The 121,896-nt window shown below is 38.0% G+C and overlaps 1 long non-coding RNA gene across 1 annotated transcript; it reads left to right on the forward strand.

The window, feature by feature from the left end:
• The first annotated feature begins 32,166 nt into the window (after positions 1-32,166).
• LOC112993676 (uncharacterized) lies at positions 32,167-121,325 on the forward strand. Its single transcript, XR_003261762.2, has 4 exons — positions 32,167-33,150; positions 35,626-35,718; positions 53,890-53,950; positions 121,276-121,325. It is a non-coding gene; the product is annotated as an uncharacterized LOC112993676 (long non-coding RNA).
• Positions 121,326-121,896: the final 571 nt, after the last annotated feature.

The raw sequence follows: 121,896 nt of genomic DNA on the forward strand, positions 1-121,896 counted from the left end.
GGCACCAGAAATAACTATAAAATGTAATAGGCAAATAAAAGAAGGAGCTTCTGCCAAGAAGTCCTATTATCCAATAACCTGGGAAAATAGGGTAGCCTTGCTGAGGGATCTTGCCCTAAATTAGATGTAATTTCGAAAAATGAGGATTATAAACTGCGGGAAAGGAAAGAAATGTCTCTAAATGAGGAGTGGGAATCCTGAGAAGCTTTCTCTTTACAATATGATGATGAAATAACATGAAAATGTATGCTGTGGTAGTTTCTATTTGTCAAATAACCTTACCCACCCACTTTAGAAATTTCCATTTTCTTATCTAAGTTAATAAAACAAACCCTGAAAAGGCATGAAAGAGCAGCATCACATCAACTCTTATTTTGGGTCAAATATCCTCTGTCAATATGCAATGAAGGCACGTACTTCTGAGCAACCTTTGGTTTGTTATGATCATGTTAGGAAACAGCCCAGTAGCTCTCACGGGGGAAACCTCCAAGTCAGCGTGGCCTTGGGTGCCTGTCTCGCATGCTATTGCGCTTGCCCTTCTCTGTCCACACACAGCAATGCTCTGTACCCCACTGCACTTCGCTCCTGCGCTGCTGTGGGAATTAATTACAGCCAATAGGTTATGGTAGTGTATCTATTGTTATTAGTTTGACGATAATCCCTTGATAAGGACTCTGGTTACTACAGGTGATGAAGGCCTATGTGATCTACATAGAGATAAGACAATATCCCATCTTTAGACCGATACACTGTGGAAGTAGATCCTTGCAGAATAGAAAAACCCAACCCTTTTCCTTCTGTGGTTGATTTCTGGATCTGTGACTGTTAGATGGCTTATCTCTGAAGCTACTGTATGCTAATTCACTGGACAAGACATCTCCCTGTTCCCAAATCTTCTGTAGAAAATTCGTGAGTTTGGTAATAACGTGGAGTCACGCAGTCCCAGAGCGCCTCGCCTTCTCGCGCGGTGATTAGACGAGGTTCTCGTCATTGCTCTGCAGGGTGGTGCGGTCTAAACTTAGCTCCTGAGCATATTTCCAAAGCACATCAAACTAGATTATAAAGCTGCCTGCTGGGTCATGGAATAACAACACATGACGGGACCAAGCAAGAAGATGATGCTGGAAACCCAAGGAAGCTCTCCCAGTGAAGCGCCCCGTGACGATTACCCAAGCTGTCTGCAATCAGTGCTGTTTCACTCACAGCCCGTTCTGTCCGCGCCCTGCTTGGGGGCCTACCTGACAGATCGTCCAAGGCTAACCTGATCTACTTGTCTCCTCAGAGAACCGATTAGCAAGGCAATAAGATAGATCAGGTTTAGCTGGACTCCACTATTAGATTAACCAGAGACTGTGGGGATTAACAGTAGTGTTTGTGAGATGAATACAGCGCTAGTCTGCCAAAGCACTGTATCAGAAGGAAAACACAGGGCTGAGCAGCTACAACTCTGCAAGAATCAGCGTGGGAACTATCTTGCAATGTTCTTATCTGTAATCGTGCCAGGAGATGGAGGAGTGGGCTCCTGAAGTTCACCGGTCGCACATACCTGCTGTACTGGGTATGAGGGCACCATTTAGCAGCACATTATTTTGTTTCTCCACTAGAGAAGATAACAGAAGCTTGATCGCTCTGAATAATTTCGTGTTAAATGAGCTTTTCTTTATAGCTGTTGACCTTTTTATAAACTGCACAAAGAGATATAACTACCAGATTCACTAATACTTTTAAACAATCAGGCAGTAATGATTAGAATAACTAAAGAGTTGAAAGTAAAAAAAAAAAAAAAAAAAAGAAAAGAAAAGGAAATCTTATTTTTTAAATATTTTTTTTAATTGTGTGTTAGTATGCATATGTTGCTTATCCTGGAAAAATTTATTAGCCAGAACAATTGGATATTTTCCTATTATAGAAGAACCAGCCTGTTAAAAATCTAAAAGTGAACATAAAATCCACTCACCTCAAAAATGTCTTTTCATTTTCAGAGTGGTTTCTCATTCATTCTGTTATGTATGTTTTGATATAGTTTAGGTAGTAGGGAATGTAAATACAAATGTATTTAGTTATTAGCTTTCTGTTTTTGCTTCACATCAACAGATGCAAGAAAAGAATTTAATCCTGTTTGGTCCACTGTTTGATATAAATCAATCGATCAAAACAAAAAAAAAGAAGAGAAGAGATATAAAGAATGCAGAGGAGAATAACTGAAAGAGGCTGGTAAATTAACAGACATGGTTGAGAGTTGAAAGGCAATACAACTGTACTGCATGCATAATCAGATGGCTCATGGTAAGCAGTTGAGATTTTCTCTTTTGCGTTTTAAACCCTTTGGCAGTATTGCTTTAGACTTGGGGCTTTATTCTTACTCCACGCTGATGTATGTATGGATTAAATAATTATGTATTAATGTCTGGAGTAAATAAATGATATAATGGTAGTGATGAAGTCACGTCAGCTCCTATAAGCTCCTAATTCATTTCTGACTTTTGAATTTTCCTAGCACCAGCCGCTTTCTCCTTTTTCCTTTCCTAGCTCAATTTTCTCTAATTTATACCACCCAGGGCATATCCATCTGTCATTCTGCTCAAACATATAAAACTCAGATACATTTCCCATGCTGTAGTGGTGAGGCCGTATGTTAAATTTTAATACATAATATAACCAAGTGTTTTGGAATACAGAGTCTGTGCAACATCCTATGTAAAATACAGCCCATTGTGCTGTAAACTAAGAAACTAATTCATAGTTATTCCTGTATATTCACCTCATATATTTTAACTAATCTTATCAGACTTCAGTTCAGTTTCGAGTAATAAAGTTTTCTGTATATGCTTGCACTTATCAGTGTTGTTTTTCATCAAAGCGCCAGTCCATCATTTTTTGATATACCCATTGAGGATATTTTTATTCATTTGGCTGTACCATTCTGGGTCTGACCAGGTTGGCCTGATTTTCTTCTGGTTTGTATTTTTGAAATTTAGAAGCCATTTTTACATTAGCAAGCTTTGCAAACGATTTCAGTACTTTTCAGTACTTACTTGAGAACAGCATTTATGGAGGTAGGCTAGAAGAAAAGGTTAAAGTATACTCATTATGTGGTTTTAACCATACAATGGATTTAGGTCAGCTATTTTTAATATTGGAAATCAATGCTTAGCATTTATTTTTGAAAGAGATTAATGTAATTCTCCTGAATAAAGATCTGGAGACTTCTGACAAGTTCTGAAAATTTAATAGTGATTACTTTTAAGGGTGATTTTCAGGTACTGTAACATTAGTCCATAAGCCATTCAAAGCTCGATTCGTATTTTACAACTCTTTGAATGTCCAGCTGACGTCACTGAAAATCTTAGCTTAGGTATAAGTGTGCGCACTGGCACGTTCAGAGATGAGTATGGCTTCTTTGCCCTTAAGTTTAGGAAAGCAAGGCCTTAAGGAAACCAAAGCTCACACTAATCTGGTTATGTGGCTAAAGCAGCACGTCTTAGGGCTGGCAGGCAGGGCATGCCTTTAAGAATTCATCGGTTTAGTTTTTTGGACATCTTGGAGCGCACACATAAAAGTGAATTTGCACGGCTAAATAATGAGGTGGCAGCAAAGGTCACTCAGAACACTGAGGCATGTTTTTGAAAGCAGCCTTAAATTATAAAGAGAAAATGATGAGAAAGAGAAGTCAGGTTGGTGGCGGGTTGGGGGAGAGAATTGTTTTGAAAAAGAAGGCTTCATCCTTGAGAGGGAATTTAATTTCTACAAAACACATTGCTGTCTTCTATAGACATTGTTCTTTTTCTCAGATTGGAAAGTGGTTGTGATTTCTCTTTAGACTTTCTCTCAGCTTTACTATTCCATGCATACCTTCCTCATCCATGTCTGAAGCTATGGGGCTCTTCCGATCTCTCTGCAGCTAGGAGGTAACAAGTAACGTGAGTAGGATGTAACTGGAAGATAGGTTCACATGGGGAGGAAAGCCCTCTAAACCAAGAATTTTTTATACAAATGTTTCATTTTTTTTTCAAAAAGGAGACAAATTTAATAAAAAAGGTCTGCTCAGTTTTGGGAGGGGTTTTAGAAGAAAAGCTGTGCTTAAAGTACTATATTAAAAGTACATTTAGTACTCAAATAGTTTTGAGGGGAGTATAAGCCTTTCTTAAAGATAAAGTAAACGTATTGTTGAATGTGACATTTAGGGAAGAAAACACTGAAAACCAATAACCAGCGTTTAATTCTCACTGCACTGGAAGTTTGACCTTCTGGGGAATGGTTTCTAAGAATGTGACATGACAGACATGAAATGAAAGAAAATCTTCTGTGATTCCTTTGTCAGCTCTGAAAATATGGGGTTTTGTCAGCAGCAATCATTCAGTGGGTGAAGCAGGCTCCGGGAGGTGTGACATTTATTACTCTCCTAATAATTAAGGATAGAAGATGACAGTTTACCTATTATTTCATACCCGAGCTGCCTCTCAGATGTTACAGGACGCGCCATTACATTTTATAGGCAGGCAGGTCTTTGGGTTGCACTGACTGATAAAGACCTTACTACTGCCAGCAGTAAATTTGTGATAAACTCGTGTTGTTACTTTTATGAATTTTTGCTACTTGACAGCAATAGGGTAATGTAGGCTATATGTATTACATATTTTTTCTTTTACTATCAGTTCTTAATCCTCTGTACAGTCCTGCAAAAGGAAAAGGTCTGTGCAGCTGACAAGCAACTAGCGCTTGCCAAAAATCAGGGCTTATGATTCACCGGTGATTCATATGTTTAATGTGATTCTAGCCTAACAAAATCAAACCTGAATTCTTTAAAAATTTCTGGGAAAAAAAATGCAGCCTGCCTGGAAGCTGTGCTAGCTCCGTGAGATGGTGGCGCACGGGCGACGCGGGGCGCGTGGGGGTGCTGCTGCTGCGGCCGCCCCAGGGCACCGTCTCAGGCTCCGCAAACCATCTCTGTGCTGGAAACCTCTGGGGGGAAACGGCGTTGAGCAGACAGCTGAAAGCAGCAGGCGGACGTTTTGCAGTACTACATCATGTTGTCTCCAGGATTTCTGTTTTTTCGCTCGCTGCCTGCTGGCAGTGCACTTCCGCAGTGTGGAAGTCCTCGGCCCGTCCCCGCTCTCCTGTTGGCCCCCAGCAGTCACTCACTCGCTCAGGGCTCTCGCGTCCGCCTAGAGAAGTCCAGTAGCTCCTTCTACTGAATTTGAGGGAGCAGGACACACACTGGACTTCAACAACACTTACAGTTGCCTTCCATCACAGACACTGTTAAATATCTACTATTAGCACCTTCTACTATAATAGACGGCCTGTCCTAGGAGATTATTAACTATTCTTCAGTGAAATTTTGCACTTACTATCAAAGTCTTACTGCTACTTACATGAGTTTACCACTAAATCCATATTATATTTGAAAACTGTCTTAGTAAAAATACAGTTTTACATTGGCAAAAAATTATTTGAAAGGAAAACGTGACAGTAACTCCCCAAGCTGACTAAGTTAAATTAGCAAAAGGGGCTTCTGCTGCAGAGGGCTACAGGAACATCGAGAGCAGGCACGCTGGGGACAAGCTCCTGTCGGGTAAGAGTATCAAGTCTTTTTTCACCATGCTGCTGCATCACTAACATCTTCTGGAGAGGAGCATATCCCTGGCATTATGCATGCGTATTAATACAATGATGACACACACCTGCTCCGGTAAAGGGAAAGTTTTATTTAGTTCAAGGAAATCTTTTGAAAACTGAGTATGCATGGCTCTTCTTTCTGGTGACATTTAATTTATGGGAGATAACATGGAGCCTGACAATGTGAAATGAGCTCACAGTACGTGAGTGCTCAGATTCAGGATGACCCTCATTTTCCAAAGTAATTGTTCACTAACTTGTATTATTATTTTTTTTTCCTGGGTATGGAAACTTAATGGGCTATTTTAGAAATATACTTTAACCTGCTCCTTTGGAGACCCTGTCGTGTTTGCTGAACATAAAGTCTGTGCTAGTGAACAAACCATAGCGGGTTCCTCTTTTTTTTTTTTTTAATCACTTTGTATTTCTGTGTATAATAGTGTCTGCAAATTGATTACTGGAAAATATCCCTTCTAAAAAAGACTCATAAAAATGACTCATTGTTCCTCTTTTTCTCCATGTTTGGATCCTGCATCTTAGTTTCACTGGAGATCAGTGACTTCTTCTAGGAGCTTCCTGTCACTCACTGCCTGACCCTTGCCTGCTGGCCCTAGGGAAGTTTGGACTTTAGACTTCTGCCCGTTCAAAAGCCTTTATGAGAACAGGAATTAGATGAAAGAGGTGTTTACTAAATGTTCTCAGTTTTCAAATACTATGTTTTCTTTCCCAGCAGGTAGAACAGGGACAGTAATAGTCTTAAGGCCTTTCCTTTTGTTCTTTGCCCTTTTGCTCCGGCCCCAAACACGCTATGTTCTGCGGGAGACAGAGGCTGCACCGCTCCCTGCAGAGGGGGCTCGGAGCAGGGATCACGAAACTCCCCTGTGCTATGATGGTGTAGGTGTAATTTAATTTTGGTGGAAACACTTCCTTGAGGGAAGAGGTTTTACTTTGGTTGGCATTTGGAAAATGGGCATTGCACATGCACTTAATCCCTTTGCCGCTAGCTCTGGGCATAATAGCTGTGTGGTTTTAAAACAACATTTGGTGATATGTATTTCTTTAACATATAATTTAAAGTAATGCTTTTATTCATATTAAATTATGATCTCCATCAACAAGACTATAGGTCTAATACCAATCTCAGAAAGAACACCTAGTCCTGAGCCCTGCTCTGAGCAAAAGTACCTGGGTCATAACTTACAGTCTGGTTTGGAAATCTTCGTAGTCTAGGCTAAAACATGTAATGAACCTTTCATAATGACCCTTAACGAGCATGCTCTGAGTCCTCACTTCTTCCAAATGTGTTTCATACCTTCCCCTGTTGAATTTCATCTTGCTGATTTAGAACTATTTATCAATATCAATTTGAAACCTAATCCTGTCTTCCAAAGTGCTTTCAACCCCTCTCATACTAGTATGTATAACCTGCACATTTTTTACATGTGCTCTTTTATAAATATATCTTCTTCCAAGTCTAAATGGAAATGTTAAAAAGAACTGGTCTTGGGACAGACACTGTGGGACTCTACTTGTAATGCCAGCCCAGTTTGATAGCAAATCCCTGATTACTGTTCTTTGAATGCTATTTTGCATACAGTTGAGTACCCATATTGCGGTGAGTTTTGCTGACCTCTTTTTCACGAATATGCTTATTAGACCACATATCAAGATGTAACACATCTAACGTTTCTCTCTTATCCAGTAGGCCAGTTACCCCAAAGGAAATAAAATCTATTTGATACAGTCTGTCCTTGTCAAATTCATGTCAGCTGCTTTTTTTTTATTCCCTCATTATTCCTCTTTGCCTCAGAAATGTTTATTATATTTGTTAGCACCTTCCAAATACTGCAGCTGGACTAACTGGTCACTAATTTCCTGGGGCTTCTATTCTTGTTTTTCAGGATAAACATGATGTGTAACATTCGGTAGCCTTCTGGGCCATCCCTCATTCTGTATATGTCCCTTGGATGGTACAGAGTTTTTTTCGCTAGTCCCTCAAGTACTCTATAGTGAAATTCCTGTCACATTGTTGAATCGAAAATGTCTAAATTTTATAAATATCCTTTAACTAGTTCTTTCCCTGCTTCAGCCTAATGTCTTGTTAAATGAGGTTGTATTACTGATCACTAATTACTTTTTTTGAAAACTGGAGTCAATAAGGCATAGACTACATCAACTTTTCCTGTGTGATCCCTGGTTTCCTCTCCTTCTCTGTTTGGTATCTGTATTTTCTTTCGACCTTTTCTTACAACGTGTTGTAGGCCTCAGTCTTTTTACTTTCTATCCCTAGCTAATTGGTACTTATTTGGCATCTTGAAGTTACTGATGTTGCCCTACATGTGGGTGCTAGTTTCTTACATTTGTCTTTAATCGTGAATTTGCTTTCTTCTTTTGTACTCTTTGGGGTTTTGAAGCCATCAGAGGCCCCCAGTGCTGCCCTACTGGCCTGGTGTGGTACTTGGTCAGTGTGCTTCTGCTGGCACAACGGCTCCCTTGGCCTCTGTCCATCGTAGACTGTCTTCCTGAAATTGTCCATTCTCCTTGTTTTCAAGTCTGATTTTGGAAGTCTGTTAGCCTCATTCTCTTCAGGCACAGGTGTTTCTGCTGAGAAATGCCTTGTGATTACCCTTTTTCCCTCTCATATTTCAGTTATTTTTTTCTGAAGGACTTCATAAGTAGTCACACCTCTGGCTCAAGGTCATTGGCTTCTTCATCCTGACAATTTCTAGCAAGTCAAAACCAGGCCACTGGTAGAGGTCTTTATGTTCAGGCTCTTCTCTCTGCCCTATCTTGTCAGCATCCACCAACAAATAGGCAGAAGAAAAGCCATAAGAAAATGTGGCAATGTTTTCTTTTCCATTTCTGATGAGTGCTTGTCTCGGAGGTACTCAGAACAGTAAAAGAAAAACCAGTGCCTCCATACTACTTTTTGCTGGAAAGCTCCATTTCCTCTCTTAATAGCCAGGTTACTGAGGTTTCTTTAGCTACAAGTTAGCTGTGTGCACAAAGAAGTGAAGCATCTTTTACATTCTGAATTACTGCCTAGATAAAAAACAAACACACATTGCTCTGACTTTCTGGAAATGTACCCAGATATCAAATGCTTTATATCCATGCATAAAATATGCAAAATATAAGAAAGATACACTGTATTACAGAATGGATTAACACACATTGGCATATGTGTCTTCATCTATGTGAGTGGAAGAGTTAAAGGGGTATAAGACCCTCCTGCTCCACAAATGTTCAGGCCTAACTGATTTGCCAAAAATTGTATTAAAAGAATGGAAGAGAACAGGCTTTCATTTAAATGGAAGCCTGTTATTTCTCTGTAACAGCATCTATTCCTCATTACTGTGAGTTCTTTATAGCAGCAGCAATGCTGCTGAACCTGGCTTATTAACAGTTGATGGGTTTAATTTGGGCAATTCCAAAATGCTGATGACCATTGTTAAGAAAATTATCCCAAACCCATTAACAGGGTAGATTAATTGTATTTATTTTACTAGTAACAGGCTTACATGCAACTTTGTGCTGATTAAAGTGAGTTATGAGGTACCCTGCATTATCTGGCTATTTTTCTTCCTTTAATGCCTCCCTGTATGCTGGTGCCTTCTGGCATGCCGTCAGCAGCGTCTCCAGCGCAGAATAGCTTCATCCTTTGCTGTCAGCAGAGTAAGACGGGGCTGGATCCGCAGGAGCACCATCACGATGGTTTTGATGAACTTGCTCGTTGTTAATGGCATTTAGGGTCTGTTATGTGCCAGGCTTTGGGGGCGGGGGCAAAGTAGCTTCATTCTGTACTTTGCTTTGCACAAGCTTGCACAGAGGCACAGTAGTTTGCTTTGGCAAAGGAGCTGATCCAGCCACTCTCAGGCCCAGAAGACTCATGTGAGTAGTGCAGGTGATTTTAATGGGTTCTCTGGATCAAATAAGAGCATGTGGCATTAGGAGTTTTTATATTGTAACCATCCGGGCTGCACCTGCAGCCCAGAGCTCACCCCTCTGTACTCACCTCTTCACTCTGTGGGGCAAAGTCACCCGAAGATCTGCTCTTTTATCAATACATAAAGTGAATCATTCATGTAATTATTTGTCCATGGAATAACAAAACTGTAGTCTCTACTGGTGAGCTGAACATTGTTTTTTTAACTAGCTACGTTAAATGATGGGGTTGGCCAAAGTAAGTTTGAATTTGAGCTTTACACAATCTTCTCGAAGCCTAAAGTACCTCATAGAAAAGTTCCAACTACAAAGCACTCAAACTCCCTGCACAGCCTATTCTAGATCTATTAGCATATGATGGGAGGCAACCAGCATCACCTCTTCCTGTATGATAATGCATTTTTTGTCTCATGTCTGGTACATCTTACCTATTACGCTAAGTTCTGTGGGCATATAGCAAACCATGCCTCTCCTAGTAAACTTGTAGTTACCACTACAAAATCAATATTAAATAATAGTAATAAAATTACCTACTAAATAGTTTATTGAGTAATCGATAAATAAAATCTATATACATCCCATCCCTGAGATCATACTGCTAGCAGCTTCTCTGAATCAGGACCACACACATTGTCAGTCACACCGAGACACCCTCTGCCGCTGCTGGCAGTGCTAGCTTGGGGAGATGCTCCCAAATGTTAGCTGTGAAATCCTATGTCATTACTTACCCTCTGCCCCCAGACTGGGCCATTAAAGATGTCATATTGCTTGACAAGGCCTGTGAGGTCTGGTGGCATTCAGAGCCATAGTAGAGTTGCATCTTTCTTGATTGTCTGTTTTTCCTATACAATAATTTGTAATGATGTACCAGCAGAAAGAATAATGAACGAATAATGAAGAACCATTTCAGATAATATCAAGTGCTGTTCTTCAGAGAAAAGGTTTACAGAAGCATAGCGTTTTATGATTTTCAACAGGAATCATGCTTTTGTCAATAAGCAATAAGGATAATGTTTAAGTGAACATGAGAACTGTGTCTTTGATGAGGTATTTTTGTAATGGCAGCTGTAGAGCCTGCGGGAGGGGAGACCAGGAGGAAACGTGTGCGGAGGAAGAATGCAGTAGAGTTCAGGCAGTACAAATCATCAGAAGTTGCTTGCATCATCAGAAATAACACTGTTAACATTTTCAGGTCTCTGAGATCAGTGAGCACCACTTAGTTGCCCATTATGCTCCACACTGCATGGAGAGATAAAGTTTAAGATGTTAAAACATTTTAGTTTTACTAAAGAGTCCATGTTATATAGTTGAGACACTCTTACTAACCTAGGCTTTGGGGTTCACATGATCCTTTGTATTTAAAGTTTTAGTTTACTTAAACATTTGGTAAATTTTAAATGGTCAATCACTTAGTGAAAAACAATTGTTTTGTCTTGACATTGTGACATTCATATGCATATACTACTGCTTTCCTCTCTCTGTGGGATGGTTTGTGTGTGTCTTACATGTAGGCAACAAGTTCTATTACAAAGTATTCCAGTTGGAGAACAACTCAGGAAGGCAGAGGGATGACATGAGCAATTAAAAGGAAAGAATAGTACCATCCATATATCTCCATGAATTGCCTCCTATACTATTCATTAGAAGGCATTTGTATGCTATCTACAGTAGCTACATCTTGAGATTTCTCAAAACATTTTACCTACATTTTCTCACAGTTTATGCATTTGCCAAGACACAAAAACACTGAACACTGACTCCTTATCATAACATTTAACAGAGTGAAATTCTTTATACAAATTTGTTTTCTGTTATGCAGTGTATTTTGGAGCTGATGTATGAAGCATTCAGGAAGACAGATAAATTTTTATGAGTTGTATTGTCTCAACAATGCCAAAAAGAGAAAAAAAAAGAGCCTTCCTTTTCACAAATAAGCTGAGCACATATGTCATCAAAACCATAAGCAGCATAAGGGAGCTCAAAACAACATTCATCATTACTGTTTTGTTTTGTTCACCTGGAATCCTAATTTAGAACCCATACATCGAAGATGCAAATTTTTCACTATTCGTTGATCCAATATTTTAAGGAATTTTTGCATAGACTGTTAGAATTCAGGTTTCAAAATGTTTTTATTTAATTTCTGTTTTCATACATTTTTAGTGAGCCAAAGATGTATTCTGTTTCTTTGTATTCTTTTGTTTGATGTTGAATTTCTTGGAAGACTTTGAACAAACTTCTTTAGCTGTTTTTGAGTTCCAAGAGGGTCAAAACATATTCTCTTTCTTTAGAAAATCCTTTCCCACTTCTTTTCTCTTTTACGTAGATGACTCTTGAATGCTTCATTTTCCATGGAACAGCTGGTCTAAACATTGCCTGGATAAAGCTGAGAACACTTATAGTTGGCTGTACACATACTGTGCATGATGCTGCCAAAATGACAGTTTGCCTCTGAGAACATCTAGGGCCTCTGAAATGTGAGTTTGTTCTACTCCTTTTTTTTCCTAGACACATATTAAGTGTGCACCTTTCAATACAGATATTGTGATTAAGAGTCAGTTTTAAGAACAGTGCAGGGAATTTCCACCATTCTCTCAGGGCTATTAGGTGATGGAGGGAAACCTTGGATCAGAAATGTAGACCACCAAGAGCCCGGTGGCACTTTCTTTGATAGATGAGGTCTGAGCCTTGCATGGCGTGTATCACAGTGGGCCGTGGGACACCAGTGTGGACCTGCAAACGGGGCTTCTTTCCACTGCTGCACAGGCCACTGTGACTGCGAATATGTCAGTGGCTTTGGATTTACAAGCAGACTCAGGTCTCCTGGGATAACAGCATGGTCCTGATGCCCTTTACTAGGCACAGGACTAGGATTTATTCCTCTGAGCAGCTTTAGTTGTTTCGGTTTGGGTTTTTCCCACCTTTTCTTGCAAGCAGGTACTCTTGAAAGTATCTATTTTACAGCTACTACATGGTATCTAGTATAAGGTGGCTTAAGTGCTTAGGCTGCATTAAGGCCCAGATTCAGATCTTTCTCACATGTGAGTAGATGAGTTCCAGAAAAGTAAACAGAATAATACTGTAAAAGTAGTTATAGACGCAGAATCAGCACTAATCAGCTAAGGTGTATTAAAAGATTATGGGTCAGTACTCTAAGGGTGGATCAGCAGCGTTTCATTGAAGCTAATGGAGCTACACTGAGTTGGACCAGCTGAAGATTTGGCCCTAGGTCACACAAAAAAATTGATATATGCTTATTTTGCCTGAAGAATTTACACTGCTTTGAAGCTTCTAACTGTGAAGGATTTTAGGTGGCTTATCAGTAAGTACTTTTTCACCATGAATATCTGCAGTGGTTTGAAAGTTCATGACTTCTTCAAGTGTTTAAACCTGCTTTAATACTGGCTCCACATTTCAGAAAATTCTTTTTACTGATACTTTTATTTTCTGCTCTTTTTTGAAAGCATAAGAATGTGAATGCCAGAAAATGTCATTATGACAAGCTTGATATGTCTTGAATACAGTCAAGAAGTGAACAAGTCAAGGCTTCAATAGCCATGGTACCCTGACAATGTTGCAACATTTTCTTGTCTATTCTTGCTTTTCTTGCTAGTTGTGACATTGCCGTAATGTGAAATATACTATGCCGGTCATGCTGTACAAAATTAAATGGCATATAATGTTAGCGTCTATCAACATTCAGCAGCTTGAACCAAGAAATCTGAACAAGGTCTTAGTACAGTTTTCATTATTGCAGTCTTTACTTAGGTTCATTCTTTAACGGAGAGAACAAAATACAAATAACTTAAAATTTCCTTATGGAGATTTTGTTATAGTGTATTTTACAGTTGAAGCAAACTTTTTTAGCCCATAAATAAAAATAGACTATCAAATTAGGGCATAATAGTTTTAGCCATAATGGCAGTATCTGCTGGGGAAAGTAATATTTTTTAATTAGATTAATGGAAGTACCTGAAGAAAACAGAGAACCTTTGGAACTGGTAGTCCTTCATCTGAGCACCTGAGCAATAGCTTAAAAAAAAAACAGGCACTTTAAGGTGGCCTATTAAGGGATATTACCTCTACTTAAAAACTGCTACAACGATTAGTGTTGTTAATACACATCACATTAATACAAATACCTTTAACTAAAAGTTAGAAAGCCATAACTGTAACCATTTGGTTAATAATTCCTTTATTCAGGAAAAAAATATGCAAAAAGTCTGTTAAACCTCACAATTTATTGATCTTATAGCAGTAGTAAGAATTTAAATACTACTATACTATTTCCTACATGCATATTTTAGGTTTTGGGAAAGCACAGATTTACCAAATAGTTCATTTAAGTGTACATAATTTGCTGTAATTAGACAAGTCTACTGTCAGTATGTTTTGAAAGAGAATTTGGACCATAGTTTATAACTGGCAAGCCTGCGCATAACTAGTTGGGTTTCTATGGTTTTCTCTGAATGTGACAGAAATTTATATGGTCCCTTACAATGGGACCAGTGCAAGGCTTTGAGGACGTGTGGGAGCTATTTAAAGGTGGCAGCCGTTAGTGCATCCCAGAATCACAGAATGTTTGGTGTTGGAAGGGGCCTCTGGAGATCATCTCATCCATGTATAGGCTGCATGGCTACGTGTGTAGGCTACATGTATGTTATTTTCCCTGCTAGCTTGATGTGCTAGTCTTCCAAGCCTCTGCAAGCAGAAGAAAAGGGGGGCAGAAGGGACTTGGTTCATCTTAGTCAGGCAGTGCTATTCACTGAGCCAGGCTTGACAGCTATGAAATTTTCTGAGATGGAGATATAGACAAATGATGGTCTGAATGTTATATAAGGAACGATATAAAGAAATATAAAGAAATATATTTCATACTTCCATCGCTAGTGTTTACTAATGTATTTGAAGAGAACTGTCTACAGAAGATACTGTTTATAGAGCAAGAAGGAAAGCAAGTACAAACTAATGCATACCAAAAAAGGAATCGCAATAGGTGTATTCACATTACAGCATGCACGCTGCAACACAGACTGAGGGCTTGGCTCAGTGCCGCAGCCCCCGGTGCACGGCCCTGTGCCCGGTGCTGCGGGGCAGCTGGCTCTGCCCAGCGTCCGCACGCCGTGCAGCCGTACCGCCGGGCCGGCACGCAGCCTCGGTGGCTGGGCTCTGCCTACCTGCTCCTCGCAGCAGCCCGAACGCTTCGGCAGCGGCCTGTCTGTCACGTCGGAGTCAGAGCCAGGGAGGTGGCGCATCCCAAGAAAGTCTCGAGGAGTCTCTTTCAGTCAATGTCAGTGCGACGGGGTCGTCGGCGGGGGGATAGATGGAGGCAGGCACGCGAGCACGGCGCTGCGGGAGCACCCGCCTGCCGCTTCACACCTGCCTGCGGGTGCGTTACGGCACAGGCTGCCCTGGGGGGCTTCGCTCCCCCCACACCAGCTCCGGACGTATTCCAGCAGGAGCGTAATGGGGAGAGCGGCCTCGGACTGGCAAGACAGCCGCTTCTGCCCGGCTGTGTTGACACAGCCGTTGTGTCTTCCCTTTGCGCTATTTCCACAGTTTCTCCAGGTAAAGAGCGGTTTGGTACACAGACTCTTAAAGGCAGTGGGAGCTGCATGCACAAATGCTTTGACCGTCCCTGTAAAGGCTCCGTAACAGAGGCTTTGGATCCTTCTCTGCCTCCCAGCCTGCACCAGCCAACGTTGGTCTCACAGAAAAACCAAGGCTGGAAGGGAACTCTGGAGGTGGCCTAGTGCCAACTCCTGCTTAAGGCAGGGTCAGTTCTTTGGGGGAACCCGAATTTCACTGCCAGTTTCAGAAACATTGCTCACAATGAAAAAATAGGAAGATTTGTATGCATATATAGATTAATGTCTATTTTACCACAGAAAGGAAGAAAGCAATAGATTTTTGTGTGTTTGTTCTAGAAGAGTAACTTTTTATCACAAGGATGTGGACTTGTGGGCTGTATCTTGTAAGCCTGCTTTTCTTTTTCATCACGACTAAGTTGCTGATCACTCTCTTTTTGGTAGCAGAGCAGTGTAAAGTCATTTTGTACGGATTCATTCCACAGATTTTACTTTTGGGATTCAAGATTGAATATTTCTGTGGAACTCAGTCCTCGCTTTCTCCCACCTTACCTAAATAAGAAAACATGTACTCCAGGGCACTGGCTGTCGTAGAGCAGTCTATAAAGTAGAACACTTTGTGAAGGGCTCTTAATGATAGCTATACATAATTTATTGAAATATGAGCACAGAACCATTTTTTTTTTTAAGATAGATAAAGCTCTGTCTGGAATTTGAATATCTTATCTGAAGAACTGGTAGCATTCACTTTTTTAGCTCAGATCTGTATTACAGTATATGCACAGTATATCAGAAAGCTATTTGCAACGAAATGCATGAAGCCTTGTTTTGCAAAGAGTACCATGGAAGAACACCTCCACTGTGTAGCGAGGATAGATTTCTGCCATCTTCCCTGCTAGCCATTTATGATTGTATTCATTTCTGTGAAACGAATATTAATGTTTCTACCGTATTTAATAAAGTTTGTTCCTGATTGATTTTTCCCTTAAAATTAATTTCCCTTTTCATTTAATTAATTTGTAGAGATTTTACTTCATGTAAGTTAATTATGATTTTTCCCTTTTAGAAGGAAAAATGTTCATGTGATAAATGTTATTATTTTAACAACTATAATGAGGGCACACAGTAGGTTGAAGATGAGTTTCATTATCCTTTTAGTGCTCCTCTTTGAGTGGTGTGGACAAGCTTCTTTTATACTGTAATGCTTCAGATTTTCCATCAGCCGAGGTGTGCATTATTTACATACCCAATGAATTTACATATCCTGATCAGATATGTCATGCATAGCTAATTCAGTAAGGTTGGCACTGGAGACAAACATAATTTATTTCTCCAATTCAATGTTTGCAGTTATTAAGTTCAATGAAAAAAATTGATATAAGTATTGAGATAAGTATAGAAGATAAGACATTTAAAAATGACATAAACAGTTTTCAGCAACAGTATGAAATAAAGGTCTCAATTTATGAGTTTATAATCCTGTAGAGGTCAAACTGAATTTTATAAAATAGTTTCAACCCCTGACACAAAAACTCTAAATTCACACGAGGTGACTTAATGGGAGGCACATCCATTTATCACAGGTCCACTATGGACCTATAAATTAACAATATGCTAATGCAAATGAAATGGGTAATTAACGATACTGAGGATGACAGGGATTCCAGATGAGGTTTTTTTTTTTTAATATTTTACTTTTATCTGAACTAAACTTTCTGAGATTTGCTTTTGAGTTCAGCGGAGTTGCTGAGGAGGGTCAGACGCCCAGAGAGGGGGCTGCACGTCTCTGCTGAGCTGCCCAAGCTCCCGCAGGAGCCGCCGCACCTCGCCGAGGGGCCGAGCTCCTCTTTCCAGTCTGCTGCCCCGATGCCTCCCTGCCTGAGAGCACCGGCATGTCTGGGACATGAGCACTGGTGAGCACGGGGTCACAAGGATTTCAGGGCCTTCTGGCACCCACCAGGGTTTCCACCTCTGGTTTGCTTGAATCCTCACTTAGATGAGTTACTGAAACCCCCTGGACGAGGTCAGGCTGAGACTCAGGCCCTGGGTCTGTGGCTGCTACAGCTATCGGGTATTATCTCAGAGAAGAAAGGATTCTGGAGACCGCTTACCACTGGTGCTGGGTGTGCCTGAGGGATCCCATAAAGATGAGAAAAATGCTGTTTTCTATAGTAAGGCACCCACTATTCCATTTGCCCAAAATACTAGTGCTCTGAGACTTCCACTCAGCATATTTACAGAAAGAAAGTCCTTTGAAGTTGTACTGAAAAGTTCTGCTGTAGAAAAGGGCTATTATGGAGAGCAGAGGCTTTTCCATTCCTGTATTATGTGGTACTGCCAGCTTTTCAAAGTATTTCTTCTTCCCAGTAGTTATACTACCAACACAGACAAAACCAACAGCTTAAAACAGCAAAAACTTAGAACTCTGATTTACACAAGTGTGAATCAGGAATACCTGTACTACCGTTATTGAGGTTGTACTTAAATTTATGTAAGTTCAAAATCAACCTCATTGTATTTTTCAATTTTCTACAGACCAATGCAGGAATTTTTGTTGTTTAGTAAGGATAACTCTGCCTGAAGGGATTTTACTTGCATATCTTTGTTGCAAAATGGAAAGAGCTATGGACAAAAATAAAATTAGCAGCATTTAATAGCCATTGTATACTACAGATATTAAAAACCATTTATTCTTCTCCGTGGTGATAATCAATTCCTATGCTTTTCCTATAGTTACCTAGAACATGTGCACTGTGAGTTTGTGCCAGCTTAAGAAATAATGACCTACCAAAAGGCAGCTATAATGGGACAAATTCAGATGTAGAGACAGATGATTTCAGTTTGTACCAGTAGAACTGATCTCAGCTTTGGGTAAGTGTAAGCTCCACAAATATAAATGATGTCTCTTCCTTGGGGTTTTCGCTAATCTACCTACATCAATACCTGACTGACAAATTCCCAGTGAAAGGTCAGACCTGTGGTCTCAATCAATAAAATGCAAGTTCTTCTTGAAGACAAGAATGTGGTGAACCATAAAAGTATTCCCCCAAAACAAATAAAACTCAGAACACAGAAAAGTTTGTTTTTAAGAAAATATAATGGTCTAGATATTTCCAAAGGCATGTTTTATTATGGAACTGAGACCTTTTATAACACAATTGTTTGCTTCCTTTTGAGAGCGAAAGATTGACTGTGCTTGGAATTTATACTACGTCACGTCATTTTATCTTTAGCTGTTATTTTTCCTCCTTTTTTCCTTCAGCCCTAGAAAATGATACCTTTTTTGTTAAATAGCTGTTTTGTGGATATATACTGCAAAAGGATTCTTTTCTGCAAAGAATGACAATGTAGTATACAGATGAAACACATATTCTTTCGCTCCCTACTTTCATTATGCTGATGGTTCAATTCACATTTAAAGGCCGATATCTAGGCAGCTGCTGTTTACAATTACCTTTTAACTTTGGAAACCTGAAATCTACTTATTTAGTAGAAACAGTTTTCTTCTTTATGCACACACATTAGTTTATTTGTAAAACACAATGCGAAGGCTGCATTAGTGGCAATGAAATTAAAGAGGATTTAAGATTTTGCCTTATCATGAGTTGTGGAAATGGATCATTGGTGAATTCCCAAATGCTGCTTAGTGTTTTATAAGAGACTTTTTGCAGTATCAGCAGTTAGAATATTTCTCCAGCCTTGCTTTTTCTTTCTTCTTCTTTTTAAAAATGCATTTATACAGCCAAACTATGCTGTAGAAAGACAGCAGGAAAGATCCTGTGTGCACACCTCAGTTGATAGGCTCTCAGACATCATTCTTACTAAAGAAACATCACTAAATTCCTCCCAGGCTTTTGATGCAAGGTATGAAGTGTCTTTCAGAGGAAGAGCAGTAACTTCAAAGGTCTGCAGAGCATGCCCTAGGACCCAGATGGTGCATAGTCAGCATCATGTAGTTAAGACAAAAAGCATTCCTCTACCTCAGACTGCAATTATAAGTCTTGCCCCAGTGCCGAGTTTATTCACAGCCAAACTGCTACTTTTGTCAGAGCAGTGAGCTCAGATATCCCACTCATACCTGTGGCAGATTAAGTGGGCAGTACATATGGTCATGTGCTGTGTAATATTTGGGAGGGGGGAGGGGGATGGAATAAAGATATAAGTACTGACCAGTATATATAAACCTTAGATGATTTCAGTACAGAACAGGGAGCAGGCAGAGAGCTATTATATATATAATATGTCACAGAAGCATATATGGGAAGACATTTGAGAACTGACAGTACCTCTGTTATTTCTTATCCAGTCACATGGCAAAGTAGGCAGGTTATCAGTATGTCTATAAGGTGCTTCTGGGCTTTTGCCTATATCCTCAGGCAACCTCCACTAACCCAGGCTAATAGCAAAGTTGTGATCAGCTTAGAGGTACCAGGTGAAAGCAGTTGGTGAGAGAGGGTCAGCACCTGAATGAGATCCTAGGGTATCTCTGACCTTAAGATGTGTATCTAAATATAGGAACCTTAATATCTCACAGCTACTCTGCCTGTTCTTTGATGGGGCAAGTGGAGAGGCCAGGGAAGACTGTTTGCTGTGCAAATTAACACTTTAACTGTCAAGAAGGTTAAGAGGCAGAGGGCTGAGAAACCTCATGAAAATTTTAGTGCAGCCTGTACTATTGTGTTTCATCTGCTAGTCAGATGTGTAGAACTGTTTCTTGAGGAGAGGAAAAATTTTTCAAAGAAAAGAAAAAAGGAAGAAAGACAGGAAGACCAGCCAAAAACAGTGATAAGATTTTGTTAGCAGATATCATTGACTGACTTGATTGAAATCTTTGAAGGACCATCAAGAAAGTCATCAAAATCACTACAGAGAAAACTGTCACTAGGAGCTCCAGCACTGGCATAGGTCAATGTGGCTATTATAAGATCAGTGCTTGTTTTAACACCTTTCTACTCTTGTCTGCCCTAGGAAAGAGTGCTGAGCTGCAACGGTGGCACTAGCTGCACCAGCTTTTGGTAAAAGAACTACAAATGGCCTATCAAATTTGCTAAATGTTGTCCTGCAGGATTTGGCTGGTTCTGTTGTCACAGTGCTGCAAAAATTAAATAAAAAGGACTGAGAAATCCTCCATATAGGCATAACTCTCTACAATTTTTGTGGGGGGAGAAGGAAGAGAGGAGAGTGGAGGAGAGAGTGTGAAATGTTATTTCATCTCTCTGCATGGTTTTGTAATGCTTCCTGACATCCCAGTGATTTATTGAAGCAGCAACAATCATCACGAATTGGCAACAGTACAGGGAGAATAAGCTGATGAAAGATGAAATTAATAGCAGTCATATATGCTGAAGGGATCAATGATGTATTGGTGCTATTTCTTTTTCAATGTCATATGTTGTGCCAGTGCAGTAGGGCAGATGATATCTAAAGACACTGACCTATAATCTACTCTGTTTCCTCAATGCTTTGCGAATATTTTATTGGAGGTTTGACTATGCTGCAGCTTAAAACAGAACTTTGCCGACTGCAGGAAAAAGATACAAAAGACCATTTCTGCTGCTTTGTACAAAGAAAAAGAAGCTGCTGGATTTAATCATTACTCATAATCCTCTCAAACCAGTGGAGCTTGAACACAGTGGTGAGTGAAAATGACAGAGACCCTGCCTTGGTGAAGGATTATAGTCATCACAGTCTAGTGGATGAACCCCCGGATCCAGCCCCTTCCCTTTGCATCCCTGCTGCCCCTGGGGGGTAGGGACCACGTACCATGACAGACGAAGCTGCAGCAGGTACCAGGTAGGGGTCCATATTAGTGCTACTTAACACTAAATGGGGATGCCTGCTCTGCTCCACAGCGGTATGCATTTCCAGAGCATTTTAGGGCAGGAGACTCCACTCATCTTGTCAAATCTGATTAATTGCTTCTATTGGGTTATTGTGCTTCCTGCCAAAGAATTCTTTCTGGTTTTGGATCCTTTTTGTGCCTGATGGGCTGCATATGCTGTCTGATCCCAGCCCCGTCCAGTCAGCTACTCCTGCTGTCTGATCCCACACTGTCCAGCCCTGCTGCTGTCAGATCCTGTTGCTTCTATAATCAATTTGTTTTCTTTTCCATTCTGTTTATGATATGGTATTTTCTGTTCTTACTGCCTGGTCCTGGGGCTTTCATATAATTTCTTGCTGCCTAATTTCAGTGTTGTCTAATGCTGCAGCTGTCCCACAGTTATGCTTGCTGAGTCCTTACTGTCTCACTGGCTAAGCAAACAGCTGCATGACCTCCTGTTTCTAAGTCCCAGCTGTGCTGCTGGCTGATCAGCTATTTCTTCCATGATATCGTCTAATCCAGTTGTCTGTTTCAGTCATTGTAGGATCAGTTCTCTTCGCCCAGACCTTCTGGTTGTGTAATTAGATATTTCATATGTCATCTGGTTAATACTTTATGTTCAGATTGTTCCAAAGATCTGAATATCTTTCTCTCTCTCCTTTCTTGTGTTTGATGTCGATGTGCCCTGGTCACACTTCATTTATCCACGAATTCCTCCTTCCTTTCTGATTTCTTATCAGCTGCTCTTTAGCATCTATTTTTACTTTCACAGCTTCTGCTAGTCAGAGCTTCTGATGCGAGTTGCTATTCCTGCAGCCCCATGTCTGCCACCATCAGTTTAATCATCCCTATTGTCTGCTTCTGCTGCTGCCCAATCAGGAGTGATTTTTTTTCTTTTTGTGCAGTCCTGCTACGATCCGATCAGTGCTTTCTGTCATATGATTGTCCCCGGGTTATCGTTCCTACTGGCTAATCATTGCGGGGAGCGCTGTTCTTGCTCAGGCTTGGATAATTAGCTGCCCTTGCTGGCTTTGGTGACTGTTTCTCCAGCCCACGGAGTGGAGCTGTACCGTTCTTGGAAGCACACACACAGCCTGCAGACTGCAATAATGATGATGATGGATTTTGTGGAGTTGGTACCCTGGATTTAAATATGTGAGTGGACAATGTTAGCTAAAAGCTTTGGAAATTTCACTGTGCAGTAGTTAATACAAGAGTGCCCATCCTCTCCCTTCATATTGTCATATTGTTCCCTTGCCATATTGTTCCCTTTCACGTAAACCTCTATTTATTTGGTAAATGTGCAGTAGTTCATCGTTAGCCAAGAACATGTACATCAAGGCTAAGACTTCCATCTCTTATCTTCTGTTTCCTTCTATATACTTATCCACCCAGCACAGCTAGACTGATTCCTGGTTTGCTGCTGTATTATAATATAAAATAATAGGACAATGCTCAACTGATGTAAATTATCATAGTTCATTGACTTCAGGGAACCCCAATAATTAGACAGTCAGCTCAAAGTCTCTGGAGGAGAAGACGCTTGCTGTGATTAAAGAGCACTGTCTCCTAGTGCTAGCTGAGAAAAGTAGATTGATTATCTTTGCTTTCCAGAAGAGGATTAGGAATCAGTTGTGAAGAACAAAAGTACTTTATAGTCTAAGAGCTTTAAAAGATATTAGACAGGGGGATGCATTTTTCACAGCCAAATCTCTGAAGTTCTGTATGGGGCAATCTACCTTTCCTTCCTTAATGATTTTTTTTTTCCCACGTAGATCTTGGGGGAAAGGCTAAGGTTACATTTTGTGCTTTTTTTCTTAAGGTTCGAATACCTGGGCTACAACACTGATTTATTCTTGGAAAATGTAAACCAATTTGAATTGCTAAATTTGCCCTCATCTCATCCCACACCAAACTGCTATGTCATAACCTGTCTTGTCTTGCTCAGACAGAAATCCTCTCCTTGTCCAAAAATAAGGAAGGCCAGAACTACAAGAAAATGAAAAAGCCATGGTTGTGTTTTTGGCAAAATCCAGGGAATTTATTTTCCCTGTTAGACACTGCTGGACAAATGACATCTAATATTTTTTCTCTTAATAGAAACCACTTCCTGAAAAAGAAGAATTATGTTTATCAAAAATTTGCATGTCACATGTCAACGATAAATCATTTTGTCATTGACACAAAATAATGGTTTTATGTCCAACTGTTCCGAAATTGCAAAAAAAAAGTCACTGTGAAAATTGAACTCTGTTTCATTCTTATTAAATATTTTTAAAACTCCTTTCAACTTCATTGCTCTTTGCAAATCTTGCAGCATGATGTTACTGGGAACGCTGTACCTAACTGAGGAGGAGGAGGAGGGCTTGGAGGAAGGGTGAGAGAAAAATTGATTACAATAGAGATGCATTATAGATCACGGAGTATAAGTAACAAGGTAGAAATAAAGGCTGCACTAAGTCTGTGTGAACAGAAAGGAATACCAGGAGTCAGCTGGGTCTTTTCCATAGTTTGGTACTGCTTTTCTTTCCCAAATCTTTCATTAACTGCCACAGAAGGCCTTTCCTCCTCACTTATCCAAATAATGCACATTTCATAGCAGAATGCTTATAGTTAATCCATGTTTACTGAGCAGTTAGGTAAAATGTGAAAGTCTTCCCTGTAAACACAGAACGGTCTGGGCTTTGTTTGCTTCTTCAGCCAATGGCACCATTACTGTAGAACTGTGCTGTCCCTATAGACCAAGCTGTAGAAATATTTTGTTTAATCTTGAGGCTAAGTTCTCAAAGTGATACTCCCTTTCTGTATTTACATGACAGATTTTTGATTTTTTTTCTCTTTCATTTGATCTAATCAAACCTTTTCAGTACTTCCCCCTTTCTTTCCCCTCTTTTCTACAATCTTTCCACTACCTACAATAAAATCAATGAAAATTGTAATAGCTTTCTTCATCTAAAGATTTCTTTTTTTTACTAAGCCTTAAGATTTTTTTGTGTTCTGCACTAAAGATAACAAAATGACAGACACTTCACCTCCAGTGAAGGAGGAAGTTTATTTATTAGAAAATAAAATGATAGCTTTTTGCAAGTTATCTTAAATAGACCTGACAAAATATGCATGGATATTATACTGCTTATTACTGTCATGTCCATTAAAATCAGGAGCAGCCTCCATCACAGAAAAGCCATTGAACAAAATATGCCTTCACCAACTCTTCTTTAGTGTCTGGGGGAAGAAAAGTTCAGAACTTTCCTGAATCTGGGCAAATTTTCAAAGCATTTTGTGGAAGAAGTAAAAAAACCATTCTTTCAGACTGTGTCCTTAATCCTACTTTCCTTTTCCCAAGTACTGAAAATATAAGAAAACTAGGTCTGTTGAAATTAATAAACTTTGGAGGGATGCAAAAATCAGAGTCAGTAGATTTGGCAGTGAAAGGATGGGTGAGATGGTCTCCTAGAGTACCGTCCAGTCCCATTTTTTTATAATTGTCTTCAACCGAGTAAACTGTGATTTATAAGTTTTAGACAGATCTATGAATTTTTTCAAGTAGCCTCCCACATGCTCATATATTTACCCAAATCTTTCAAGAAATTTATCAAATCTGAAAAATTAGAAGGATGTAAAAACAGGTAGAAATTTACATTATGCCATACCCATATTTCATATTTTAGAATGTGGGTGCTTTTCCCAGATCTACGTATACATAGAATAAAAACAAGAAATTTAGAGTCAGGAGCTGCACAGTGCTATGACTATGTATTATCTATGACTTTGTATTATCAGCATATTTTTATATTGAAGCAGTAGCTAAACTAACTATTCTAATATCAATTCGTAGAATCCTTCACTGCCTGAAAGAATGACATGCCATGCTTGTTTTATCATTTTATACCACTTATTTTGTCTATGATAACGCTACGCTTACATCCACTTGCATATTCTGGTCATATAATCTTCATGTCAGTATGATCACAGTAGATAATATTTTTCCCTTAGTGTCCAGACAAAACACTAGGCCTACACATGAATATAAATAGCACACATATAAATGTTAATGGTGTTTAGGTTTCAAATATGTCTTAAATTCCAAGGCATACTACAATATGAAATCTCTGTCCTTTCCTCCTTAAACAATCTCGGTATGTTATAGACTCTTACTACTGCTTTAGATCCTTTCCTTCTCGGTGCTGTGTTTTTATCAGTTCAGCTCTATTTAATACATTTTCTTACATCTTTGTATGTCTTTCCCTCCATATAAACCTATGTTTAAGTCCTTTGATAGTATAGATTATGGAAAATTCTTGTAGCCTGGTTGTACAAGATATAAAGCAAGATTTCCTAAAGTTGAAGACTTCCAGCCATTGGATGTTAACTTTTCATTGCAAAAACCTTAAAAGTGCCAGATGAATTCGTCTTCTGCATTTGATTTTTTATATTCGTGACATTCATTCTAAGGAAACTTAAAAACAGAGGAATGATATCATGCAGTTCTCTTCCCTGCTCAGTTTGGTGATGTTAAAAAATCCTTTTACTTCACACCCTTAAGTTTGTAATTGTGATTCTTCTGCCTTTTTAGGTGAATATAAATGTCTCTTGTGTTAAATTTAATGGTGTTTGAGCCATTTAAGAATGACAGTTCAGAGTGTCCATCTAGAGTCTGGTGAAGTAACGCTGCTGTTAAAACCCTGCAAATGATGCAGATAATGAGTTGAACTGAACCCTTTAGTTTCTTGGATTCCCAAGACCAGATGAAGAACCATCTTCTACAGATTTCTTCAAACATATTAAAAACATTCAAAATTCCAAGGCGAACTACCAAAAGGAGCATTTCAGCCCTGACTGTGCCAGTAAGCCTCTGCACCTTTCATTACCTCTTTCAATTCCTGCTAGACCCCGTGGCACCATGGGGAGCACCCAGAGGCAGGTGCTCTCTGCCGACACTGCTTTCTGCATCACACTGTCTAGCCCCACTCTGCACTGCCCTGAGTGCTGAATGCTGCTGCAGAAGATTTGGGTGTGGAAGAGTTTTGTTGAGCAGCACTATATTTAACTATTATAAACACAGTATTCTGAGCAAATCCTCTTTTTCTTGCTATGTCTACCTGGGATCATTTATCATTAGATTGAAAAAAATTAGTAAAACTAATGGAGTACAATAAAAACTATAATAATGGTAATGTTTAAGCCTTCTAGTCTGCTTCATGAGCCTGATCCAGACCTCTCAGCCGTTCATGGGAATGGTGGATTTTTCTATTAGTTTTACTGGAAAATCTTTGAAAGACTGATGGGCCACCACAGAGCTGGCATTATCTTTTCTACCACACACTTTGATATTAATTAAGCAGAAGAGAAGAGCAATTTTTCATGTGCTTATAATAATATTTTGAAGCAAACATTATTTATTATAGAAGCCATTTACTAGTATAAAGAAAAATAGCATGGCATTTATATTTACTAATCAATTTTCAATTGAATAAAACCAGTCAGCCACATACCGATCTAATTTACTCCATATGAATTAGGAGTGGATACAGTTAAATCAATATAATAATCCAGGAAAAATTGTTCCGTATGCATTTCAGGGGAAATGTTTGTTGGAATGTACTTTTAAATTTGTAAAGCTGTTTCTGATAGGCTTACTGTGTCTGTATTAGACCTACAGCTTTGCTTAATGCTGACAGAAATCACTACAGAAAATGTTGTTTAGGATTTATTGAACTCATTAATGCTTAGAAATACTTAGCAGGATAAGAAGGTGAAAAGAAACCCACAGGTTTCTTCAGAGAATCTTCATGCTAAGTTCCTTACTAACAACAGGGAAAAAAAAGAAATTACAAACTTACATTTTCTTCTCCTTTTCTCTCTCTCTCTCTATCTTTTTATTTAACTCAACTAATTCAAAGTGAGGCTGTTAATTAACACCCAGAGAACAATCGTTAGTTACTGGATTAATTACAGAAGACTTACTGTGGGTTTTAAATTCTCTTGGGATATTTTAAAATCTGGTGGGCAGTAATACTGCCATCTGTTCTGTGAGCTGATGGTTAGTTCCTACTGAAATCATTAAAATCTTGAAGACTATATTCCTTGCTATCAAGGTTCATAAATAGGTGCTTTTCGAAAAATAAAATGTGCCTGTGCTCTACTGTTCACATCTGAAACAACATTCAGCGTACCTCCCACACCTGCCACGGGAAAACAGCTGCTCTGGGAGCCCGAGACGAGCAACCTGCCTCTCTAGAGCACATACAATTTTCAGAAAGCTAAATGAAAGTTACCGTTTTAGATCTTCGTGCTACAGAAGATTTCTGGCAAATGTAGTCTTTAACATAGAAGTCTTTAAATAGTACAGTTCTAAAAAAGCCATCAATTTTCTGGAAAAATAATTCATCAGAATTTGCTGTCTCTGTTCAACTCTTAGCATCCTCTCTAGCCTGAGAGACTCACTTGCATCTAGCACACTAAATAAATAAAACCTGTTTTTACTGGGAATACTGTTGAACACATACTTATCAAGAACTGCCTTAGGCAGAAAAAAACCCCAAACATGGACTAATTGTAGCTTACTCAGTCCTCTCTTGTTCTGAAAGAACTGTCTTTTCATTTCTTTTAAAAAAACCTATTGGATGAGGTTATTTTCCATCTGTATTGCTGGCAGGAATCTGACAGACTTGCAGAGATCAGAATCGTTTCCAGACCAATTTGCATGAAGTATTTAATTTAGTATTTTCAATCAATAGAATTATCAGGATGTGGCTGATGGTGCCTATAAGACAATTAGTTCAAACCATATGCTTGTTGGTTTGGGATACTTCATCTTTCTACTTCATTTCATGTACTTTTCAGCAATCTCAATGCTCTCTTATTTTTTCATCTCAGAACACATGCCTCAGCTGCTGGCTGTGTTAAACATTTTGGCATGTATTAATTTAGAGCTTTGAAAGAGGAAAAGCCATGGAAAATCAAACGAAGAATCGTTGCAGTCTGATGTCATTGTCTGTCATTAGCGCTACTCAAAGCCCTTGTACTAGATAATTATATGTTAACGTGCCATGGAGGTATTCTTTCTCCTTTACTTCCCCCAAGTTCAAATTTGGTTTATGTCCAAAGCATAAATGCTTCTGGTTTTTGAGAAAGAAAATCTCTTGAAAATCTTCTAAAGATCCTGAAGTTCAATGGTGCTAAGTTTCACAGTTGATTCATCTCTATCAGCTACTGTATCAGTGTCTGTTCGTCAGGAAAAGCAGGTCAATTGATATTTTACCCAAACAGAAGCAGAAAAGACAAAAAGGCAAAAGATTATTCTGTAGTGCCAAAGAAGACCGATCCCTTTTCTTTATGGTAATGAGCAATTGTGATGAAAACTTTCTGACTTCCTATGGACTGAACAAATCTGGAGAACTGCGATTGCAGGGGGAAGCATGCAGGAATTACTGGTCGTGGTCGTCTTTAACATTTATAGCCTTGCTGGAGGATTCAGTATTACGTGTGATAACAGAGGGATCATCAGGAATCCATACAGGCTAAGAAAAATAATAAGAAAGGCTGAGAAAAAGGTAATATTCAGTTCTCCTATTCTACAGGTTTTTAACACATCTGTTACTTAAAATATGTTTTTTTTTAATTTGCTTTGTACTTAAAAAATATGCCCTTTGTGCCATTTAATTAAAGGAAAAAGAACAATCATGAATGCTCAGTACTGTAGCAGATACTAAATGGCTGTCTTAGTTCTTCAGCCCAATATGGTATTTTCAGATTACATCTGCAGAAACAACTCAGAATGAAATGCATCTCTGCTGTTGTATTATATTTCTGTACCACTGCTGCAGTGTGAACATACTTTCCCACCCTCACTAGAGAAGGAGCTCTGAGACGGTGCGATGCCAGCTGGTGTGCTCCGTGCCCACTGACACGACTGAAGGAACTGCTGGTGAAAACAATTTGACTGCACACGAAGAAAAGAAAAATGAAAGTGATTTTTTCCCACTCTTCTTTCTCTCACTGGTTTGAGATTAATTTCAGATCTGACCTTCAAAAGCTTAGATACCAAAAGGATATGTATTTTAGATTTCATTTGCCCAGAGTAGGAAAGTTGCCGTCAGTACATTTCCACCGGGTAGAGCTTTGCAATTTCCCCAAAATCAAATCCCAGAATGTATTGATTACCACTGCATCTGGTCCTTCTCATTTTGTGAGTAAAAAGCCAAGCTTTAATTTTCCTGAGATGCTTCCACCTCGTATTTGGATATGTGCAAGTGATATCAGCAGCCAATGATACAACTCACAGGGGAGTATTGCCATGCAATTACCACACTGACAATTAGGAAAAGATAGGCCAGCTAAATACTGGTTCTTTAATGTGTTTTCTCCTAAACTTTCAGATGAAAGTTATAGAAGTTAGTACTTGTGTAGTAGGAATTAAGTTATCAATTTAACACTAATACTAATACTGTATTAGTATTAGTCTATATTAGTCTAATACTGTACAAGAATTCTTGTAGCTAATAGTTTGTTATAGTCACATATACAATGAATAATAGAGGCATCTTTTCCGAAAGATGAGTTCTGTAACTAAGCTCCTGAGCATATTGTTTTTATCTTGAAGCCATGAAGTTTACATGTGCATTTATAAGCTATATCCATTGCCTATGTCCCTTATGACCACATGATATATCTTACTCCATGGGTCAACCCTGTGTGCACTGCTGGCACGTTGTAGTCACCCACCACAGCATTTCTTCAAACACCAACCCTGAAAGGTCTTGAAAAACACTGTTTGACTGCTGAAATCCTAAAAGGATGGTTGTTGCTGAAACAACCTTTTACCTGATTTACAAGCTTTTAAGCTCTAACACCTAACACACTACTTAACCCATTGACAAAAACATACACCTTCACCTTATACTTGCACCAATGGGATTATACTAATTTCACTGTTATTTCCAAAATCCAAGTGCTCATACATACCTGCTATAAGAAAGAACAAATATTTGACCATGTCTCTTCAGTGTTCATGCCCCCGTAAAACTCTCAGTATACAGATCAAGCACTAGCTTCATCGTGAGCCCTGTTTGCCCCAGCAATATGCCTCGGTGCCCCCTTGCCCCCAGCCCAGCCAGGAAGGCTGCCCACCAGGCAGCCCATTACAACTTGCATCCTCAAAGCCGTTTCATCATGGTAGCAGTGATTCTCCAAAGAACAGTGAACTGGAAGAGCCAAGCAATGATTTAAGACCACGTTTCGCCTTTTATTTTATTACTCTTTTTTTCTTTAAAAAAAAAAATCTTTTACCCTCTCTATTTAGTGGTTTACTTTTGTTTCAACCCTTCAAGGACAAATCACTGGTGGGCTGGATGGAGTGGAAAGAGAACAGCTTAGAAGATGTCTTGGCTTTCAGGTACTATAGGCAAGATGACTAACTAGTTCTGTCCTGCAGAGACCTTTGATATTTTGAAAATTTTTTAGTACCCTAAGTGTCAGGCTAGAGAATGACAGAAAATTTCTTCCTGTAAAAAAAATGTATTTGAAATCAATACATACCTATGACACATTTTCGCTGTCATTTAATTAAACTTTTACAACCAATTCTACTCAGTTAAAAAATGCACATTTCTTCTTTTCCCAGCCTGTTTGTTTCATGCCTGCTTTGTTGATCTTTTCTTTTTAAAACTTTCATCTGTGATGGGCAGCAATATTACTAACATTTCCACAAATTTTAACCTTTGAAGTTATTGCTGCCCTGTGCCAAAGTATCCTTAGACTAGGTAATATCATTTTGAGCTTTCTTTTGAAAGTGTTAGAAGGGAGGCACTTTATGGGATTAAATAGAAAATCAATAGGATAAACATCCCTTTAGCTAGCACGTTTATTTTTATTTCCTAATTGTATCTCTTTTTCTGGGAATTGCCTGTGGCAGAGAATGTGATGCTCTAAGATTAATGTTTCAGCTGTACCGTAAAGATTTTGCTAGAGCAAATTATAAAATAGTAAGAAAATCACTGGCCTGCTCTTACAATCTCAAAGTAATCTCTGTGCTAGGAACAATTACTTTGTAATTCAGTGTTATAAAATGCATGCATGAAAAAGAAACAAGTAATATAATTTATTTGAAATTAGACTAGTTTTTTTTTAGTTTCTGAATATAAAGCAATCTACGTAAATCTGAGAATCTGGATTATGTTTATTCAGCTGTTTTGATAGGTGGACATCTTCCTTCCTTCCTTTCAGAACAACCTGGAATTGAGGAAATTTCCTTTGAAGCCTTTGAAGCACTGTAAGTAAGTAAGAAAGAAAAGATAAATCCTCTGTTCTCCTCCCCTGTAGAGATACGTAAGTAAAGATTGTGTTGTTTTTTTACCCAGTTTTCTATCAGCAGGTTTTAAATCTTTCCTACAGCAGAAATTTAATCCACAGAAAAAAACTGTTTTCCCTTATTTTTATCTCATCCCTAGATATTTTCCTAAAATGTATTCTAGAGTAATGAGTCTGATTTGTGCTCCTTGGGAGCTATTCAGGAATTTCAGAATAGCTGTGGAGTAGTTACGACATAATAATCAAAATGGTCAGCTCCTCCATGTAGTCACATCTGTATATACTTTTAAAGAACAGCTGAAGTACCTATTTAGATTACTTTTCTTCACCCATGCTGGCTCCTTTGCTTTCCGGAAACATTGGAACTATGTTCCAGACATATACTGTGTGTCCTAAAGAATAAAAGGCTAGAAATCTTGTGAAAACTCTTTGGGAGACCAAGAGCTCAGAATTTATGGGGCAGAAACATAAGTATTGAATGTCAGGTCTAAAACTAGTACGCTAAGTAGAGACGCTTCACCTTGAGGGTGTGCGTGTGGAGCCCAGAGACAGAGGAGTGCTTCAATTGCCCAGTTTCTAGCAGTGAAAGAGACTGGAGCTAAAGGCTGAGCAGGGAGAAATTGGCCAGATGTGTATTTCCGCTCTGCAGGTTTAAGACAGTGCTCAGAGGTACAGAACTTATCATGGGCTTGACAGATAGCTGCTAATTTCTGATTCAGTGGTATAAAACTCAGTTTATTGTACTCTGTTTTTTAATTCAAGCATTTTCTTCGTGGCCTTTCCACGATTCTTTATGAATCAAAGTTTGGAGGCTTCTTGTCTCAGGGTTTTTATTGTTGTTGTTTTTGTTTGATTTTTTCACCAGGTGCAGAATATGTATTTTTTCTTCTATCAAACTATAATTGAGTCCTTCTCTTGCTTACAATTGTTTCATGCTAGAGAAGCCAGAGAAGCCAAATAATTCAATATAAATAATTTACTAGGCAAAGCTTGGCTAGCTTTCTTTAACCTCTACATTAAAAGCTCTTAAATTGTTTATAGTTCTTCAACGGAAAATTCTGCGAGTCAGACTGAGCCAGTGGGCAACTCACAAACGCAGCGTATTTATTATGAGTGGCCTCATTTTCCAGCTGTTGTAGTGGGTCACCCAAGTCACACCGCGTCAGCTTTATTGTTTCAGTTCCACGGTTGTTCGCTATAAGATGTATACCTTGCTCTTCCAACAATGAGTTTTGTTTGGAAACTAGTTCTGTTATCCATACTCTGTAAAAACAGCCACTTCCACCTGCACTCATGGGGGCTGTACTTGTGCTGAGGAGTCCATCAGAGAGTCAAAACTTACTAACTCAGGCAGAGAAACACACTAATACCTCATCTGCTTTGAGCCTAGATCTGGTTCTTTTGCTTCAGCTAAAGCACCATGGAGAGATGCCCAGCGAGGAGTGATCTGAGAGCAATCAATCAATCAGATCCGGACCACCAAATCTCTCCACAGTAAACTACTGCATGGGGCGCCAGCACCCATCTCTTGGCTCCCATGTCCTGGCCGGCAGAAATGGCAGCGCACAGCAGCACTGCTACAGTGAGAACCAGACTGCCCCCCCAAATCAATGGGATTTACACTCATTTTCAAGATGAAAAGAGTTAGACTGCTTTTCACACGGTCATGGGTGTTGTTCGAATTGGGCTGTTACAAGTATTTCCCTGTAAAATGAAAATGATGTGTTGCATTTGTTTTCTCTTTTGTCCCAGATTTGATCAGGCGTGCTGGTGTTCTTTGCAAATGTGTCGTGAGTCACAAGGAACCCTGGGCTGACAGAGCACGGAAAAGAGTTCTTTAGAAATTACCGAATCTGTTTTGGAAAAGTTAGTCCAGTTCATTCAATATATTTTTTTTGACATAATGATTGACGATCTGATATTTTGTTGCCAGAAATCTATATGCTTAACTCAGAAAAGTACTAACATTTAAATTCTTTTCTTTACAATGGTGAAACAGCAGAAAGCTCCTAGATAAAAGAAAAAAAGTATATTGGAAGAATTTGAATTCATTTCCCAAGAAAAAGACAGTTGTCTTTATATTATAAGAAATGATGTATTCTTTGCTTAAAATCTGTGAAAAATGGAGGTTTTCTATTCTTCATGTCACGTTTTATCATCCTTTAAAAGACTGAGCTCTTCTATATCCTCTTACATTTATCACTCAATCTTAATTTATTTGTAGCAGACAACTCTCTTGGATTTTCTTTAGAAATGAACAAAAAATTCATTCATTTTCCAAATTAACAGAATGATTAAAATGATCATTAAGTCTTAATAAAAGTGATTGATAAAATCCAAATCTATGATAGGGCTATTAGAAAAAGTGTAAATGTAAGAGCAATCCTACATTTTTTTTTTTAACCAATACATTATCAAAACATGGATATAAAAGCATACAGTCTGGGTATCATACCCCAGGAAAGAATCCATGTATGCCTTCTATAAACATGGTTTCTTATCTGTCCTGGAGTAGATCTCTTTTATCTTCTTCCCTTATAGACTGTATTTTTTCTTAATAGGCTGGGTTTGAAATCACAGAACTTAATATCTACCCGTCTCTTCAACCAGCCTTCAAGTTTCATGCAAATTATTGAAAACCAAGAAAATATGCACTTATTATACACTTTCTATTCACTCATCTCTTCTAGCAGAAACAAGATACTGGCTTGGTTGGGATTTTTGAAGAGAATCAATACAATATTCTTATGATTGCAGATGATCTTTCCCTTCTGCCTTTGCTACCCCATTTGTCGAAAGAACAAAATGATAATGATATCTGTTGTAAAGTGCTTTGAGATACATGAATAAAGAGGACTACAAGAGTATCAGATGTTATTGCTATTTATTTTTAAAAAGAAATAGCTACCTTGAACAAGAATACAAATAACTTATCTATAGGAAGATCTTCTACAATATTTCTAGCCCTGAATCAAACTAAATCTTTCCTTGTTAATCTTTATACAACCCATTATTCTCTACTTAATCATGATTGTCCTATTTAGTTTTCTTTTAAGCTTATTTATCTAATGATGATCTTGGTAATCCCAAGGTGTTTCCTCCAAATCCTGTTTAATATTTAATAATCTAGTCTTTTCCTTCACAGCCTGCATTCTCTAAAAATCTTGCTTAATGATGGCCAAATCTTTGATACTTTTCTAACAGACATCTGATAACCAGAGGAAATTTGTAAGCATTGTTATCATTTACAACAAAACTCCATATCATTTTATTGTGACACGCTTCATAAAATTTTACTGAACTTGATATGAGCATTAATATACCTTGAGGATCATACCGTGGAGCTCGTAGTTAATTTCCTTCTGTAAATCTGTGTTGAGAGGGGATCTACATTGCCACTAAAGTCTTCTGTATCTTTGTATTTAAAAAAGTATTGTATTCATACCATCCTTTGAAAATGAAATATATATTATTATAATATATAATACAATGCTAATTATAAGTGAATCCTAAAAAAAGTATGAGAAAGTCAATAACACTGAAAGAGTTATTTTGTACAGTTGTATGAATGGGCCAATATTTGTCTTAAATTAAGCTTTAATCTATGGAATTGCACCAATTTAAAAGGTGTACAACAAGCGCTAGTGCTGAGAACAGGTAACAAAAAGTAAAATTATAAATTATAAGATTATAAATAATGAAAACTAAATTATAAACCAAAAAATTTTATAAATTATAATTTATAAATAGAGACCTCACATAGTAAATAATGCATAAATTTTCATGAATTTGAACAGGCAATCCACAGACACTATACAACAGTATATATTTCATGAAGTATTTTTATTTCAATTTCAGATGGATTTTATAGATTATATAAAATGTGTAATAAAAATTAATATTCCAGTAGTTTTTGAAGGTAAGCACTAAACCCAACTTATTTTCCTAATAATTTATATGCAAAACATTACCAAAGAAATTGAATTAATCAGTGTTTCACTAAAAAACAATTCTTTAAATCTTATATTATGTGAATGGAAGGTGAATAGCCTTCTGAACTGATATATAATGTTTTATTAGGCACTGTCTTTGCATGCCTCCTATATGCTTCATACAGATCATGCAGACTTGTTTTATCATGAACTTTGAAATATTAATAGATGTCATCTGCCTGAACAACAGCAAAGTCAATTCAAGATGATAAGTAAGCTGAATTATAATAGAATGATGAAGAGATCAATTGCTAAATGATGCAATGAATCATGTGCTAATTATAGCTGCCTGTATGTGTAAAGATATTGACTGGTGAATGCATACTTTGGTATCTAATCTTTTATTTAGGGAAGTGTCTCTGAATCTTTGCCCCAGAAAGAAAAAACACTTCTGCAAAGCTGCATCACTGCAGAACGTAACATGGAACAGATCAGCGTACAGGTAAGTTCAGGCAGAGCAGTTATAGCATTATTTCATTCCTTCGTAGTATGATGTGTTGTCTTTTTAGCATCTTTCATTAAATATTTATTTGATCTAATGCTTCTCCAGAGAACTGTCTACTCTACACTAAACTCCAAGAATAACCTCAAGTTTCAGTTTGAAATTTACTTCGTTTTTCCTTCTTTTTTTCTTCTCACACTTCTTTTCCATGATGGCCTTGTAACCTTTATGCACGCAGTATTCGTCCTCATGAATGATGAAAGTGCAATACTATACTTACAGCAGGTTTAGCCAGATACGGAGGAACGCACATGTAGGATAGAAGGTTTCATGTATCTGAAATATATCAATAGATGCACTGAATTTCATTAACATAAGGACCTTACATAACATCTTTCTGCCTTTTTCTGGAACAGACACCAGAACACAAAACAGACAACATTTTTGGGATGCTTGCAAGTGTAACAATAACCTTTGTTTTTTACTAAAAGTCAACTCAAATATAAAAGTGGAGTTTAGGTTCTGAACTCCAGCCTCTTCACTTCAGGACTGTTAAAAATTAATGTCCAAAAGGCCTATAATTTAGGAAACTGCTCTGCATGTTTTCTCTGTTATCAGTGAAAAGTGAGAGGCACTTCCATATTCAGGTCTTGGATGGGCTTCTCCTCTTGGGGAGCCAGTTGTCTCCACTGATGGTAGAGGGAGTCTGGGATAACTTGACTCTGCTATTAGCATGTCCCCTTCATATTTTAGTCCTATTTTTAATTTGCCTGTGCAAAGCAGGTGGACAGACAGCTGTTCAGATCAATAGCACAAATCTAGCCTACGTCTCTCACTTTCAGTTAGCATGGATGCTGTTTATCACATCAGTCAGCGCAACTGGTCTGCTCTGAGAACTCAAGCTGCTGTCTCACTTAAGGCTGGAGAGAGCTCTCTAACACGGTACCATGTTGCTCTGTATTGAGATGTTTCTTAGTTCTCTTTGAGTACATCAGTTCAAACTGGGGCTCCCAACAGTTGCAGGTTAATGCAGGATACTCACTTACCACTCATTTACCACTGTCTTTTAATCCTTAATCTAAAAGAGTTATGTGTGAGGAAGACAGATCCAGCTTTAATTCAAATTATTATTCAAGAATTTGTAGTGTTACCCTCCGTTATCATCCCTCTTTTTCCCATCGAAACTAGTAAATTAATAAATAAAACAGAAATTGATCATGTAGAAATAAAGTATAAATAAATAAAATGTTTGCATTTATTGGATATATATGAATTTGACAGTGCCGTGTCCTTTGGAAGGATCTGATTTCATTAGAACATCGAAGTCATTATACATAAAGGCATCCTGAAAACGTTATTTAGTGCATAGTTTTTTATGAAGTCCAACTTGTTAAAGAGACAGGTAGGGAATGCTGGGTGGCTCCTTCAGCAATAGGACAATGTTGCTGGATCCAAAAGATTATACCTCGAAAAGCTATGACAGAGAGTGTCTTGTCTGACAGCTTTTATTCAGGAAAAGACCGTGGAAAAATTAACAGGAAGGTTAGAAGTATACTAGAAAAGCTGTGAAATATGAAGAATGATATGATACTTGCCTGGTCTTTATCTGGCCTTACAACTAGAGGAAATCTCTCTGTTTCATTAGTATTAAAACTCTGTACACTTGAAGAGTAAATTAGATGCAAGGAAGATAAACTGAACAAACATTGCCCTTAGTTGTTATTGTTGAAACTCACAGGCAATTCCACTATGATACATTTTTAAAGAGCTATAGTAATACACGTTTGAGTGCTTTTTTTCTTCCGAATGCATAGGAACGCTTTATCAGCACTTCCTGGCCATGCATAAAACATTGACATGAAAACACAGTGGGATACTCACTTCTTCTGGCCGAGAAATATCTTTGTACCATGAGGGATTAAACGAAACTCCTTTTTTTGTTGCCAAAATTCATTTCTGTAAAGGAAACGTTGCTCTACCAGGCTGGATGCAATTTGAGGTACTGATGGGCTGGGAATAGTAGAAAGATGCAAGCCTTATACGTGTGTGAAGTAAGCATTCTCTGTAGTTCTGGGGAGCTGAGGGAGGTTTTTGTTGTTATTATTCACTGTAAAGTTACCTAGAGATGGTCAAGTTGAATGGTAAATACATGAACTGTAAGAAGAGAAAAGCTGCACTTGAAGGAAAAATATCCTCTGAATTATAGATGTTTATGCTGATTATCCAAGGTCATTAAGAATTTTATAGAGAAATAATAAAAAATCTCATGAAGATTCATTTTCTTTGGGCTTTTTCCATATGTTTTGTTTCTAGATATGCTGGCTGAAATTTTTAATTCTGGATTTGTCCTCATGAAGTAGCTAAAAGATACAATTTGAAAAGATTCGGAGGTTCATTATCTTTTATTAATGTCCAAGTCATTGAATTTCAATAACAAAACTTTGTGAAGTATTGAGTTTACAAAAAACTGTAGATAACACCTGAATAACCACCATTGATAAATATAATTAAGTTACAGTAACTTGAAACTTGCAAAAAATACACAGCCACATTGACTTAAATGAAAGAAAATCTTTACAGAGGCCTAGTAGAAAAAACTTAACCCTGGCAATAATACCAGCTTACATAAAATTTAGTAAGTTACAAAAGTAGCCTTCAGAGCAATCTGGTTTGGACAAAAAATAACAATAGAAGAATAAGGAATTCATATGAAGCTAGAACTTCAACTGAATCAACTTTGCCCATAAGTCATCTTTACGGACTTTAACAGGAGAACAAACAAATACAAAATGTACTTTTACTCTCATTCTTTTTTCATTTTTTGTGTTGATTTTTGCATTATGTTTAGATTTTGCTTGCATTTGTTTTGTGAAATTGCCAATGTTTTTTTGAAAGTGAACATTGTATCAAGGCTAAGCCTTGAAGTCAGGCAGAATTGATTCCATGAAGGGCATGAATAGATGCTAACGTTTCTGTATTAGTCAGGCTTTTAACGATAAATATTTAATAATATGAATAATTGTGAGAATAACGGCCTTTTATTGAAAAGCAGAGTAATAATAGTTGTGTTTTGTGTAAAAGATGTTACTGTTGTTATAAGTTATGGAAATTGTCAAGCTTTGTGCTGTTAAGGAGCAAAAAGGTTTCTGAAGAGCGTATCTAAGCAACATGCCATAGATTACTAAAAAGACAACTGCAGAAGAGCTCTGTAGAACCAGGGTCTGTGTTTGGGAAGTGGCAGCTATGGCAATTATTTCAACACCCAGCAAAAATCCCAGTGAGAAAGGCCTGATGACCAGGCAAGCTGAGATAAATAATATTGCTCTTTTACAAGAATCTTTTGCCAAAGGCTCCAAGAAGTTGGGTGGTGTGAACTGTTCTGACAGAAGGGATTCACAAAGAGATTTTAGATGCTTCCCAAGTGCCTAGTGTTGACATTCAAAATGCCTAATATGGCATTATTTGACACTGACTAATGCCTAATATGGCATTATTTGACATTGATTGATGTGAGTCCTATATTGACAACCAAATTCCTGAAAGTGCTCTTCTGACCTCACATCTTTGGGTTCTGTCAGGCATCTTCCTAACTTTCAAACCTTTGTTTCGTAGTCAAAATGCTTTTGTGAGTCTTATCTTTAGTCTCCAGTAGTTCTCTTTAGGTTCCTAAAATTTAGGATTTGATATTAGGATTAGGATCTGCAGTAATACTCCTCAGAAATCTTTGTCCTTCTATTGCATTTGTCTGTCATCACCTTGAATTGAGCTTTTCATACCTGTCTACCTGAAATTCAAAGTGTTCTTCAACTTAAAAATTCCCATAGAACTGTAAATTACTGCAAATCAAAAACAACTAAATATTTTAAATCCTTGGGTAAAAACTGTTGTATAATTGCAAAGTATTCATTTATTAATTCTCACTGTGTCCACTTCACAAGGAGGCAGAATGCCAGATTTGAAGAAGGGTATTTGGTCTCCAGTTTTGGCCTTCTGTCATAATAGAACCTTCATTCTTTATGGTCTAACCTCTAAGAAATAACATATCTCTAAATTAAACTTGCATTTAGCCTTCTATACGTTGGTTAGAAACACTTCTGTTTTACATGTTTTATTCTTTCAAGGCTGCAAGGATTTGAATTGCTCTTTTTTAAGCTGTGGAGACAGGAATTATATAAGGCTTTTTTGGTATTTCATTTTGTGGCACTTAGGGAAATGTTTCAAGACTTTAGAACTGTGTGTCCTGTGGGACTGAGCTTACTAAAGAGCAGCAAGTCACTATTAGAAAATGTCTGCCAGTCCCTAAGGATCTTTTCCTATTACCTACCTCTAAATGAATGACTAACATAATGGATTAGTCTTTTCACCCTTGATACATGACTAGAAGACTTTATGAACTAGCAGGAACATATTTTGATTTCAGTGGTGTGCTTCCCTTTCACTGCTGCTGAATTTCGAAATGCTTTAGGTGCTCACCAGCATCCAGATGGAGAAGTCTCTGAATTCTTAGAGGCTAACTTTGCTGTTCTGATTCCCTTTTTGCTTAACCTCCATATGTCCCCTGCATAATTCTGCCTTTTCCCAGCATCAGATCTGTGACAAGATCAAAAATGGATCTAGTCAGATAGTAAAGGTGTTCTCAGCTCCAAAGTGCAACTTGAATTTTAACATGAAAATTCAAAGTGAAAATTCTAAACATGTATATTCATAAATGAAGATAAATGTATCAAGTTGTCTTAAGGTTTATACCATAAGCCTGGGGTATTGATCTTTGTGAGACTCCTTTATATTGCCTTCCAAAAACTTTATACATGCAAGCAGTGTTTAAAGGGGCTACATTTCTGAGAGCCCATCCTACATTCTTAGCAGTTACAAGCTGCAAGGCTGTGTTTGAATGCATATGACAATCTTTTTATTTGCATGTTACATTTAAAGCTTTCAATTACTATTTGAGTAAAGGTTTTGAGTTTAAGATTTAATTATTATGAATCTCAGAGACTTAGCTATGATCAAATATGTTTAATTAAATCTATAAAATAGCAAAAGATGTATTTCAAATGATGCAGATTTGACTTCACTACTGTGCTTCTGATGAGATTTTCTTCATACCAAAAATGGGGAGATGAGATAGTTTGGGGTAGCCGAATGCTCTGATTTTCTCTGTATTGTCTGTAGCGCAGACCTCTAGGCTCACCTGGAACATTTTGGAGGGTGTTCCCTACAGTTCTGAAACAGCACCTCTGAAACATCTTTTTGGTAACATCTTATCTACTGAGCCAAGGCTGGTGGAAGCCTGTTCTGGTCATTTCTGTATCAACTGAGCATTTTGATCACCTATGCAATTTTCAGCTAGGCAAATGCGACTGCCTTCTGGCCAGCTCAAAGTAGCCAACACATGATATGAAAGAATAAACCATGGATTGTAATTTTTTTTAATTATTTAAAAAATAAGGCAGAAAACCTTATGCTGAAACAAAATGTCACCCTGAACAACAGTACTAAACGTTTCCCAAGCCACTGAGTGTATCACTTCCTTTTCTATTCAAACACATTAATCTTTTATCTTCTCCTGCCCGATGATTCCTGTGTGTCTCTTCCTAAGGCCCTGTGAGTTTCCACATGTAATACCTTCATCTTATTGACGATCATTTTTTTCACTGTCTCCACTCTCCTCACTCTGAAATGCAGGAAGACACTAAGCTGTTTGGTCTCTTTGGTGTCCCATGTGTGCAATGAATCTTATCACAAAAATTCACATTTTCAAAAGATCTAGTGAGAATCTGCATATATAACATCAGCCTTCTCTGGAACTGCTTTTGTATTGCTTTAATGTTTGTCAGAATACTTTGCTACATTATCTTCATTAGCTTGTGCTCAAATTCTACCCTCTCGTACATGCATCTTCCTTTGCATATATTGTTCCATACAAAAACAGTGACACTCGAGTTGAAACAAGGTTGCCTGAGAATCCTCAGTGGACTATAGATTACCCGGGGGGTTCAATTTCTTCAGAAAATGACTGGCTTCAAGAACTACATATGAGGCTTTTGAGGCTTTTAGACAAACTTTCTGGATAGCTGGCTATAGAGAAAAGCGAAAACCTGTTAGCTGCCTCCCCTTGTTGTAAGCAGATGTTGGCTATGCCCACCTGTTTCTCCACTTCATACCTGATCATATAGGCCTTATTAGTTACGGACCTTCTCCATACTGAAACAGGTTTCTGATATTTAGGCTGGTAGCTAAATAGCTTCTGTTCTCTTTCCCTGAAAAAAAGCTCAGTTCATCAGGTCCAATTCATCTGGTGCCACTGATGACCTCCACTGTCTTGTCTGCCCTCCAAAGAGAGATGCCCCAATGCCAATTACTCTTCAAATGCTCTGGTCCTATCAATTCTTTGTTCGTTGCTTCCAGCAGGGCCTCTGTCTGTTTCTCCACCTTTTCTGAGAGTGCAAACTGATGATGGCAGTACTTACTCCATCTTACTTCTTATTTCTCAGAGCTGTGGAAAATATCTGCCTTGTTCTGAAATCATCACAATCCCTTTTGTCGCTCCAGTGTGGCAATGGCAGAAGTTAAATACACTGTAATGAAGAACCATCTTCACAGGCAAGAGCCTGCATCTCCAATAGCTGGATACCAAGTCCTGTGATATTCTTTCCATGTCTTAGACATGCAGCTGGTTAACATAAAACTAAATTTAAAAGACAAGAAAATTGCTTAATGCAAAAATACATGCCTGCTTTTATAAAAAAATAAATGCCACTGAGACTTTTGATAATGAGCAGTTTCTACAAGAACTGCCTACTTCTTAATTAATTGGTATGTAAACTGTAGGAAAATCCCTGTTAAAAGTCACAGCATATGCTGTGAAACCGTGTCTTTCACAGCCACTAGATGAAGTCTGAGGGGAAATAAATCAGAGGTTAGCTGCAAAATGTGTTCTAGTCACTAAACAAACACTGCAATTAGAGGTTCAGATGTTGACTTTAAAAAAACAAAAAACAGGTGATTTGACATTCAGACTATACAATAGAAACACAGATGCCATCTTTAAAAAGAAGACAAATCCTTCACACTACGCTGTGCTATTGCTCAGCAGAGATAAGCAAACTGTGAACCAAATAAATTACCGCTAGTGTGAGTTCTGCTTCACAAGGAAGGAACAAAGAGAAGATCAGAAGGCTTGGAACTCAGCGAGATTAAAACAACAGAGATTGTTCCCTTTTTTCTCACAGCACCAACTTTGCCTCCCGCGGCACTGTGCAGGATCCGGGCAGCCTGCGCCTGGGAGAGTGTCTCTTCTGAGACAGTGCCCTCGGTATCAAACACTGGAGTTTGTTCTTCCTTGAAATGACTACGCAGTAATCAACGGGGGCCTTGTATGTACACTCGTACACATTCCTATAGCATATGCTGGTGAATACAAAATCATACGTTAAAACATAAGGAGGCACAGTGCCAAAATAGCGCACATTTTGTTTTCACATGAAATTGCTTTTTTCCTCTCGTTTCTTTCCTCCCCGCATCTCTGAGGTAACATTCACAACACTAAAATTACCTTTTATTTGAGAAAAGCAGAACTTGGGAATAATATAAATTCTTACCTTTTAGTCCTTTTAACCAGTTATTTTAGGAAACTTAAAATCTAGTTCTTGTTTCATCATCATGCATTTTATTGAGACCTTATAGATACTTTTGCAGTTGTCCAGTGTATCAGAATATTTATGTAACTGAATCTCCTTGCTAGCTGAGCACCTGTTCACAACTTCTACACATGAACACAACTCAGGCTTCAAAAGAGAACAAGCACACAGAGCAGTCTCACTACAACTTTATTGAATAGTATAACTGAATTCCATAAGGGAAATGTTGAACTGAAAATTGTTGGCTTTCAGTTCAAAACTATTAGATATTTCAGGCTGGAATTTGCTGGTTGAGTGTTTTAGGGTTTTTTTCTTGAAAAAGCAGGATTTTCAGAGGGTGAGCAGGATTTTCAGAGGGTGAACAAACCTCATCTTGTCAAGATCCTGTCATATCGATGTATAGCTTTTTGATTAGAAAAAATGATAGTCCTCTCCTTGTTTATATCCTACCACAGTAAGGGCCTGGTAAGGTCCTGAAAATCCTGTTGAGAATTCTACTTCCAGTTTAAATAGGAAAACATAACAAAAGACATTAGACATAGCAAATAATTCCAGTTCTTCATGTCTCAGGTATGAAAGTCACAGTGAAAAGCTGGGGCAGCACAGAATTTTCAGCAAAGAGAAGAAAACAAAATTACTTTTTGCATGTCATTGTACCGCCTTTCAGTCTAGTTTCTACAGGTAGATAAAAGAGGGATCAGCAGATGAGTGTGCTAAGCAATTAGGACTATCAGGTAGTAAAACTCTCGTATGACTATTATGCAGTTTCTGTACAAGGTCGAAAACTGTCATTCCACTCAAGTCAACAGAGCTATAAAGGGGATCAGTATGGACCAATAAAGGGCAGCATATCAGTATGTTATTTTAAATACTAAGCTATGATCAGTAGGAACTATAATTGATTAACATATCTTAAAATAAAGTATATTTTTTATATGCTTAAATATGATGATAAGGGCTAATATATTAAAAGAACTTAAGTACCTGAATGTGCAGGTAGGCTTTCAGTGTGATTTTCAGACGTGCTTATATAGCATTTATCTGTATCTTCAAATGCCTAATACCTTTATAAGTCTAGCCTTTACTGTGTAACTTCAGGGATCTTAGTAAATCTCTAGCAGAAAATCTCTCTTTCTGCAAAAAGGAAAGTGAAAAGTCAGCCTGATCGTTTCTACAGTCACATCCTTTTAGCTCCTCCCTCTAACATGTGTGTCTTCGATTAGAAATTACGTTTTGATTATATAAGCTGTAACAGGTTGCTGCACTAACTAAAGGTCACAAGGTTTGAGCATGGTGTGCCTTGGAGTCAGCACACAGTTATGTGGATGTGCACATAGATATCATTAAATTCAGTATCAGTGAGGGTGGAGGGGAAAGGATTTGCTCCAGAGAGGGACATTCAGTTTCAAGAACAGGGCATTTCTTAAAGGGTCTTGAAATCTCCTGACTCTCTTACTAGATGTTGTACACTGTGTTTGACTGAATTTGTGTGAGCGGGCTAGATCAGTTTTGCAGAACAGAGGGTGTTGTGAAGCCTGCCTGGAACTGAAGTGATACCGGCGGCTAGCTGCAAAGTGACTTGACAAAATAATGGGATCACTAAGCTACCTCACAGAGACCTGTCCCATCAGACCATTACAACCAGTGAAGTGGATGAGGTGGTTACATAAGACAGTAGAACTAATAGAGTGACTTTATTTGTACTAGAGCAAAGCCACCATTGCATGCCCTTTGACTGACTTTACGTATCTGGGTAACCTTATAGGGTAAGACATTTTCTGGTCCTAAAAAAGTCATATGATTATTCTAGTGCTGCATATCTCATTTTCTCATATTTTAATATCCAGAAAGGATTCTTTTTTCTTATGCTTAATTTTATCTTTCAACAAATGGGAAGATAGCTGAGTGTCATGTTTCTAAATTCTTAAAGTTCTAGTGAGGTAGGAAGAGACACTTGCAAAAGCAGCCTGAGAGATTATATTTTCATTTTCCAGAAATAGGCATGGGGCTGGCACTCAAGACAGAATTCTGTGTATTGCTGAAACAAGTAGCAAATTGGACTTTGGCAGAATGATAAGCAGGTGGCAGGAGGACACCCACTCTAAATCCCAAATGATATGAGAATGGAGACCAACATGTTCTTTTTTATTTACAGTTCTTTTCAAACTTTGCAGTCACCCGCTAACTTCAGAGATGAGTTTTCAATGATATTGCAATAAAGGCTATGACTAGCTATATCGAAACTCCGAAAACCCAAAGGAATCACGGTGAAAACCCTTTTTTGGATCATGACGTTTCTGACAACTGAGATAGACAACTACCTAATGGGAGGGCAGAGAGAAGATGGAGCCACACTCTTCTTGAAGGGGCACAGGGATAGGACAAGAGGTAATGGACACAAGTTAGAAAATGGCAAATTGCAATCAGATATAAGAAGACCTTCTTACCATAAGGATGGTCAAATATTGGAAAAGGGACTGAGAGAAGTTGTGAAATTCATCCTTGGAGATATTCATGACTTGACTGGACAAGGCCCCGAGGAACCTGAACTAACTCACCCTGCTTCAGGCAGGAGATTGGACTACAGACCTCTAGAGGTCCCTGATGACCTACAACTATTCAGGTTCTAGGCCACATACTGAATTTAGGCTGAACATTTTCTGGCTTTTGAGTAAAGTGAAGAAGGAGGTGGAGTTAACAGTGGCACAAATGTTACCTTAGAACTTCCTTAGGCTTGATGTCCAGGCTTTCACTTAAAAATATTGCCCTTAGATTTGGCATGTACTGAGGCAAATTACAGGGATCAAACGCCAAACATCTTGATGTATTGGAAAAAAATAGTAGATGTGCTGATTTTCTTCTGGTGCCAGGCAGGGTAAGGGGATTTGTACAATAAGGGTATCACACACCTTGTGTTAAAAAATGAAGTGTGGAAAAAGAATCATTTCCATAGGGAAACAGGTGTAATGAATTTATCTGAGTAATGAAAAGTGATTTTTCTTTTCTGAAGTTGTACCTGGAATGCCCTGCAGCACTTAGAGCTCTGGATTGTGAGGACACTGTGCCATACCTTCCCTCTAGAGGGTTGATACCAACTACTATATCTCACTACAGTCGCATTGTGTGAATCACCTGTATGCCTGCACATGGAAGTCAGCAATCCTAATCATTTTAAAGAAGAGAGCCTGATCCTGCTTCCATTGAAGTCATTTGAGGTTTTGGTCCTTGGAGCAGGGTTGGGTTCTTAAAGCAGTAGGGTCAAGGTTAGGAGACATGAAATTTGCCTTGTAAAGGCAAATACTCAGTCCTAGCCTTGAACCTGGGGGTGCTGATGGCAGCCTGTTCCTACTGGGTATTATTCTGTCTGGAATTGTTTTTTCCCTAAGACACTTCCCATGGCAATGTCTGACCTCTCTGACAGCATAGTGATATGGGTGAATTTTAAAAATGATTTTTCCTATGATGTGGAGTGTCTCCAAGGCATAAGTATTGCAGTGCTTACTGTTAGGTGACATTAGAGAAATACCCGCTTAAGGAAATGTAAAGCTTGGGTTTTAGTATCCAGAATCTAAGATGATAGTTAAACAATATTTATTACAAGGATGAATAGTGGGTAGTTTTGATATTGTTTTTTTTAATGTATTTCAATGTATTCTTATATATATAATATGTATTTGTATCTAATTAAACATGCCCTCTCTCTTTCTGCCATTATTTCTTTTAAGTTTACCTTACATTCTTGATTTTTGGCATTGCTTTGATTGTTCTTTCTGAATGATCTGTTTTTACCAATATTTGTTGGAACAATGATTTTTTTCATGATATTGAGGGGTATTGGTTATTGTTTCTTTATTCCCTAATATTATACACTTTTGGAGACATAAACACTATTTTTTCTTTCTCTTTGTTATCACAGGTTTTGAGGAATTCAGATTGTATATGGATGATTTTACTTTTGCTTGTTGTAAAAATTTCCACACTACAGTCTTCTAATGTTAACCTGTAAATATTAAGGGAACAATTTTTATTCATTTCTAAGCTCTGTAAAGTGATTTTGAAAAAATATAGTAAACATTCTTGGAAGCAAAGCTCGTGAATATCTCATTAGAATGAAAAATTTAAGTTTTGGTCAGGAAAGTTTACCTAATATAGCCCTGCTGTTTTGAAGTTTAATTTGGACCATAAACCTAGTTCTGAAGTTTGACATTGAAATTCAGTCAGAGAAATGTGATCACTAAATAGCAGGCTTATTAATATCCAACAGCATGCACTGAGAAAGGCTTTATTGGCATAACTCCAGTCCAAATGCACTGCAGAATAACTTTGCAAGAGGAGCACGTGGATGTCTGTACAGGTGACAAATACTTTGGAAAAGGACATTAATCAGCTGAAATTTAAAAGACGTTTGCTTCTGGCCTTAAACTCCTTGGTCTGGAACGGATTGCATTGGAAATCACTCAGACTGAAGTCTTGAACTGACAGAGAGTTTGTGTGAACACAGTTACTGCACTGTGCAAATCTGTTTCAACATCCATCATTTAAAGGGTCAGCATAAATTTAATTTCTATCAAGCTGTTCTTTTGTTAAATAATGACCAGTGCATAGAATGATTTTAGAAAGTAGGACTGCTGATAAATATGTATTTTCAAAAGCCTCCAGCCAGTGTCAAACATTTTAAGAGCTAGAGCTACTCCTTTTTATCACAGGGATAACTTCCACAGTTGATATTCCTTATCTGACAGAAGTATAATCTGCACATACACCCAGAGAAGAGTTGAATTCTTAAAATCCATTGTTACTTCTTTGCATTTAAGTATATGAATGATGTTGATTAGACTTCAAACCTTGGACAGTTTGTGCTCTAATGCTATGAACTTGGCAACATCTCCAGGAGAGTGTCCTTTCAACTTATTCCATTATTTAGAAAGGGAAAGAGGAAGAAAATTCTTAACCTTTTAAAAATAAATTTTAATAACATTCTGAAGTTTGCAAAAGGCCATCAGACCCTGCACCTGCTGCTTTGACCTCTGTTGACCCCTTCCGACAGGAAAATGCACTTAGGTTATAAAAAAGACTGTAGAGCATTAAATAATTTAAGTGGGCAAGTTTACTATTCTGAAAGAGCCAACTTCCATTCTTTCTCCCTAAAAGAAACCGAAACAGTAAATCCTTTACCATAACTAAAAGTAGTAGTAAAGGAAAAAGAAGGTAGTTTTCTTACTAAAAGGTAGCAAGCCATCTCCTTGCTGCTGTGTGCTTGTACAGCTTTACCAGCTTGGAAGGTGCTATGCCAGTTTTTTATCAGCTGTGAATCTGGCTTGGCAATGGAATACAATGAATCATCAGTTTAAGGCTCTCCCTGAACACCGGGAGATTCCTTAAAATGCCTACGTATACAATGACTTCCTTCCTATTGAAGGACACACAACTAAGTAGTAGTTTGTATTTGGGTTCATATTCAGGACTTGATCTTACTCCTTCTCGGGCGACTGGGTTATTTTTTCTATGGACTGTAATAGGCTTTGCCTCTCTGCATGTAGGAAATAGTCAAACTGGACTGAGACAAATTCTGAGATAAAGCTAAATGCTACAGAAATTGGTTGTAATAATTTAATATATTAAATTGTTAAGCCATTGGTCTAATAAAATCATATTGATTTACATACTGACTTTCTCAGCAGTGGCTATACATATTTCAATGCAATAATCTAATTTTTCAGTCAGAAACATAAACCTTTTCATATTTGCATGCTATGTTTGCTTTCCATCTAAGTAAGTGAAAATAAGTGATTATTTGGAACACAAAAGTACCCAGAGAAAATAAATAGTTAGGCCTTCAATAGCAGTATGTAGCATGAGCAGAAAGTTAACTTCTTGAATAATTTAACAATAATTTCATTTATGAAAATGGTGTTCTTTTATTCTATTTCGGACACAAAACTATGAATTTAGATTTCAAACTTGTTTATGACTGAGCTCACAGATGCAGATGGTTGTAACTAATTTTAGGCTGCATTTCCATTCAGATTAACAGATTCTAATGTTAGAATATTCATGATACTTGAAGAGTTGTCTTGAGAAGTGAAAGTTATTTATAAAGACATCAGTATGCTTCATATGGAAAACTCCAAAACCATTATCTTTTCTCCATACTGGTACCAACAAATAAGACTGTGTAATACTGATGCCACCAAAGTCTATGTCACTGAACACCTGCTTTATACACGGTCTATTTGAAGATTAATTGCCTATTTTGCAGCAAAAGCTTCTTGTAGGGAAAACACAGTTATGAACAGTGCTTTTCTAGATCATTACTCTTAATGTAACTAAATATAAAACACAATGATTATTGGGCAACCACACTTAAATACTGCCATTTCCAAATAATGGGAAAAAATGACAAATATTCTGATGTATTCATTGTCATGGATTTACAGCTGACTGCTGAGAGTGTGTTTTTGCCTTTAACCGACTTTAGTTAGTGCCAAGGTACAAATTTTGAGAAAGATACTATGCAAGTTAAACACAAAGATCATGCACAACTCCAGAACATGCTACCAAAGAAATGCTAACATCTGGGGGGCAAAACCAGGCATATGATTATCTTTTTTTTTGCATTTTGTAGAGGCAGCATACCTGTAAAAGTGATATCTTGGTTGCAATGCTCTTTGTCACTCAAGGTCTTTTCATTGTCTAAAGTCTGCCAAGATGGTGGGGCTGAGAGAAGAACTGAAGATGTATTTGATCAGAAAAATTCTGAACATTTCAGAGCTTACAAAGCAAATGCAATGATTTTCTTGGCTCCATCCTCCAAACTGTTTCCCATGGGAAAACTTCAGCACCCTCAACTAACTGCAGGAGCAGTAAGTGTATGTACATGCACAAAACCTTTACCTGTGAGCAACTTAGCAGAATGCACTCTTCACCTGAATGCAGGGCTCAGTACAGCTTTGCAAAGCAGAGCAGTGCAGAACAGGGGGAGAGGACATGAAACATTTTTATTTGTGCACATCTAACTGAGACTTTTATTTATTTTTGTATGTATGCCAGGAACAGGAGAAGGAAGCCTGTTCTTACATGCTATGTACAGTTTTCTTCTGCAATATTACTTCTATATGCAGCTGCTATACAAGAAAATTTGCCAAAGAACAGCGTTAAAGCTTTTCCAAATCTTCTTTTCAAATGTATGTAAAATCTACATTGCTATACACATCGGTTTATAATACCACTGTGTACACTGGTGACTGAATAAAATACTGTTTTCTTGGTGGTGATAGTGTATATATTAAACATCTTTGTTATCTGTATTTAATAAAGGCATGCAAAATTGAAGTTCCTTAGAAATATGTCCTTTTCTTCTCAGTGTTTGGGTCTAAATAGTTATGTGACATTGCATATCTCCAGTAGAACATTTTATAAACAGCCAGAACTCAGCAAAATGGAACCTCATAAAAAGAAAAAAAAAATCACTACTGGCAAAAAGGACAGGTTCAGCACAGCTGCTGTTTTTACTGACAGGAATTTTGCACCCTATTAAATAGGGGTTATATGACAATATTGCCTGTATCAGCAGAAGAGTGAATCAAAGCCTCAGGCAGCCCATTATTGTCCTATGCTGTTTTTTAAATCCATTTGATTTTCATAACTATATGACAATTTCAAAGTACAATGCAAGCATGCTTTTGAAATCCAGTTTATACCCTGTTTTAGGTGCTGTGTTGTAAAAGCTCAGACTATTTAAACTCCTTTTATGAATATCGTAGAGATGTCATTGGGTATGGAGGGTGAAGAAAAGCCTTTGGTCTTTTCTTATTAAAGATTTAATTCAAGTGGGATACTTTTTCTTTTATCTCTTTCATTGTTTGTCTTCCTGACCCTAAGATGTTCACTCATTTATATTAAATGAACCTTTCTGTGGACCTCTGTTTCAAATGAGCACTACAGTGTTAAATCGTGAATAAGAAAGATTATCATCATGGCTACTACATGATATTCCAATTAAAGTCATCTTCAGCTGTTAGTTGCTTTCTCTTATCATATGGGAACATGACATTTCAGAAGCTGTTAATTCCCAAAGTCTTTTCTGCCATGTTCTTTCTCTAATGCTACTGTAAGTTAGAAGCAAGGCAAGAAAAATTATCATAACAGGCACAGTTTGAAGCTATGAACTTCAGTGAAGTTCATAAACCATGGAAGAAGTTTTGATTGAATTTGGGCCATTATTCAGAATGGAAATGGCTTGAATGTTTAACTTTCAGACTGGATCAATAAAGGAGAAACCAAGAATTGCAGTATTTTAGCTGTTCAAACTGCTGTTTATGTGTGTGTGCCACAAAGGGAAGAGTGGGAGATGTTCCCATCCAGCCTCAGACCTCTAGAATTACAGTCTCAGGGAAAAGACTGTTATAAGTATTTAGTGGCCTAAAAGTCTCATAGGTACACAAGGACTTAAGACTATATCTATGAGGTTCTAATACTTACTTAAAGACCTAATTTCCCACTGAAATATTATGGAATGTTATTCCTCATTGGAATACCTAGATGGCAGCTTGGAACAGAAATAGCTTGTTAAATCTGACCTTTAGGCTACAGGTGGTTTCTCCACTTCTGCTGAAGTTCATCTGTGCAAAAGAGATTGTAAAATTTACTGGGTCACAGCAAAACAAAAAAATCCACAGTTAAACTATTCATCCAGGAGTGATGAGTCCTAAACAGAAGATGCTGCTTCCTACAGTTCTTTCTATTTAGGATTAAAAGGACATTAGTTAAAAATAGAAACTGTCTTGGGGAGGAAGACAGGATAAGGTGGTAGCACTGTAAACTTCCTGTTTTTCAGGTAAATGCCTTAACGTTTATACTACAATCATGTTCCTTTGTGTGGTTTTTCTCTCAAGCCCAGTCTGTCTTGAATTATTTTAAAATGATGCACTGCTTCAATGGGAGATTTCCTCTTTCATTGCTGCCACCTCATCAACAATAGGCTGTGATATTTAGATTAGGACAGTCTGCTGAGTCCAACCCTAAGTACGTGAGGCAGAGGAGAACTGCCGAAAGCAAGTCTCATTTTCTGCTTAAAGCTCTGGCATGCCAGCTAGATGCCAAACAGTTCAAATAATAGTGACCTTACTCTGTTCAAGGTGCAATACTAGCCTCTTAGGAAGCTTTACTGTCACAGAGGGAAGTCTGATTGTGGCAGTGTTGGGCAGTAGCTGTGTAGGCCTTTTTTTGGATTGCGGTATTAGACTTGGTACCCATATTTTGCTTAAGTCCTGTTTTAAACTCTGTTTCTAGGGCATGGGCTGTTTCCTCTCTCTGTAAGAGGCAGGGCTGCTGAGAACTTGGCAATCTAGCAAAGTGGAAGGGTTTGGGTTTGATGAGTGACACAGCTGAAAGTGTAACAGATAATAAATGAAAACTAATTATGTTCAAGCTGCAATTTGGCCAACAATTACTTTAATTTGTATAAAAAGGAAAGGGTGGCAAAAGGATCCTTTTGAAGGAGGAACTTTGATGAACATTAGATTAAGGCTTAGTTTGCAGTCAGGAAAGGAAGGTAAAGGCTCTTTCTTTGTAAGTAGGAGTGAGAAGGAAAATGAAAAAAATCTAGTTAGCCAGTGGTATTTCAGCTCTTTCCTTCTGTTTCATTTCTTATCAGACAGAAATGTTTTTTACCCTATAAATTTGCTATAAGCTATCCCAGTACCAGTGGAGAAAAGAAATAAGAAACTGTCTGCTCTCTGAAAAACAGAGTGCTTTGCCAAATGAACAGGTTTCAAGATACTGAGTTTAAAAACTGTGAAGCAAAAACAAGTTGAACTTCCTAATATTGGGCTCCTGATAGGAGAACATTAACCCTTAAGATAGCAAACCAGAATGGAAGAAGTGGTTTCTACTGTGTATAGCTTAATGATGTGATTTTGGCTTTGGTTCAGCATGCTATGCTGCTAAGGCTAGTGGGCCTTCCTTAAGGTCTTGTGGGGGCTTTTTTCAGCTTTGTTCAGTTCAGAACTATGAAGCCTGTTTATGAATAACTTTACACTCAAGTCTGGTTTTACTACATGCAAGATCTATAATGCCTGGTTGTTAAGATTAATAGGTTACTGTTCATAAGAAACCTGTGGGGAAAATATCTAATAACTTCTGCTTTCTGAGTACTGCTACTTTTTACTTTTAGAACTGAAAAATGAATTAATGTATGTCTGATTTTTTTTGTAAGACCTTCTAGGGTGCTCTTAAAATAACTAAGGGCGTAATAGAGGAAAATATTCCTTCTTCATTTTGCTGAAAGTCAAGCTGCTTCATGTGAGATAATTGGAGAGCTGTTATTTCTAGTGTCAAGATAATCAATGATTTTGGAAAGGCAATCATAGAATCAATAGGCAAGTGAACATTATTTCACTTGGAAATGTTTATTTTTAAGACAGACTTTTTATAGAGTCTAGTTTCTCACCTGTAGGGAAAAATTTGAATAGGTCTGATAAAGTAATTTCAAATATGGTCACTTTCATCTTCTATTTTTAATGTTTTATAGATGGATACAGCTGTTATCCTATCTTGGCAACCATGCTGTCCTCAGCTTCTGAAGATATGAGGTATGACCCAACACAAATATTTTACAAGCTTCTACACATGAAATCACTGTTTAAATCAAACTTCATTCTTTTTTAATTTAGATGTTATGAGAGCATTGATTGCAAAGCCCCTCAAATGGACTATAACACCACAAAGATGAATGAAAACATTTATAAAAGCTTCAGTTAGGCTACTGTGTTTATAAAGTACTTCAAAGTAAATGGAATTGACCTACATATCATAGCAAAACTTGAGTTTAATGAACTAATTGCACAGTGAATAAAGAAAGCTAATATGAATCTTTAAAGCCAGAATAAAACCTACTTGCATAAAAAGGACTATTTTAATAAACTGTAGGTGGTAAAAAGGTATCTATTTGGTTTTGAACTGGTCTACCTGCTCATAATAAGTTACTCTAAAGGGAAAATGCTGAGTATCTACTAGACCATCTGAGTTATTTATGGAACTTATGTTAAGGTTTATTAGAATAATGGCATTCTAAGCTTACATGTTTGAATATTGGAAAAAGTGATTTTGCATTGCTAAGGTGTATGCTGGTTAGAAAATATTACATATGTCACAAATCTTTGCCTGCTACTGTATGCTTTGCAGTGTCTGGACTCTGTGTTCTACGTCAGAAGTAGCTTATTGGCAGAGACAAGAAGTTGAAGTTAATGTTTATATATTAAAAAAACACTAGAATTGGTAGACAAAATACAGATTTTTAAATCAAAATTCCAACTTTTTGAAATTTTACTGTTTTTGATGACTTGAAAAGCCTCAAATAATTAAGTAAAATTGTACCTTCTACCCACATCAAGCCAAACTTAATATTTGCCTCATGTTGCGATTTTTTTTCCCCAAAAAATGCAATGCTTCAATAGATACCTCAGTTCCTCTTGTTCCAACATAATTTTCATGACAAATGAAAGAAAGAAGATCCACAAACTTTTAACTAGTATCAAGTAAACACTTGAAAAATAGTATGTCTGATATCAAGTTATTGCAGCAAATTCTCCTGGATCAGTTCACAGAATAGATTACAGGAAGCTTTGTGCTTTTGGAAAACAAAATGAAATAGGTGAAAGAAACGTATATGCAGCTTGCTAGTAATGGACATCTCTCTGCAAGAATTGCTGTTAGATAAGGTGTCCTCTCCTTCTTTATTGTGGAAAGGAAAATAGATGTTAAAATTAGTTGGTTTCTCCTCTCAGATCTGTCTATTATCTTATTTTTCTATTGAGTGTTCTCTTTTGAAAGTGCGTTATGTTTTATAAAGTATCATTTCATCTATTGTGTTGTACAAGTTGTAGATAACCTAAATGGCTCCTATCTAATTAAGGAACAAAAAGTGAAAAGAACTGGTGCACACTTTTCCTAATAGCTCATGGTTGAAACCAAATATTTCTTTCCCAAACACCAAGTTGAGCAATTCAACTGGTTTATATATTGTGTATAGCATGATATCTAAGGAATACATATAAAGGATGTTAAATTGTTGCTCTTGAGAATCACTGGTGACAACTGTGGTTGAGACTCAGTATTCAGCATTGCATCTTTGATATACAGACAGTGATTCCTGCCATCCTACATTTGTGTGTAGTGTATTGTGTCTTTAAATATTTTTGCAAAATCTTTTAGCTCTACAAAATATTCCTCCTGGCGTTCCAGGAGGAGGAGGAGAATAAAAGATTTTTAGGACAAATAAATTGTTTGTTGTAAAGCAAAATGATATAACTATGCTATCATTAGCAGCATTAACACCTTGAATTTTTTGGAAAAGGTTTGAATCTTCTGAAAATGAGGATTGAAAAGACAAGATTCACTGATTGTTACAAAGAGCCCTGCAGACAATGTCAAACAATACTTCTGTGATAGCTAACTGTCTGATTCTGAGTCATTCATTTCTTTTCTCTGTGGAGGTAAATTTGACAGCTCAGCTGTTCTTATTAGCAGGGCAAAAGGCTCTGAAAAATCCATAACCATATGCAATTATCTTGTCTCTTGTCCTTGATCATCTCTTGCTCTAGTTCAAGCTTCTGTTAAAACATTTTATTTTTCCTAGTCTCTAACCTGTTGTATACATGAATTCTGTAGCTCATTCTCAAGCTGAAAAAATAGTCCAGCATTTAAACAAGGCTCACTTTATTAGGTGCTACATTAGTGTTAATAATGACTTCTGCTCTAGAGTTCAGAATCAATCTGAAACATTCATTCTGGTAAGAGCAATTTCTAAGATATGCTCTTCAACACTTAATCTTATTTTGCTAATCTGTTTATTCCTGTAATTTTCTAAATTCTAACTAAAACTGACTAAGGCATGGTCAACGGCTATCCCAGAAATGCATATGCACAAGTGAACCTTTGTCTTAGCTATATATCCAAGTCGCTCTTGTAAAGCAGAGATGACAGACAATTGACCTTTGCAGTATGATTAGAAAACTAACAAATGTTGAGCTCTGGCTGGACACAAGGGGAAGTGAATCCCAGGATGGAAATCCTTTCAGAGTGCCCTCATACCAACTTTCTAACATTCTCCCACTATCACTGTGTTATGTGATGTATCCAGTTGTAAATGTAAAAAAAATTTTTCCAAACTGCATGCATCAGTATATAAATGACTGCAATCAAGTACTTGTGCTGCCTGAGTCCAGGTTGATTTGGGTTTTTTAAAAATCAGCATAAAACTGTTCGTCATGGCTGACTGCTAGCACATCTTGTTGCTACCCTGTCTGTATTTCTGTTTCACTTTAGAGATAGGTACTGTTTGCTTAAATATCTTAGTTAACTCAAAAGGTTTTTCCCAAGTGTTTCTCTGTCAGTTATGACTAGATACAAATTTTTTTCAACTGGGACAGTATGCAACAGAGCATGATGACCATTATATAATGGTATTTTTGCTTACATAGACTTGAAGGTGGGACGCATAGCTCAGTTGACTTTTTTCTTTAATTTTAGCTGAAATATGAAAGAACAAAAATTATATGGATTGATGAAGTGAAGTCAGTAGGAATCCTCTCTGAGTAAGGTCAATAATGGGATTTAAGATAATTGGTATAAAAAATGTGTATATGTGTGTATATACATACATGTGCGTATAAGTAACTCATTGACTACAGCTGCATCACCTTTTGATTATTCAAGGGTAACCGGGTGTTGTCAGCTTCTTATTCTTCAATGTCTTCTCTTGGATTAGTCCCCAGATTATCAGTTGGTGCTTAGGAAAAAGGATATTGAAAGCACTACAATACATGGTTTCCTTTAAGTGACGTTTAAAGTTTCTTTTAATCATGGTTCTGGACAGAAAAATTGAAAAGCTGTGTAGGTTTTTTTACTGATTTAGGGTCTCTGGGCATTATACTTGAAAATTACAATAACTGATAGAACTTACCTCTTCTCTTGGCTCTTATCTCACAGCTCTGCTTGTCTAGATGACCTGATATTTGGGTTATCAAGACTTTAAGAATGAACAGCTAATCTGCTGAAACTGATACAAAATGGGCTATGCAGTTGTGTCCACCTCAAATTAAGACTGCATAAATGAGCATAAATTCTTACCGTGCATTAGCTGAAGAACATTGCTATCACAGAAACAACATGGCTCCAGAAGGGCCTCTAAAGGGAAGTTGGGCTATAATGCCTTTTGTCTGTAGGAAGGCCTGATAGACCCTTTTCTCCTCAAAAGTTCTGATCCTTGGTTTAACTTTTTCCTCCCAATAACATCCCTTACTTAATTGATACTGTGTATTTATTTTACAGACTGAGCCAGGAATTTTATCTGCAAGGGACAGAACCACTCTAGTTAGATTAAAATTAGTTAATGAATAGGGCTCCCTCCCCCCAAATGCAAAAAAATCTAAGAAGTTGCTCCAGGTTCCCATTTGTTAATGGATTGTGTTATTTTTATCTCTACCCACTGTGGTGTGAATCCTGAGCTGTCCTGCAAGAAAATCTTTAGCAATTGCTAAAACGTTGTTGCTTCATATGCAAACCAAATGTCAGTAACTCTTTCAAAGGAGACAGGCGTCATAATCTAATGAGACACTTGGTGCATGCTTCTGCTTGAAGTGACAGTGAATTGCTGAGATATTGGCAAACCTGTCCAGTAGACACTCGGCTTGTCTTCTGCTGGTTCTAGTTAGCTTCATTTATGCTGACTCCTCTATTTTCTGTTGTGTCACTTGAGTTTCCTATGCAATGCAAACCTCCTTTTGAGACTAATTAAAGCCAAACTAGGGAGCTGTTCTTTGAAGCAAAAGCACTATAAAGAATTGCACTGTCTCATTAGTAACAGAGAAATTTCTACCTCACTCGGTTGCCTTTTGCAGACAATCCTAGCATATTTGTAATATTTAATTGCTGTATATACTGAAGACTGCTTTCTCATTATTTTCCATACTACTCTTGCTTGCATGCATCATTCCACACCCATAATTACTGCCTGTTGTGGTAAGGTGAGGAACATGTGCCTGGCAAGTATGAGTCTGAAATGAGCCCTTATTCATTTCTTAAACTAAATTCATATGCACTAATATGGCAACATGCAAATTATTTTTATAGTTGGATTCTGGCTTTTTGTTGATGCCATTATACTGCATGCTATAGATTTAGAGCATTTGCAGGTATGGTGGGGATAGACAACAGTCTAGATGTGTATAGTCCTAGATCTTTGTCTTGTGTGTGAACATTTCGTAACCTGTAGTTTTACTGTGTGTACTAAGTTAAGGAAGCTCTTAACTTTATGTTCAGATAGGGAGCTGTGACAAAAAGAAATGTAGTTTGCTAAGGTCATATAAGTTTCTGTGAAGCAGGACTATGCTCAGTTTTGTTCTGCTGTAGACCAAACTGCTTTACCTCCATTGATCTCTACTCTAGAAATAAAACTACTTATAACTGAGCAAAGAGATCGGTGGTACTTGTGTAGGGGTTTAGAAAACAAGTCATTGCATTCTATCATTCATTCAAACCTTCTCATAAGGTTTGCAGTACATTCTTTTCCCCTTGCCATTAGTCTAAAACTACTTGTACCTTTTGACAGTGTACGACCAGAGTATGCTGCTTCAGAGTGCAAGACCTTCCATCTACCCTTTCTGGGCAGGAATTCCGAGTCTTCTGTTCTTGGGCACTTCTACTATTACACTTCTATTACTATATTTGTCAGCCAGTATTTCTTAGCAGAAAGAAAACAACCTACACAAAGGAGACAAGGATTCATAGTTAGGTGGAAGTAGTAAAACAAGTAGGAATACATGTTCAGTTTTTACAACAAGAACAAGGAGATGCAATTTTCCGTAATGTATAACTCTACTGTGAAATTTCTTACAGGAGGGTACTGGAGATACTAAGAATATACAATGTGTTAGAAAAGACCATAGCAAGTGCCTGAGGAATAGATTTCTCAAAAGCTAATCAATGTGACAAGGCAGATGAAGTCTTCACTACAGAAGACCTTACACCACTGGTTTGCAGGAATTGCAGTGGTATGCTAGGCAAGGTATCATTCTGTACTTGCTCAGGTCTTGTACTTTTTCCTAAATGCTGCTTTCTGAACGAGTATAGCTCCTCACAGAGGTGGAACGCACTTGCATCTTTAAACTATGAAGAGTCCTCAGATTTAACACATTTTATAAACCTGCTCTCTGGTCATCTTTCACACAATCTTGCTGACGTTTATGTCTGAGCTAACTTTTCTCTAATGGAATAACTTCCTGTTATCTCTTTCTTACCCTCATCTGTTTTGCACCTTCTCTGTAAATATGATGGTGCCTTCTGCCTTTTAAGTTTTGGAAGTGTTTATTTAACTTTGCAAACTACTGTGGGACAACAGCTTCTAGAACAGTGGCTGTTTGACCCATTGTGACTGTTTATGCAGAAATGGCATTTTTATATAGCTTTCTGCAGTGCTTTGCAGGTAAGAGCTTAGAACAATTCCAAAGCATACTGTACTGTCTTTTCAGTTTAACTTTTGGACAGCTAAATTTATGGAAATTGTATCATAAAATCAGAGAAGATGGAGAAGATTATTCTAGTCATGTTTGTATGCTGCTCAACATTTCTAAATTGAGACTGAGAATATGTGATTGTTTCAGCAATAGAATGAGTTTTATGTAACAGATAACTACAAGGAAAGGATCAGCTAAATGTTTGCTTTAAGAATTTTATGCAGAAACTATTATTGTAGTTGAACATTCCACATGGTTTTATAAAACACTACATGCACTAAATCCATCCTATAAAAAAAATCTTCCAGTGTACGGGTAGAGTTGACTTCTAATGACTGTTTTTGAAAGGGAGGTTTTTGCTATGAAGACCACACTGTTGCAGTAAGAATGGGGGTTGGTGTCCAATGAGGTTATAAAGGAGTGTAAATTTTTGCCACAAACCCCAAACTTTTAAATAAATCTGAATCTTCTCTTCCTCTGTCAGTACCCAGATATGCGTTCATTAATTTTATGTAGTTTTAGGTAAGAGATATTTTTATAGGGAAAGAATAAAGGCCCATATATTGTTATTTTCAGCTATTTTAGCTTAAGATGCTGCTCTCCTCAAGCTTTACAGCGGCCCATGCCAACTCAGTACCCCTTTATTTCTGATTCATCTTCAACTCCTATTTTTTAAATCCTATTACTCTAATTCCATTTTTCTTTCCATGTTTGTTCTTTTACTGGGTGACAGAATATCTGCAACCTGATATGATGCTGCTTTTCCTCCCCACTCAAAATAACCATTGCTGTTGCAGTAAATGGGGAGGGAGAGGTATTCAAGGTTTATAATAAGTTGCAAGAAGTATAGACCTGACTGTTAATGACTTGGATTATGGATTATAAATCATCTGGCTTACGGAGAATTGGGTACCCCAATTTAAAAGTGACAGATGCTTGATAGAGGAAAAACAATCCAGATTCATCTTCAGTATAATTTTGTGTTTCAGGATGGTAAATAGCTACAGAAGATGAGAGAAACTTAATGGCTAGGTGTACCACTAAGGCCACCATGAAGAACCAACACTGATGGGGAAATTATTAAAATTTCTTTTAATTGGTTCTCCTAGTAATTTTGCTTCAACTTTCCTTAGCTCATCTCATGTTGTTGTTAATACTGAAAGCCACCTCCAGGCAAAAATGTACTTAAGATGGAGAAAGTTTTGGACTCTGCTGAACTGTAGACTAAAATAAACAGCAATTTTAACTTGCACAGGAAAGAGGAAATCTATTCCTGCCTGTGACACTTTACACATTTTTCCCCCAAAAGTTAAATAGAGTAATGACGTGCATTTAATAGCCTGATTTGCTTCTGAACTCGGATACCAGAAGCAGCTCATTTGGCACATATTCTATGTTTTGATGCATTAGTGTTGCCAACAATCATTATAATCGACTGATTTAAGAATTACTGTAAAACCTTGCCAAGTTGACAAGTGACAGAGCAGCAACCATTCAGGACTGGAGAAGAATTATTTTTCCCTCTCTGAACTTGTTTGGCTTTAGCAAATCAATCTCTGTTTCGTCATGTTCCAAGCTGTAGCATGACCTATGCTGACTGCCTGGTGCAGGTAAAGCTGTTTGAGGTCAGAGAAAGATGCCACTGCATATGTAAAAACTGCAAATTCAGACTGCTTAATATTGCTGATAACAGTATCATTCTGCAATGATTACCACAGCAGTAAAACTCCACACGTGTGCTTTGCAACTAGCACATCCTTTTCAAGGGAGTGTGTGGGCGCATCTGTCGTTCACTGAACGATTCAAAAGGTTACATGGTTTTATTGTGAAACACTGTGACTAACGAATTAGTATATATAGGTGTTAAGGAGATGGGATAGGAATTCAAGAAGTTCACTTACATTACTAACATCTTCTGCATTTGACAGGGGAGGCCTGCTTTCTGAAAGCTTCCTTTTATTCTAGCTGGCATCAAACACTAAATATTAACGTTATCTTTCTGGAATTTAGAACCGTTGACAAATGCATTTCGAATTAAGTTAAGATGCTGAATGAGGCATTGCTGGCAGCAGAGGCTGGTTATTAATGCTCTGAACCCGCACGGGGCTCTCGAAGATCCTCCTGCAGGGCTGCATTGTGCTCACGGGGAGGAGATAAACCTGCCACTTCGAAGCGCTTTTGATCATTGTGTCCAGCCTTGCAGCGTCTTAAGCACCATCTCTTTTAATTTGCATTTCTGTTCAGCCTGAGGGGTTGGTGCATATTATGATTCACTGTGTCCTAATGCTGAACAAGTAACAGGCATTTCTGCTGTAACTGCACGGACCTTAATCTCCAAATTTTGTTTCTGGATAATAGCAAATGAGTTTGCTAGAAGGACAGGGGACAGGTTTTTTCTTGGAGCAACAAAGAAGCTCATTCCTACAGCAATGTAGGCATAATTAAGCTCCAAGTTAGGTCACCAGCTATCTTCCCATCTTACCCTACCTCTGCTGCACCATTAATGAATGCTTTATATATGCTCTTGCCCTACAGAGAAGGTGTTGACATTTAATTTCATGCAGCTTTATTTTTTCCCCACATAATATAGCTGTAAGATGATGCAGGGGGAGGAGGGCAGCCAGTTTGTGCGGCTGAGGAGGCTGAAGCACGGCAGGCTGGTTAAGAGACTTAAAACTGAAGTGATTCAGGGAGAAAACACCGGTTTTGGTACCCAGGCGGGAAGGGGGTAGGGTCTGGTGGTGGCCAGGCTGCACACAGCCAGGTACCGACAGCGGCAGAGGGAGGCCCCTGGGAGGAGGTGGGCTGCCCTAACATGGATGACCGTGTATCCCGGCCTGCCCTCCTGGCGGCTCGGGGCGGGCAGGGCAGTGGCGCAGGTGCGGCTTGTGCCCTGCCCTGCCCTGGCTGCTGGCCTGGGCTCTGCATGCCCCTGCTGGCAGTGGCTGCCTGTTGTGTCGCAGGCGGAGCCACGGGGGAGGTGGCTGAGAAGGGCTGTTGCTGTGGCTGGGCTGGGAAGAAAAGCCTGCGGGGCCGCCAGTCCCTACAGGTGGGTCGGCGAATACTGTAGTTCAAATCCAAGCCCCGCAACTCATGAGGGAAGACACTAAGGCAGAGGCAGGGAGGACGAGGCGCATGTCCTGCTGCCGCATTCGCTGTGGAGCTGTTAACGGCCGTGCTGCCTCAGCACTGGGCCCGGGGCGCTCTGCTGTGCGCTGAGCTCCTTGCTGCGTGCTCCCCGGCGCCCAGCGGCCCCCAGAAAGTGCCCCAACCCAGTGAAGGGCTGCCCGCGCGGCCTGGTCCTTCTCAGCTTGGGATTTTTTTAATTTTCCACAGACATTGGCGCTGCCTATTCTTGGTCCTTGCCACCTGCGTCACTGTTAGACTGTGCGGTGCCATTATGTGCGCTAGGATTGATGTTCATAATGTGCTCCAGGCGAATTAACTAGCCATGTTGCTGAACTGTAATGCTCAGCTTCCTCACAGATGTTAAAAAGTGATACTGAATACTCAAAACTTGATTCTCCAGATCTCCTGTTTTGTGAGTAACATGATAAACCAGCAGTTTACAAGCGCAAACCTTAAGCTTCTGACACACACAGGCATATTGGACGTAGTCACCTCGCTGTTGTTTCGCTGTTCCCGTGGCGCTACCCTTGTCCCTGCGAACCCTCGGAAGCCAGGCTGCCTGGCCAAGATAATTGCGCTGAACAATGCTGCTGTATTAACATGCGCATCAGCACTGCGGCCCGGACCTGCGGGGGCCTTGCCGCAGTGCGTGTGCGAGGTACGCAGAGCAGCCCAGAAAAACGCCCAAGGACAAATTCAAATGACTGGGGTTTTTTGTGTTGAGAACATATCAAAACTCTTCAGTTCAGCAGGCAGATATGAGGCACTCGAGTATAAAGTGGGGGGTGGGAGGTGTCAAAGTAGACTTTCGCACTAAGATTGTAGTTTTCTCTCCTGCTGATTTTTCTCATCGCAGCATGTTAGAGAACAGGCGTTCTTTACTCTGCCCGTGGCAAAGAAATCCACCCCACTTGATCGTACTGCGATCCTGTGACTCAGCAATAGTGGTGCCATTGTAGCTCAGTGCTCTGGTTGACATTGACTATATAATCCCTAGCATAACATTTTAGTAAGGCTGCTAAGGTCTGCCTGTCTGAAATTCACAGCTTTTTCCTTATGCGTCTGAAACCATCTGATGGGAGGCTAGAGAAAGAGATGGAGCAAGAGGATATTTTTAATATCCTGATGGAGGGCTTTCTCCACTTGTGCTTCCCTTGTAAACACTTCCTGTGACAAATTATCGATAAGAGCTGTACTCTGGAAAAATAATCACAAGGTGCTTTTTTCTCCAGGCAGCTGTAGTCCGTAGTATTAACCATGGATTCATGTAAATAAACTTTAAGAAGTACAGATTTGACAGAGTTGTAATCGGGGCTGCAATCAAGAACCAATAAACAATTATTCTTAAATCCTAACCTGCAGTAATCAGATCATGGTAGAACACACTGACTCTTACTGCAGGATCTCTCATGCAGATCATATTTAACTGAGGGGATGGATTAGTTGTACCAGGATAAGAATACCAATCCTCTAGTGAAAATGGCGAAGAAATTGTATTGTAACATTTTTTAATTCCATTATGACCTTTGGTTCAAAATGACTGCAGGTCATGTACTTCCATCTGGAAGTGAACTTTTAGGCAAAAACTTTTACTGTATTTGTCAGAGCTTTTTTAGTTGGGCAATGATAAAATAGTATGCAAGTCTGGGATTTGGACCTGGAAAAGTTGATTTAAACTGCACTAAAAGTTTAAAAGCAATTCGATTCAGAAGTTTTGGTCTAGTTCTTACTTCAACTGCCCTACCTATCTCATTTTTTTAATATTACACAATTGGGCAGAATGAAGGTTGACCCAGGTAGTCTATCTAAAGAATTATACCTTATTGTGGATACCTTCACTTTCCATTAGTATGGTATTTCTCTTCAAGGTTCTTCTCTGTAAACAAATTTGTAAAAAGCTTGTGAGCAAGTTTATGATGAATAGTGTAATACAGAGACACTTGCCAAAACCAAAGCAAATGTAAATTAAGACAGACAACAAAACATTACTATGTTTTTTCCCCTCTGCACCCAAAAAGTGGTCTAAAACTATTTTCTAAACAGACTGGTGTGAATTGAGAGCTGAAAGAGAGCCAAAATTTTACAAAAATGCTTGTAAAGTTCAAGGCTATAGCAAGCACTCTGAAGACTGACACTTCTTAGTAGATCCTGTTTGATTTTACAGAAAATGTTTAAAACTGGCAACAGCATACTGGGCTCCGAGTGGGCAAGTACAAACTCTGGAAACTGGCAATGCTTTTTAAATGTAAGCTCACTCACTATTGACCAAAGAAGTGTGAAAAAGCACTTGAGCTACAGTTTGCATTTATTTTAAAAGCTTCCTAATATATGCAAGAGCTTAAGATTTAAAAGCAATTATTGTTAGAGCAATTCCACCTAACCACTTTCACTTTTCTTAATCACAACCATTATTGATTGTAGCAAATTGTATCTTGCCAGCTCACCTTTTTGCTTGTACTGAATCTCGGGTAGGCTGTAGTGTCCACTTTTACTCCATGTATTTCTGCGATTTCAGAGCAGAGCACCTAAAGGACTTCCTAGTTTACCAATATCATTCCCTTAATACCGTATATAAACTAATGTAAGTTGAGTTTGCTCTTTTTAAATCTGTCTAAAGGCTATTCAAAAATGTCAGTCTGTCTTGGTTGGAAATGTCTAGTCTTTTCATAACCAGTGTATATTTATTTTTATCTTGGAGGATCTTTTGTTGTCCACATGTGCTCCCATTACAATGATGAAAGTTAAATCATTGTAATCAGTTAAATCAGTTTAATTTAAATTGTAATCTGTTAAATCATTAAAGTTAAATCATTGTAATCAGTTTAAATCAGTTTAATAAGTTAAATGCTTTTTCAACCTTTTATTCACTGAACTAACTAAAGCATACATGTACAAGCATGTTTTCTTAAAACAGTTGCTCCATTTCTCTAATCATGGTTCCTCTCAAGAAGTTGTATCAAACTGTCCATCTGTGGCTCCCAGTCATCAGTTTGGGCCTTTGGGCCTCCTTTTTCTCCACTGTTTCTAACTGGTAGCAGAAATTTCAGATCGTAGTTCCTAAGTGAATGGCCTTGTCTGTCATACTATTGAATATCATTGCATTTCTATTTCTGGAGCTTATAAGGGTATTTTTTTTCCTCTGCATGTTTGTTCGCTTAAGCATTTCCAGTTTTACCTTTGTACTCATAGTGCTCCCTAACTCTGTATGGAGGTTGTTCAGGTTTTGGCTAACCTGACCATACAACTTCACTGTGAAAAGTATAGGAGAGACTATTTGCTATGGTTGGAGTCCTGTAACTAGTTCGGTTATGCTTAATAACCCCAAAGCTGAAGCAGACAGACCTCGAAGGTTGTCATATTATATGTGTCACTCAGTTCAGAAGATCTCTCAGAAGCCAAAACTGGTGGATGCACATAAAAGACAATGAGCCATGAGTATTTAGAAAGTGTAGTGTAGATAAAAGAAGCTTTGGGTAGTGCAATTTCTAGCTGTGTGGCAGTTACACTCCAGTGTTTGTTTTTTAGACAGATATGTGTCATTGTCCTATGTTGCCTTCATAAAAGGAATCTGACTTGCATTTCTGACAAAAAGCCAAGTCTGCTGATGAGGTAAAGACTTTCTGAAGGAGGGCAGACCTCAGAGAGAGAGATGGTGAGTCTCTAACTTTTATGTATTTGTCAAAACCTGATAGACTATCATTGTTAATTGCCCTGTGAGGCTCACCTGGGTCAGTCCTAAAAATTTTCTACTGATGGTGTCCATAGTTTAGCAGAATTTCCTGGCTTGTTCATCACCAGGTTTCTAACTATAAGGCTTTCAAAACAAAACACACTGCTTTCTCAGGTCATGAGTAGTCTGTGTGCATGAGTTATATGTAGTAATCAGATTGTCAGATGAACTGGAATTGGTGACCCCACAAACTGGATTCATGTGATGGAAGATTCTAGCTATCTTTTCTGTATTACCTTTTGTTTTCCCTCTCTTTTATGGTATTTTCTTTCATGTATTCAGATGCTTTTTGTGATGAAGACATTATCAAAAAGGATCTAGATTTGTGCAAAACAATGGTTATTTTACAAATTTATTATAAAATTCCTGTTGAGAATGATGTCATCAAGAGTAGACCAACTTTCTCCTTGGTGCTAGGAAAGTAGTTTAGATGAGCACTATATAATTAATTTTGAAACATAGAGGTTCTGCTTGACCTAGATTATTTTCTGGACTGGGAAAAATTTTTCAGAAGTGTAATTCAAGATTCAGTATTTCTTGTATCAGGAGTCAAATGATATGTTAGTAGGTCTTAGTTGATTAGTTGTGCCTAATTGCCTCTAATTTATGAAGCTGTTAAAAATAACTTTGTATACTACATACTATATAGAAACAGGATTAGGTAATAGGTGAAGCTTTGTCCTTAATACATAAAATTAATGCAATTTGATTTTTTTGATTTTTTTTTTTTTGGTTTTCAGTCTTTTGTACAAATAAACACTGGAATTGAAACTACTTATCATTCTAGAGCTAATCTGTACTTTTTCAGCAGTTAGATGTCTCCTAACTATAGAGCGTTCGCTGGTGCTGTGCTTTATAGCACCTCATTCTCTCTAGACTCCAGTCTGTTAAGTTATCTTTGATCCAAAAAACCTGATAGTAGAATTTATGGCATATCTATTCTGAATAAAAAAAAGAATCTTCATCTCCATAGATGGTTTGAAAAATGTTTTGTATTGCTATAGAATATAAAAACATTTTTCTTTTCCTATGTAGCTGTGTACAGTAGAAAAGGAAAGTAGGCACAGTTAACACTAGGGCTGTATTTATTGGCAAGAAAGTAAAAAAGACTTTGCAAGAAAGCAAGATCTGTAAAAGAAACTTAAGCAAGAGATGATTTACATCTTCATGTGGAGTAAATAGAAACAGTGACTCCAGAAGAGTTTCATCTGCCCTGCAACTGAATGTGAGGGCTTTAACAATAGGAGTGAGTTACAGAAAGTTTTTATTCAGTGGTGCACTCGTCTGAGATAATCAGTAAATAAAGATGGAGCAAATGTCATAAATCTTTGTCATCTACCTTGAAGAGAGTAATTTGTAATAGAAAGTATACACAAAATCTTGAGAATTTGTTCTCCGTTGCAGGGAAAGACTGAAATAGAGGAAGATAGGGAATTTTGCTTGAGCCAAAGTTTTCAAGAGATGAGAAGATAGCTTTTCTTTTCCCCAGTATGGCTGGAGGGGCTGATTCTCATGATCTTTGTCCATTTACAGTAAAGGTGTTCACCTGTGGTCCTCCCCTGTGATTAATCTTTCTCCTTTCTTTGACATGGCATTGGCACTGTATGGTAAACACAGCTTCGGTCCTGCTCTCCCCAGATTCTGTTCTCTTCCAACAGTTATGCAGATGTTCTTGCTGCATTGTTCTATGGGAATTTAGTATATAAGTCCCCCAGAGTCATTTGAAAACATTAGGCCACCTGACTAATACCTTAAAATGTGTGTGTGCAATTAACTAAAAAGCCATCTTCCAAATTGCTATCGAACTCAAAAAGTGCTTGCAAATGGCATGGTTTATTGGAGTTGATGATCCTTCTATGGAGGTTATGTTTGCAATGAGGTTTTAGAAAAGTTGACTTTTTACCATACTAGAATTTGAATACTTGGTTTTAATTTAATCAAAAATTCCAGTTGGAAATTGGGATACATGAACACCTGCAGGTTACGTGAAAAAAGTATTTGCAAACAAGCTTGCAATGTCAAAGTTTGCACAGTTGTAGTCAGAGCCACTTTACAATGTTTGGAAACCCAATTTTGAAGCTTTGAATATTTTCAATTTAGATCGACTTTCAAAATCAGAAGTTCACAAGATTCTTGTCAAACATATATATCTCGTAAATTCTACTGGGTGAATTTAGAGAAATCTCTAGTATGGAATTTTAAAGCTATGAAAAAAAATACAGCTAATTGGCACTCCAGTAAGCTCTTTAGCTATATTCTTTAAGGTGTGAAATTCTTTTTTGCTCTGTCCTAAAGTAGACTAAAAATGTGCTTCTGATCCTGGTGTGCAAAGCTAACAGAAAAAGAATGGAAAAATCTTTCATTAACCATGGAAGTGATTTTGAGAAGGTAGAAGCCTAGATCAATGTAGCTGATGCAAGTCCCTTTCAGATATTTTTGTTCAATACGCTGTAATGGGCCTATTGCAGGACTCTTAAATCCATCTCTGAGTCAGATTCACATTTGCCTTGATTTTAGAAAAGTGTATAGCAGCTGAAGAGATGGACTTCTGGAGAATATGTAAAATATTATTCAAAATGTGTATTAGGTATAATAATTTTTGGTGATAGCAAATCATAGACAGTATTCTCCTGAAAGACTTTTTCTTTACTTCTAATAAGTGAAGGAGCTGATGAAAAGCCTGAGAATTCTATGAACTATCCATGGGGAATAGCAAAATTTTTAATGGAGAATTTAAGAGGTTACAGTGCAAACAAAAGTACTAGGTCAGAATGGTAAAGGCACATGAAGACTTACAGATACGAATGTTTAAATTCATAAACTGTGGGCTTTGTTCCTGGAACATCCATTTAGTTCCTTCTGGATGGTTTACTGTTAGTGGCCAAAGGGTTTTGTCTACTCCTTTGCAACAACCTCCTTACTTCAATAATTCAAACTGTCAGAGGAAATTCACTAGTAAGCACCACCGGCTAAATGCAAGGAAATGCTGCTTTACAATGCTTGATGTGCACTGGAGTACTCCTGTAACTGTAGTGAAATTTAAACTGTTGATTAGGTAACAGAAGCAAAAATCTCAGGATTGTATGTTGTTCTTCAAGAAGGAAAAGATGTTGTGGGATCAGAATCTAAATGGATTTTAGATTTGTTTAAAAAAGGGGGGCAAGCAGAACACAGTACTCAGTGCACTTTGGAATTTAGCTGAACTGGTAGGATTAGGTTCTGGCGTTTGAATTTTGCTGCTGTGCTTTGAAATGCGAAGGGTGCAGATATAAAATTCTGGAATCTGACTAATCTCACGTAAACATGTTCATGCATTTCTGGATAACACTTGCTGCTCACCCATTCCTAAATTTGAACATGAGTTTACAGTGCACAAATATTATATACTAAGATCTTTCCCAGGCTCTTTCCTGCAGTAACTCCAGTTTCTTTATGAAGCTTTTCTTTAGCAGTTTGCTTCACATGAAAAAAATCTGCTGACTAAAAATTTACTACCATGTATTGCTGCTTGCATATACTTGTTTAGCCCCCAGAACAATAAGATTCTGATCCCCAGCTGGAGCACCTAAGCACTGCTCCAACACAAATAAAAATAATGCTTTTAGTGTTTTATCCTGTATAAAATGGTACCATTGAAGATAATGTTACAGCACTAAGTGCCATAGTGATTATTAGTGTGAGGAGCTGAAAGCCATTAGGAAGATTTGAGTAGCATTTCTTACAATATATTTACTGATCAGTGGACTGTTTAAGACCCTTACTATTAAAGAGAAAATTATGGCACTAAAACCAATTGGATAATTGGAAAGTATTTTTAGCAAAGTAAAATTGATACTGTTACCAAGGAAACACTGGTACTAACTTTGGTATCTGTCTGGGAAAATAAATCAGCACATCTAGGTAATGGTGTTAGATGCTTGCTGATATAGCAGGCAGGGAGCTGTCTTACACATGTGACAAAGCATCACATAGAACAGAATCAGAGGAAGAAACTTCACCCTCTGCCTCCTTGCCTGGGTGGTAGTTAAACAAACGCAAGACAGAAGAAATCCCTCCTTCCCTCCCTCCCTCTAAATATATCGCAAATACAGACCAGTCTAGATGGGAAGCAATAGAATGAGCTTCACTGATGAGTCATATGCTCTCTCAGTACTTAAGAGAATAAGAGAGCTCCATTTTTAAGTAGTACTCCCTTTGAGGTCTTTAGGTCTCCTTGGGAAGGACATGTCATTATGTAACTTGGTGACTTCAGCAATATCAAGACTGCTTGTAGTAGGTTAGCTTGAAAAATGATTCTTTAGTTAAGATTAACATAAGGACAGAGTAAGTACAATAATTCAGTGGCTGAAACAATTCAGGAAGTATCTTTTAAAAAAAATACACAAAACAGTTGCTAGAAAAGTCATAGTGAATAACCTGATGGAAATAATGGTCAGAACGCATTTGAATTAAGAGTTTTCACTCCTTTATTCACAGTTAGGTCTGTCTAGTGAGCTTTCATGTGAGAAAAGTGAGAGATACTCTGCAGCAAACATTCTTTTTATTCTTCACCTGGATATGTTCTTGCCTACAGGCAAAGTGGGTTGGAGTTGATTGCATAGCTGTTGTATAGGAATATTGGCTATCACAAATTATTATATAACCTCTTGACAGTCACCAGAGCTTCTTGCCTTATGATTTGGTAACCTGCATCTAGGAAATAACCAAAAGCAGCTTCATAGCGGTTGGGTAATGACTACCAAAGAAAGAACTCATGATACCCATTTTGGAGAAATAGGTAAGGGAGAGGTCACAGTCAGGTTCCCAAACAGAAGTTAGCTTACTCCTTCTTTTCTCATGCTGATTTCCTATATCTAGAAGACTGAAATGAGGACTTTGTTTATCTGGGGTTGTTAGAACAAGCAGAGTGCAAAAAATGCCTATTTTCATGTGGAATACTGGGTGAAGTGTGGAAGAGATATGTAAGGCTGCTGAAATTACCATGCAACCTGAAAGACCATAAAATACAGTGCAGGTATTCTATAGATCAAAGCCTGCATCTGTTTCTTTACAGACAGGTGCAAAGGTTTCCAGGGCCCCACTAACTTCTATGCCAGTAGTTTGATTTCCTGTCCCCTAAAGCTTTCCTGAAGCCAAAACACTCAGAGTATCTTATTCATAGAATAGGCTATTTAATTTACCTGGTGTAAATCCAGAAACAATTTTAAAGCAATGATTATTTCAATGGGGAGTTTCTTTTGCCAGATCTAAATTTCACTAATGAAAGTTCCCCATCTAATAACGCATGGCGCACAGTTCTGACTGGATATAAGGAGAAAATTTCCCATGAGTGCAGTTAAGCAGTGGAGTAAGTTGCCTAGAGAAGTTACGCAGCTTCTGCCCTTGGAGGTTTTCAAGACCAGACTGGATCAGACCTCAGGCCTGATCCTGCTTGGAGCAGGAGGTTCAGTTAGAGACCTCCTGAGTGCCTTCCACCTTGTCCTATGAAATTCAAACTAGAAAGTGATATGTATTTTTAACAATAAGTCAACATTCTTTGTTGCTGGATATTTTCAAATGAGGACTTGATTTTCATCTAAAAGACCCTCCAGTTTAAATAACATTTCAGGAAACTCCTATTGCCTGTATTATAATGAGGTTAGACTAAATGATTGTAGTATCCTTCCTAACATAAGTACTCTGGCTTATTCCTAATGTGGAATTTTTTTCTCCTAGCAGTGGCTTTTCATAGCTTTGATCCTTGATTTCACAAAGACTTTTCACTGTGTCTATATATTTTACTATATGCAAAAGGCACATAACTGTCTGCTATTTATTCTGTGTATATTTTGATAAAGATTAGGGAACAACTCACCTGGAAAATGCGCCTGAAATTTTACTGAAGCCAATTGAATACAAATAATTCTCATTTGCATTTTGCAGTTTGCTCTTTTGTATTTAAATTTACTACAATGAGAAATGAAAATGTGACTAGTAGGGTGTGAAAGTGAGGCAAAGAGTGTTTCAATCCAGCCAATTAAGTTATTGGACTTAGAGCATCTGCATGAAGAGCCACACTTCAGATTCACTAGGAATTTTAATATGGAGTAAGGAATGCTGCTTGCTTGGAAAATAACCTCAGTGGATAAAATTCTGAAGTGTACCAAAATCTTTCAGAGCAAATTAAATTAAAAGCATGATTTAGACCAAGATATTAATGATGTATTAGCAGACCTTAGACAGATTTATGGAGGAAAGTTCTAATCCAGATATTAGAGGAAGGGTGATGTAATGGATACTGAACCTGTCTGGGAAGTGGGAAGGATGAGTGGCTGCACTCATAGTTTTGCCTCCACCTGTGATGTGAATGAAGCATTTCACCTGTCTTTCCTCTCTCTTTTTTAGGCTGCTAGTAAAACAAACAGCCTAAAAAGCTGTGTATTTGAGCCATTTCAAGCACAACTGATAAATTATTATAGTGGCAGAAATAAGTGTAGAATGAGACAGTGGAGTGGTCTGACAGTGGAATAATTTGGAGAAGTTGGGAATATTTTTGAGGTCTCCAGATGTTCAGGAACAACTTGCTAGTGCCTTGCTAGAGGCTAAAAATCTGCCCATGGGGTAATGTCTATTCCATACTCATCCTCTGGGTTAGCAATTCCTAAAACAGCGCTAGTATTTTTGTGGGGGAGTGTTCACTGTCTCCCCAGACACCAGTTCTGTACCTGATGTTTGGTACCCCATGAAGATGGGCTGATGTGTCTGTTTAGGGCTGTTCTCCAGAGGACAGAATGACTGCAGTTTACAAACTGCTGTGAATAACATTTAAGTCGAGGCAGCCATTAAAGTAAAAGCAGAAAATGATTTTATTTTACTCTAGTGAAGAAGTTACTAAGGCAGTTGTTACATTTAGAGACTGATAGAAATAAATGAACGCTTGCAGCTTTATGGCAGCTTGTAGCTTTTACTTGAAGATGTTTCCTCAGTTCACTTCCGTTGCCTGATTGTCAAATTAAGCTAACTATAAAGACATTTCATACAGCTCCCCTGAGCTGCATCCATTTATTTGAAAAGCCTTGTTCTTAGGCTTGTTATCTCCAAAATAAATACTGACTTGAGGTGAAATAGTTGCTTTTACATTCCTCTTTCTCAGTTGTTTCTGTTGAGTATAAACTCACTCTCAAGGCCCTGCTACTGGCAGCTAATTTCATGACACCATGAATTCATCTCCTAATTCCTGTCTATTAGGTTTGAGTTATTTCTGATACAGCTTCCCACCTGTCATATATAGACCTCTCCAGAATTCCTCACCAGGTCAAGAGGACTTGGTTTAATAGCTGCTTAAACTGTAACAAAAAACACCCTATTACACAATGAAAATATGTCTATGCTTGGAAAGGCTGGTACCAGTTGTATGATATCTGGGTATATGGCAGTTTAGGTATGTATATGATTTAGAAAAATGTTGACTTTAAAACTGTTTCAGAAGAAAATATAAGAGCAATGAATGCAGATCATTCGTAGATCTTCAAAGCATCTAGTCATATTCACAGACCAGCTAATTCGAGGATGCCGGAGTATTGGCATGTAGCTTACTGGGACTAAGGTTATGGGAATGGTAAGGAATTCCTGATTAGTAATCTTAGTAGTTTTCTCACTAAAGAGAATGAGCTAGTGCACTTTCATTATATGTGAAATAAGACTAATCGAAGAAATGGCCCTTCATCACATGGTTAGTGTAAGGAATAATTCATGTTTGCAAACATGTGGGCATGTTTAGATTAGAAGTTGCAAAGAGAGCAAAATGAACATATGCTGCTTTCCACTATTAAACACAGTTAAAATAACACAGGAGATGGAAATGGTTTGGAAACAACTGGCCAATTTGACTGTGTTAACTAAGAAAGGAAAATATCTTCAAGCTGGGAGATTTCTTCAAAACCTTCTTTTCACTGGGAAGCCTGATGTTTTCAAGAAATTTGTCTTCAAGTGGCAGAACAATTTATTAACAATTAGCTAAAACAGGAAAGGAATAAGCAAGCATGTATTTTGGATCAGAAAATTGCCCACACTGAATACTAGTATACTCTATCTTCTGCTTTATACTGCTGGCTTTGGACCTTGGAAAACCCTCATGTTTGGCAAATGAGGCATAATAAAATGCAATGAAGAAAGATAGATGATCCAGTGTGGCTAGACCGAACAAATTGATCACAACTTGAAGACAAACAATTACAAAAATTACTATTGTTGCATCATTTTTGTTCCACTTTTGGTAACAGGACTGCATTACTCTTCCTCTGTCTTTTTCCAAAGAGTTCCCAAGGTGCTTGAAATCTGTTCTTTTTGCTATTTGGGCTATTCTAAATATTCTAAAGAGTGTTAGAAAGTACATGACATCAGCCAACCACAGTAAATTTTCCCTCCCTTTTTGCATCATAAATAGACAGATACTTTGAAAGTGGAAAAGAATCTAACTGTACTGTCTCAGAAAAGACCAGAATCATGTATTGGTTCAAATTCATCTTCCATTTGAGGAGTATGTTGACATACTGCCATATTTTACAGTATTTATTATACCAGGAGTCATTATCTAGGTCATAAACCCATTGCTAAATATTAACCTCTTTCATTACCTTTTGTTATGGTCTTATTCACACCTGGCTTATGAGTGCCCATTACCTCTGATCAGTCCCATTTCCTTTCTACAAATCATGGTGATATCTAGCAGGCAATTAAGATTAAATTCTTTTATTCATCAGAAAGCCAATCTCCATTGAGAAAGTATAACAGCTATTGCCATAACATAAAGTAATTCATCTTTAAAAGATGTCACTGTCGTTGTTAGCTTTCTGGCAACTGTAATACTAGCAGCTATAAAGAATAAAATTGCTCTGATGGAAGAAGCTGAATGTTCCAGTATAGAAAACTTCAACATTGGTAACCAGTAGACAGGAAAAAATTCAAATGAGGCTGATTTTAATTAACATAATGGAAATTTTGAACACATTTAGACCCATTTGCATCTGGGTTTTCTTGGGATGATGTACTGCAATGAGTTTTTGTTCTGTTATACATCAGATGTTGTGCGCTATTTGAGTAAATAAATGTAGAACGTATGCATTAGACCAAGATCAAAGCAAACTTTTAAGAATTCTTTTCATATTTTCAAAAAAATGACTTAAATACTTCAAAAAGTAATTTGACCTAGTCCTTAAAAGAAACTAGGAGAGAATGCTGTGTCATATTTGGATTTTCTTCATCTGTTCACTACAATTTGAGGGGGGAGTATTTCAAGAAAAACTTTAAGGGACATTTGAATTCAATAATCGTTTATTAGACTTAGTTAACATTTATTTTCTCTGAAGCAAAGATCCCAGATCAACAATTTGCATATGGAGATTTTTTGGTTACTTTAAATTCCATCTCTTATGGGAAGGAGTGGGGAGGAAAAAAGGAATTTACCTCCTTACTGGTGTTGTTTATGGAAACTATTTACAAGGTAAAATTGCAGCTTGGTTGGCTACTCTTTGAGGATGTCCTGCTTCTTTCCTTTTTGCCTTATGCAGCAGCCTATAGTTCAGGGAACAAAGTGACAGTGTGATAGGTATATGATAGGTGTGGAATTACTGATCATGGTTACTCTTATGGATATGCTTTTATTACTAAAACAGGCTTTTTATATCAGAGAATATATTTTGTTTTGAGAAATTTTAGGTTGTAACAAAGAATATTTCTATGATAGTTTTCAAAATACCTGCATACTCATATTGAAATTTTTCAGAAAAGAATCTATATCCCTTGTAAGGTCTGGAGGGATCTTTGATATGTGGAAATGGATTGATCAGGTAAATCTAGTAATGTCCAATATATAGTGGAAATGTACAAAAATTGTAGGACTTGCTATGGATGGAACTGTGGGTTTTGCCCCTCCACTTCTAAGAAGAATTTTGCAACCTCAAACTCTTGTACAGCCTTTCTGAAGACTTGGGAACATAAAATGTACTAGGCTCTGGAACCATGCTAACAGTAATGAAACTTTGAGAAAGTACTACTGTCATCTTTTCTTAGAATATTTATGTATTTATGCCATTAAAATAAAAAAAGCAAAGAGAACTTTCAAATATGAATAAATTCAAAGGTCATATTCCTTCCCACCCCCAAACTGCAAGTGCCCTTTTCTGCTGTCTGTTGACTTTTAAGTTCTTGTTATTTCTCTTGGCAAATTCCATTTCAAATTCAGTTTCTGTTTTGCATGGCATAAAAAATTGCACATGCTATGTAGCATAATGAAGCATTATTGTAGTTCTGACTTCTATTACAGGACTGAAAGTGATTTTAGCCAAGGCAAGCAGGCAGAAGTCATTATCATCTGATAGCAGCTAAAGGTCACAAATGACAGGATCAGAGTCATTCTTTTCATAAGAAAAACATCCCAGTTAACAAACTAGACATTGCTTTATTTTACTGGTTGAAAAAGTATAATATTCAAGTACATAGTACGTTAACAATAAGAAACAAAATAGTTAATAAATAAAGGGTATGTGTGTATTTCTGTGCATGCGTGTAGACCAAGATTCTTATTTAGCAAAACATTTAGGTGACTGCTTAATTCTAAAGCATGCTTAGTTATCCTACAAATTCTCTCAAGTTACTTCTTTCCCTAAAATTTAAGCCTATATTCAAGTGTTGCTGGAACAGGCTAAATTTTGGTACAGTAGAGTATTCTTTATGGTGTGATGCACTATTTATTGAGGACAGGAACGTCATTACAGGCAAAATATTTAAAATATTTAAATCTGTCTTTTACATAGATATCTCTACCTCAAAGATTTGTCTTTAGTTTCTTAATAGAAAACATGGAACAAATCAACTGTTTTACTTAAATGTTAAAAAGAATATTCTGACCCATGTGAAACTTTTTCTCTTTAAATTGTGAAATTCTTCAGAACTGACACTTTCACATAAATAGCTTAAATGATTCTCAGCATTTGCTGAGAAAGTATGTTTTGTTGAAAACTTTAAACCAAATAAAAAAGCAAAAGCCTACTGGATGATGTTTGATTTCTGTGTTTCTCCATGCTACCTGGTAATATTGAATAGCCCTTCCGAAAAAGGTAAATCAACACCTTTATGCAACACTTTTCCTAACTCTTGGTTCTGCTTTTTCTCCTACTCTCCAGATTTTGGCTGCAACACCTTTAAAAAGAATCAAATAAGTTATTTTAAGACTCAAGCTTTGTATGCACTGTAACAAATAATAACTATTTTAGAGAATTTGGTTTTTTTGTTGCAAGAACTAATTTAGAGGTAGCTCACATGCCCCAAATGGGTAAACTGAGCATTATATGTAATATAGCTGTATTGTTTTAGACCATGATTGTAGTATACACTGAGTTGAATACAGTCAGACTGGAGAGCTCAGACAGGAGTGTGTGTTTTAGAAGGAGACATCTGATCCTTGATGGGGTGAGATGGAGGCTTCTCTGCTCTAAGAGGTAACAGCCCTTGAACAGCCCATGCTCAAACTGTCTCCTTTGTGGTCTCAGGACTTTGCGTCTACAAAGCTTCGCCCACTGGCGTTATCTGTAGCTTGCAGGTAGAAAATCTTGATAAACTTCTAAACATTTATAGCAAAATTCGAACTGTTCACCTTCCTTCCTCTTTTCTCCAGGCAAACTTTTTCCCCCTTCCTTTCCTACAGGCCAAGTGTATTTGGTAGAAGAAAAACTGGGTAGCTTCTACACCACTATTTTGTTGATAAACACCACTAGATGATCCATAGCATGCTGTTACAGAACATATTTCTAAACTGTTGGGAATACTGTTGATGTTTTTGTTCTACATTAAAAGTGTTTTATGTATAGTTATGTTCAAAAAAAGATCCAAACAAGCAGTTAAATAGCCCATGGTGTTTGGGGAGCCTGACACAAGTCTCCACAGAGATACAGAATCATTTACTAGGACAGGATTTTAATTACAGTTCAACTACTGGCTCACTGGATCTCCACTCAAACTCAAATTGAGTCCTCACCAAGTAGGGCAAAATTTCAGCTATTAAAATCACATAACCACAATCTCTTTCCCTCCCTTTAAATAAAGGTTGTTTTAATTTTGATAAATTTAATGCATTTAAATGCATTTGTTTGTACTTTACGTTGTTGGAAGTGGCACAGGTGGCCTACGTTTTCCCCTGCCTCATACCCTGTTTTGCCTTAGGGAGCTAAGGACGGCATGTTGTCCGTTCCGCAGCAGGTTGCCCAAGGCAGCATGCTGACTTTGGCTGCCAAAGGATAGAGACTTCTGCAGCCAAGCAACCATTAGAAAAACAATCAAAATGTTTCTCTGTGCCTGCTTTTCCTTTTCATAAAACAATCTGTTGTGGCCAGGCTTACCCTGAATCTGTGTATCTTACATTGTTTCAGGGAGGATTGGGTTTTTATTTTTTAAAATTATTTTTCCAAATATATTAAAAACCTGTATCTTATGACACTGTCCTGTTTAACTGGAAAATCATAATGTTTCTTTTGAAAACAAAAATGACATTTTCTAGCTCCCTTCTCTTCTTCCTCCTCTCTCCAACCCTGCCATGTTGGCCAAAATTCTTTGCCAAGTACTGTGTACTCAGATTGACAGAGTTGCTAATAATGAGTAGACAGTTTTTCATAAATAACATGTGAATAAAAAAAATCCCAAATTAGGCAAAAGTATTTTTGTCTTAAGATTTATCTTTCTGCTTGTGCACTAGAACAGAAAATGGCATGTGCCTTAGCCCTTCTGTGCAGCTGGAGCCATGCTCATCCTGCAGGTGAAAGGGCAATCAAGAAACCCTACCCAGTTTCAGCGTAGTAACACAGGAGGATGAAAGTATGAGTGTGTTTTTGTGTGTGTTGTCATTTATTACTGGATTTCTGTAAGCTTACTTTACGTTTATGGAAAATACTTCAGGTTCTTATTTCTGATTTTCCTTTAAGTATGGTGCCTATATGTGAGTTAATGCTATGACAATGTCTGGACTCACCTGCAAAGTGGTCTCAATAGATTCAGTGGGAATATTCACATGAGTGAAGTTTTCCAGAAACAAACTGTCTGGATAGATCAGGACTATCCTCACCTTTTGTTAGCTTTCCAAGGAAAATATTTCATTTAAATATGCATGTAAGGCACCATCTCTTAAGATAGAATTGCTCTTTCTCTAAATTATCTAAGGCTAAGTTTGCCAGTCGCCTCAAGGCACTTACTGTGTTCAGAGAAGCTCCATTATGCTATAGGTGCAGTACAAAACACTAATGCCATATTACATCATTATCAGAACTCTGACATTTCATTTTGGTTTTGTTTGTTAGACTTTAAATAAGTCTTGTGTTTGATGTGAGGAAAAAGGGAAAGAAAGGTCTTCAGGGTCATTAAGATTCAGAACGGGGAAACAAATAACCATAATGTAATAGAAAAGATTCCTTTCTTTAACCTTGAGCTCCATGCTTGTTTATACAGGAAAAGTCCATGTGGGTATTGTTTCTGTGGCTCTAGGCAGTTGTGTACTAAATTCCATTTGTGCTTCAAAGCATGTGGATGGCAGACTGATGTGTTATATTTTTGAGAGAAAGGGAATCCAAAATATTTTGAAGCAGAATGCACAGTTGTGACAGGATGTCCAAATGTTTTCACAGGAATATTGAGCAAATAATATTTTGGATTTGATGAGTTTGGATGGACTCCACTGGCATCAATACTGAGAGGAATTATGTTCACTTATCTTTGCATCCTGTAGTAATGATCATTCAATTTTATCAGCAAGAGAGTCTAGCATAGTCTGTTCATTTGTGTCAGTCTGACTTTTTTCCCAGCTCTGAACTTGCACAGAGCTGAATTAAATTCTAATTGTATGTTTAACCTTTGGCAGAACGAAGACGAAATTGTAAAAAGGGCCATGTTAAGAACTTTGCTGAAGGTTAATTGCCTATACTGTATAACTTTCTGTTTTACTATACCTTACATAGCTGTCTTAAAATCAATGAAGAAATATAATGCTTTGGACAACAGAGAGGCTTATTTAGTTCCCCTTCATCCAGTAAGGACAATTAAGCTCAGACATAGCCTTCCTTATGCTGGCTCTTTCACAGCGGCACTCACCCAAGCAGTATTTGAGAAGCTTTCTGACATTTGCTTGGCCACATGGTTGAGAGAGAGCTATTGCTGTAGCCAAGGTAATGTTTCTTCCGGTTTTATCCCTAGAGGTAAACCTGGACATGATATAGCTGTAGATCACTACAGCCTGTTTGGCATCCAGATGCTAAGATCTCTAGAAGAAGGCTAATACCATGTTTTGAGGCAGAATTTCAACAATCAGTTCCAATCCAAGTTATCTTCCTAACCTCACAAGTGACTTGTATCAATGCATCAATGTATTCCAAGAAAAAATTTTCATAAACTCTATTATTCAAAAAAAACTATCCTCCTTTTCATGATATTCCACTAAAAGGGTTTCCAGATTCTCTTTTCGGGGGGGGGGGGGGGGGGGGGAGAAGCATTTGAAATCTTAGAGATGAGGCTGCTCTTAGTTCTCCAAACAATGTCATGCTGTATTGACCCTTATTTGTGAGTGTTCATTCATCTGTTACATTTATATATTATTAAATGCTTTAACGCTTACATTACTTAAATTGGGGTTTTAATTTATAATCTTTGAAGTCCACGATATGTTACACCAATTTAAACATGGCAGAAGTACCTTATTGTGGATTGAGTTATTGCTGTGTAAACTGATAGAATCGGAATTCGGCATCTTAACTGTTTTATCATTTGGGGGGAGTTTTTCAGCTGTGCCTCTGAAGCTTATAGTCTGCATAAGCTGAAGTCTTGTTTTGCTTGCATCAATGAAACAGACCTGCCTAGGATGTGATTGTCTGCCCAGTCTGATAAAGCTCTCAGATTAAAGAATCGGGGCCCTTGTAAAAGTCATTTCCTTTTGAAGCCTGGGATAAGAGATTCATTTAAGATGAAATTACTGCAGTTCATTTGAATAAATGTCAATCATGGGTTTTGGAATAATCTTTTTGGGACAAAACCCTTTATACAACAGAATTCAACTTGTGCTCAGAGTTGGATATTTGATCAAGTGATGCTAAACATTCAAAAATATACACACTGCTAAGCAATATAACATGCTTTCACGGGTACCACTACAGAACATCGATTCTGGGAAAGCCGTTAGCCCATCCAAAAACTAAACTCTGAAACCACTAGTAATGATGTCAGATTGCTAGAGAGAAGTTTGATCATCTGTAGTAGTCACTAGACAAGCATGAAATGATGTTGGCTACAGCCTGGTCTCAGTGGATTATTTCATTTGCCATAAATTATAAATATGAGAGAGTGGGTGGGCTAGTCCAGTATGACCAAATTACTGGAGAGATTAACTAGGAGAGGATACTGAAAATGGAATTAGATGTATGATGGTTTGGATAGGTGAGAGGTTTAAGGTAATGTGATCTGTAAATTAAAGCAAACATAACGAAACCGAATATCCAATGTAGTTGTTCTTAGGTAGGCAAATGCTTGCTGAATAAAGAAATGGCATTGAGAATATTATACTGAGGAACCTGCATAAGGTATAAAACTAATGGTTGCTAATACATGTAGGATACTCAGTTACCTTTGAGTATGGATACCATAACTTTTAGGTGTATTTGTTGCACCTCTGAAATGAAATATAGTCATGGCTCAGCTTTGGAAAAAGTCTTCTGCAGGCTTCCAAAGTTGATAGTGCTTCTAGCAGGTATGTTAAACCCAACTACGGGTCAATATAAGAGAATATAAGGAAGGAATGGATGAATTTGTATTTTTTTCAAATTAGGAACAGAAATCAAGGATGTGCTTCTACTAAAAGGAAGGGAAGTACTGATAATGCATTTTTTGATACTGGAAAATTAAATAAAAAACTGAAAACACAAATTGCCTAATCTCTGTTTATCATAGATCTATTCAACTTACTGATTTTTCAACTTACCTTCATTTACTGTATCCAAAAAATGCATTACCTAGGTCTCCTGGTTTTCTGCAATCAGCTGCTTTAAATTCTGCCTGACTACTACACTGCTCAAGGAATCATTTCAGCTAGATCTCCCAGGATGCAATAAAGAACATTTGTTTCTTCAGTGTATTTTCTATATGCTTACACACTGTCTGCTAAATTTTTTCCTAGCTAATTATAGCAGAACCAACCTCTCTGTGCAGTCTTCATGTTGCAACTGGTGGTTGTTACTTTGATAAGGTGCCTTGTGTGCACACACTAATAGAAAACTGAGGTGTGAACCGGGAAGCTGGAATTTTGTATCCTGTAACTGATACTCCAGGAAGTTGGGTGAACTTGAGTAAACTGAGACCTTGGAAGATATTTTGTTGTTGACTGACTCCTACTTATGCCAGTAGGAATACAGAGGTCATGGTGTGAGGGTGTCCACAAACAGTTTCAGTTGCTTCTAGCCAGCAATTCAATGGGAATAGACAAGCTGCTCTGAGGGATGATTCACTGCAGTTTTCTGAGCGAATTACTTCTCTTAGCAGAAGAAGCCTAACCTTTCTAAGTTGAAACATGTTTTTAGTGGGGCTGTTTCTGACTCATTTCCCTGTCTACAGAATGAGAATAACTGTTCAGTCCCAAAATGTTAGGAGGAAAATGATGAGACATGCTTGCTTACATCAGTTATGAAATACCAATAGCAAAAAAAGCCTCAAACATGAGGGGATCATTCACGCTGAGATTATGCAGATGGGTTATTCACACTACAAGAAGTTAAGCATGGTGTAAATATTTGCAGAACTGCAGATTTGCTCTCTACTAGTTTAGTTTACTGTGCTGTTTTCCAGAAACATCTTGGCTAGTGGGAATTTGCCAATGCATAGGAAAAGTGGGCAATACTTTTCACTCTAAACCTTTGATATTTGAAGCAGCCAGGCATTACTACTTATTCCGTTTATATTTTTTGTACAGCATTTTCCTTCTGGACTGTTCACCTAACTAGAGGCATTGTGTTACATTTTAAATGATACAACATGCAGCAGTAGCGAATACTAAAGGGAATGGACCTTTTCTTGAAAATACTTGTGACGTTGCCCACTGATGCGATACGATATTTTTCTCTTCTGACTACAGCTGTGATGTATTGCATGTTATTGGTCAGCAATGGGCAAGTGATACATGGGGACAAGAAGTGCAATATTTGAAATAATGGATGTCCTTTCAGGCTGTATTTGTAAGTAATGCTGAGTAAGTTCTGAGTAAAGTAGATTTTTGTATTTCTGTGTACGTAAAATAACACGCTACAATGTTGTCAGTTAATTATAAAAAGTCATTTATTTCAAAATGCTCATTGACACTGTGCATAATAGCTTGTCAAGGGCTTCATGCACAAATGCATGCTTCCTCTCAATGCATATTAAGAGAAGAGTGGAACTGAGTTTCCCTTCCCTGCATTTCAGGCTCTGGAAGACTCTGCCTTTCCCAAAGACTAGACAGACTAGTGATGAACTTAAAGGAAGGAAGATGATGAGTGTCATTTCCATAGAAAAGTAAAATTTAACCTATTATACTATCATGAAAGATTCTGTCCACAGATTTTGCAAATACTGAAGAAAAAAAGAAGTAAACTGAGTAGATTAACAGACTCAGTATTTGTTGAAGTGTTCCTGTTAAGGGCTATCTTCAATGCCAATAACTGTCCTAAAGAAGTCTTTGCTTGCATTAATGTAAGAATCTTTACTAACAACAGTAAAGCACTTCTAATTATTGTTTTAGTTCATTCCGTTTTGCTGTAGTTTCGGGTTTACTCTAGATGTATCTAAGCATAAAGGGAGGTGAAGTGTTACTGCAAAAACACTGAACGACTTGGATAGAAGGAAATCCTGATGTATTTCTTATCCATATTTGCACTAAGGTATTTCAGAAGTTGTTTTCTATACAGGTGGAACGTACTTTGTGTTTACTTTTGAAATGAGTGTTAAAGCGCTTATGGCACTTTCTTCCATTACCAAAGTAGACATGACTGTTTTTAGGACAAGCTGGTGAACTAACTTACACTGTAATAAAACAAGACTCTACTAAAGTTGATGTACAGTAACAGTGTGAAATGGGCACAAGCAGAATAAGAATTTGCTAAAGTGAAGTGTGTGCAAAGAAACAGTAATAGGAGATCAGTGGATAGCAGAGCACAGGGACAAAGGAGGGTGCAGCTGGGTCTGTGAGATGGAGATCCAGGGGCTCCTACATGTGACACCAGCAAGGAGGGCGTAAGCTGGACTAGGAAGCTGTTCCTACAACTTAAGTCCCATGTCAGTATTGTAAGCTGAAAAAGACTTTACTTCCTGCTCTTACGACATGAGATTGATATGTGTGTATTCCTGGGTGAAAACCAGACTCCCTCACTGTGGGATAAAATATTCCCATTTTACAGTATGAAATAGGAAAAGAAAATGTTTGAGGAGGACTCTTTCCCACCATTGGTCTGTCTTTTTTTTCCTTTTTCTGTTTTCTAAACATGTCTTTTTTTCCTCTGTCTCTAATTCAACACAATTCTATCCCTCAGAGATGTTATGTGGAGTCTGGTGATTAAAAATGACCCAACATATCTGTAACTCTGTTAATTAGCATTCAGCCTACAAAGCAAGTGGAGTTTTAGTATATCAATACATGTGTTTTAATGCTTTGGGCCTCTTTAGGATGACAAGTTCTGCAAAAATTTACACAGTATAACATCTGCTGGTGAACTGTTGTCTGATTTAAAAGGCATTTTGCTGTGTAATCTAAGACGGAGGTAACTGGCACCAGGTTTTGCATGTTTTTTGAGTAAATAATACTCCATCCTTTAGTCTGTATGTTATATAAGGCTCTAAATAATAGACTGCTGTGCTAAACACACTTAAAGTAATTAGATAGCATCTTACTAACAGAATTAAACACAATGGATATGTATATTTAGATTGCATGGTGTAAAAAATCAAGAATTCTTTTTCTATAGAGTAGAAACAGCTTTTCTTGCGGCTTTTTACATTTAATGGTTTGGTTTTGATTATGAAAAGCTTTCTATGGATTGCAATGATGGTGTTTTTGAAGGAAAGCATTGGTATAAAATTATACTCTCAATGATAACCATAAAACAATAGAGTATTACTAAATACAAATGCATTAACAAAGTAATGAATGTTTTTAATTTACAGGACTATTGTTACAAGTGGTTCATTTCTATAAAATCTCATGCAACATTTGTCCATTTCTCTGACCAGACTGGTGAACATTCCTCCTTATTGTTAGAGGCAGCCAAACACAGTGGACTTCAGGACCCAGGCAGTCTTTTTACCTTCCCGGTCTGCTAGAGCTGAGTTTGGATTCCCCGGCCTGGATTCTTCCTCCTGTCCCAATCTGGATGGGACACTGCTGTGGTTGGTGCCGAGGCTTGGCATGCATTCCCCATAGGTGCATACAAACCAGCACGCTGTCAAAACACAGCTGGCCACACAGACTATCACCGACAAGAAAGTGGTATCTTTGCAGGCATCTACACAGAAACACTGCATGACTAGCTTGATCCTGGGTCTGCAGATGAGTAATTGGGGAAGACCCCTTTCCCAGGTCTCCCTGGTCCTGCTTGATGGCTAGTTCAATTTGTAGTTCACCGATGTTCAAACACAGGCTTGGAGTACAGTGTGCTCACACAAAAGATGGTTAGAAACAGGACCTAATAAAATTTTAGGACAGGCTGCAGTGATGGAATAGGGCTTAATCAGAAGTGTCCAGACAGCAGCATGATTAAATGTGGTGGGCCCCTCTTATCCCCTTTTTCCTCTATTTTCTCATGCTTTCTCCTCCCCTATGCACCTTGATCGTCCCTTTCACCTCCTTTGTCCCTTCCCCTGAATATCCATAATAAGTTTCTCACTTTCCAACAATCCTCTTAAAACATAAGTTTTACACAAATTCAAAATTCTGTGGTCCATCCCCAAATTCTCTCCCTCCATCCCATAATAAATCCTGTGCTCCTTTAAAACCACCTTAGGTTGTATGGCAGAGAGAATTCCTTTAACTGAATCATCTTGGTGGGTATCTGCACCAGGGATGATAATATTCTTCTCTGTTGGTTTTAGTACTAGCTGCTTTATTGTGCCTCATCTTCATGGCTGTTACTTGGTTTCCTCCATCTATCATTGTTGCTCTGATCCTTGCTGGATTTTTTCTTTATTTCGATTAGCCTTTAGATAATCCAACACTTATCGTTTATCACGAAAAATTATTGTTCTCTCTATAACTAAATGATGTTTGTGTTTTGTTGGCGTATCTAGAGATTCAGAAGTGGATCAACAGGCAGGAAAGAAATTTTCCAGATAATCTGGCAAACTTATGCAAAATAACCTCTGAGCTGCATGAAATAATCAGTAAACTTTTTTTTACCACTTCTACTTTTATTGTTGAAATATTGCATCCTTTAAAAATACTTGTCTAGCTTTATCTTTGGAATGATTTTTGCAAGAATGCAGTTAAGGGCATAAAAACTGTATGACCCTCTCTGGGTCACTGCATCCTGCTAAGACAGGCAAGCATTCAACAAATGCCTAATTTAAAAGGGTCTATAGAAGATTTATTTTGCATCCTATAGCACACACCAGAAAACCTGAAGGTGTATAGGAAAATGGCAAACCCTATTTCTGTAGTATGCCATGCAAATGCAGAAGTATAGATCAATAACTCTGTGTTCCTGAAATAATGAAGAGTATGTTTAGCAAGATTCTCAATTCTAGAAAACAGGGTAGTCACAGATTACAGAAGACAAATTATTCCCCTCTTTCCCCTGGAAAAACCTGAGCATCTGAAACTTGTCCCCAGTTCTCTGCCAATCTAATCGGGAAATGTCCCTCCTGACTTAAATGTGGCTACTGGTTTAACAGTCAGTTGTCAGCACAAACTGAGTACTCTAGTTATTTTAATAATGGTAAGTAAATCTAATCTGCATATTAAATGCTAGTCTAATCTTGTTTAGACCTGTTATAAAAACAAGAGACTGTACTTTTTGCAAACCTCATTATAGCTTAGGTCACTCAGGAATGTCCCATGTAACTTGGAGAGAATTTATTCATTGTTTTAAGAAAAACAAGCAAACATTTCAGACGCATTCAGGTATTATACATCCTAATGGACTGTAATTGGAAAAGAGACTGTGGTCTCATTTGAAGCACTACCAACATCTCTCATTATCACAGTAAGATAGGAAATAAAGGTGAGGACACCAGGCTTAGAGGGCCTGTTCCTACTTCCAGAAACATAGTTCAGCTTTAGGCATAGATGAAACAAAAATACCAGAAATAACAGAATGACACTAGTGCCATTCTCGATTTTGCTAGTCTCAGAAAGGCAGGCTTGCTGCTGCTGTTAAAGGAGGAGTTGTATTTGTGGCATGGCAATTACCAGTAGGGTAATTGCCAGAGGAGACTGCCAACCTTCCTGCAGCAGCAATCATTTGTACGATATTAAAAGAAAGGAGCAAATCCTGCTCTCCAGAGAAGTACTCTATCCCAGGAGGACTTCAGTTTGGGCTGAGAAACCTGCAGCCTGCTCTTGAATTAAATACGTTCAAAACTTTGTCTGTGAAGTCTTAACAGAAGCTTAAGGCTCCTGTTGTTAAATGGAATATCATTTGTTATATTTGTCCAAAGAGGTATGGGGAATAAGCTGCTGCAGAACTGCTTGCATGCTTCTATGATGCTTCCTGTTGTCTTTTCTGAGACTTACTTTTGGACTCAATCCACTGTTAAGCATAGTACTCACTGCCATGGAGCTCAAGAAGCTCTATCTATCAGCTATTAGCAGTAGCTTCTTAAAAGCAACTCAAGCAAGCATTTTTAAAAAGTAGTAGTGTTTGTTTGCTGTGTTGGTGATGTATAATTATTCAGACTTCTCTCTTTTTCAGATCTGCATCCTTTGGTTTTGGTCTTTTATAGTCTATGAAAACAGAACTGAATCCAGCTAGATTTTGAATCTGATCATCTCTATTAATTGAGCTCTGTGGTCATTCAAGGTTGTTTCAATGAAGAAATGATTTTGTAATTAAATGAGTTATAATTTCACAGTAAAAGCATCATTATAGATCTAATTCTCACGACTTATTAAAGGCTTCATAGTCCAAATGGACCAGTCCCCAGTACTGATAGAAAACTGAGTTGAAGTAGTATTCTTGATCTTCAAGGAAAATTTGTCTGGAGTCAAGAACGCAAATACTGCTTGCTTCTCTGGCAGGCTGCAAGCCCTAGTGGAATGGTTTTTCTGTGGAAAGACTAGATGGGAATTTGAGGACTTGCAGTCACTTGGGCAAGCTGGCAGACATCCTGAGACTGGAGCAGTGCCCGCGGAAATCAATGGTAAAACTCCTGCTGACTTTAATAGGTCTTGGAAGAGAGGTATCTGCTATTTAGGGAGCAGGCAATGGCTACATCAGCTGGTGGTGTGGGGTAGCCATTCGGGACATCTTCCTGGTGTGTGTTCTGTGCATTCACATTGCTTTGATCCAGAATATTTTGTGGCTTGGTATGGCCTAAGCTTATCCTACATACTGGTATCTGCTGCACACAGTTTTAACTCTTTCTAGGAAGAGCTGGCCAGTCAATTTGTCTGATACCTGCTATATGAACTTCAAGGCATGATGAGACTGAAGTCACTGTTTTGTGGGTAGTGGCTTATTTAGGTCTGTGTTGTAAGGGTAGTAATGATTCCAAATTCATTCCCTGCATGAGAGTAATCTGCATTTTAGTATAGGCTTGCATCAAGATAATTTGGATATGAAGTGAGTTTGGTCTTGAGAATAAACTCAGTCCTGTGCTGGAAATGCAGGAAGCCTTCTACTGTGTTGTGCAGCTATCCTGGGTGTTGAGCATGCAAATCCCAGGAGCAACTAGTGACTGTTCAAATATAAGTCAGTATTCAGGTCACATCGCAATATCTTTCTGATTATGACTTTATGATTTGAGGCAGTACATAGGGAAGATGTCAGAGGCAAGAATGTGGCTAGGTTCTTGCACATGGTGAAGTGATTTGAGATTTAGTGAGTAATTCTCTATATAGTACTCTAAGAACATAAAACCAAAGTAAAACATTTTTCTGAGAAAAGAATAACTGAGAAGGGAAATACTTGAGGGGCAGCATGTCCACTTAGTTTTGCTGGAAGTGTTATTAGCATCTGTTACCACTCAAATTATATTTCTTTCTATGAGTGAAATGAACATGTGAAGTCTGGTTTCTTAAGGAAACCTTTTCAGAGAGCACTTTGCTTAATATCTGTGATGCAGATCTTATTTTCTATATTCTTCTCTCCCTTTCCTTTATTATTTCTGACCTTTGAAAGAAGGTAGACGTTCATTTCTTTACAGTTTCTTCCTTCTTGTTGAACAGTAACCCCTAAGCATACCTTAAGCTAGGGGATGAAAAACACACCCTCCATTCTTGAAATTGAAGGGGATGCAAAGGAAGCAAAGTCCTATTTCACCTTGGTAATGCTGTTTTTGTCATTCCTCCTGACTGAATCTGTTTGTTTAGAAAATTGATATTAGTGAGGTAAACACTATTTTTCATATTCCCTGCACAGCTTTATGAAAAATAGCCTGGACGAAGATATTAATCACAACTGATCCCCTAAATGCACACATTCACTTGTGAGGCTATTGGTAAACTGCATTATTGGTTACCTGGATAACTTTGCTACTTGATGTTCATTGAGTCTTAGTACCTTACCAGACTGCAGCAGGAGGGAATCTATTACTATTTTACTGGAAAAAAAAAATCCTTCAAGAAAATGACCAGGTCAACTGTTTTATGCAAACAAATATTTTCAGCTTTCTTAAACTCATTTTTGCTTTGCAGTTGTTTAGCAGTTGCTTAGCTATTGTTTAACAATGGGCTCTCTGGATCTTTACATATCAGCTGGTTGGATAAGGATATTCATTTTCTGAAGATTCTGTTGAGTACAGGTTGTAATAACCTTGGAAAAGCAATGCTGGTACTCTTCCTGGTCCTCTTCTGATCTCTCTTTATGTGCTCTGCCAACCTTGGCACTCATAAATCTAGTATAAATATAAATAAATAAAATTTGACAGCCTGTCACGTAGAAGACACGTGCATTTTTATTGTTTTGCCATGGTCTTCTGATTCTGCCTAAGATTGACCTTGAGTTTGCAGGTGGTTTGGGAAGTTATTTACTGAGTATACCAGACTTAAAATGGACAATATGGAGTTTAAGGTGAACTAAACACAAATGTTATATTGGTTTATGTAACAGGCTTCCCCAAATGCTTTAAAAAATGGCTAGAGTTCTGGTCCATGCCAAAACTATCACTGCTTTAAAGACTATGTTTTGGGTTCTGTTTCACAGAACATGCAGCATAATGGAGAGGGGAAGGGCAAGCAGAGCTTTCCTCCTTCTGCCCTCTGCATGAGAATGAATTGTTTCCTGTGTCCAAGTTTACAAACTTTGAATCCAAGTTTTGGTAGCTGTTGATGGAAAATAATACTTGAAGAAATTCTGTGTTACAGAATCTCATTTGCAACAGAGAACAAGTGCTTGACTGAGCTAATTCTGACTGGCAATAACATGTAGCTGAATTTCAAACTGAACTTAAAGTAGTTACACAGGGAAGGGGCAAAGGGAAAAGAGGGTCAGGGAAAATCATGGCTTGTGACATAGGAAAGCACAAAGATTGCTAGTGGGATGCTTCCCCTAGATGGTCAGTGTGAGAAAGCAGGGAGTAGATAGCCAGATGGTGTTCTCCATCTCTCTTACCTGCTTTACACTTCAGAAATATACAGCAAGTGAATCTTCTGCAAAAAAGAGGCTACTTTGGCAGCAGTTTGTTCCTCAGGCAAATCTTCCTGAAGTTTCCTTTCTAGCTATACAAACAGCAGCTACCTGTATAATCTTCACTTTCATTTGAAGAATCATATTTAGTGTGTGCTATGGGAGGCAGCTTCTCCAATTTGTTGCCTCTCCATTTTGCAAACTTGCCTTTATACCGCCTCAGAGTTATTTTACATAAGATGCCTGTCTGTTAACCAGATGTTATGCACACTATATCTGGGTCTTTTCAAATTCGGCTCCATTAGTAGAACATGATGAATGAACTCCACAGAATGGACCACAGGCAGAAGTGGGGCTATGAATAAAGCTGTAACTCTTGACAGCACTTCCTTAGGTAGAAGGTCTCTACACTCAGAAAAAGCCTTGGTAAAAGCCTTTTAAAATAACTTTAGAAAGCTCATTGGCAGCCACTTTTTCTTTAACTCTGTTCTAGTCTTCAGGCAGAGCCTGTAGCCAATGGCTCTTGTCCTCTGATGCTGCTGTGATGGTACTTCGAAAAGCTTAATTTGAGCCTTTGTTGTCACAGAGTCCACCTAAGTTAATTGTGGGAAACTACTGTGTAAGACTGTCTTCTTCTGTTTGTGCATAACATTTAGTGGCCTTTTTGGACACAGAAAGGTTATGGTGGCATGTTCAGGTCACTCCAATGATATAGCAGCTATAAATTTAACTTTTAAGTTTAATTTCAGCTGTTGGTTTTTAATGGCATTTGACAGCAGCTAGAGTGAGAGTAAAGAGTTCTCACCCTCTGCCAGTTTGTCCTCCTTAATTTATACTTACTGAGATGAAAAGAGAGCATTTTAAATTCCAAAAAATGCAGTGGCTTGGAATATCACATATGGATCACTCAGAAGTAACCTAGTTTTGAAAGGACTTCATGATAGTTTTGTATACTACGCTAGTATCTTCTCTTCTGTCGCAAACTTTTGCAGGGATTGCTTTTGTAGAGAGAAGTTACAACTATGTGTATTTTGTGATCTATGATTCATAGCACTCAGTCACTAAAAATGTCAGATTTCTCATTTAAAAACAGACATTCAAGTACGCTAACTGCATTTTACACTGCTCTGGTATTACAGTTGGGTGATGAATAAATTCAGCTGAGACTGGTTATGTTTATTATAAGACAACCTCATGGGAGAGTTTTCACTGCAATTTTTGTTATGAACTGTCATGTGTTCTACTGCTGGGAAACTCTCCTATCATGTAGTGTGAAGCATGGTGTGGCTTCCAAGACCCTCAGTCCAATTCCTTTTGCAATAGGTACAATTTATTCATAACTGTTTTTTCATTTACTAAGGCAAGACAGTGAGAATGAGGAGAGCCAATATACTTGGTGAAATTCAGCTCTAATGACTAGAACCCATGTATGGAAATGAAAATGTGCTAAATTCTGCAATGTAGCCTGGAGTCAGACAATACACATTGCTCATATATTGTCAATGAGCAAGTAACAGTAAGTCCTTTTGAGAACAAGTGTGTTCTGTACTTGTATATCAGAGAAGTTAGGATTGTGAAGGTGAGATGAATGGGGAAATTGGGCAGTGTAGGAGTGAAGAATGATCATCTTTTTTCTTGAATCTACTTGATATATTGTTTCCTGTTACTTTGTAGTTTTGTTCCCTTTCTGGCCAGGTTGGTGGGGGGGGGGGGGGGGGGGGAGGGGGAGAGAAATTACTAATTATTTAGTAGGAGTAGGCTGATAGGAAAAACAGGTCACTGTTGGTTCTGTAAAGAGAAGAGGAACTATGAGTGATTAATAGATATTAGTTAGAGAAACCCAGTAATTTAAGCCTCCACTAAAATCACAAGTTTGGCCCAGGTTCTCTGGAAGACTGAGAAATCAAGGGTTGCAGCACATAAAACTAGTAGGAGGGAAAAGGGCTTTGGTAGGATATTGTTTTATTTTTATAAATTCAGGGCAGAATCATAGACCATAGACACCCTTTTCCAAATAATTCCTGTCTCTAACCTAACTTTTTAATTGGAAATCATAGCAAATTAGGTCAGCATGCTCAATGAAATTGTGATAGAATTTGTCAGTCAGAAGTGTGTACATCTACTTGCATTCCACCATGAAGACAGATTCCCACTGCAGCCACTGGAAAATGGATATGAAACCTAGAGGAGAAGGCCTATGGACCTGTGGATATAGTACTTTATAGCATTTTTATTGAGAAATTTGTTGATTGGGTTGCCTTTAGGGTAAAGCTGAAATCTAGCTGGAGAATAGTTAAAACTACAAAAGATTCCAGCAATTTATGGAAGTCCATCCTCAGAGCTTGTAGGTAGCAGCCTGGTTATAAATTGCTCTGAACATAAAAATCTATTGATACTTTGTATGTTCAAGGAGTCAGAAATGATTTGGAAGATAAATTATTTCTTAAGTTTATTGCTACTCTGCTATAAATTTAGATGAAAGAAACTGATTAAAATGGTACTTTTGGTGTTCATACAGGAAGAAATAAAGCTAAGAAAGAAATAATAGATATTAACTTACTTGGCAAAGATGCAAGATGCTGATGAATGACATAAAACGTGTCAACATTCTGTTCTAACAAAGATGAAAATACCTTGTACAAATATTTCATTAATTATATTAGAAAGAAGATGCTGCTTTCTCCTCATCTGTTTCTAGATTGATAATTTAGCAAAATAAGGAAGAAAAAGAATCCAAAACAGAAGTTCAGATTCTGAACACCCCTGGCAAAATCTGGAAGTAGTAACAACGAAATACCACAGTAATTTACTGATTCTGAAGAATGTTTGGAAAAAATCCAAATACTTGTTGGAAAAGAAAAGCATTCTTTCTCTTGTTTTTAACAAAATACAGTTTTGTAATCATTATTGAAATCTAAATCGAATCAAAGGCAAAACAAAAGAGATGACATCCATCTCAAAACCTTCTGATTTCCCCTTTTCACTAGTGCTTGAAGTGAAACTGAAATTACAAACAGGTTTCCACTATAGGGACAAAGGTTGAGGTCTGATATTTATTTTATAAATTACATCTGAATGTGATTATTCAAATAAAAAAAACACTAAAAGAAATGACTCTTCAGTCCGACTGCAGTCTGAGAGGACTTCATGAGGCTTTAGCCGTTAAACAGCTACTCTCACAATTGCTTTTGGCTCTGATCTTGCACAATGGAGTATAATTGTCCAGCTCTGTATCACCCACTATTTTATGATAAAGTGAACCATCTTTTTAAAGATACCCACTTTCCCTGTTGATTAGAGAAGCAGACTTGAGGCCTAATGTTTAGATGGCTAAAAATAAGTGTGTTTAATCTAATCCTCAGAATTTTGTCCCTGATTTTGGGGGGCGGAGTTAAATACAGATAGTTATTTTGGTTCATAGTGTGAAATGAAAACGCCATTGCCTGGGAAGAACTCCTAATCACATCTGATTTAACTCATCTCAGATAGTATCATCCCACAATGGCCAGGTATCCATGGGGATGAGTTATCCGAATGTAGCTGTTAATTGTAAGAGATTACAGCCTGCACATTAATTTCAGAATGCTGAAAAAGAGGTGATTCTAATAGAATGAGTTGACTGAATTTAAAAGCAGGATGTTGATTAGTGTTCCTCACGGATGTTGTCGTTCTGGAGTGCCTGCATGTCTCACCCATGCTCTGAGGCTCCTCCTTGGCAGCAGGGCGGTGAGCCTTTGCCCTCAGAGCAGAACCGATATCGCAGTACTTCTGGCTGCATGAGCCATGTTCCCCCAGTATCCACCAGCCTAGGACACTCTGGTTTTCTAGTTAACCCCTTCAGGGGCAATGTATCAGGAAAGCTGGAAGGAGAGGTTTAGCAAAGGAGTTATTTATAGTGCAATTTTCTTTTCACAAATAAGAGTTACAGAACTTTGGGAAATGCTTAAACCAAGTTAAACAGTGCTACTAGTCCAGTCTTGTGCTGTCTATGAAAACCAGTCCTAGTGAACATCCGCAGTTAAGGAAGAGCTTTCATTCTCTCTAGTAAATTCTGCTGAGAAGTGCTAATGGAAAAACCTCTGATTTTTCTGCCATGTGAATTTGATTCAAAAGAAATGTTCCTACACTTGCCTAAACTCAAGTCTTCCTCTTCCCATCCAATTCTCAATATATGATTACGTTGAAGCTCTATTTTTTTTTTCCAGTTCAGCATGGTGACATTTTTTTGAATAGCAATAGCTTTATTTGAGGGGAAAAAACCAAAATCTTAAACATTTTGACCTAGTTCTGCCACTCAGTGACTTGCAAAAGACACCAGCACTGATTAAGTCCCAAGTCTTCTGTCATTAGGTATTCCCTATGTGACTGGAAAAAGCAGGAACTAAAAAGTGCACTACACAAGGATCTAGAATGACCATTTAGCATAAACTGAATTTTATGTCCTAGTAAACTATGGAAAAAGTATCATGCTGCTTGACTAATAAAAGCAAGTCCCTCACATCTTGAACTTTTGTTTTACCTAGTCACGCATGTCATTTTTAAGTGTAGATATGTATATCCATCTATGGAGGTAACCACATTGTGACAGAGCTGAGTGAGCATTGCAAAGGGCAGTGTGCGCTGGGCGCTCTAGCTGCCATGTCATGCTCTATACACAAAGCTAATATTCTGCACCTCTGGCTGTCATTAATACTGTTTTACAGCAAATAAGAAGGAATTAAGTTTTAAGACCCTAAATCAATCTGAGAATGGAAGTGAAGTCATTCCCATGTCATTACTTGGTAAGACAAATGCATCACATGCTTTTTTTTAAATTTTTGTTGGAAACTTGTTATTACAAGAGAGATTTCAAACCTGAGGAAGTTGAACTGTGTTCTTGCAAAAACATTTTAGCCTCATTAATATGTTTCACTTTAATCTTCCCAAAGTTGAATTTCATCAAAATAGATATACTTTTAACCATTTGGTCTATACAAAACCAGTAGTTTCATGAGCAGTATTTCTGATGAGCTCTGTTCTTCCCTCTGTCTTTAATGACTTGTCTGGATTTGCCTAATGTAACTTCAGAGCAGGTTACAAATCTTTAGTGAGTGCACTGTGCTTCTGTCAATGCCTCTGCTTTTATTCCGCCCTATCTGTATGTTTGATCATCTTCTGCTCTGCCACCTGTCTCAGCTGCTCTGGGTGCTTAGAGCTTCTGCTCAGTTCTCGTGTTAACAAATATGCGCTATTTGTGAGCGATGCTGTTGCACTTTTCCAGGAGGCTCACTGAAACTGTCTCAAATGCATTCCACACAGTAGACTGGTAAAATTCATTTACCCATATTATGATACAGGTTCCATGCCCACATCAAATAAATGTGAGGCCATAATTTTACTTAAAACTGATGTAAATACTCTAAACTACCCAGCAGATGTTCTCATGAGATGCAGAGTGGGCATCAGTTGTCTCAGGGTAACATCAACCTAAAAAGAAAATCCACTCGCTGAGACTTACTTAGAGATTATGACTAGAAACATTAATTCCATCCAGCTCTAATGTGAAAAATTTGGATTTGTGAAATTTGTGAAAACTGGATATGGTTATGACTCCAATGCCTGAGATCACTAAAGAACCAGCAAGTTCAAAGAAAAAAGACTGAATTTGAAACAAATCCACAATAACTCTCTCTTGTTAAAGTATGAATCAAATTGGAACTGTTCACTGCCTAGTAGTTACCAGTGAGTATTGCTTTATCACCATTTACCCCCATGACTTTTTGTCTTCAGCAACAAACTTTATCAGCAAACTTCATACAAACTGTCTTATTTTTTCCTTCCACTTTTTTCCTGCTCCTCTTGATTTTTTTCACCCCTCAGCATCATCTTTTGAGCTGTCATATGCTGCATTCATGTTTTTTATCCTATGTCCTATTCAGCTTCAGTCTGCTGAACTCTTTCACTCACTGTACAATTTCTAACCTTCTTAGTGTGCCTTCAGTAGCTGTAAAATGCCAAATAAAGACTAAAGAAAGGTATCTACCACTGATGTACCATGTGCATTCTTCCTGAAATTGGAGGTGTAAGAGAAAGATGATCCTGAAAGGAAAGAAAGGAGTACAAAGGAGTCACTCATCACATTTCCCTCCAGCCTTCATTGTCTGCAAGTTCTGTTCAACAGCCACAAAGCCAGCGGTAGCTTCCTCAGCTGCCTGCAAGACCTGTGTGAACTTCAGGGCACGGACCTTTCAATTCTGCAGCCCCTCTCCTTGATGAGTTTTACTAAGGCTCTGGAAACATATAACAAGGTGTGATTTGCCACAGAAACCATTTCATGACACTTGGCTGACCTGCATTTAAAACATTTGCACTTGTCATTTTGTGCTTGCTTTATTCCAGTAGCCTGAAAATAAATATGTTAATACAGAATAGATGGGAGGTAGCACAATACAGAGAAAAATTCTGTATGTAGAAGATAACTAAAGGGTGGCTCTTTATTATGGTTATTTATTGCTTGTCTTAGACTTCTGGTCACAAGGACAGTAAGACTTTTATTTCTTAAAGTTCAAAACTGTATTTTTACATAAAATTACCCATGGTAACTAGCATTATAATCTTAGTGCTGCCTGCAGAATAGTTAGTAGATGGGATTTCAGAAATGGTAAAAACTAAGGTACGAATCAAGCAAGGAAAAAACTCCATCCCAAACTGAAAGCCCCTGAAAAACAGAAGACTGATGTAGTTTATTGCTAGGATAAGAATGGAGAAGTTTCAAAACAAAATCAGGTTGCTTAAGGTGCCAGATATTTTCAAGTTTCCTAACTGGGGAAAATACAAAAGTAGATATTCTGACAGCGCAATTTCAAAAGGCCACCCTCAGGCTTGCTGATGAGCGTGTGGATGTAGGTGTGCTGAGATTTATTGAAATCTATGATGCTAAGGAAGGTAGCGCCTCATATAAGTAGTATAGAAGTCCTTCAGGTTTGATCCTGAAGACCTGCAATAATCCTTGTGAAGGCTGTGTTAGACGTACCAAAGTACATCTGCTTCTGAGTTTTAAGCTAAAAATCTAGCAGAGGAACACCCAAAATGTGGCTGGAGCAGCCAGCTCCAACACACATGTAAAATGGCAATGGTGAGAACAGTCATCAGCAAGTGCATGACTTTCTTGCAGTCTGAGTGACATCCTTGCTATTTTGAAATGCTGAAATGTATTGAAATTTTGTATTGAATGTGTTGAAGTGTAATGAAATTTTAAAATGTATTATTCACTAAGTTGGAATGCTCTATAATGTTGTTATAATTTTTATAAAGACTAGTAGCTGTCAACACAAAACACTTTCTCTGTTGAAAGAAAGGCATGGTGTCTCAGATCCATGCTATAAGTATATGTGCCTTTTTACCTTTCCATGGTCCTATGTGAAGACCTACATTTATCTGTTTTAGTGAGTAGTGCTGCAGTCTGATTATGTTCATTTGAGTGAATAGGATGCATGGGGGGTTGAAGGTGGCACATATGTATAAGTATTCTGCTATTACCAGATCTTTTTGCTGTTTCTCAGTCATTGCGTATTACTTCTCAATTATAAAATATGCTGGCTCACCCAAATAGTCAGTTGAACTGAAAGTACAGGTTTCTATTATAAATGGCTCCATATTGTTCTTTTAGTAGACTGTAATAGGCTCACTATAGGGGTTTGTAGGATCTTGAACACAACTTGCTGTGCACAGGTATTTACTTGCCAAGAGCTTGTTTTCTGGAATATTGCTAAATAATGACTGATCCCTTGGAGGAAATTGTCTGCTGCAAAAAGCCCTTAACATAGTAATGGCTTATTAGAACTTTGTCATGGGGAGTTAAAGTAGTCTAAAGATGTGAGAAGAGGTGTTTTTAAATGTGGCCATTATATTTCTAAATTAACATAATGCAGTCTGAGATTATAACAAAATAAAATCTGATTTGTCCTGGTCTTTCATTTCCCTCCATCTGTAAGAATAGATTTGCTAAAAAATAATTTTTCAGGAAGCTGCATGTAAATCTTCTTGCTATTTTTCCATTTTAAAAGTAGTGTTCTGTGTTGAAGATCTATTTGGTAACTAGTAGCAAAAATATATATATTCTTGTTTTATGAAGGAAATACTGTCAGTGGACAGTTTGCAAGGATACTTTCTTTCTAGGAAATCAACATGATTTTTGTTACAACCGTATTTAGATAAGCAAGCACATTCTAAAAGATGTCAAAACAATTACTTTACCTATAAAATATAGGTAAATAACTGGGAAATTACATTCAATGCCCTGCTATTATGGAGCAATTTCTATTTGGGGACTTCACAGCATGTATGTTAATATTGTAGATTTGATAATCCATGCCTATGATAGAATTGTGGTTTTCCCAGTTTATGTTCTAGGAAATTGAAACAACACAAGGGCCGTTTTTATCCAAGTACAGGTGAGAACTGCTTGCAAAGTCACTCTTGGCTTCCAAGATTGAGCTTTGCCTGTCTCACCTCCTGTGAAATAAATAGTCTTCCATTTCTGCCATAAATAATATTCCTCATCTTATTTACATAGCAAATAAGATTATCCTCCCCTTTTGGGAAAGGCTCATCTATACTCTATTTTGAGCATGGACACATGTTTGGACTTCAATTTAGGTGAGCATCTGCTCAAACTGCGAGTGTAATAGCCCCTAGCAAGAGATCAAGTGTACCACCTTCTTGCAGCAGGAATGAGACACATGTTAGGCTTGATCTGTCTGCTTTTGTGCTTGTGCTTGCAGCACAGGCTGACTGCTGACGTGGAACAAATAAATCAGGTTTCCTCTTAAAAGGTCCTCAAAGGCTGAATTGGAAAAACATGCTGTTTACGTTTTTAGCTGTGAGTTGGTGAGTGCAAAGCATGAGTACTGTAACTTTGCTGACGTTAATATGTAGAGGTGGGTTATAAAGCTGGTGGGACCTTAGTCTGCAGTTGTTCTGCATGTTTACAGGGAAGTACAGGTATATTTGTTGGATTTTACTGAAGGCGCTTAAGGACATCTATTCCTTATGAAATTTCAGGGTTTTGAGGGATTCAGCACCAGTTCTGTTGGAGCACGTTCACTTAAGAGAGGCCCTTTTTTTCCCATTGTTGCATTTTTTGCCGTGCTTCTGTTAGATGAGATATTATCACAGAATCACTTTGTTTCAGACTAGATAGATCTGATAGGTAGTTTTTCTTACAAAGTCTGTGGGACTTTGAAACTTCTTCTCTTAGCCAATCTGAAACGGACTGTATTTGATAATTGCCGGCATGCAAAAGCCAGCAGTCTGATAGGCTTTTTGGAGAGAATTGAAGATGTGTTTCCACAACAGTGGGGAGTGAAGATGAGCTTTCTGCGTGAATAGTTGTTCCTCCCTGAGTGGTTACTTGTATTGCTGCTGGAGGCATTACCCTCCTATAAATGCAAGTGGCAGTTTGCCCAGAAAATTTATAGGCATTTTGTTTCATTATTTAAATCTAAATAAGTGGACAAATGGAGTAAACAAACTCTACTGAGAGTTAAACAGTATCACAGTGTACATGTGAGTGTGGTTTTCTTCCCCCCCCCCCCCCCCCCCCCCTTTTAGTTGTCAGCTCAAGTGGTTCTGCTCATGTATCAGTGTCTATTTGACAAGGGAGGATAAGAAGAAAAGAGATGCTAAAACTGTCCTGCTGGAAACAAAGTGGACTTCAGATACACTGAGCTGACTGAGACCCTGAGTCAAGCTAAAGAAAGCCATAGCTAAGCAGACAGCTAGGGTAGGTTTTAAAGGGTATTTCCTGCTCTGTATTTGCTCCTCACAATTCAGTGGTTTGCTATGCTTTTAGTAGGACTACCTCACTTGGGATGTTCTCCAGTGAGCTTGTTTCATTAGTGGTTCTTAATGTCATTGTTGTGGGAATAACAATGCACTGTCCACTTCTTTGCCTAATAACCCCTTAAACCAAGGCAGCTTCAACTGCAGTTTATTGCCCTAGTTTAATTTCTGATATTCAGCCAGGGAAGTCTATACTGCTTTCTATACTTATTGTGCACTTCCTCACTGACTGAGATTCTAATTTTCTCTGTCTCCAAAGAACCTAGTTGCTTGAAATAGAGGGGGGGAAAAAAAGCTTTTTTTTATTGGTTTATTAATTTTTAAGTGAGATTGGCATCATTCTCTAAAGACAAAGTCAACAAATGCACTTCTGCTGCTAAGAAATCAACTTATATTGTATTTCTTCAGAAGAACCCCTTTAGCAAAAGAGATGTTGAGGGTATGTTATGTCTTCCCTGAAGCTGACTCGCCTAATGAGACAGCTTAGTCTGCATTCTTGAAATACTGCTCAGAAATTCAGGCTGATCAAAAAAGAATTAAAGGGTAAAAGAAATACATTATACTCTAAATATGGATCTATAGGCTACAGTTGCATTTTTACTCTAATATGCCATCCATCTTTCAGTGTAATTTTAAAAATCAAATGTTAGGGAAATTTCACCACCTAATAATGGGTTTAGACATCTGTGGGGCTAAGTACATGGGTCTTTTTCAGAAATGCTGTTTTTCTGCTGTATGCCCTTTTTGAGAACAAAACAGTGCACTTGAACATTCCTTACTGTTCTTTCTGTGCTCTCATGGTATGATTATCAATAGTTAACATGCCAGTCATAGAAACAGAGCACCAACCTGTTACCATATTATATTGTCTGATACGTCTCTTTGAGATCAGTTAGCTATGCTGTACTGTAAGAGGCAGCACTCTTCTTTGATACAGGCCAGAAAGGATTTTACGAGGAACTTCTTCATGGAGTGCCGATAGGTGGAGCTAGAAAATGGGAACAAATGTTCTGTTTTCAAAATCGAAATAAAACTGTTATTGTAAGAGATGGCTGCTTGGGAGTCCCAGGAAACAGGTAGTGAGGCCAAGGCAATGTTTGAAAAGTTTCTTTCTAAAATTAGTGTGGTTGGATTTGCAATTAGTCCCCTAATGAATCCTAATAAAAGCTGAAGAGTTTGCAGTTTGTGGGAATACAAGTGTAAGTGTTAATCCTCAAATCCAGTCTCGAATGAGACAGCCAGACAATTCTTTCTGCCTCATATGCATGAAAAGCCACTAATATGGAGTCTGCAGTATTAATCTTTCCTTTAGTAACATCATAACAGACAACAACAATGTCAGAATTTGAAGACTAAGGGGGTTCATGGATCATCCTAGAAGGGTTTTACAATGGGAGTTTGCATTGAACTCTCAGTCCCCAAGGCTGCTTTGCAAACCTCCGCCTTGATCAGCAGGTGTGGAAGATGTCCGATTGCTCGGTGCTTCCCACAGTGCACGAACTCGCTTTGCTGATTGTGGGCATTGCTGTTCTTTCCTTACATAATCCCATTCTGCTTTACCACAGTGAATTGGCCTCAGTTCATAGACTGGTGGCGCTCTCTTTTTCTTTAACCTGCCTAACATGCTATCTTTGAAGCAGTTGGACTCAAAATAAATGTGAATCTTTGGAAAAAAGCATGCTCACCTTCCTTACCACCTAAGCAGCACTTCCATTCATTTCTTAAGCCCTTTTTCAAGGTGACTCTTCTTTGTGTTACATTTCTTATCTGAATGTTTTGTTACTTAGCTGGCAAAGCATTTACATCATTTTAAAGAAAATAATACAAATCTCAAAGCTTCCTTAAGACCACCGAGGTTTACTAATTAGATTCAGTAACTGTATTCCGATTCTAAAGGCAATTCTTTTACTTGTTGGTAATTAACAACTTTTCATTAAATAATATTTTTGGTTGTCTTATTATCCCTCTGAAAACCATTTAATTGTAAAATATTTGTGCTTACAACCTTGATACCACAATTAAAGTCATGTTAGTGTTTCTATTAAGAAAGCCTTCACTTGCAGGTATATAAATTTTATATTTAGCTAGAATGCGTCATAATGAGATACAGACACAAAGACTACATTTTGCAAAATGCAAAATATATTAAACAAATTGTATCACACCTTTTTCACAATATAATTTTATGGTATAACAACTCCAGGCAGAGGAACACAGCTGGTAGTCTTGAGTAGTCTTTCTCATGAAAAATACGGTATTTCCCTAGGAACAAAAATTCCTAAAAATTTTGGAGGTTTAATCTTGGAATTCATGTGAGGGACCATTTTCATTTTTGGCCACTCTTTCTATTTTGACCCAATAACTGTGCAGTTCTGAACTCTGAAGTCCATGGGTGATTATTACTTTATCAATTGCCTGTGTCAGTCTCTGCAGATGTTCTTTTTGGGTTGGATTATACCACGACATGATCTTACAGTTCCATATGTGTCAGTACTGTGGTCATGACTTCCTGCTCTTCACTGCCCTTCAAGTCTGGGCAACCACACTTCCCATGATTGGCAGTGTACAAAACTGATGCACTATGTGGACAGGAAGGTTCTTTCCTATCACCAAGTTACTTTGCTCATTAAAACTGTGTCTGGGTTCTTCTCTGAAGTACTTCTGAATGGTTTCATTTGTTTCATACCAAGCTATGATATTAGATGGAGTAACGGCTTGACAGACTTTAGTGCCATATATTTCTTGGCTTATTTCCCATAATTTGTATCAAGGTGATACATTACTTTTCTTTTTCTATTTGTCAGTTGTTACCTTTTCAACTGTCTGAAACACCTGTCTGTAAGAAGGTTAATCCTGTACTGCCTGCCCAGAGTTTAAAACAGATCCTGCTATACACTATGCATACAGTTGCAAAATATTATATGCTGAGTTAACCTACAGCTTCATCAAGGTTTAATTTTATTTGATGCCTCATTTTGAAACAAACCTGAATTTAATATGATAGCTGATGGCATGCAGACCCCTGGGCCACTGCATGGATCCTTGCTTAGTCTAATAGTATAGTTGCAGTGTGAGGTAAGGTCAGTGCAGAAGAAATTAAGTTGCTCTCAAGTGCCGTGAGCACCTACACACATAAACAGAAGTGTAGTGCACTTGTGAGTTGTTCTCTAAAAAATGAGTTAGGGAACAGAATTTTCAGTTTTGATTCCAGTGAATGGAGTCCACAGCTGCTCCTTCCCCTCACGAGTGTTTTGGGCTTTTACTATGGTACATCTTCATGCCTTTGAAAAATGCACAGCTGAGAAGGTATAGAGAGGCCCATGCTCCTGTCACTATGTCGGTGTGGCGTTTGGCTCAGATGTGGTATTTACGCTCTGGGTGAAGTGTGTTCTCAGCTGGGTCGCTCAGAGCGAGTGACTCTGGAACTGCTGCTTTTTGAGGTGAACCTGCTAGAAGGTGCGTGACAGCTGGAGGGATTTGCTCCCACTTCGCCACATCTACTTTGCATTTGAGAACTGTAGGAGCCACTGGACATTGTACAATACCTAAAAAGCTTGTGCAGAAATAACTTATGTCCCACAATAAAATAAGACATGGACATTTCAACAGCTCATCAGTTAGCAAAAAGAAGCCACACACTAATCCACTTCCCTTTTGCAATGTGGTCTTGAAGCTGTACTGCCCATGATTTGTCACAGCGTTGTCCATACTTTTACTTTCTTCAGAGGAGCCAAGCTAATGAACTGTTACAGCTTTTCCATTTGCAGGTATTTATTAGTATGCACTTGTAATTCTAATGTTTGCCTGTTATGTAATAGTGAGCCCACAATATTCAAACAGACCCAGTCTTTAAATGACCAGACACCTATTGTATTTCTGCCATGGAGAACTGCTTTCTGACCGTACAGTGGCTGCTGCAGTGAATCTGTGAAACGATGGTTATTGTGAAGCATTTGGGAGGGTACTGCTATTTGATGTGAACAGTAGGAGCCTGACTGATAGTTAGCAATTAATTAGTGAAACACCATATGTTAGCAGACCCACAGCAGATGTGTGTGTGTACGTGGCAGAAAGGGGTAGAAAGTTCCACAGTTGCAATTCAAGCAAGAAAATCCTAATTGTTACAACCAGGATCTAAAAATAGCAGCTTTGATTTGCTTTCAAGCAGCGATCAGAATGCTTCAAAATGTTTCTATTTTTACCATGGTGGTTGTTGTTGTTACTATGTATGTGACTTCTGCTGTTCTTCTGCTACCTGATAACTGTGAGAGTGATGTGTTGGTTTTTTTTTAATTTTGTTTCTACTGACTGAAAGTGCATGTGCCAGAGCCTGTTGTGCAAGGCAACAATTTGTCCAGGTGTGGCCACCACTTATATCAAGAATGAAACCAAAATTAGGTTTGTGACCTTAACATAATGGAGACATTTTAGAGCCATGCTTAGTCCATGCATACAACTCTTAGAGTATTGCCACAACACCTTTTCAAATGATATTTTAAGCCCTGTCTTGATTTTTATAAAATGATTCTTAATACCTTCCTTTAAGCTTGACGTATCTGATTCTCAAACTGCTTATCATTATTACTATCTCGTATTGCCTCAAATACTGCCAAATCCAACTGGACAGAACACTGAAGAATCACTTACTGGCAGGAAGATCTGACCCCAAGACTGAGTTTAAGTAATAAAAAGAAATGTTGCTATTACCCATTTTAGAGACAAAGCCTGCAGGATTGAGTTGTAAGAGATCCTACAGGAAATCTGTGGGCAAACCAAGGATTGCATGTAGATGGATAATTACAGATTGCAGATGGAGCTAGTTGGTAACCTTCAACCAAACTTTGTTTTGTCAGAGAATATCGGTGCTTTATCCTTTCCAAATTTTGCTGATGAAAATGTTAGTGTGTCTCAGGCTGATGTACAGCCATGTGAAAACATGAAGTTCCTCTGAATCTTGCAGTTTAGGTGAAAAGCAAATAAATGGCAGTCACAAGGGCAGGTCTGTAGGTGCAAAGAGGGAAAAGAACACCACCAAGGAAGGAAATGGCTCATGTAAAGCACATCTGTGATAGAACAGAAGCTAGTGTTCCTGAATTCCTAGTCAATACCCTTTTCATAGACTAGGTTTCTTTTCATACCTGTAGACTTTATAAATTTAAATAAGCAAGAACACCACACTGGAATCATAATTTTTAGCATTATATTTTTAAAAGTGTGCTGCAAAAATTTCCTGTGCTTTTAACAGGGCGAGTGTTACACCATCTGCTTTGATTCTGGGAGTACTATAGCATGTATGCATAATTGCAATGCTATCCTGTTGTTTCACTTCTCTGCAATGAATCACTTTCTTCTCCCTTGTTGCCTCCCTTAGCTTTTTCTATTTGTTCTGTATTACCTATGTATTTCCCTATACACCCTCTGTTTCTTTGCTTGTCAGCCAGGTCCGAAGATCTTTTCTGATAAGTAGCAGTATTTAAGAATGGGTGAATTGATGATAGAGCTGGCATTTACACAGTTTGAAAGAACATCATTCAGTTGTTGCCTTCTTAAAAACAGGAATCATACAGCCAACAGTTTTCCCTTGTAATTTCAAGTTCCTGTCCAGCAAAGTTTTAGAACTACATCTCTCATTTTCTGGCTTTTCTTCAAGGTCATGCAATGTCTCTGTCTACTCTATTCTCCCTCTATTCTGTAAAGGAACTCTTTCTTTCTTTTTTATCAGTGCTTGTGCTTACCAACAGCATCATAGATTACCTGCTCGCTAGTATAGCAACAGCATGGACTTTCCTGGATATGAAGCATTAGTGAGCACATAGCATGTCTATAAGCATTCCAAAGCGAGAGATCTGGGCGTAATCAGTGGCTCCTCAGATGCTTGCTAGAAAGCTAAAATCTGAGTTTTGCATTACATCAGTCTTAAAATGGTGATGAAGATACTGAATTAAAGTGATCAAAAGAGGAACTGTCTGTTAGATATGAGATGGTGTATGAGATAGTTACCCTAGTCAAACTTAAGGAGTTTCATATCCCCAAGTTTAGTTATCAAAAGGTGGAACCTGACACCTAGGTCCATCTACAGAGCATGAAGGATTTTCATCCTAGCCTATGCTGGCTAACGCAGGCTGTGCGGCTCTCCCTTGGAGAGTGCTTGTCTCTCTCAGTGTCTGGAAGGACCAGAGGTAAAAGGTTTCTGTCAAATAACAAATGTTTAAATAGCTATTTTTTGAGCAGGTGAATCCCATTGAAATGACCTCTATGAAAGGATTCATTTTTTTAATGTCTAGTGCTTATATGGTTAAAATACTTTAGGAATTAGAGGTGAGGGACTGGCAGTGTAGAATCATCGCAGAGAAAGTACAGAAAGGTGCCATGCAATTTTGCTGCATCATGAATACAGCCAGGAGATACAAAGTCTGACTAAAAAGTAAAGTGTGTGCGTGTAGGTCACTTTCATACAAAGAATCTCACCAGTAAAAGACTAATATGTGAAAGTGCTTGTCATGTCCAGTATAATGGCAACTGATTCAATAAGGTAAATGTGTGGTGCAATACAAGGCAAATACCAGTAGAGGTCATAGAAGCAGGAATAAAAGCATGGAAAACACCAGGAACCTCACAGAAAAGCTATCTGTGAGGGGTACGATAAGGGCTGAAAAGCCAATTGAACTCTCGGAGAAAGTAACAACTAAAGAAAACTCAAAGCTCACAGGCCTATGTGACATAGTACACTCATCACAAACTTAATGAAACTGTAAGCATCTCAGAAACAATCAGACTGATAAATACAAGTTAGAGTTTTAAGGTACATCAAACTGCAGTGCAAAATTATCTGCTAATAAGAGGTAATTAAATGATATACTAGATGGAAGAATCATTCAGTGAGATATTAAGAAAATTAAAACTGAACTCAAAGTGACACTTATCCCAATGATAAATGACAAGTTGCTAATAAAGACCAAATTTATATCCAAGGGAAAAAATAGTGAAAGTAAATTATATTATATTTGCTTATTCAAGCTTTTATTTGTACATTTTCAATATTTATGTATGTAAAATTTTCATTGTAACACACTAAAATTGTTCATGTTTGGTGACTAAATCATGAAAATTACTTATATTGGAGACTGGGAAGGTTCAGCTTAATCAGGAAGCTATTACATGCCATTTAAACATCAGGAGAGAGTTTCTCCGATCTGTGTTTTATATAAAAGATACCAGATCATATGCATGGGGTTGTTATTTTTTATAGGAAAATAAATACTTTAACAAGAAAATATTTTAAAAGCCTATTTGTTAATGCAAATAGTTTGACAATATTTTTAGATAAAGCAATGAAGCACTAAACAGGAAATGGCAATCAAAAAGGAAGAAGGAAAAGCTGCTAGTACCTCCATTCCTGGCCTCTACTCTTTCATTAACAAAAGCTATAAATCAATTGGACTTGGTTTTTAAAATGGTTTCACTTTCAAAGGCGATACAGAGCAGTTCCCCTGAACGCCTTTTATGTTTTAAATGGTACTACAATGATATCTTCAGAATGAAATCTAGCTCCATTAGAGACAAATCTTTAATTTTTAATGAATCTGCTATTGATCAGCCTGCAAGGATTGAGCCAAACTTTTCATCAATGGTCTCTGCATTTGCAGGTCCACATTTTTGTATGCTCCTGTCTTGAATACAGGAAATTTTGTTATTTTTATGTTATTCAGCTGATTATTTCCATTTTTGACAAATAGCTATCTCCATTTTTTGAGTTCTTTAGAAATGTACAACTTCTATTATCATATATTTTTAAATCTTTCAAAGATTAAAAATTTGAGTATTTGACAAATTTTAGCTAGTGTTTGTTTTAAGTGGCTGAGAAAAATAATCTACTGTTTTTTTGAGAAAGATTCATTTTAATGTTTTCAGAAGTAAAAAAGTTCATTATTTAATCTATGGCATCAAAGCTCTAAATATGTGATTTGAACCCTCAAATGGTCATCTTCAATTGACTATACTGCTGTGAATTAGACTGGCTTCATTGCTCTGACACCAGCCAGAAAGAGAGGTGCTGCCAGTTCTTTTCTGTAGTCTTTTTCAGTTCCACTGGTCAGCTGTAAGTGAAAGCATACCTGGACTGTAAACTGAGCAATGAAAATATGATCTCTTAATAACTATTTAAATTTTTTCCTCTGGAGCCTTCCTTGTTGTAATAAACATGGTAGAAGCAGACTCAGTTGTAAGACCTTCCCTCCCAGATGAATGATTAATTGTAGAGGTAAATATGAATATTTGGTGAGTGGGGTAATTTTAAGTTACAAAGCTGATCTTTGGTACTTGCTTTTTGTATCAATATTTGCAGAATTGGAGTTATGGCAGTTGTCATCAGGTTTACATATCAAAAGTGTGAATATGATCTGGTGAAAATGAGTATGCTTATGACTTTTATGACTTCTACTGGGGGAGTCTTTGATCCTAAACTGTGGCTGAAATTAATAACCTATATGTTTGTAATTATTATGGCTTTTGAAACATAATTATTATAATACTTTTACAATGAGATATTGAATGCATAATGTATCACAATTATTATAAAGACAAATCTGGGGAAAAAATCAATTTTGACTAGAAATAGAACCTACAAGATATGCACAGATAACACCTGAAATGAAATGTGAGGTACTAACCTGATCCCAAGTGCAGCTTGTCAGCTGTTTAGAGACAAGTGAGTTGTGTATTAAAGGGGTGATAAATCTAGCAGTGGTTCCTACGAGTGGGTTAGTTACAGTGAGGGCAGTGCTGGCAGTCCAGAGAGCTTTCTCAGCTGCTCGTGGTACTTAGATCTGATTCTCTTTACTTGCATTGCTGAAGGAAGTAATGCCTATGCACTTTACAATGTCTGTGTCCCTGGGAGAGTCCTTTCGAAGCCATCAGCCAATTCTGACTGAGTGTGAGAGAAGAGGTCTAAAACATACTAAGTTCTTCTGAAAAAATTGTTCTGTAAATATCTCCACTGGGTAAAACAGTGAGGCAGGAGAAGCATTGACTGATAAACCCTGATGTGAACAGCGATCAGACCTGCCGTGCCTGGGCTTTCACGGGGCGGGCACTCTTTGATGTGCAGTCGAGAGTGTGCTCCCACTGCAGTGTTGGAGCAATTCGGTGCTGAAAAGTCAGTGCTCGCAAAACTACGCACTTAACGTTCTAAGCAATGGTGTTAATGCTGTTTGATAGCAGTGACGCATTCTCCCTTAGCACGTGATTCTTCCTGCACCATTAGCATATGCCTTCTAGCTTTACCTGTTTGAAGAACATGTAGTAATAAGCTCAGGCCACTGTAACTTTGTCTTTGACATTTATCTTTTTTTGCACTACATATTTCATTGCACTTACAAGCAACTGCACATTCTCTTTCACTTGGTGTCCCTGTCCTCAGGGTAGCTGCCCTTTTCACCATGCTCCAGCAGTAGTTTATTACATTGCCATTGGTTCTATATTTCAGATTTCTACTGTCTGAATAATATTTATGGCAGTTGCCCCTCTGATGCCTGTACTGCTTCACTGGAATATGTGTGCCCACTGTAGAAGTGATCAAGCAATATATTAGCAAGAAGGAAAGTTTTAAATTTTAAACAGGAGCAAATACTGAAGAGGCAAACTCAGTCAAAGTGAGAGGCTAAACATCGGTGGGACATCCCTATTTTTGGATACCTCTCCACCTCTCAGGTCTACTTGCAGCAAACCTCGGAGAGTTGTCACAGAGAAAATTTATCTGAAATAAACTGGTAGTTAAAGGTTTGGGGAGAGGCCTAGAGATAAAGCTGCTGCTCAACAAATCTCTTAAATGAAAAAGTTTTGACCCAAAATATATTTCGTGAACTGAGATATATGGGTAAAAAAAAAAAAAAAAAAAAAAAAAGGAGGAAGTTATTGCTAAAGGCATGCTGCAGAACTTTCTGAAATTAATGGGAACCTTTTCAATGACATTAGGAGATTTGCATCATGTTTTTTGAAATTTCATCGATATAAATTTGATCTGACAAGCTATTTTTGAAATTTGGAGTACTGTCTCCCCCACTCAGAATAGCTGGAGACAGATTAAGACGCAGCTTTGTTAGGGGACACTTGGTTATTCCTAGTGGAGCTGTGAGTAGAAGCAGAGATGGAGGATGGGGGAATGAAATGGGATGGAGAAGAGAAGTTGCTTCCACACAAAATGAAGAGTAAATTTTGCGAAGTGGAGGTTTAAATTTCCTCTAAAAGAACTTCCAGGAACAAGATTTTTATGAAAAAATGGAGTAATACTTTGGCTTGCAAGCAACAAAAAGGACATTTTCCACTGCTTTCCCCCCTCCCCCCCCCCCCCCCCCCGAAAATTCCTGATCAGTTACTACTGCTTTACACAAAGGAAGAATGTGGACCCTCTTGTCCTGCACACTACCATACATTTAGGGAGATTACTACTCGTTATCTTGTGAGGTGTATTTGGCCAACTGGTTGTGTTCAAATGGGGAATGAGGGAAAGCAGGTTTTTAGCTGGGAATTTTTTATTTCCAGTGCAACCTTATTAAATTAACATTTCAATGCTGATTTTCCACTGATGTAAATGGCTGTAGTTGAGCTGTTTTCCATGGATCTACAGTGCTTTCTGGCAGCTGAGTATCTGGCATGTGATATACATAGTCTAGTGTTAAAGATTTATGCTCTTCATTAGGTAGTTTCTCAATTTCTTTCTGTTCCTCTGTTATTTCCATGCTGGAAAAAAAAGCACAGAATCACAGAATGGTTGAGGTTGGAAGGGACCTCTGGAGATCATCTAGTCCAACCCCCCAGAATTTTGGTTTATATATAATGTGGGAGATGTGAAGGATTTTCAACCTCCATTTCCTAATTAAAAAAAAAAAAAAAAAAAAAAAAAAAAGCTACAGACCTTCACTGAGAAGTTCTTTATGGTACAGTAACTCCTCTGGGGGGTATTGTATTTAAAGTTGACATGACTGTTGTTGGGCTTTGTCCCTTCTGCAGTGTTAAGTACTTCTGACTGAAATGCTGCCCCTTGAGTGCTCATGTAGACCGTATACTGCACAGGATAACCCCCCCCCCGCCCCCCATTTTGTTGATTTGTGGTTGGTTTTCTCTCATCAAATTAATTAAAAAAAACCCTCAGGTCTCCGAAGTTTTCCATCCCCTCAAATTCTAGCCAGAGTTGCCATCTATGTAAAAAAATTGCTCACAGTATACTCTGCCACTGAAATATGTGAGTCCTGTTACGGACAGGAGCACTTGCAGAATCAGAAGTTGAATGACACAACATGAATGTGTGCCCAAGACCCCAGAAGCTAATGAGAATGGATAATCTTGTATTAGCTATAAAATATACTTCATACTGCAAGATACCACACCTGCTTGGAAAGGCTTTAGATTACCCAACTATTTACTAGGTAACAAATCAAATAAAGCCAGGCTAGAAACACTTTGTGCTGAACATACTGAGAAATTGATATTCATGTTGCAGAGCACTTGAAAACATGAGGCGCAAGTATTCCTGTAAGGGAGAGCTTATTAAGAATAATAGAAAAATTTACCAAGTGTTGTAAATTGCTCAGACCCTGGGGAGTTTGTTCATGAAGCAGAGAGGACAGAGTACTGTGAGCGAGTGCAAGAAATTTTAAGATAGTCAAGAAACAGTGGGCCAAACCTTGTCTTTGTTAGGCCAAATCTTTATGGTGTTAGTGACCACAGCAGTTGAAAAGTGAGATGTAACTGAAGAACCAAGCTGTACAAATGGAAAAGCTTGAAGCAGTTTAAATTTAAACCATAAAAGCAATTATGTTCAATTAAAGCAAAAGAAAAATTAAAAATATAAGAATGGAAAGTATAGCTTCATGGGGGTGTTCTTGGAGGTTAAAAACCTCCACCTAACCAATATTCACATTCAGTTAATGCTTGTAAGGAGTAAAAAATAGAAACAGCAGAAGTACAGAATGAGTCAGTGCTAGCCAACGGGGGAAGGTGGCTGATCCACCATTGAGGGGAGTGAAATTGGTCATGACTCAAATGTCTGAAGCATTGAGCTTCTATTTAAGCTGTGATTTTAATAGGGAAAATGATGGCAAGAAATCAAACATTTAGGCCACAGTCTAAAACCTGCTGCACTTGACAAAATCATGCCTACTACTTTGAATGAGTGATGGATTAGTATCACAGTAAATAAACATGAGGACCTAAAAAAAGAAGCATGTATAAAATGTAACCTGTCAGCCTGGGGATACGCACAGGAGCGGGAGAGAACCTAGTTTAGCCACTTGCCATACCTCTTCCTCACCTATAGACCGCTTAGTTACCAGATACAGCGAAGTAAATAGGGCATCGTGCTTGACAGATGAGGGCTTTAACTGAATATTGATGGGGAAATGACTCATGGTTCTTAACAATTTATAATAGGGAGTGTGGAGGAGGGAGCCTGAGTTTGTGCAAGGTGTTGCCTGCAGCTCCGTGGCATGGAGCACTTCCCGAGGCAGATGCTCTCCCCAGAGCTGCACCACTGCCTCCTCTTGAGAAAAGTGCCCTGCTTCTAGTCGCTCTCTTACGGTGTTTTAAATGCAGTCGAAACTCTCTAAAATGTAGTTGTTTTCCAGTTGTCTGTTTTCCAGCTTTGCAGAGTTTCTGCTCAGGAAAATAAAAGAGCAGAATTAAAGATGATATCTACATTTAAAAACAAAGATACTTTTCTCCTTGTCACTGCAAATATAAATTACGTAGGACTTTTTATTCCAACCCTAAAACATTAAGCAGAGGACATGCTTTCTGTATCAAAATACTACGCTGTTCACACAGAGACACCCAACTCCCTCTCTGATGAAAGTTTTGCAACTAGTGAAAAGGAGTTAATTTCTTGTGCTGACTTAGGCAGGTACGCCTGCTCCCCGCCCGGGAACCCTCCATCGAGCAGCGGTGAGAGTGCTGCCGTGAGAGAAAATGGCAACTGTGTGGTGGTTACTTCTTTATTTTCAAGTTATAATGTTCTGAGGGAGATGGAGCCTGGTCGTGCCTGCGAAATCGCTGCCTAGATTTTCATACGTATTAGATGTATGTTGCTATGGAATTTAAGAATCAAAAAAAAAGGAAAACAGACAAGCACCTCACCCTTCACTGGAAAGTTAGGGATAGGGAGGCAGAACTGCCTTTATTTCTGGAGTGAGGAAGGGGGCACAGGAAGATGAGTAGTTGCTTTAGGCTGTCAACAAATTTTGTGGCAGAGCTGGAACATGAATCCTGTGTTAACACCTCAAACGTGTGTCTAAATCAATTGTCACTGCATTTCCTTCTATTAATCTGTTCCCCTAGCCTTTACCCATCGCAGTCAGCATTTGGTTACTTGCATTGAAAGGCACGTCAAAATGCATGTCCAGCTACGTTTCGCATAGTCTTTCCCCCTACCTCTTTTCTTCCTTGGTGATCTTTTGCCTAACAGGCCGTCTGCATCTTTTCTGGTGTTGGAGAATTGAATTTTTATAATTGAAGTTACTGGGAATTTTTTCTTTCTTATCACCTCTTCTATCTGAGAGCAGCTTCTTTCTGGACACGCCACCAATTCATATGAGATGGTGAGAGATATTAATGTGTAATTGATAACATCAGTTATACTGGTTTGGTGATTGTACTTTTCTGTTACTCTATTAGAAATCTTAGCTTCATTGTCTGTTTAATTTGGATGATAAAGTCCTTTGAGAAGGAATCGCATGTCTTCTGCATATTCCACATCATTATTTACGGGCATGGCAATCAACAAAAATTAAAAGTATGCTTCCTAATAGTAACAGTTTGTAGCTGTTGCTTGCAGTAACCTGATACACCTATAGCTTCTGCCAGCTGATCCTCTTTTCTCCCTTCCCAGGTAACTAAACTGATATTGCTAATAAATCTATAGTTTAACGAGAATTAAACTAGTTGATTCTCTAATGAAGTTTAAGCTAGCTAAGAGGAACAGAAAATGCCATAATTTCTCCTCAAATCATAATATATCATCAAGCCTATACATTTTAATCCATGACTATAAAGCTCTTGCTGCTCTTACCGATCAGTAACTCACGTTGATTGGGATAACTTCTGTAAGCAAGCACTCATTCATGAAACAGGCTATTCCTTGCCTGGCTCACAGTCTGCCAGACCTTGAAGAAAGGCTGGCATAGTCTGGCTACCTGTCAAACCTCTTATTTTATCGACCTCTGTAAGATAATCTCCAAAGCATATTTAGTTTGCAAGTGAAACTGCTTTTGCTTCTCTCTCTGGGCATTTTAAGCCCATTGTTTTGTTCTATGTGGTGATGTTTTCCATTGCTTATGACAATCATTAATGTTTTATGAAGTGCTGCATTTATTTGCTCAATGTTATTCCAAATCTGTTCTAAACAGCCCTGAACCGGACATGCCTGACTGCCTGCAACACTGACAAATATCAGTGTTCGCGCATGGTTAACTAGGCAATGAACCATTCACCACCCCAGTGTGCAACATACTGTATTTTCAAAAGGCATAAGAACAAATGTATTTCTCTCTCATGCAATGAGGAATGTAAATTAGATTTATTGCTGGCAATAATAAGGATAAATTAGTTGGTATGGCCAATACAAGCTAAACTTTGCTTAACGTTTGGGCAGGGGCAGAGCTCAGGACAGTGGCTCCTTTTTGCAACTGGGAACTCATGTCCTGCTCTATGGCCGTGCTCTGTATATCGTACCTGCACTATTGCAAGTGAGGCTCAGACTGGGAAGTGAGCAAACTGCTTCTTCACTAGATATTTAATATCCTGCTTTACTCATCCTAAACAATTTCTGTGCTTGCTAATTGCTCTGTTTGACTCTTCCTACAGTACACTGTAGTTTGAATCTTCCTGTCACTAATAGATATTTCAATAATATCTTTATTTCCTGAATTAACTGAAATATCCAAGATTAAAAATGAGTAATAAAATATGTCATTTAACCTGAGAATGCGTCCTGTGAGATGGAGACAGTGATGTGAAGCTCGTGTATTTATTCTGGTGAACTTACTGCTTAAAAGATGGAAATTCACCTAAGAAAATTTACATCTGAGGATGTCATTTAGGAAAAAAAAAAGACGAAAGAAAAGAAAACAAGCTCTGATATCCTGGTATAGTTGGTATATATTTAGGCTTTGAGATCTTGGTTCCCAGCCATAACAGTAGAGATCAGTGCAGCTGTAGCAGTCTAGACCCTGAGAGCAAGTCTTCCTACAGTAACCAGAGTATGGGGCAAAAGGTAATGGTACAGTCAGGTCCCAGTGCAGCAGTATATTTACGCTATATTTAAAGATAGAGGTTTGTCAGTGAAACAAGCTTCCGAACTGAATTCAGGGTTATTAAGTCAGGCTCAGTGTCTTGCAGAACAGAAGCACATAAGTATGGACACTGAAAGTGCGCAGCCCTTCACATGCCAAATTCCCTGACCTCTCAAAATGTGCAACTTTAAACCAGCTTGCAGCATGCAATTTTGAGAAAAGAAAGGTTTATTATTATTATTTTTAGAAGCACTGTATTGACTTTGCTGTAGGGAATAGGTGGAAGGATAATAGCACTGTGTCTCAAGAAAGGGTTGTTAGCATTCAGTTAGAGTAAATGATTGCTGTTAGCATTCAGCTGGAGTAAATGATTACTGCCAAGAGACAGCTACACTGCAAGCTCTTCAGCTGTTCTGTTTCAGTGTTACTGAGTATCATTGAAGAGGCTTCCAAAAATCTTGCACTCATTCTTCCAGAAGAGTTATCAGAGTATCACGTTTCTTCTCTTTTGGGTGAGTGAAAGGAAAGAAAAGTTCTATATATTTGAATTTTTGCAATAAAGAAAAAGCTATGTAATTTCAGCAGCCTGAGAAACAATTACTGCTCTGGCTAGTTGCTTTGTAATCAAGCAGTTGCTTATGTGTTGAGTGGAGGAGCAAAAGATGGTGAGAGGGGAAAGCAGACATGTTTGTTCGCAATTTTTTAATGGGATACGAATTGGAATAGGCCACCTACAGACAGAATTCATTAATATCAGATTTTATTTAATGTTGCAACAGCAGGAATTTTCTGAAAATAATTGAAATAAGAATGGACCATTTAACTCCTTTCACAGAAAGATCTTTTTTTCAAGATTTGCTGCTAAGTTTAGGGAAAATGTGGGTCTCACGCATCCATCCAAAGATAAAAGGAAGAATGGCCAAATTTTAACAAAAAACAACCAAAAGAAAAGAATATTACAGTAAATCATACTATCGTGAGGCCAGAGAGTCACTCTCTGTTTGTCGTTGAAGCAAGTGAGGCTTGCGAGGATTTCAGCGGACGCACGCACACGAACGAAGCACATGGCCTTTTCAGCTGTAATCACGCAGGCAGCGTGCACAGCCCTCACAGCCTGCCTTCCCGGGCCCCTCCACACAGGCAGCTTTGGGCTAGCTTCCCACGTAACGTTTGAAAAAGGAGGAGCTGTTCAAAGGCAGCGGGTGGTGCCGGGGCCACGGCTTCGCAGCCGACCCTGCCTGTGCAGAGGGGCCCAGCAGCGTGGGGCCCGCGGGGCTGTCCTGGCCCACCCTGGCCTGTTTCTTCGGAAAACTTGCTCTAGGCTGTGATCAAAAGATCTCAGGTACGTGGAGCCCAGGAAAGAACTGAAAGTAGCTTTTTTGGAACATTAACAGCACCTGAAAGAACACTTCAGGCTTGGAGGAAGCAAGAGAGGGGGCAATAGTGCAGGAGCTCTTTAATAATTCGATAGATGAAAAATTCAGTGCTATGCTATGACAAAAGTTTGTCAAGTTTGAGGATCTACCACTACCTTTGAACGATAACCATTTTTTTACATCCCACAAGAAAAATAGGTGTTAATGATGTATATGAAAATGTAACTGTGCTACAGAGCTACTTTATTGTCCATGCTCAATTAAGCTTTTTTACACAGGAAAATCTTACCTGTTACAGGTGTTGGTCGTACTGATATATCACCTGCATTAACTTTCTTTATTCTGTTATAAGAGTAGCTTTTCTATAGTTTAGCTTAAAATTCTTTGCCAGCCCCAAAGGTCTAAAAAAAAAAAAAAAAAAAAAAAAAAAAAAAAACCAAAAAAACCCAAAAAAAAAACCCACACAGAATAAATGTGCTCAGAAGGGAGATGTAAGTGTGAACATGTGACATGGAGAAGCAGCAGGTAGCCCAGGGAAGGTGGGGAGAGCTGCTGCCTTCCCTTCTGAGCCGCTGCAGGTAGGAGGAGGCAGGACCTGGAGGGAGGTGAAAAGCGAGAAGTTTTGCCTGTCCTCTTTTGCCTGCCCAAAACCAGATGCGATATCTACCAAGAAAGGCAGTGGTTCAGAAGCCTTTGTGAATGTGCAAAACATGTTGCACCCTGAATGATTTTCTCAAGAGAGATGATTGGCGGTTATTCAGATTTAATTTTAGGCCACCAGAAAAAAATCTTGTGTCATCTTTGGCTAATAGTTACAAGCAAGCCTAATGGCACCTCCTTTGTGTGGCTGTTAGTAGGCTTTGGGCCCAGCACTGAGAGTGTCCTAAGTTTATAGTGTGCTGTTCAGGAAAATAGCGACAGTATAGAGCCGAATAAAGGGTTATGAGTGAACGACGCTTCACTGAAGTAACTGCCTTGAAAGATTAACTATAGGTAGAAATGCTTTTGCGTTCTCAAGGGAAAACATACTGCTTTAGACAGAGGCACTAAAAGAGCGTGCACAGAGGCAAGGTCGCATGGAATAAGGACTACAGATCCGGGTAATTTTATGAAACTGGTTAAATGCAAAAGCACAAGGCCAGGTCTTTAGCTGGCATAGATTAGGGTAACTCCGTGGCATTACTCTGTCAGGAAATACATTGCTTAATGTTTGAATACCTGTGTTACCCGTGGAAAGGAGGCTGCACAGCCACAGTGAACATAGTAACCCCTTTGGAGGGTTGTAACGCAGTCTCTGAACTGCTCCAGCAGAATGACTGGCATTTTTTCCAATATTTATTTTACTGCTGCCATTGCTGTTACTGTGTTTACCCCCTGCTGGTTGCCGCCTCTCAAGCTGGCAAATGGAGCTCGGGAACTATAAATAGCTGCAAAAACGCAGATCCTGAGAGCAGCGGCGTTCTGCGGAGCGCCTAAGTGGCACTCTGAGGCAGCAGATAGCAGCTTCTGCTCTCAGATTTATTCCGCTTTGAAATTCACTGTTTTAACTAGTAGTATGTCAGTTAGTGTACATGTTTGAAACGCTGCTACAATCTTTCATAAAGTGAAAACTTAGTGCCATGAAATCCTTTTAACTAGGTAGATTTTAAAATTGCTAACCTGTTGTTACTCAGTGCCTGATGTAGTAGTTAGTAATTAATGGTATATTCTTGTTTTTTAAATTAAGAATAAAGGCATTTCACAATTATCCAGCATTCTTTCAATGCTAAAGGATTCCAGCATATTCTTTTAGCAAACATCTATGCTTCACATTTTTTACCTTGGAAATACCAGAACTTGGATTTTAAAGCTAAATCACAGGCAGCTCAATTTGTACTGTTGAGAGTAATTGAGACCAGCACAAATCAGTGTTGACTTCACCATTTCTCCTCTTTGTCTTTGAAAAATGCATATTTTGATGTCTTGGATAGTTCTGCAGAGTCATAGGAGTGGGCAGTAGAGCAATAGCTACTTATCTCTAAGCCGTAACATCTTCCCTATGAGGCAAACTTTCCTTGTGTATTTGTTTTTCTCCTTTCATTGCATATTTGTTTTTCTCCTTTCATTGTAACCTTGACCTTTGCAACTGGCTATTTAATTCAGGATATTAGCAACCTCAGAATTTTTGGAGTTTATAGCCATTTTTGCACAGCTTTGCACACAACTGCAAGAAAATGTTGACTTAATGCCTTCTGAATACCTTCTCTTCTGTGCAGGAGCCTACAGTTTGTTTCTCAAGGAAGCAGTCTGATAGTCTGTGACAATTCCCCTCAACTGAACAAATTTAAAACCAGACCTTTCACCTCCCTTGTGTGTTTGCTCCCAAATTCGGAGTTTCAGATGCAGCTGGAATGCCTTGTGGCTGAACTCCCCAGCTGTAGCTTGTTAGCACTGAAGGCTCTTTGAAATGCCAGCAATACAATTTCAGTTTTAATGGCTTATGCAGGAGAATATTTTTTTCTGGATTTTCTGAAAAAAAAAAACTCCTTAGATCTTCTCTTTTGAAAAAGTTTGAAAATTACAATCTTGATTCCATTTTGTGCCTTTTAACAAATATTTCTCAACTGGTTTATGATGCAATGACTGCAGATACTGTGAGCACTGCTTCAGGTATTCAGTACTACATATATACCTGCTGATACTGAATATTTTAATAAGCTGGCAAAAGAAAATAAGGGCATTACCAGAAATTAGGTGCTCGTAGTTCCCTTTCACAAGGTGGAGTGATGTGCTCAGCTGCCAGTACGAATGGCACAGAATGTGCTGTTGTTGCAGGTGACCCTCAGGACTTCATTGCTTTTTTTGCTATCTGGAAAGGCATTTTTTACTGTTGTTCTTTTTCTCCCCTGCCTCCATTAAAAAATGACAGAAATGCACACAAGCACATGATTTGGATGTTTTTTAAAACCCACTGCTCATTGTTACTGTTTGGGGAAGTGCTGGGGTGAGAGTGTCTGGCTGTGCATGAAGATTGGCCAAGCTGGTACGTGCAGTACTACGTGCAGTGATCAAGTGCTTTTGATATCAAACCAAAAGCATATTATGATGATGAAAGGAGAGCAAAACTAGTCTATTTATTCCACAGCTGTGAAAGACCTTTTATAAAACTAGGTATTTCCCCAGTCCCATGGTTACAATTTTTTTATAATATGTATGTTGAAGGAGAATTGCCCATTATTGTTATGACTGATTTGTCAAAAAAATCTTTTTTTTCTAGTCCATGTGAAATGCTCTGAATACCGTTAATTCTTAAGAGATGAAGTTAAGAATTTTTGAAGGAATTTAGGTACGTAAAAGATGCCTGTTTTGTAATTAATTTTATTATGATAACTGCAATTAGGCATAGTATTGACCATTATACTAGTTGTTGTATAAAGAGGTGAAAATCAGTCTGTGCCACAGATACTTTACCAAATATAACAGGAGACTGTAAAGGTTACAGGCCAGAAAAATACTCAGAAGAAAACAAAAGATGGCCTGGTGGGCTGCTGTCTTAGTACTTAGAAATTTGACTTGTTTATTCATTGTTTTTGGCATCTCAGCAAAGGACAGTTTGAAAAAGGAAGTTGTTTAATGTAAATGGTAGCCCAGAACTGAATAAACTAGATTTACAAACTAACCAAGAGTATATGGAAGCCAATATTGTGAGTCAGGGTGAAGTTGGGGTCCCAGCTGAAAGTTTTAATTGCTTTTATGCATGTACGTTCTTTCTCTATGATTTGATGGTAGATACACGATTTTATGTAAAAGTACTTGACAGAGAATAAAGTGAACTTTCAATCTTGCAAATAAGTAGGAGTGCAATTATGGAATGACTAGTGACTCACCTAAATAGTCA

Source organism: Dromaius novaehollandiae, chromosome 15 (assembly GCF_036370855.1).
Source record: "Dromaius novaehollandiae isolate bDroNov1 chromosome 15, bDroNov1.hap1, whole genome shotgun sequence".
Classification (NCBI taxonomy): Eukaryota; Metazoa; Chordata; class Aves; order Casuariiformes; family Dromaiidae; genus Dromaius; species Dromaius novaehollandiae.